This window comes from Euleptes europaea, chromosome 5 (genome assembly GCF_029931775.1).
Source record: "Euleptes europaea isolate rEulEur1 chromosome 5, rEulEur1.hap1, whole genome shotgun sequence".
NCBI classification, from domain to species: domain Eukaryota; kingdom Metazoa; phylum Chordata; class Lepidosauria; order Squamata; family Sphaerodactylidae; genus Euleptes; species Euleptes europaea.
The window spans coordinates 12630591-12773872 of record NC_079316.1 but is presented as its reverse complement, the minus strand read 5'-3'; the positions used below and the strand labels follow the sequence as shown (position 1 = coordinate 12773872).

General features: G+C 46.0%; 5 protein-coding genes and 1 non-coding gene across 6 annotated transcripts in view; 1 reads left to right on the top strand and 5 right to left on the bottom strand.

The window, feature by feature from the left end:
• Positions 1-24851, top strand: part of ATP11B (ATPase phospholipid transporting 11B (putative)) — a 97004-nt gene extending 72153 nt beyond the window's left edge. The window contains 3 exon segments of the mRNA XM_056849791.1: positions 150-315; positions 20223-20356; positions 24770-24851. Coding sequence (XP_056705769.1) covers positions 150-315; positions 20223-20356; positions 24770-24851 — 382 coding nt within the window.
• Positions 24852-41399: 16548 nt separating this feature from the next.
• On the bottom strand, positions 41400-66951 carry DCUN1D1 (defective in cullin neddylation 1 domain containing 1). The gene is made up of 7 exons (XM_056849807.1): positions 66876-66951; positions 49869-50085; positions 47186-47354; positions 45482-45612; positions 43701-43783; positions 42422-42518; positions 41400-41492 (listed from the first exon to the last, which is right to left on the bottom strand). Exons 1-7 carry the CDS (start codon positions 66876-66878, stop codon positions 41413-41415), a joined length of 780 nt encoding a protein of 259 aa, XP_056705785.1. The 5' UTR covers positions 66879-66951; the 3' UTR covers positions 41400-41412.
• A 13556-nt stretch (positions 66952-80507) lies between these two features.
• On the bottom strand, positions 80508-112079 carry MCCC1 (methylcrotonyl-CoA carboxylase subunit 1). Its single transcript, XM_056849570.1, has 19 exons — positions 112048-112079; positions 109797-109843; positions 107021-107160; positions 105836-105931; positions 104226-104347; positions 99858-100005; positions 97993-98114; positions 97610-97721; positions 97125-97206; positions 94985-95112; positions 92797-92980; positions 91640-91749; positions 89527-89743; positions 88209-88295; positions 86368-86417; positions 85097-85234; positions 83743-83850; positions 82917-82988; positions 80508-80655 (listed from the first exon to the last, which is right to left on the bottom strand). The coding sequence occupies exons 3-19, from the start codon at positions 107099-107101 to the stop codon at positions 80536-80538; spliced, it is 1977 nt and encodes a 658-aa protein (XP_056705548.1). The 5' UTR covers positions 107102-107160; positions 109797-109843; positions 112048-112079; the 3' UTR covers positions 80508-80535.
• A 7598-nt stretch (positions 112080-119677) lies between these two features.
• On the bottom strand, positions 119678-132631 carry LAMP3 (lysosomal associated membrane protein 3). The gene is made up of 6 exons (XM_056849773.1): positions 132580-132631; positions 129152-129909; positions 127273-127395; positions 122011-122068; positions 120969-121136; positions 119678-119876 (listed from the first exon to the last, which is right to left on the bottom strand). The coding sequence occupies exons 1-6, from the start codon at positions 132629-132631 to the stop codon at positions 119737-119739; spliced, it is 1299 nt and encodes a 432-aa protein (XP_056705751.1). The 3' UTR covers positions 119678-119736.
• An 8678-nt stretch (positions 132632-141309) lies between these two features.
• MCF2L2 (MCF.2 cell line derived transforming sequence-like 2) overlaps positions 141310-143282 on the bottom strand; it is a 231345-nt gene continuing 229372 nt past the window's right edge. The window contains exons 32-33 of the mRNA XM_056850366.1: positions 142924-143027; positions 141310-141410 (exon numbers count right to left, since the gene is read on the bottom strand). Coding sequence (XP_056706344.1) covers positions 141310-141410; positions 142924-143027 — 205 coding nt within the window. The remainder of the gene's footprint in view (positions 141411-142923; positions 143028-143282) is intronic.
• TRNAT-GGU (transfer RNA threonine (anticodon GGU)) lies at positions 142829-142900 on the bottom strand. Its single transcript has one exon. It is a non-coding gene; the product is annotated as a tRNA-Thr (tRNA).

Here is a 143282-nt window from a genome sequence, read left to right as displayed (position 1 = left end):
CCTTGCTGACAGATGGCCATCTAACCTCTTCTTAAAAACCTCCAGGGATGGAGAGCTTACCACCTCCCGGGGAAGCCTGTTCCACTGAGAAACCACTCTAACTCTTCTTCTTCTTCACTCTAACTCTTTTTCTTCTTCTTCCTTTACAGGCCATTTTTGCACACCCAGGACATGTACTTTGTCTTCGTCCAGCTGCTGTCCAGCGGTTCTGCTTGGTTTGCCATCATCATTGTGGTTGTCGCGTGTCTGTTTCTCGATGTCGTGAAAAAAGTGCTGTATAGACACCTGCAGCCCACAAGTACAGAAAAGGCCCAGGTAATGCGTTCTTACACGAGATACCTTTAACGTGGAAAGGCTTGGGGTAGAGAGGACCCCAGAAATTCGCTAGATCCCCTGCCTGTCGAGACTTGGTCTGAAATCATGTTGTTGAAACTGCTAGAATGGTGTTAAGTATGTAAAAATAGAAAATGCTGTGTGTGTGTGTGTGTGTGTGTGTGTATATATGTGTGTATATATATATATACACATATGTGTATATACATATGTGTGTGTGTGTGTATATATATTACATGGCAGGCTTTAAACAAAAAAGATAAATGGCACTTTCTCTGCCTCTTGATTGTTGGTACATACCTGAAGACATTCATGTTGCCAAAGATGGACTCTTCAGAGCCAAAAATAAATCTTTTTTTTATGGAGACCTAGTGAATTTTTATGGGGATGGGAACATGCTCAGCTGGTAGCAGCCAGCAGCTTGAATGTGCAGAGCTTGCTGCAGCTGTGCCGTCACCTCCTGTTAATGAGTGCACTGACCAGCCCAGCTCTGGGGAGGGTCTGATAACTAAGGCCTTGGATGCCATAGTTAAGGCTCCCAACACTACCTTGGCAAATGCCGTGAGACCGGGGGGTGGGCAGTGCCTGGAGAGGTGGTGATGCCACTTCCGGGTGATGCTCTAAACTTGCCTCCCCTAGTCTCTGTGGATTTACCATAGAGACTAAGGGAAGTTCCTAGCACATCACTATGTGGAGGCCATTCCCCCCCCCCCCCCCGATTCCTCAGTGGCAGGAAAACGGGGAAGGGGGCTCGTAACACCCTGTCCTGGTTGGGTAAGTGGGAGGCCTAGCTGTGGTGCACGTTCCCCACAGCACCAAGGCGTGCTGAAACCCAACGGGGGAGCACTGAGGGTGTCCCGCTTTTCCTGGATGGTTTCAGTTTTTTGGCGTGTCACGCTCTTGAAATGCTCCCTGTTCACCCTCCTCGCCTCGGTCCGGTTTTCCAAAAGCATGTCTTGGTGGGGAGCATTTCAGGGCGATGCCATTAGATCTATTTTGGGATCAGGCCACTCCCCCAAACAGTCTGGGATTTGCCTGAAACTGATTAAGGGGCAGACGGTGCCTAGCTGACGTTTCTGGGCATCCTGCATCGTTTCTTGCTACACCAGCTTTCCTTTTGATCCTTGCAAGCTGACAAAGGGTGATTTTGTAACAGTCTCTAGCATCCGTGTACCAGTGACCGGGGTGGGGAGCGGCTACAGGGCTTGCTTTGTTGAAGTCGGGCTGGCGCTTGTCAGAGCCTAGCTCCTTTTCACCAGCCTGCTCCATGAACTGTGACACTCCAGCAGCAGAGGGCAACCAGCTGTTACTGTGAGTCACAGGATCTGGGCATAAGCATCATATAGCGCATTTCGAAAAACACAAACCCCCCAAGGTGTTTCTTCTGTGTTCCAGTCTGAAGTCAGGAAACCATCTTCTTCAGAGTCAGGAGTCTTCAAATTGGCCTGCAGGTATGCCTCTGCTACATACACCTGCAGGGACACACATGCTCTGATGTATGCATACATGTGTATACATAATTCCGGGGCAAAATTCCCTACTCAGCAGACAGCAGCTGAGAGGAGTGAAGTAGGAGAAGCCTTTCCCCAGGCAAGCAAGAAGCGCAAGAAGGTGAGGCAGAGCCATTTCATCCTCCTCTTCTGATAGCTGGTTCTTCCATGGAGTGAACGGCATAAGAACACTCTTGCCAAAGTTGGCTGCTCTTCTACCATTGGATTAACCCAGGAGCAGTTGAATCACCCTAGCGCAGGGGTCCCCAACCTTTTTGAGCCGTTGGGTTAACCCAGGAGCAGTTGAATCACCCTAGCACAGGGGACCCCAACCTTTCTCGCTCTGAGAGAGAAGGGCATCTACCATTGGGTGTTTCGGCTTCTCATGCTTCGGGAGGCAGGACCTAAAAACTTTCACTCCCACTTCCTGTCTCCTGGGAACTCCCCTGTCTTCTCCAGTTCTTTCCTGCCTCGCTATCAGGAGAGCGTGTTTTTTGCAGCTCTCTGCTCAGGTATAGGAAAGGTTTCCTCTTGACTTCTATCCTTACCTAATCTCATACCCTTTCCTAGTTGTTTACCTATTGTGGTCTAATTCTGTGTGTTACCCTCTGTGTTTATTTAACCCGTCCAAGGGATTACTGGTGGTGAGGGGATAATAACCAGGTTCCCGCCAAAACAAAATGGCAGAGGGTCACCTAGACCAGTACATTGTGCAGGGCGATCTGGATCCTTCCCTCCTGAAACCGGCTACAGACGGGGAACAGCCCTCCTGCAGTCAGTCGGCAAGCGCTAAGGCTAAAGTTAAAAAAGCCGCGCTTAAGAAAAAGAAAGCCAGCTCGGCGCACGGAAAAGCGGCGAAACGCCTCCTCACGGCCGCCAGTGTCCAAAAAGCCCCAAAGCTTCGAAAACTGAGCGCAGAGCTGATACAGTTTGTGGGCGCTCAGGGACACACAGCGGCTCCGGCTGCTCCAATCCCAGCTTATGCCCCCGAGCATACAACGGCTATTGCCGTTCCGTCTCTGGGCTGCGGCGCAGAGCACACAGCGGTGGTTGCCACTCCGACTCCACAAGATGGCGCCGACTCAGCTTACCCAGGGCCTGCCGCCGGAGCAGCCACCGGTAACGTACCCTCACCATCGGTGATGGCGGGGAGATTGGAGTTTTTACGGGCAGAGCTCGCAGCGCTCGTTAGGGACTCCTTTGCAGAGGGGTTGCGAATGGTTAGTTTAGCCTCCCCGACCCCCCCTCTCGCATCAACCTCCAGGGAGGCCTCTCCTCCCAGGCGCAAGAGAAGCGCCAGTTCTCGTGCCAAAGCAGGCAAACTCGACACGCCGCTTACAGGGGCTGGATTAAAATCTCAGCCTGTCTCTGTGTCTGGGCAGCAGGGGCCCAATACTTCTCCCTTCTCCATGGATGAGGAGGAGGAAGAGAGAGAGGAGGGCGAGTTCTCTTCTAGTGGAGAGGAGATAGTTGTGGAAAATAAACAAAACAGAATCTTTAATGCAGAAGATTTTCCCTCACTGTTAACTAAAACCTTAGCAGCATTAGATCTATCAGAAGACTCCAAAAGTTTCTCTTCTGAGAAACTAAAAGGCTCAAAGGAATTTTTCCACATGAACGACGCTCCCTCTAGTTTTATCCCTGTCCCAGATTACTTCACAGGACTGGTAAAGGCTGAATGGGTGAAGCGCCTAGAGGGGAAAAGGGTCCCTCAAACCACAAAAAAGTTTTATAACTTGGCCACTGCATCTGCAGACCTTCTACGCGTACCCATGGTAGAATCCCCAGTATCTGCCTTGCACTCTTCAGACCTGGCCACTGAGGAAGGCCAGGTAATGATTAGGAATCCAGTTGATCGCAAGGTCGATTTAGCCTGCAAACGTTCCCATGAAGCCTCGGCCCTGGCCGCTAGTGCGCCCATCACGTCGGTCCTTGTATCCAGGGCAGCAATAGTGTGGGTCAGAAAGCTAGGTCAGCTCATTCCCGAAGATGACAGAAATGCCCTAGAGGGAGTTTCAAGGATTCTTAAAGCGGTTTCCTTTCTGGCTGATGCTTCCCTAGATACCATGGTGTTCTCTGCCAGAGCAATAGCTACTACAGTAGTTGCCAGGAGAGCTATGTGGATACGTCCCTGGCAGGTAGAACATCGCTCCAAAATAGTGCTAATGGGCTACCCATATCAGGGCAGCAAACTGTTGGAGAGTCACTAGAACCAATCCTTGTCGAAACTAAGGATAAGAAGAAGGCCCTTCCCAAGGTCTTACGTAGAGATAATAAATATCCAAACCAGACTTCCTTTCGGTCCTTTCGCACTCTGTCACGCTACAGACAAGACAACAGGAGAGGTCAGTGGAACTCCCAACATGGTTCCTTTCGCAGAGGTGGTCGCTATTCCAGGAACTCCCGATTCTCCAATTTCCAATCGGATAGAGGGGATAAGACCCCGCGACAACCCAAACAGTGACTCTCTGCCACAGCCTGTGGGGGCAGGCTCAACCTTTTCCTGGACCAATGGTCCTCCTCCCACCCAGACTCCTGGGTCATGCGGATAGTATCGTTAGGCTATCAAATAGAGTTTTTCAAGAACCCTCCAAATCGGGTGGTTCCCTCGTCCTCTGAACAAAGAAAAGCAACTGAGAACGCTGGCGGCTATTCAACATCTAATAGACATACATGCCATAGAGGAAGTTCCTCTCCTGGAACGGAAATCCGGCGTCTATTCTATATTCTTTACAGTTCCAAAAAGAGACGGCAATTGGCGAGCCATTCTCGACTTAAAATTCTTAAACAAATTTGTCCATCGAAAAAAGTTCCGCATGGAGACCCTGAAATCCATCTCAGAGGCTCTCAGATCGGGAGACTTTCTTACGTCAGTGGATCTAAGAGAAGCATACCTGCACATCCCGATCCATCCTTCACATCGCAGGTTTCTACGTTTTCAGTTCCGCCATGAACACTACCAATTCAGAGCCCTCCCTTTCGGGTTGACCTCTGCCCTGCGGGTTTTCTCCAAGGTGATGATAACGCTGGTGGTGATGGCACGCCAAAGGGGCATAAGAATCTACCCCTATCTGGACGATCTTCTGATCTGCGCCGCTGCAGAACAACAGAGCCTAGATCACACGTCCATCGACCTGAAAATGTTGGCAGATCACGGATTCCTGACAAATTTCGACAAAAGTCAGCTGACACCATCCCAACACATTCATCATCTAGGGGTCTACATCGACACGTCCAACAACATGCTCATATTGCCGGAGGACAAGATTGCGAAGATTTGCACCATCGCCAGGAAGACGATCATTGCCAAGTCCTCTTGCCTCATGTCATTGACCAGATTCCAAGGACTGATGATATCCTGCATCCCTTCTGTCCAGTGGGCGAGGTTGCACGCCAGACCGCTCCAGGACTTCCTCAACATATACCAAAAGGACATTTCGCGAAAGCGCGACAGGAGCTTAACTGTCCCGGAACAAGTGAAATCCACCACGAAGTATTCCATCAGATCTCCCAACTCTCTCAGAGCGAGAATGAGCCTTGGATACTCACCGTGAAGGCTCCTTCTGCTCTGAGATACGAAGGGCATCTCCCCGCCCAGATGTTCTGAGTAATATTGGAAGAAAATTATCACGGGTATACCTCCCCGTAATGGTAAACTTAACCTTTAAAAAGTCAGTTTCTCACTTAACATTATTACCTATGTGCCTAGCCTTCGTTACCTACTTAGGTAGCATACATTTATGACTGTTGTTACTTACCTGTTTGCACTGTTTTTTCCCATGCTACTGTTTCTTACCAGTTACACTGCTGTTCTGTGTTAACCAAGTCATATTCTCTGAGCTTGCTTCCTTCCTGGGGAGTTTATGTTTGAGCCTGCTAATTCTCGGAAAGTCTTGAACTGGAGAAGACAGGGGGCGTTCCCAGGAGACAGTTTTTAGGTCCTGCCTCCCGAAGCATGCAAAGCCGAAACACCCAATCGTAGATGCCCTTTGTATCTCAGAGCAGAAGGAGCCTTCACGGTGAGTATCCAAGGCTCACTTTCAGCCATTGGATTAACCTAGGAGCAGTTGAATCACCCTAGCGCAGGGGACCCCAGCCTTTTTGAGCCTGCGGGCACCTTTGGAATTCTGACTCATGGTGGGCACAGCAACAGAATGGCTGCCACAGGAGGCGGAACCAACCACAAAATCATTGCCACAGCTGTGGTGGCAGCTGCTGCCCAAGAAACAGTTAAAGAAATCTGCACAGCCAATCAGAAGCCTTGCTGGGCAAAAGCCCTACCTGGCCCCATCCACTTCCTAAAAGCATTGATTGAGTGCCATGGCACCCACGAGCGCCCTGTTGGGGACCCCCGCCCTAGCATTTCCTAGCATTTCCTTGCTCTCTTCCCGGAAGTCTTTGTAAGCCCTCCCTTTGTCTCCTAGAAGCGCTACTGCAGGTAGACATGTATGTGGAGAAGCTGCTTGACTGTGTTAGGGGCCTTATGGAAATGCAGAAGACATAGTTGAGACCACGTGGTAGAGATTTTGCACCCGTTTTGAAAGCGTTATCCCTGCTTGACATAGTAATACCGAGGTCTTCTATGTTCAGAAGGCAGCGGTGCCTTTGGATGTTCCAGGAGCTGGTCAGAATCTGCATTAATCCCCTGCCCTCGTCAACTACGTCCGTTACCATTAATGTGTTTTTTTTTTAAGGAACAGGAGCTTTAATGGCAGAGAACAGTCTTCTGTCTCTGGTCAGGATAACTTGCATTCTCCTTTGGAGTTACAGATTCATACACCAAAGGAGGCCTCATCTGGCATTTCAGTGTCATCCATTGATGTTTTCCATGTCTTGAGAGCCAGCATGGTGTAGTGGTTAAGAGCAGTGATTTGGAGTGGTGGAGTCTGATCTGGAGAACCGGGTTTGATTCCCCACTCCTCCACACGAGCGGCGGAGGCTAATCTGGCGAACAGGCTTTGTTTCCCCACTCCTCCACGTGAAGCCAGCTGGGTGACCTTGGGCTAGTCACAGCTCTCTTAGAGCTCTCTCAGTCCCACCTACCTCACAGGGTGTCTGTTGTGGGGAGGGGAAGGGAAGGTGATTGTGAGCCAGTTTGATTCTGCCTTAAGTGGTAGAGAAAGTCGGCATATAAAAACCAACTCTTCTTCTTCTTCTTGAATAAGTGCTCATGTGGATGGTTATACCATTCATACCTCGAGGAGAAATTGGCACTACCTGTTCCTATGCTTTTGTGAAGATGTGTGCGTTTTCTCATCCTTTGTATGGTAAGCCGTCTCGCCAGCCTTTGCTGCTGTATATGTGGCTGTTCTGGATCTGCCTACAAGTGTCCACTTCCTGATGCTCTTCACAGCAAGGCTGCTAAGACATCAGGTATTGCAAATGGCTGACGAGCAGCCCTCTTTCAGGACTTTGGTGGTCATCTAGGAACTTTTAGCTCTCTACTACAATTGGTGAATCTCTGTGTTCACAGTAATGAATCTCTTGTTGAAACTGTGGTTTTACAGTCATGTCCTTTGGGGATAAATAGAGCCATATTAAAATCAGTTTTTCCCTTGTAGGTTTCATCAAACGATGCCTTTCTGGAACCACTCGGTGAATTATTTTTAGTACAAGGGGGTGTCAAAATATGTACCATCGGCTTGGGTGGATTCTTGTCTACGTTACTACTTTGTTGTTGCAGGGAACCCTCTGAAATAACTACCTTCTCATAAGATGAAAGTAAATGGCTGTTACTTTGCTTGGCGTGCAGAAGGGCCCGGGTTCAATCCCTGGCATCTCTAGTTAAAAAAATCAGGTAGGGGTGGTATGAAAAGACCTCAGCCTGAGGCTGTGGAGAGCAGCTGTCAGGTCAGACTAGAAAGGACTTCTGTGGACCCAAGGATCTGATTCAGTGTAAGCCAATTCATGTGTTCAAGTACACTTCATGTCGTTTCTAGCAGAAGCTCCCTGGCCACCGTGTGGTGTTGGAGGAGAGTGTTAGGAATATCGTGGACTGCCAAAAAAACCCAAATCAGTGGGTTCTGTCGTGGTGCAGGCGAGGAGCGAGGGCTGTAAGTCTGGGGAACAGTCCAAGGTCATTCACAGTGAAGGCAGAGTCCAAGATATCAATACAGGCAAGGGAAGTCCAAGGTGTTAGTCAGAGCCAGTCCAAGAACTCCGGATACCAGGAATCCAAAGGATAGCAGGGAAACAAGGCCGGTACACCAGGAGGTTGGTGACAAGTTGCTTGCACAACAGCCAAGCCTAACTGATGGCTTAAATCCCTTCTCCTGCTGCTGTAGCAGAGCCAGCTGATTCTGATGAGGCTGAGTTCAAAGGTGGTGCTTCAGCCCTGCTCTTCCTCATCACTTCTACTGGGGAGGTTCCTGTGTAAAGCCTTCAGTCTAGCACTCTGCCGTCTCTGCTGCATTGCCAGACGAACCTGTTTTCTTTTCTGCTCCAGTGGCCTTGGCGAGGCCTCTGGAGACACTGCATGTTGCAAGGTGTCAGGTCCAACTGGAGTCCTTGAGCTGGCAGGCTGCAGGCATGGTGAGTCATCTCCTGACTTTGGCTGATCTTCTATTCTGGCCTCTACTTCCTCTTCGTCAGAGGAGGTCTCTGCAGGCTGACTTTCTGCAGGCTGACTCATGACAGGTTCTAAATCAAATCAAGCCTGAACTGACCCTAGAAGCTAAAATGACTAAACTGAGGCTATCGTGTTTTGGTTACATTATGAGAAGACAAGAGTCACTGGAAAAGACAGTCATGCTAGGAAAAGTTGAGGGCAGCAGGAAAAGAGGATGGCTAGACTCAGTCAAGGAAGCCACAGCCCTCAGTTTGCAAGATTTGAGCAAGGCTGTCAAAGATGGGACATTTTGGAGGACTTTGATTCATAGGGTTGCCTTGAGTCGGAAGCGATTTGATGGCACTTAACACACACACAATGCATAGCTTGGCCTTTTGGATTTTTTCCAAAACAATGCATGTAAGACTGCAGTTGACAATATCTGCCTAAGCAGGTCTACTCAGAAGACGGTTCCCGGGGAGTTCAATGGGCTTTACTCCCCTAGCATTTTGCAGGACTTTGATTCATAGGGTCGCCATGAGTCAGAAATGACTTGACGGCACTTAACACACACACACACACACACAGTGAAGAGTGGAATTCAGTAAACCATTATTTACATATAAATCATGCTTTCTTTTAATGGGAAGTTCTGAAAGTCTAATGAAAGGACATGAGAATGAAGTCCACGATCGTATCTCTGTCGAAAGGCCAGCTGAGGACCAATTACATATGGTTTGGCTCCTGAGCCATAGAGAGGCAGATCTCAGACAGCCATGCCAGTCATCTATAGCCCAAACGAGCCTTAATTGGTGGCATAAGCTTTCCCCAGCCAGAGCTCACTTTTTCAGGTGAAAAACACAAAATCCAGAGCGACACTGAAACAGCTGTGTGACCAAACACTCCCCATAACTGACAAGGTGCTACCTTGCCAGCAGTTTTGCATAATAAAATCAAGTTGGTTGGTTGGTTTGCGGCAGAGGGAAACAAATACCTTAGGAAGTGTGAAATTGTCTTTTTTAATCGCTGTTCCAGTTCTCATCAAAAGTTATTGCTCAGAGGTAAGTCGCTTTACTTACCGTGGTTTACCATACAGGTATAAATGCAGATCACCATAAATATTAAAGCCGCTTGGTTGGTGGAATCCTGCAGATCCATTCTGTAAACGAAGGTGGGAAAGCCCTACCATTTTGCAGAACAGAACTGGGATCCAACCCATGTTGTCGCTGCGTGGAATACTTTGCTTTGATTTTCAAGGTTGGCAAGTCCACTTTACAGTGTGTCCACTTCCAGATGTTTTCCGAAAGCCCTGTTTCCCTACTCTCTCCTCATGTTGTGCGTCCACGAAATGTTCGTTTTCTTGTTCCAGCTGGCAGCGAAGCCTCAATTCTGATTGGACTTCGCTCTTGCCGAGGAACATCTTGCTATTGGCTAATGCTGAAATGACTAGTAATTGCATGATAAAAAAATGCTAGTTTCGGTGACAACTTTATTTAAGGGCACAAGAGATAGTAGTGTTGGAGAAAGGGATGCACGTTAAGTTTTTGATATTTCTGGTTATTTCCCCCCTCTACCTTCTCTGTAAATACCCAAATGAAAGGAGATTTGAAATGTGACACTAAAGATTAAATCCCATGGATGGCAATAGGAAAAAAGCTGCTTGTGTTCAGTCTCCTATGTGCAGGGACACTGGTTTCCAACACAGTTTTTAAAAATGATTGTGGCTTAGAAGGCCACGTTCTGCAAACCTGCCCCCCCCCCATGTTCCTCATAACTGATGGAGATGCTTAATTTGTTAGATTGTGAAGGCAAGCTTGAACTGTTATCAAATCATAGCCACCTCTCCTGGGTTAGGCACTCTTTGTCTCTGCAAATTATCATGGGCGGGTAGAACAAGAAAATAGTGCGAAAACCTTGGAAAGGGATTATAGGTCCCAAATATCCCAGGGAAAAATTGCCAGGAACCTATGTCGAACGGCCAGCAGCCTCTCACTAGCCGCTGTGCAAGTCCCATCTGGATTCTTCCCATTATTTGGTTTTACCAGCCTTCCCACAACCCACTTGGGTTAGAAATTTTGCTCTTTTCAGAGCAGGGTCTCCCGGGAGTCCAAATACATGTGTCCCGGTCCGGCACCCTCAGCGTGTTCACAAACCAGTGGCCCTGGGCATGCATATATATATATATATATATGTGCTGCCTAGAAGATTTTTGTCCCAGCTGTTTTAAATGATGTTTGCCTGTAAAGATCCTGTCCTATGTCTTGCCTTTAAAAAAAAAGTAACCGCTGTCTCACTGACCTGTATGTGTTCCATCCCTTTTGTCCACTTGTAGATGTACTCCAGCCGAGTGGCTTTAAGTGACGAATGCATCGCACTGCAGCCAATGTCCAGGGCAACGAGTCAGCTGAGCAGAATTAGGTAGAGTAGGAGGGGGCGGATCCTCACGTCCACCTTTTGTGCATGCTCCAGGTCAGCTAACCCAGCTCCGAGAGAGAGTAAAGAGGAGGAGAAGGCATGTGCGCTGGTGTGGACGTAAAGGCAGCAACAGCAGTATAATGTGTTAACTTCTTTGACGTTCTTCCCACCCCGCAAACCCACCCCACCTTTCTGGTCTCGTTCTGTGTTTGCAGGCCAAGCGTAGCATGCGCGCTAATTTTGGGGTAGTTCGAATGGGGCGGGGCAGGGAGAGAGATCCCCAGCATGGGGATCCACGCACAGAATCTACGTTTACTCCCTGCTCCCGTTAGATAAAACCACTAAAACGTGCAAGCATGTTCCCAGCGCTTCTGCTTAACTTAACCATCCATGGCGTCAACGCCGCTTTCTGCATGTTGGACGGTGGAGGCCGCAGCAAAGGAAGCCATTCTGGGTCGATTACTTTGCCTTTTGCTAACTTGATTGTGGCTTACACGTGGGGGAAGGGAGCGGACCTTATTGTGTTGGCTTATTGCTCTACGAACATTTGTGTGGTTGTGTATTTGCAACATTGGTTGTTACGGCTGGGCCATTTTGTTATGATCGGGGTGGAGGAGAATTGTGTCACTGGGCTGTCCAAATGCCTACCTGTCGCTTAATGCGCTTGAAGTCAACGGATGGAATTCCAGAGGGATGTGATTGGAGAATATGTGTGGGTAACCTTTACGCAATGCAGAAAGCCACATTAAGGGCCTGGCGCCCAACCTACAGCTCTGTTCATTATGCATGGAGGCTCTTATCTCAGGTCTAAAAAAGTCTTTAATCCCGAATTGTTCAACAATACGTATTGCTCGCTTTCAGTCAATCACGGGTTCTTGAGGCAGGTTTTATGACTTTAAGCTAATATATGAGCAGAGGAGCTGTACAAACCATAGCCTTTGCTACACGTCAGGATACTCTCCCAGTCTGAGAGATCCGGATTTTCAGATGCCTCACTCCCTCTGGCCTGTTAAAGGCCATCCAGTAAGACCTATGCATGCACCAACAGTGGTTTCATACCTTGGAACATTAAAACGGTGCTTGGAAAGAGTTTGAGCATTTTGGCTCTGAGGCTTCCTGAGCAGTCAACCTCTTTTTAAGCTCCTGAGAATCTTGGAAGCACAACGTTGTTTTATTAGCTCACGGTTTCTAGATCAGTAACCCATTACAGTGAATATTGCTGGTTACTGGTTGCTCTTAGCCTTGAGGGAAAAGTCAGGCAACTGGCGTAGACTAGTAGAGCTCAAGAACTACCAAGCGCCTTTGTCAAAGGGCCGCCTCTTGTTCCATTTCCATTATGTCCCGACAAAATGTCTGTTTACCAGGGTGTGCTTATAAGTTTACAGATCATAGACCTGTTAACATACATGATCATTTCTGACAGTTTGTATCTTGTGTATTCTTTGAACACATGAGAAATTGGACCATTTGCTGCCAACATCTTTAGCGATGTATCAGCAACGTGTTAACAAAGGAGTGAAGAAAGGTCTAAATGGGAAGATAACAGCAGTAGAGTTTAACGTTTTCCAGATGTTAACATACGGTTCTTACCAACAATTGTGAGGTCACTGCTCCACACTAATCAAGCGCCAACACGCTTTTGCAAGCCTTTGTCAGGAGAGCGTTCGTATAGATATACTGTTTCAGCTCACTAATCCATCTAGCTCATTATTGTCTGCCCTGACTTACTCTAGAGAAGGCCAGAGTTTATGGCAGTCTTTCATTAAAATATTATATACTTGAATCAAATACCTTTTGAAGGCAACTGTATTTTAATATTTTTAGATGAATTTTTTTTTAAAAAGACAGCAATTCCTTGCTTGATAATTGTGAACATTTCTCGGTTTGGCCATAGTAAATCAGTAAAAGACAATTGGGAGACTTGCATAGGAGAAGAATTTTCTTCCTATGTCGACTACCCCATCTCTCCATTTTGCCTGCCTCCACTCAGCTTCCCTTTCTCACTCTCCCCCCCCCCCCGATTTTCTTGCCCACTTCACCACCCCCACCCTGATTTTCAAAATGGAACTTCCAGGACCTTGGAAAGTAGTCTTGTGAGATCTCGTTGCTTAGACTTTTTTGTTCTGTCGTCCATTTTTTAAAAACTTGATTTCTCTGTCCTATTCCTAGGTGGCCCTATTGTGCAGATTTTTTGATCCGCTCATGGAAAATAGATTTCTGAACGGAACTGGTGTTATTGCATTGAGTAAGAAGCTAAAGATGCTTGGTGGTTCTTCAGAATTATTAGTCAATGCCAGGATTTCCTGACTCTCTTCCTGGCTGATCTCCAGACATATTAAACACACTTTATTGCAAAAAAGAATACTTCCTGTGATTTCTTTTTAACATAGAAAGGTTATGAAGTATATGAAAATGTGTTTAATTGAATAGCCTTAAGGCTTATTGTGAAGCTTTCTTCAGCTGTTGAAGGTGGCAGTATTGCTTCACTCAACTCTGCTTCAGAGAACAGTCTGGTTAAAGGAGCATCCATTTAAAAAAAAAAAATCAGTGCTAGCCAGGACCAGTCCTGGATTCTTTAAAGTTGTTAAGGAAGCAGCCCTTTAAATTCAGTGGAGAGCCAGCATGGTGTAGTGGTTAAAGTGTCGGGCTGGGAGGCCCAGGTTCGAATCCCCACTCTTCCATGGAAGCTTGCTGGGTGACCTTGGGTCAGACACACACCCGCAGCCTAACCTACCTCAGGGGGTTGTTAGGATAAAATGGAGGCAAAAACAGTGTAAGCTGCTTCAGGTCCCTATTGGGGAGAAAGGTGGGGTATAAATAGACAATTTTTTAAAGTAGCATCTACATAGGGAAGTTGAATAGTGTATTTCATAGCTAGAGCCCTAGTGAAGATAACATGTTTAGTATTTTTATTCTGCCCTTCCTCCAAGGAGCCCGATGGCACTTTTTCCCCTCCCTCATTTTATCCTCGCAGTATCCCTATAAAGTAGATTCGGCTGAGAGAGACTAGTGAACCGCCATAAAGCTGCCCATAAAGAGTATTTGAACATGGGTCTCTCTGGTCCAGGTGTGGCACTAAACCACCCCACTAAAACCAGGCTTCTCCAAACTTTGAGTGGTTCCATTTAAATTCTTGTCTTTAGTAGATCCTTTCTAAAGAATCCCTAGAATATGTGACTTTCACCTACAAGCCCTGAGCTGGATAGCCCAGGCTAGCCCGATCTCATCAGATCTCAGAAGCTAAGCAGGGTCGACCCTGGCAAGTATTTGGATGGGAGACCTCCAGGGAACACCAGGGTCATGGTGCGGAGGCAGGCAGTGGCAAACCACCTCTGAACGTCTCTTGCTTTGAAAACCCCACCAGGGACCTCCATAAGTCAGATGTGACTTGACACCAAAAAACTACATTGCAGGCCTTCTGGTGTTGTTGAAGACTTACCTGGTCTGGAAAGGTTTTGAAGAAATTTGATGCTAGCAGCTATATTTTTTTTTGTTCTAAAGGAAACTTAACTTATACTGTGACAATGTGTTCGATTGTTGTGTTACGATTTATAAGCTGCCTCAGGTATGTTAAGCAGAAGGCCAGCATTAAAATCTGCTAACCAAATTCAAAACTGGCCCATTTCCCCCGCCCCCTCTTTCCTCAGGCATCCTTGTGTATAGTCTTCTGATGTGGAGACTAAGGCAAACCCGACAAACGTGCTTATCCCGAGTCCAATAAAATGTGCTCTCCTAACCCTGTTACCATTCGTTTGGCATCAGCACCAAGCAAAGTCCTGAATAGAAAAATGGAAGGTGGAGGCTGGTACTTCCTCACTTCTCAGGTTAACATGCGCACGTGGATTTAAAGAGCCAGCGTGGTGTAGTGGTTAAGAGCGGTAGTTTGGAGCAGTAGAGTCTAATCTGGAGAACCAGGTTTGATTACCCGCTCTTCCGCATGAGCGGCAGAGGCTAATCTGGTGAACTGGATTTGATAATTCGATAATTTTAATATAGCTGGAACTATGTTAATTGTTGCTGGTCTTTGACCGTAAATAAACTAAATAAACTTGACAAATAAACTGGATTTGTTTCCCCACTCCTACCCATGAAGCCAGCTGGGTGACCTTGGGCCAGTCACAGATCTCTCAGAGCTCTCTCAGCCCCACCTACCTCCCATGTTGTCTGTTGTGGGGAGGGGAAGGGAAGGTGATTGTAAGCTGGTTTGATTCTTCCTTAAGTGGTAGAGAAAGTCGGCATATAAAAACCAACTCTTCTTCCTCCTCCTCTTCAGAAAAATGGGAGGTGGGGGTTGGCACTGCATCACTTCTCAGGTTAACATGCCCAAGTGGATTTAAATTACCACCGTTCGTCCAAAACCCAAGGCTACACCCAGATCAGTTCCGCAAAATTCTCTGACAAACCACTGAAATCTCTCTATTAACGTTGTTTCTCCAAGACTGGTACTCCAGCTCTAGGTCAGCAAATGTGTGTGGGTGCGTCGTGGATGGTAACCACCAGGTGGGAAAGTGGGACTCAGCATCACCCTTTGGTGTCTTCGTCTGAGCAGCGGATTGCAGTGCTTTATAAAGGTCTGTTGCTTTTTTCTGCCCTCCTAGAAGGAAGACGACCAGGGCTCCATCAGCTCAGCATAGGACTTTGCTGGAGACAGGCCCAGAGGGGAGGGCAGTAGGCCGCCACTGACTACTGCTGCTAGGCGGCCAGGCAGTGTCTCTGTGCCCTAGGTAGTACTCCAGTTCTCTCGATTGTCTCCACCCTCATGGATCCATCTCTGGCCCCCCGCTGTCCTGCACTTTCCCTGTGGTATACTTTGACATGTCGGCATGCTTCCTACTTCCTGTGTTTTGCTAACAAGCTGGATCACTAACTCGTATTGGGTTTAATTTGGTCTCCACCCCCGGTACCATTACACTGAGGCCTTTGTATCAAATCTCATTATCAGGGTTTTCTCAAAATCGGTGTGCTAGACTTCAAGCAGTGCCTTATTCGGTAAAGCACCAGATCATTACTGACCCATGGGGTAACGTCACATCCCAACGTTTACCAGGCAGACTATGTTTTTACGGGGTGGTTTGCCATTGCTTTCCCCTGTCGTCTACGCTTTACCCCCAGCAAGCTGGGTGCTCGTTTTACTGGCCTCAGAAGGATGGAAGGCTGAGTCAACCTTGAGCCAGCTACCTAAAACCGACTTCCGTCGGGATTGAACTCAGGTTGTGAGCAGAGCTTTTGACTGCAGTACTGCAGCTTACCTCTCTGTGCCATGGGGCTCCTAGTGTCTTGTTAACTTAAAGATGCTCAAGGGTGGGAAGGGGGAAATTATACCCCCACACGCACGTACCTGAGGCCCAGCAAGACCCTGTACACCAGAAGCACTCCCATGGGGGTCATCTACGTTGCCTTCTACCCAGACCTTCTATAAGAGAGGGTCATGTTTAGGATAATGTTCAAAAAGCACATCTTTCCCAGAGGCACCTACTGCCCTGCCCAGAATTACCGTGGATAAATACTTGCCTCAGCCTTATTAATGACCTCAAGTTAACCTCAGAGCATTACCATGAGACAGAAAAGATAGCAGGCTTAGAAGAAACCATCTAGATCTATTTATACTCTTGCATACATTTTTGCCCTTCCCTGGTAGCTCTGGATTTTTGAGAATGGCATCATTGCTTCTCATATATTCCTCAGTCAGATCTCATTTGGTGGCGATGGTTTCCCATTGTAACTGTCAGTTGGCATGTAGCGTATGTCTTGACGATAAGAGTAACCAGCTTCTGAGGAGCCAGATCAGTGCGTTCTCAAACCCGGTTTCATCAGTGGAAGGCTCAGAGAAAAGGTAGTTCCCGCTTTTCCCCTCTTCCCCAAAAGACCACGAAACCAAATCTGAGAATCTACAACTGGGTCTCATATATGCAGGGCATCTGAACTATGGCTAATCTGCAACCCCTTTCAAAACTAGCTTAGAACCTCTCGGAGAGGACATTTGCCAGTTTGTACATTCAATAGATGGTATCTATGTGCAGTATGACACATCTTCCCTAGTTGTGAAAAGTGGTGGGAAGGAAGGGGCTTCATCCTAAGAATATTAGTAGGAGTTGTCTGTCTTTCAAATTCCAACAGCTGGGTGACCTTGGGCTAGTCACACTCTCAGCCCCACCTACCTCACAGGGTGTCTGTTGTGGAGAAGGAAAGGTGATTGTAAGCCGGTTTGATTCCTCCTTAAGAGATAGAGAAAGTCGGCATATAAAAACTAACTCTTCTTCTTCATCTGTTTCTCTGTAACCAATTTGAAATGAGAAACTGAGACCTCCATGTAAGGTGGATCTCTTTCTCAACCAGAAAATCTTCTCTGACTACCTGACTGCAGTGATTTCCCCAGCAGGGGACAGTTTTTAGCTCTACCCAGCTGTTGACCCAGGAGACTACCAAGGTAGTTATTTAAATGCTAGAACCATCTATTTGGTTATTCTAAGTGTCTTCTAACACCTGGGACTATGGCTGGATCTTCCAGCTCAAAAAACTAACCAAGGAATACACTACCCTGGAGAACACTACAGTGGAAAACACACTTCCCGTAGTTGTTATAATAGAAAAAAGGCATTCTGGTACTACAGCTACAATATTCATTGCTGTTCTAACATGTATTTGATGTTTGCAAACGTTCTAGGCAAGGATTGCAGTTCAGGTATTCATTTAAGCATGGAAGTAATCATTGCTTTTTCCTACTAACGTTTAAGAAACAATCCTTGGTGTTTTTCTTTGTACTAGTCAAGTTTCACACTAACTGATAAGCCACCCTCCGTTTCCTTCATTGCAGCTTTGAATATTCTACTGCCGTTCATCTCCCCTGGTTATTGTTGGCTATTGTTAATTTTTCTGCATTATTTCCAGAGAGAGAAACATGCTTCTTCCTTGCCCTGCTCTGTTTTTGGTTACTCAAGCTCCCTGTTGGAATTGGGGCCATTCCGCACAAGATGAAATCATAGTTGATGATGTATTGCTTTTCGTGCTTCCTGTAGAGCGCTTACAATATGGTTGGCAAGGAGCTCTCAAATTTATTTCCGCAAGTCAACCCTGTTAGGGAGGCTGGGCTGAGAGGTGATGATTGGCCCATGGTCACCAAGCAAACTTCGTGGCTGAGCAAAGACTTGAACCCTGGCTACTGTCTAACACAGTGACCACTAAACCATGTGTAAAACTGCCTAGTGCTAGTTGCCCATGGTTGAAGAAGCTTTGGGAAACTAGCCTGCAGTTTGTCTTGGTTGACAATCACATGCCAGCGTGGTGTAGTGGTTAAGAGTGGTAGACACTAATCTGGAGAACCGGGTTTGATTCCCCGCTCCTCCACATGAGTGGCAGAGGCTGATCTGGAGAACTGGATTTGTTTCCCCACTCCTACACATGAAGTCAGCTGGGTGACCTTGGGCTAGTCACAGCTCTCTCAGCCTCACCTACCTCACAAGATGCCTGTTTTGGAGAGAGGAAGGGAAGGTGATTGTAAGCTGGTTTGATTCTTCCTTAAGTGGTAGAGAAAGTCGGCGTATAAAAACTAACTCTTCTTCATCTGTTTCTCTGTGTGGTCACATAGCGAAAAGTCAGTATTTGTTTGTACAAAATGTATTTGTGTGGGTTTGAGCTGTACATAGGATATGAGCCGTTTTCTACACCGAATTAGGACATTTATCTCATCTGCCAGCGGTTTTTGCACTCCCCCGTGGCACCTTATGCTTCCACGTACTACAGATGTGTTTGGATTTGGTGTATGAAAATACAGCCCCTAGTTGAAAGTTTTAATCTGGCCGTTTGTCAATATACCATGTTCAGTAATGAAGAGACCCTGCATCCTAAAGAAGTAGTCTTTAACTTTTCCAGACTCAGGACCCCGCCCCCTTTTAACCAGTCGGTGGCCATGTGGCAGGAAGTCACATGACTTCACTGTCATGTGACAGGGAATGGAAGAGCTTGCCTGTGGGAATGAAGAATCCTCTCCACTATTGACCTTGCTTGCTCTCCTGTTGCTTCTGCCATCATTCATGCAAAGAGAGACAGAAGACACGTCACTCTTGCTCTCTTTGTATTACTATATTCATCCGCTAAATATGCAAAGTAACTGCAGTTGGGTAAACAATCACCCCTTTGGAACAGGAAACAGCGGTAGCAGCCCACCCTTATATAAAGTAGGGGGAAAAATGGCAGCTCTGCCAACCAACCTGAGAGTCCCAATCCATGAGTTGAAGATCACTGTTCTGAAGGATGCCATGTTGCACCTTACTTTTGAGTTGTTCCTCATACTAGATAGATAAATATTCAAATAAAGGAGTGTGCCGAAAGCAGTTCTCAGCCTCCCGGGTCTCTCTCACCGACATACGAATGCAGAGGACTCTTCCAGCTGAAATCTGCAGTGATGCACATGAGCATTTCTTATGTTTTTGGCATGCCAACACTACCATCATTTGGGTTATGTGGCGCTCGGGACGCTGAGTCACTGTATCCGATCTTGCAACTGGTCTGGGACATAATCAAGATAGCGGCTCTCAACTTGTTTATAGAAAGTGTTCTTCGACGAGCAGCCATCTTGTTGTGCGACAGAACGTGCATGCAAGAATGGCCTCCTATTTCTGCCTGTCTGCAAATCCCCACGGCATTAGAAATGGGCAGCATTTGGGGTCTCAAAGTTCAGGTAGCATCAGATGTTGGACGGATGCCATGCAGGTATATTCTTCTGTGCTTCCTGTCTGACGTCCCTCCTCATTGATGTGGCCGTAGCAGTGAGTCGGAAGCTGTCATGAGATCGGTGAAACTCTTGCTAATTGAGGCCACTGTTAAGGTTGAGAGCGGCTACTGGAAAGGGAGGAAAGACGACGATTTGGACGAATAAGTGAGTTGGGCTAGGCTGGTGAAACTTAAGGTGAAAATAGCAGTGTAGTCCTAAACAGAGTTACTGTAGCCTAAGCCCAATGGGCTTAGACTGGAATAACATTGCATAGGATTGTGTGGTGCGCCTAGATGGTGGGTCCTGTTAGCGCAGGGAATAAGCAATCAGGAGGCCAGCATCTGGTTCCCAGACATTTTTAAGCTGCAGTTCCCCCGAGGTGCTCAAGGCAGCGTCTTTTTCTTAACGCGTTCGGTTGGGTGTTGCATCCCAGCTTCTTTGCTGAGGAGGGTGCTTGAGTGGATGGGAAGGCGGCCGGACCCTGACTGCCCTCCCCTGCCATTGCTGTGCCAACTTTTATAAGCTTTATAAAATACAGAAGCGGCCAACGCAACGGGGTATGCCCGATTGGCAAGGAGGACGCATGCGAGCTAGGAGATCCTGCCTCTCTGCGCACCTGAGATTAGCGTTGCTTTTTCAACCGACCATCGGCTGTGTTGGGGGAAATGGGGGAAAGCCAATCCCGCCTGCTAATGTGCTCTTTTTCCTTCCCTGCCCCCCCCCTCAGCTTACTGAGACAGGCCCAGGTCTCAGCTGCGTGGACTCCTTGTGTTGCGTCTCAGATGGGGCGACAGCGTGCGCATCTCTTAGAAGAATGTTGGAACGAGTAACGGGAAGATGCAGCCCGGCCCGGGTCAACAGGTGTGGAATTTCTCTCAATTGCCTTTGCTGCAGACGATTCTCCTATAAACTGGAACACGATGAGCCTGCGGCTGTAGATGTCTAGCACACTGGTGGCAGGTCTCGTTTAATTAATGGCGTGCCACTCACAGGCGCTCTTTCGGGATCTTAAAAAAAATCAGTATGTTTGCTTTGGGGGAGCGCTTTCGATGAGAAGGGAAAGAAAAGAGGTGTCTTTTTTTATTTTCTTTTTCCTGCAGGCTTGTTGAATTAATTTTTTCCTGGTGACACCTTCTGTCTTATCCAGCTACTGCCTGTGCTTTGACATATGTACGAAGCTTCTCGCGAGCAGAGGCTCCCCTCTTCTCTGCAGTGTCAGCCAGTGATCCGCATGGGGGCCAGTGATTGGAATGGGGAGCTTCTGCCTGTGCGCAGCTTTGCACATGCGCCCCAGCCCCGTGAAACTCCACATCGCATCCTTCTGGGTGTGCCTGCACACAGCCGCGTGGAGCTTCACGCCACATGTTTGTGTGTGCGCGTACACATACAGCCGCGTGGAGCTTCACATCACATCCTTTTGTGTGTGCATACACAAATACAGTCTCTCCCTCTGTTTTTTTTACCTCCTCCTTTTCCTTGAAGTTTGATCGCTGCCTATTTTATTCTCCTGATTCACCTGTTTGGGGCTTCACAAATCAGAAAAATACCAATAGGCCTGCCTTTGGTTGATCTCTGTGTGTGCAATAACCATTCACGTTGCAGCTTCTGCTTCTACCATTAAAGGATTGTGTTTTTTCTGCTGAACTATAACTTCCTTGGCAAAAGGAAAGGTTTTAGGGTATTTTGCTTTGAGGGATTGTTTTGTTTTTCATTGGCAGTGTAAAGCATTTTTTTTTTAAAAAAAGTATGCAGAATAGTACTTTTATACTCTTTCTTAAAAAAAAACAAAAAAACTAGACAGCCAAAGCCTCCCAAATTTTTGACGAAAAAATAAGTCGGGCCTTTTCTACTTCTGCTGATGTTTGAGTGCCATTCAGAAACAAGTGCAACGTGTAGACATCTAAAAATAAATAATGGACCCTCGATTGTCTCCAGCAATGTTGCAGTCTCCAGAGTTGAATCCTCGCTCTTGCCGGGCGGGTGTGGGAGTGACAAGGGAGCCAAATAACCCGAAATATTTGAGCAATTAAACGAGCCGCCTTTGGCGTTTGATGCCTGAAAATGCTTCTGATTGACGTCGCAGCCCGCCGCTGCTTGATGCCAAGCCAGGAGGCGTGTATTTCTCTTTCTCATAAGAGGATCAAAGGGTGCACTCAAGCATCTGCCAAGTGTGTGTGTGTGTGTGTGTGTGTGTGTGTGTGTGTGTGTGTGTGTGTGTGTGTATGCTGGTATATATATATGCCAGCTAGCTTCGCCACTTCCAGAGTACAGTTGGACACACATCCAGCAGGGCAGCTTTTCGGCTGATGCAAGGGCCGCAAAAAGAATCCCTTCAGCTCACTAATGCTCGGTTGTGGGCGAACGCAAAGACACGTGTGGTTTCTACATGAGCGCTATGCCCCAGTTCATTCCGCGATGCTACTCAGGTGGGGTTCCCTTCTGTGGGGTTCCAGCAGAAGCTTGAAAAACCCCTGCTAGATTAGTGGCTATTGGTGGGGGTAAAAGCTGCAACATCCTTTGTGTGATTGAAAACAAGTAATGGGTCTGTTCTGCCAATACTGTCTGTCCTGACTTTACTTTCCTGTGTTGACTTTGTCCTCTGTCGTTTGTTTCCCTGTTTTGTCTTAAAAAAATAATACTTGCATTAACCCCAACGTCTGTGGCTCCCTCTCTGACCTTTTCGTTACTACAAGTAAATAAATTTTTATAAAATATAATATAGAATATATATTTCTAAAAAACCTCACGTGGTATAGAAAGCAGGCACAGGTGTATAAAATGAAAGTTTTCCTAGACTTGTTAAGTCTTTGGGTGGGCTGGCACTAACCTTGCTGTAGCAGATGCTGCTTAAGCATATTTTCGCCTCTTCGTTATTTTCGGCTAGCGAAATGCCTGCCCTTTTGATGAGTGGAGAATGTGTGGATGGAGGGCCTATAGATTGCAGAGATACTTTTTTGGGGGGTGCAGTGCATCTAATTCAGTGCTCAAGGGCACATTGCAACCGCCCCCCACCGCCCCCCCGCAGGCACCTTGTCAGTAAAAGTTGGACCATCCGGTGTCAGGAGTGATAGAGTCTGGAGGAGATTGGGCTTCTTTTCTATAGAGCCTCCAAGTGCAGTGTTTTCCTTTTCCCCATAAACAGCAAATACCAGGAGCTCACTTCGGTGTGAGAAAGCAAAGAGGTGCATTTGGAAGAACTGTTGGAGGGAGGGGGCCCTAACCCTCTTGCTTCTGATGACCCCAGTGAAGAGGGCTTGAGTCGGCCCCTGTCTACATAGCCCTGCCTTGGGTTCCATTTCTTGGTCATGATACAGCATGGCAGAATGTTGAGAAGCAACTTTGGTATATATAGTTCAGAGGCCTGCGAAGAATCATGAAAGGAAGAGAATCAAGATTTTGGAATCCCCCCCCCCCATTCTTCCCTTTCAATATACTCTAATATGCTTGATCAGGCCGATTTCCCTTCCTCCTCCCTCTGTCGTCTTTTTCCTTCCCACCATAAGAGATTAGATCACAACTGTTTTTCTGCTATGTCTAGCACAAGGTAGGTACAGTAATCTGCTGTATGTTCAGATTTGGATGAAGGGTCTGAGGGCTTTTGCTTTTCTTTGTGGGACATTTTTAAGTGGACAACCAGCCTGATGTGCTTGAAGTCTCATATTTGACATAATAGAACATTTTCGGGCTTATCAACTGTCTCGTTGCGTGTTCCATTAAAAAGGAAAACTGCATAGAAAACCTAGCAAAGGTTCCTTTGTAGGACCTTTCCCAGATTTGTAGGACCTTTCCCAGATTTGACTTGATCAAATCAGGTCTGATCTGGCAAGATGTTCATACAGAATTCTCTCTAGAGCATGCAAGGTCCTCATTCATTTTAATGGAAGATGGCCACACCTCATGAATTTTACTCTCTGTCTCCTTATGTGGAAATAAATGGGAAAACTGTTCTGGGTGACGGAGCTCCTTACATCATTGAATCAGGGCAACAGGTTTCAGTCAGACTGAACTGAGCTGGATTTAGGCTGAGATCTTACCAGCCCAACCCCCTCAACAGACGTTGTGTCTGTTGTCAAATGGAATACATTTTCCAACTTCACTTTAGGTTCCCTTGGACAGTGTGGGAGGGCAGGCCCTTGCTTCGATAGCATGGCAAGGAACAGCACCCACTTCTACCACATGGTCCTAATGTGGTCACACCTTCACCTGCAGTACAAGCAGGTGTGGACCAGGTGAAGGCTACAGTGCCATTGCCATAGGTCTGAGGTCCATCAGGCCAAGTGCTTGGTCTCAGTCTTTGGGCATACTCCATGATGCTTAAAGAAGAAGCATTTCCACTGGTGAGTTTCCTGCCCTTAATGTTCTGTCAAATATGCAGACTGGTGTCCGAAATCAATGCTTGGCTGTATTCTGGATGGAAATTCTGATCATATCAAAAGATGTGTAAATGCTTGGAGCGGAGTAACAATAGATTGGGCCCTTGAAATCTCTAATGTTATAAAAACGCTGTTTGCGGGAGACTGTTCTTCTGATTCCAAGCCAAAGAATTTGCATGGCTTTTCTAACTTGCCAAAATATGTTGCTCAATTGTCTTCCATCAAACTGTTTGTCATTACATCAGTCACTAGAACGATAATCTCAGGTTACATTTTTTCCCATTAACAATACATGTTCCCATTGTCGTGTGCTCAGCAGATTTCAGGCAGATGGGACCAAGGAGAGAAACACTTTTCTTCCATTAATCTTTATTTTATATTTTAGTCTCCAATGTTCATTCTTCCCCACCAATTTTCCAGTTATTGTGCTAGTTTGACCCCCCCCCCTCCGCAAAAAAAACATACTTGGTGCAATCTAGTGTGCATGTTTAACCCATTAGCCAGAGTTGGGATTGTTGTTGCTTTGGCACACACTTCTATGGGAAGAAAATTTTCTGTGCACCATAGAAATACCTCTGGGGAAAACTTCTGCACATACTGAGCTCTGGATCATGGCCACAGTCTGAAAGAGATCTCTTTTTGAAAGGAGATTTGCTTCTACATAGCTGTGGCCAACATTACAAATGTTCCCAGCACGCACTCACAACTTTAGGGAAGTTGCCATTTTCCGCATCTGCATGTATATGTACCTCACAGACAACTGAATTTTGAAGCCCAGGGGCATCAGAATAAGCAGAGGCCTTTGCCTCTACTACCCCTTTTAATCTTTTAACATTTTTATCTTAAGTTCCACCTCAAAATACAGGTTTTTAGTCAGCGAAACTTCTTTCTTGTTGTTTAGATCATGGAGCGCTTCGGAGCCATTCTATACCACCGACAGCAGCATCTTGACACTTTCCGCGATGGACTCGGTCACATGTTGAGGCTTTGTCTCAGTGTCTTGTGGGAAATACCTCTGTCCTGGGTTACAAGCGGGCTCAGGGCTGAGTCCCCTTTTTTGGCAAATGTAACAGACTCGAGAAGGGCACCGTAAGAATGGAAATGGAAACAACCCCACTTTCCCCAAAAGGGTTAGAGAAGATGTTTAGGTGACAGAAGATTTTTAGGTGCCTGTTTTCTCAATGTTGCTGTGCCAACCGTTTGAGTGGAAGGAGTGACATTTTGCTTGAGATGTTATTGTTGGGTGATGTCCAAGGCGTCCCACTCAAAAACTGCAGATTGGAAAGTCCCAAGTAACAGTTTATAACAGTCGCCACTGGAAAAGGCATTTATTGAAGTAGGCTGGTAGACATGAGGACACACCTGCTTTGTCAGGGTCAAGTCAACCAAGAATAGTATCATGGATTCCTTAAAAGAAAAAAGGGAGAGAGATAAACTGCTGTCCAAATATTCGTAGCTGATACGAAGATAATCAAGATCATGATGAGTTAATACCCGGATCGTTAAAAGTAGCATCTTCATCTTCACTCATTGGGAACTGAATATTCCTCACGGAGAGATTCTGAACAGGGCGAAATGCAAAAAACCCAAATTGAATTAATTATATTCTTAGCTCCCAAGCTTTACATCATTAAAAAAAAATTACAATGGCATTTTTGGGGGGGAAGGACCTTTGTATATCTTTTATTTCTCTGAATATATTTATTTAGCTGTACTGGACTCTTGGCGAGAGTTCTCACATTACCCTTCTTATTTTTGCCCGGGTTGTAAAACGAATCGCAACCTGTGTACAACTTATACCCACATCATTCAGAGCTGCATAAGAGCTTCTATTACCAAATAGGCCACCAAACAAAAGAGTCTGTCTTTGGGCACCCAAAACTCCCTGTCTACACGCACCGTAGGTTCCCTATTTTTTTCCCCCCTAGCGCTACATTTCCCGCATCTCTGGTGATAACTGTAAAAAGAAGATGCATGTCATGATGGGACTACCTAGCATCCCATTTCCCTGTTGCCAGTTCATGGTGTGCTATTTGCGAGGGCCAGGGAAATTCCAAGCATGACATCATATCCCGTGCCTTCTTTCATCAGACATTATCCAGCAGCCATGCCTCCCAGTCTTTGGGAGTCCCTTCCTTCCCTCTCAGTTTTGAGGACACCTTAGAATCATAGAGTTGGAAAGGGCCATGCAGGCCATCTAGTCCAAACCCCTGCTCAATGCAGGATCAGTCTAGAGTATCCCTGACAAGTGCTTGTCCAGCCTCTGCTTAAAGACTGCCAGTGAGGGGGAGCTCACCGCCTCCCTAGCTAACTGATTCCACTGTCAAACAACTCTTACTGTAAAAAAAATGTCTAATATCCAGCTGGTACCTTTCCTCCTGCAATTTAAACCCATTGCAAGTCCTATCCTCTGCTGCCAACAGGAACAGCTCCCTGCCCTCCTCTAAGTGACAGCCCTTCAAATACTTAAAGAGAGCAATCATGCCCCCCCTCAACCTCTTCTCCAGACTAAACATTCCCAATTCCCTCAGCCTTTCCTCATAGGGCTTGGGATCCAGGCCCCTGATCATCTCTAGCAGCGCAGGTGAATCCTCCCCAAACACATATGGCACATGACAGAATCTTCAGGATTTAACACATGAAGCCGCCTTATACTGAATCAGACTATGAGTCCGTCAAGGTCAATATTGTCTACTCAGATGGGCAGTGGCTCTTTGGCCTCAGGTATGGGTCTTTCAAATCACCTACTTACCTGGTCTTTTAACTGGAGATGCCGGGGACTGAACTTGGAACCTTCTGCATACCAGGCCTCTGCATACTCTGCCACTAAGCCACGGCCCCTCTCTAGTTGAGCCGTATACGGGCCACGTGTGAAGGAATAATTCAGTCCTTTTCAACCCAGCACCCAGCAGGATATGTCTGACCCTCCTGCACATGCACAAACTCTTGCGCGGCTCCCCTTCATAGCGGTGGAGCTTTCATGGGAAAACTTCCCAGTCAATTGTGCCCCTGGAGATCTGTATATCTGCTGTGTTTCATCACTTGGTTTCTTTTCCTCCCTGTCCAATATCATTTTTTTTAAAAAAAAGAGGCCCCTTTCTCCATATCATTAATCACTCATCCATCCATATTGTTTCCATGTTTGTTTCATTTTTTATTTCAATCAACCAGTGAGGAAAAGCACCAAGCTTGGAAAAGTAATCCAGCTCCAAGCATTTCTTGAAAGCCATATGTACAATTGGGGGGGGGGGATGTTTGAGGTGTTTGCGTTTTGTTGAAAGGCTCAGAAGTGGAATGTGGTGGTGGTGTTTTTGGTACCAAAGATGCACAACTCTTACGAGAAGGTGATTGACCTTTTCATTCTGTTTTTAAACTTCCCGTATCTCTTCCCCTCTCTCCTGCCCTCCTCAGTGTGTGTAAGGGGACTGAAGACGCACGCATTTAAACACTGTGAGGAGGAGTATAAGAATCCATCTGTCCGAAGCAGGTATCACTTTCTACCTGAGAGAAATCCAACACGATTAAGGGTCTCTTTCATTGGATCGTTGGTCTTTGTATGATAAACAGAACACGGGTCAAATGGAAGCTGAGCAAATATATTTTGAATCGGACCACTAACCTTTTCATAATTTCACCTTTTTAAAAAAAAATGTTTTTTTGTGTACTTTGGTAATTTGATTTGTTTTGTTTTAGGTTCAGTCCTAGGCAGAATTAGGAGCAGAGCAAAAGGAATAATTGAACTCAGTGTGGCGTGAATGAGTTATAGCATAGTGGGCCCAGTACTGGTAATTATTGCGCCAAGCCATGGCAAAAAGTGGGCTGGATTTCCTGCATTACTGTTTTTTCCTAGAGATGGGATGAGTTCCATAAGTCGCTCGAGGGCAGCTCAAAGAGATTTTTCGCCGATTAGGGCCATGGTAACATGCCTCATTCCATCTGGCGGTACAGCGCTTACAAGTTTCTATAGGATTCCCAGTCCAAAGCTCTAGGGCAGCGGTTCCCAAACTTTTTGAGTCATGGAGCACTTTTCAGGAGAGAAATTCGTCATGGAGCACTATTTTTCACCTAGCACCTATATACTAAACCGAATGACAGTAGTGTTTTTCTTTCCAACCTCTTCACGGAGCACTAGGAGATGTTTTGCGGAGCACCGAGTGCTCCGTGGAGCACAGTTTAGGAGCTGCCGCTCTAGGGGAACATCATGTGCGTATGGTGCTCCTTCAGAGCTGGAGCTTCTGCTTAGCATCAGTGCAGAGGGCCACTGCAGGGGCCTCTGACGCGAGGAGCTGAAATTGAAGTCCTGTGCTTTCCCTTGAGCAGTTGTCCCATTGAAAGAGCATGCCTTCATTGCTCCCTTCTCCTGAGGAGCTCATCGGGGTGCGCGTAGAAACCACCTCCTCATTTTAGCCTCACAACAATCCTGTTTGGTTGGTTATGCGGAGAGGGACTGACCCAAGGTCATCTGGTGAGTTTCACAGCAGCATGTGCCGACTCCTAGGCTGATACTCTCACGACGACCACATACACCGGCTCTCCTTGCCTGGCTCAGGTTGTAAACCTGCTCGATGGGGTGACGGTGAGATGAAGCGACTCAGAAACTCCTCCCTTCTGCGAAATGTAATGTGAGAAATTACTCCATCTTCTCTACCTGAAGTGACCCTCTATGGATTGTTCTCAGGGTGGCTTTAGTGTGCCTGAATAGCTGTGTATATATATTTTTCCTGAGTGGTGAAATCTGTTTTTCTGTCCACCCAGAGCGCCATGCAGCGCAGCCCCCTGCTTATGATGGGGGGCTGCTTCAAAGATCACGTGAGGATTCTGGTTTTTGTGACTGCTCCTGCCACTGTTATCTTGCTATCACTAACAAGCTTGGACTTCCTTCTGCTGCTCTAAATGTTTCACTTAACCCATTTGGTAACTGGGATGCAAGTTCTGTAACTTCTCGCTGTAAGCGGCAAAGGTGGAAGGAAAGGGGCATTCCTCCTCCTTTTCCTCCGCCAGCAGAATCTGGTTGCTCGTAAAGAGTGCTTAAGGCACAGGTTTTGATGATATAAGGCCCACTGGGGGAAAAGGACTTAAAATACCCAGTGAAGATCCTATTGTTTTGAGTAAGACCAAGAACCTGTTTAGATTTTACAAACCACCCCACACGAAGGATGCAGTTGCCATCCCTCCTCCGGAGTGGATATACGGCAACCTGGCCTGACCCTGGATGCAGTTGCTGTGTGAAATGCAAACTGTAGCCAGGGACACTTCAGATCCGACAGCACTTCCTGCAGGCAGCTGCACCCCTAGGACCATTGTGAACTTAGGCAGATCATGAGAGGGAGGGCAGGAAGGGGTGTGTCAGTGTTTGGCTTTCGTGGCCCTTTCTGACATGCAGGGAAATGCCGATCACCACTTTGGGGTCAGGAAGCAGTTTCCCTCCAGGCCAAATTGGCCAGGGATCCTGGAGGGTTCCCCTCCCCCCATCTTCTAGGCATGGAGTAGGGGTCACTGGGGGTTTCCTGCATTGTGCAGGTAGTTGGACTAGATGACCCTGGTGGTCCCTTCCAACTCTGTGATTCTAGTTCCAAATGGAATGGGGTGTAGACAACTCCCCTGGTGCCCTTGGTTATATCCATTGCCCTTATTGCTAAGCGTGTGCACAGCTTCTTGGTGGAAAATGGGTGTTAGGATAGATCAACTTGCATAGTTAGCAACCTTTAGCGCACACTCCCCCCCCCCCATGCTGGGTACCCGCAGCATGTGAGGATATGTCCATGCAGCTATCCTTGACACAGACCTCGCATCAAGAGGGAGAGCAGTTGTTGATATTAATCCACCAGGCTCCTGCGGTGATGGGCTTCCCTCTTACCTTAATGGCGATGGGGCAGGGGCACACCCCACCCTATGCATTTAGGTGAATGGAGAAGCATTTGGGGGCAGGTTTTCCCCATCCAGTGCCCCTAAAGATTTGCTTGGAGTGTCAGCAGCAGCAGTTGGAAGGTTACCATCGTGGGTTTATCTCTCTTCCCCCCCCCCCCCATTCTTTATCTTATTCTGACCATGGGTGTTGTAAATGCATTGAAATTCCATAACCTTCTACAGATAATAGAGCAGAAAGGTATCTCTGGTTGAAAAAACACACATGGTGTGCATGGTAATGTGCAAGGACATAAAACGTGAATGCTTTTGAGATTACTTGTAGCCCCTGTTCCCAGGAAAGGTAATCCTGCTGAATCCAGTGAAACCCAACTATCTGTTATTGGGCCAAATACGTGCTCAGAGAAATGGCAGTCTCACTTGATCTTAGCCAAAAGCCTCATTTAGGGGCCTCATTTAGCGGAATAAAAGATGTACAACCCTCTTCTCTTCAAGCAGCCAGGAAAACTTTTTTTATTTTTTCAAACGAGGATTTCTTCAGATATCCAGGAGACGTTATTCCTATGGCGCCAAAGAGTGTATTTCCTAAAATGTGCTTGATTCACTTTGCTGTTGGATATTTCTGCCCTTATTGGCATAAAGAAACCACGAGCCAACGTTAAGATCCTCTGTCACGGGGTGGAGGTGCCACGATCATCTCCTGAAAAGGCCCCGAAGGATCTGGTCGCAAGAAGCGCTGCGCGTAACTTGTGGGAGCTGTTTCGAATTCTGAACTTCGCAAGTTAGGTGTAGGTGCATTGCCAAGCGGAAACCTTAGCAATAATCGATACCAAGAACTCTTAACCACAGTCACTGTGGCCAACACCTCAGACGTCCTTTTTAGCTCTTCTGTGGAAGTTTAATACGGCGTGCTTGTTGTACTGCTCTGCAAACATTTAAGGAAATTATATTTATTGAATAAAACTTTTGACTTTTGATTGGCTTTAATTCTCTTTCTTGTTTAAAGAACTGTATGTCTGATTTACATTGCATGTCCTGAGCTTTCTACAAGGGCAGACTCTGCCAGCTTCATCCAATTCAGCCATTGCAGACACCCAAATTTCCACGCAACAGGCCAAAGGACCCTGACCCTGTTGTTAAAATCTTTGTTGAATGAACGTCCCATTGAGGAGGATGAAGTGACCTAGATAGCGTCTCGCCTGGGAAGCAAAATCCAGTTTCTGTCCCCAGTTTGTGAATTCACAAGTTCACACAGAATTCACAGAGGAGCGTGCCTATTATATTAGTTGCTGTGGAACTCAGGCAGGATGCTGCTGCAGTCATCTTGTTAGTGGGCTTCCTAGAGGCACCTGGTTGGCCACTGTGTGAACAGACTGCTGGATTTGGTGGGCCTTGGTTTGATCCAGCATGCCCTTATGTTAAGTGAAATGGTTTATGCATGGGAGGTTTACCTGAGGTTCGTTGCTCGCTGGACCCACATTTTCCTGTTGGGAGTCCATGCACCAATAGTCTCTAAGGTCAAATAAGGAAGTATTTGAATCCCCGCCCCTTGAAATGCTGCTTTGTAATTGGCTGTAGTGAGAGAAAAGCCCACCCCCCCAAAAAAAACCCAATTGTTGCACTAATTGGATAGCAGAGGAACGGGAAGTCCCGGGATTTGTGAGGGCTGGCAGCGAGGTCATCTCTAATGGACAGAAAACTCATGCATAACTCCAAGGAACAACAGAGACCGGGGGGGGGGTGAATGTGAGGGAAAGTACCCATGCATAAACGACCTGAGATGCCTGCAGATCTCCTTAGTAGGGGCAAACCGATTTCTGCATACTTAACAGGTTTATAACTGGTCTGAAAAGGAAGCCATTTACTGTGCTCATTTGCAATAATAAAAAACACAACAGCTCTCAGTAGGCGGAGCACCTGCTTCTTAGGTTGCAGAGGGAGGCAGTTCCGCCCTTAGCTATGGCTTCTCCCTCGGCAACCCTGCTGTTCAGTTTTCACAGAAAGCTCCCTTATACAGAATCAGACCCTTGGTCCATCAAAGTCAGTATTGCTTGCTCAGATTGGCAGCAGCTCTCCTGTGTCTCAGATAAGTCACATCAGCTACCACCTCAGCCTTTTCACTGGAGATGCTGGGGACTGAACCTGGGACCTTCTGCATGCCAAGCAGAGGCTGTACCCCTGTACCCTACCCGAGTTTCTCTTGAAGACACAGTATTACAGTGATGGGCAAGGCATTTTGGTGACAGAGGGGTCAACCAGGGTGAGCACCAGGATTCAAAGCGTATGTGGGGCAGTTAGATGGGCCCAGCCTCAACAGCTGCTGTCTTCAGTCAAGTTGCAGGGTTTCGCATGCCTCCTGCCTGGAAATAAGAGGCAACAGCTGGCAGCAGCCAGTATCAGATTGATTTGATTGTGTTAAAAGGCAGCTGTGTAGCTCACATCAACAAATGTTCCTTCGCTTTCGCTATGTTAAGGGAGGCTTCTGTCTAAGGTAAACTGCCTTGGTCCTTCGAAAGATGAAAAGTCAGTCTTAACCTGAGGCTAAATACAATTGTGTGTGTGTGTGTGAAGTGCCGTCAAGTCGTTTTTGACTCATGGCGACCCTATGAATCAATGTCCTCCAAAGTGTCCTATCCTTAACAGCCTTGCTGAGATCTTGCAAATTGAGGGCCGTGGCTTCCTTTATAGAGTCAATCCATCTCTTGCTGGGTCTTCCTCTTTTCCTGCTGCCTTCAACTTTTTCTAGCATGATTGTCTTTTCCGGTGACTCTTGTCTTCTCATAATATGTCCAATTAGCTATAATTAAATACGATCCAAAGGGGAAAGAGATGCTCACATACTTCTTTGAGACACCTTCACAATAGGCAGGAAGGGTTGTGTCAGTGTTTGGCTCTCGTGGCTCTTTCTTACATGCCCAGGGTAATGTTGATCACCCCTTTGGGGTCAGGAAGGAATTTTTCTCCAGGCTAGATTGGCTAAGGATCCTGGAGGGTTTGGGGTGTTTTTTTGTTTTTTTTTGGCCATCTTCTGGACATGGAGTAGGGGTCACTGAAGGCATGGGGGGGGAAGTAGTTGTGAATTTCCTGCATTGTGCAGGGGTTGGACTGGATGACCCTGGTGGTCCCTTCCAACTCAATCTCCCCAAAAAACAACTCACCTTTGCTTATTAAACCCCATTGTGAGTTAACAGGCTATTTAGGTAGTTTCAAGAGAGAAGCCATCTTAGAGGAATTTTCCAGTTCCAGCTAAGTCCACTGTTCTCTGATTCTCCTCAGGAGTTTGCCACCACTATCCCCACACAGACGGTTCCTCGTCAAGGCCATTTACTCAGGCCTTGTTAATTAATTAGCTCACACAGCTCAGCCGTGGATCTGGTACAGGAGGAGGAACTCACTCTCACCCTGGAAAGTTCCAGGGATACTGCCCATTGATTGATTGAGAAGGTCAGGAGGTTATAGCCAGGGTTTTTCTAGAAGTATAGTTAGAAGACAAGTCACCGGAAAAGACAATCATGCTAGGAAAAGTGGAAGGCAGCAGGAAAAGAGGAAGACCTAACAAAAGATGGATTGACTATAAAGGAAGCCACGGCCCTCAATTTGCAAGATCTGAGCAAGGCTGTTAAAGATAGTGTTTTGGAGGACATTGATTCATAGGGTCACCACGAGTCGGAAGCGACTTGACGGCACTTAACACACGCATAGAAGAATTCTTATCCCTTTCCCCTTTCCTCCCTAGTGCCAAAAAGTTGTTTGTATTGTGCTCTGGAACTTTTTGCTTTAAGAACCAACTACGCTGTATTAAAGGTAAAGGTAGTAGTCCCCTGTGCAAGCACTGGGTCATTACTGACCCATGGGTTGATGTCACATCTCGACGTTTACTAGGCAGACTGTGTTTGTGGGGTGGTTTGCCCTTGCCTTCCCCAGTCATGTACACTTTACCCCCAGCAAGCTGGGTACTCATTTTACCGGCCTTGGAAGGATGGAAGGCTGAGTCAACCTGGAGCCGGCTACTAGAAACCGACTTCCGTTGGGATCGAACTCCAGTTGTGAGCAGAGTTTTGACTGCAGTACTGCAGCTTATCACTCTGCACCACGGGGCTCCTATGTGTTTTTAATATCTTTGCTTGAATTTCTCCAATAAAGCCTTCTTTTGCTTCATGGTGTGTGTGACTCGGGGAGTCACCGAGACCAAACCCAGGTAAAGCTTAGTTACATAACTGCACCAAGGCAAGGTCAGCCTTGATAGGGAGATATCATAATTGGCTACTCCCAAGATCACTGGGGCGAGTGGAGATGAGCCCCGGCCACCCTTAGGATTTCTTCTCTGCATGCCGTTACCTGGAATAGAATCCAGAATCTGGGTTAAATAGGGCATCCCCTGTAGATCAGAATACCTGAGCTCTTTGTGTTCTTGTTCAGTGTGCTAAAAGCAGTCTGGCATGATGTGTTACTAGTATGCGCACAATAGCAACCTCTAGTGACAGAAAGCACACATCTTGTGGAACAATCAGCCACTGCCTAATGTTAGGGGAACGTTCCCTTGTTTTTAAGGACGGGATGACTGGGTGACAGAAGCTTAAATATGCCAACTTGATACCAGAAAAACAAGCCTGAACCTCTGAGCATGGAAAAGGCAGCCTGCTTTCACAGGCTCTGTCTTGGACTATGCAACATGATTGTATTCATAATGCCCCACGGGCTGGAGTGTGTGGAGCAGTACAAATACCTGAGGAGTACCTAGATGGGGCAGTCAGTGACCTAACGCAGCGACGACCAATCCAAAAGCACTTTGCTATAGTTCATACAAGAGTATGCAAACCATCATGGACGGCGTCCATCATGCACTGGAAACATTAACATGAACTGGCACACAAAGCTAGTGTGTGTGTGTTCTGCTTTGTGGCACATGGTAGCATGTTTACCCCCACACACACACACACACACACACCCCATTATCCTGAACTGGTTGTCTGGAGCCTCGTTAAAATTGCAGCACTCAAAAATAGGGGGGGGCACATGCATTTTTGCACAATTGGGCTGCTACTGTACACAGTTGGGGACCACAACCAAAACACAGCACCACACCCCATCAATGAAGGTGCCATCCATGAAGGTGTCAGCAGCTGGAGCATGGAGGGCTAAATCTGGCTCAGTAGGGGGTGCAGACTACCCCCACCCCATCCCGTTCCTGATCAAGACTGGGAATGAGGTCAGGCTATAAATGTGAAAAATAAACCCATAAAAGCAGATAGACCAACGGGTTAAAATTAAATCAGAAGAGTTTCCATCTAGACATTAGGAAGAATTTTCTAACAGAGTGGTTCCTCAGTGGAACAGGCTTCTTCCGGAGGTGGTGAGCTCTCCTTCCCTGGAGGTTTTTAAGAAGGGGCTAGATGGCCATCTGTCAGCAATGCTGATTCTATGATCTTAGGCAGATGATGAGAGGGAGGTCACCTTGGCCATCTTCTGGTCATGGAGTAGGGGTCCCTGGGGGTGTGGGAGGGGGTTGTTTGGAATTTCCTGCATTGTGCAGGGGGTTGGACTAGATGACCCTGGCGGTCCCTTCCAACTCTACGATTCTATGGACAGTGCTGGCTTCCATGGCAAAGAGGACTGGGTAACAGGGCATTTTAGGAAGTAAGGGGTATAGTTGGTGTTTTACCTTGCCTTACGCCAAGAAATTATACAGGTAGAGTATCCCTTATCCAGACATCCCACAGCCGGACTGATCTGAAAACTGGACCCTTCGAGCTGGCATGCAGGCAGTTCCGTGCTACCTGCTTTCAATGTTTCCTCTCACCTCAAAAAATACAGTGTACACTGCATCGTAGGTGGAGACTGGAAGACTGCCGTTGGTTTGTTGTTGCTCTTGTTTAACAGCTGATAAAACCAGGAGGCCTGATCCAAGCTATTTCGGGGCTGAGGTACTGCTTGTACCCCGTTCAAGATACCCCAGGACACCATTCATAAAGAACTTTTCCAATATGCGATAACGGCAGCAAGAATTTTGTTTGCGACGTACTGGAAAGTCAAGAAACCACCGGAGTTATCAGAATGGATTACAAAAATGCATGAGTATGCAACCACATCGAGACTAACAAATTTGCTTCGAAAAAAGCCGATTGATGACAAGCAGAGATGGCAATTTTCAATAGATGTGCATGATAAAATATATCAATGTTATGAGGGATGTCATTAGAGGTAAACAAGAGTAGAGGAGTTACATAAAACTGATCTTATTGTATTTTTATTGAAGTATGGAAAGTTTTGAGTTATTAATTATCCTTTGCATTTCTAGAAAAGATTTTACTGGGGGGGAAATAGGTAGGTGGGTTATCCTGGGCACGGACACAAAATGGAATGAATTGTTAAATTTTCCCTATATGTCTTTTTCCCTTTTCTTTTCCTGTACCCCTTAAAAATGAATAAAATTTATTTTTTTAAAAAAAGATATCCCGGGGACAGAGGCTGGAGGAAACAAGTGAGGTGGACGCACCCTTCAATTTAAGCTTATCCTGTGTCCAAGCCAAGCACAACACTCTATAGACAGCATAAATCACTGGAAAACCAATACTGCATCAACAAAATTCCTGGCGGTACTCCTCTCACAGATGAATGTGGCTTATGTGGTGTTTTTCATTCATCAGGAAACATAGCTGTTTACTATTTGGGTAAAAGGGGAGAGCACAAGATCCGCACAATGGGAACAGATTTAGCAGCCCATGCACGTGACATTCTTCCATTATTATCTGTACTAACCTTGGGGAAATGTTCACAGGGTGTCCTGAAAAGAAGCTGCCATTATTCCTTGGGATGTTCTCACATCTGGAGAACTGCCTCTGGCTACTGTTGAGGATTGGGTTCACAGTGACCTAGGGACAGCAGTTTGTAATTTAGGAAACAAAAACCAGAGCCAGCAGGCGGTCAACGTCAAAGTGTCACACTAAGGTCTGGTCTGGGAGACCCTAATTCCAAGTCTCCACTCCGCCACAGACATTCGGTGATCATCTAGCTCATTTTTTCCCATTTCTAAAGCTTTTTTCACTGTCGAAGTCTGACTATTCCTCCCATTTGTGAAGAATCTAAGGCCCACTTCCACATTACATTTTTAGGCGTGTGCATTTTAAGCATACTTCTTAAAATGAAACACGTGAATATAGCAAACACATGCGCCATGTAGGAACGCTTTTTATGAAGCCTTGAAGGACCTCAGCTCTATGTATACCAGATGGTGATAAGTGCTGGATCTGCCTCGGTGTAACATACGAAGCGATCCTAAACCAACCTGCACATCTTTTTTGAGAATGAGAGCCTACCGAAATTTCAAATTGCATCTTTAAAAACAAAACATGAATGACAAAAAGTGGTGTTTAAAAAAGTTTTAAGTTACATTAAATTTAAAAACATTCTGCAGAAGGATAATAAAACAGTTTTGAAGAAATAAGTTACTTTATTTAACAGATTGTTCAAAAGATTCATGATGCTCCAGGTTTGGACCAGTCATATTGAACATGGAGATGGCCCATTCCTTTTCCCACCCACCAATATTGGGTATTTCTGACCGATGTGCCATGGAAAGAAAGAATAGCTACACAGTCCCACTGCAATCTTCACATTTCATGGCGAGCAGGGGGATGCTAGCAGTTTCCAACTCTCTCATCTGCCTCCTTGCCGTGAATTATTTTTTTTTAAAAAAATACATTTTAACTGAAATAATTCGATACATGTTTCGGGCAGGACTTTGCTGCATTCAAACTGAAATAATTCGAGACGCGTTTCGGCCAGGACTTTGCAACCTGTGGTTCATTCAGAGGAATTTTTCTAAAAAGTGACAATTCAGCCTACAAAATGATGCTGATTGTGTGATGGAAATTAAACCGTGATTCCCAAATGCTCCGGATATTTCTAATTCTACATTTTAGTATTTTTTAAAGAAGTATTCGTTGTTAATTTTTTTAACAGCCGCCCATTTCTTCCCCCTAACATTTGGCAAAAGGACGATTTATGTTGGGAAAGTTACTGCCATATCGAAGCTTGAGTTGGTTTTATGAATAGTGAAGTCAAATAGGTCACGATTCGTAACTTTTTAAACAAAACCATTATCTCTCTCTCGTACACCCACAATCTTTTTTTTTTTTTGTATTTCCTGGAGCCAGACATTTATTTTCAGAAACACACCATCACGAAACCAAGTATTTCTGCTCCCGGGCACAACCCAACCAAGCGTTGCTCCAAGTGCGCTTGGCCCCCTGAAGAGAAGGGGGCTGGCCAACGGGCGCTCTGTGGGCTGAACCTTTTTTCCAACCTCTTAAAAACCCAAAGATGCAATCACACAAAACGTTAGTTTCTCTGCTACTTAAGACAGCAATGCTTTATGTAATGCAATTTTATAATTACACAGTAATTATAAATCGTGTAGTACCAAACTGATGGCAAAATCCATTTTGTTGAAAAGGCCTCAACGTTGCAAAAGGAAGAATTGATTAAAAGAAAAAAAGCGTCGTGTCGATGCCCCGATCCCGTGACTTCTGCACAGGGACAGAGTTAAGTACGTTTCATTTGAAGAGGGGGAAAAATATACCAAGAACACCAACACACAAAAAATACACAGCATACATCGACGAATCATTCTGGAAAAGCTGTACCCAAAATGTCCTTAAGACAGCGCACGCACACTTTGAAAAGTTTTCATAATTCAAGTCTCCACTGATATTTACACAAGAGAGAGAAAAGGGGGAAAAAACAAAAGCAGGAAAGCAAAATCTCTGACCACCACTCCCAGCAGCTAGAGAAGATATTCCCAATGTTATTCAACGGTGACCTTGAATTAATGCAATTCTAAGCTTTATCAAAAGGGCATGACTGAGAAGAAGGTAGGCATCATTCTGACCCCTTCAGCTCATAAAGGCCTTTTATTCTTAAAGTATTAAGCAGTTTAATACTAAAAAATTTTTCTTCCCTAAAATTATTCTACCGCATGTATAAAAGTGCATGTCTAATTTCAAGGGCAAACGAGACCACCGACATTGAGGCGACCGTGGAGTAGACGGAGCCCGGACATCTCGTTCTTAAGGATTCAAAATGGATTTTTAAATTGCTCGAAGGGGGAAATTCATCCTTGCTCATGGAGTTCAATGACATTATAGCCCAAAGTGCTGCTGTTGTACAAAAAAAACACACACACACACACACACAAATAAGACCATGCTTTGGAGTGAGTGACCCAAATTCTGTGTGGTACCAATGCAAGTACAGGCAACTTAAACATACGGAGACCCAGTATAGACCAAATAGTTCCTGATCTCTGAACCATATAGAGATCCCTGGGGGGTTCCTTCTTCTCTCCCTTTCCAGCATTACATCTGTACCATGGATAACACTATGGATAGCTTTGACCAGGATTTGCAAACTAGCTCCTAATTGTACTTTCAACCTTTGACAGAAAGCCAGAGATGATTCAACATTCACCTCGGTGTAGACAAAATGCTACTAGTGAAAAGGGAAGGAGGAATTCACGCTGGAGCCCACAGGGCAGGCTCCATTTCTTAAGGTTAAGAGAGTCCATGTTACATCTGCATCAAGCCAAAGCACGATCAAGCCGAAGTTAAGCACGTTTTTAAAGTTCCAAAGAGTTCAACGAATGAATCAGGTACGTTCTTAATTCTCTCCAACTGAAATAAACTGGACTTCAACGTGCTCTGCTCTTTCGGCTGGATGGTGCTCGATATAGTCTATACTTGCTTGGGCAAAATGGACCCCCGCCGCTCTGACCCTTGGGGGCTCCAGTCAAGCAGGGTCTCCGACATCGGCAACAACTCGACAAGTCCATTCACCGTTTGCTGCTGATACTGACGCAATCGGAGAAGCCCCCTGTTGCCAGGAAAGATCCCCATAAGCACTGGATCTCCCTTGGAGCTTTGGGTCAGGATGGTGATGCCTCCCATTTGGCAACCTCAATAATCTGCATATTGTTTGATAAAAAAAAAACAAAGTCATCTGTCACTGATAAATGGCATTATCTATTACAGCAGTACCACTAACATTGTCAAGGTTTATATTATGTGGCCCAACCCAGTAACTGCAGAAGAGATTCGTATCGCGGTCATCATGATTCCAATCCAACTATCCAAACCCTTAATTGGCTTTGAAGGAGAAGTTTACATTGTGTAACAAAGATTACACATTCAGTATTGTATTCAAGTTTTAAACATTTCAGTAGAACTTAAAGTGGTGGTGGGGGGTTGAGAGAAGATGGTCTGGACAAAGAGGTGAGCTTTACAATACTACAAATTTTTATTGGGCAACTCTAAGAGCCGGTGGTGAGCAATTTATGATTCGCATGCCAGATGAAACCGGCTAGTCCTCATTCGGCAACCATCGCGGCCTCAACTGGAAGTTACAAACAACACTTCTGTTGCTCTGCCTATTTTGAGGCAAAATCACTGAATATATTGGCGGGGGGAGAAGAACAGACACAGTAGAGTTAGGTAGGTAAATGAAGGCGGAGATACCAACCAACCCCAGGAATTGGAGGACCGATGGGGGGAGGGGAAGTGTCCCAGTTCCCTGAAGAAGTCGCCCATCCCTGCCCTAGAACGCTACCCAATTACGTCGCACAGTAGACCAAGGTATTCCCGGAGGCTCTGGGGGGCTTCCCTAGTCCTGTGCACCTAATGATCTCGATGGTCCAGCTTCAGCCAAGCTCCCTTTCATACTGCTTGTGCGGTATTGTAAAGAGCGACGGTGGCTGGGACGCTGGCGGCTGTTGGGGAGCCATGGAAAAGAAAAGGGGGGACCACCAATAAGAGGCAGAATTTAACGAGTTGAATGGGATCCAGCGACCGGAGGCCGGAGCTTCCAGAGGGCAATTCAACTTTCAACATTAGGCACCCAGTGTTTCTGACTATACTATTAAAACAGGGGGTACTGTTACACGCACAGTATCTCCATGCTGTGTTTTCAACAGTGTTTGTCATGGATACAATTAAACTTCATTCGCGCACCTATTTAGCCCAATATGGGGAGGGAAGGATTCAGGCTTTCGTCGAAGCCTGTTGACGTTTGCTTCAAACAAGCAAAAAAAACCTCCCGCTGCTCTCTGACAACGCTGGCTCTAAGAAACCAACGTCCTCAACCACGTCGCTCTTGGAGGGGGTTCTCCATCAGCAGAGTCTTTACAGTTAGCCCAGAAGCACGATATTTCAGAAGAGCTTTTGGAAAAGGAAAAAAAAAACCAGGGAAAAAAAACCCAACAACAAAATAAAACCAAAAAACCAATGGGATGAGAGACTGATCTGTGGGATTCTTACGCCAAAGAGTTTGCTGGGTGAAGACAAACGGGCTTTACACGGAACCAGAAATCTCAAAAGAATGACCACCTGACACATTTTAAGGTTTATGGGAACGATGAGAGTGCTCCATTAAAAAAAAATCCACACTGCTGGAGTTTTTTTAAATAAGCGAGGCCGGCCCAGGCTTGGAGAGAATCCCGTGGCAGCCGCAGTCTGATATGGTCCAAGGTAGATCCTTAAAAGGTTGGTCTCAACCCTCAGTCTTCACTTCGTGAGGATTGGTCTTCAGTCCGGTGCAGTCCAGCCAGCAGAAATTGACTGTGCAATTTTTTCCTCATTATTTTTATTTGTACAAGACTATGTACATTTGAGAAGGGTTCGCTTAGCGCTACACTGTCGTGCTTTTTATCCCGGCAATTTGAGGGCGTGCAAATTCCACAAAGTCGTCGATCAGGACTGGCCATGCCCCTAGGAGGAGGAGAAAGGCGGGCAGATTAAGGACACCTCAAGAAACTTTTCGCAAAATCGAGAACTGGAAAAATTTGTGCCAGGAGGAACGCACTAACTAGGGCAGGGGTCTGCAAACTGCGGCTCCTGAGCCGCATGCGGCTCTTTGGCCCGTTGAGTGCGGCTCTCCAAACTTGGTTCGGAGCCCTTGCTCTTGCGCCCGCTCGCGCCGGCAGCCGGGCTGCGGAGCCAGCGCGCCTGAGAGAGTGCGCGCTGTCACTCCCCCACCCCCGCACCGTGGAGAATGGCCGGGTCCCCATTTCCCTTGCCCTCAATGGTTGGGAGGCTAAAGCCTCCCCTCCCCTCTAGCCGCACGATTGCTGGGCGGGCGGCTCGGCGGTTCCTGCACCCCCCGCCTATCAGTGTTGGGCGGGGCGGGCTTCCTTTGGTAGACCTGGCCTCCGGCTGAGTCCCATTGGGAGGCCATGTCTACCCACTGGCTTTCTTGGCGGTAGACCTGGACTCTGAGGAGGGGGAAAAGTCCCCCTTCAGAGGCCAGGTCTACCCATTGGCTTCTAAGGGAGGGGCTGTGGCTCAGTGGTAGAGCACCTGCTTGGCATGCAGAGGGTCCCAGGTTCAATCCCCGGCATCTCCAGTTAAAGGGACCAGGCAAGTAGGTGATGTGAAAGACCTCTGCCTGAGACCCTGGAGAGCTGCTGCCGGTCTGATAATACAGTACTGACTTTGATGGACCGAGGGTCTGGTTCAGTATAAGGCAGCTTCATGTGTTCATGTGAAAGTTAGTGGGACCCACAAAGAGGCTGCGGGGGTACCTCCAGAAGGTTCTGGGAGCAGACGATCCAATGAAGAAATATTTATGCGCTGGGTGGGTGGGGGGAACATGAACAAAAGCATTCTAAATATTACACAGGTGCAGGCAGCAACGTTACCTTCCTCGTCATAATTTGACATATCATCTGCTATCATCGTACTGAAGTCTAGAAGAAGGTTCCAGGTGTCCTTCGGTATAGATCTTTTATGATGTTCCTGCGGGAGGGAAAAACTACACTATTGTCATCGGAAGGGAGACCGAGGCTCGACGTCTTCCGCGGGCCCGGAGGACAGTCCACCACTCAGAGATAGAAACACAGAATCCTCAAGTGGGAAGGGGCTTTGCAAGCTGCGCAGACCCATGCCCGCTCAGCTCAAAACCACAGACGGCAGTCCAGTTGCTGCAAAGGAAACACCCTGGGACCCCTATGACTCCCTCCCCCATAACTCTTTCCATTGCCAAAACAGCCCCCACCATTAGGAAGTTTCTCCTAATGTTCAAGTAAGATAGACCACATGCTTTGCTTGCACACATGGTCAGTCCCTAGCACTGTATAGCCAACCAGTCTGCGCACTGATTCACCATGCAGGGAGGGATAGCAAGCGTCAGCATGCTAGCCCCCGCCCCCCCATGCAATCATCAAATTGCCTGCCTGGTGCGAGCATGCAGAGAAAGACCCCACGTGCATCCCCCCACACACACACACGTGTTCAGTGTGGCTGCTCTCTGAACGCTGGTGATAAGGGAAGGGAGTGTATACAGGCGCTTTCTACACACGTCTGTGATGTCCACATGATTTGTGTGTAGCCAGCACCTTCATGACTGCTCAGCCAGTGTGGTGTAGTGGTTAAGAGCAGTGGTTTGGAGCGGTGGAGGCTGATCTGGTGAACTGGATTTGTTTCCCCACTCCTCCACCTGAGCCAGCTGGGTGACCTCGGGTTAGTCACAAGAGCTCTCTCAGCCCCACCTACCTCACAAGGTGTCTTCTTGTGGGGAAGGGAAGGTGATTGTAAGCTGGTTTGATTCTTCCTTAAGGGGCAGAGAAAGTTGGCATATACAAACTCTTCTTCCTCCTCCTCCCCCCCACACAGTAAGTCAACGCGCAGACTGGTTGTCTGCACAGGACTACGGGTATCTCAAGGATTAGGGCTGGAAAAACCTTCTGCATACTCTCCTGGAGACCACTGCCCATGGTTAGATGGACCAGTGTTCTGATCAGACCAAGAAAAGGTTTTGTGGCAAGGGCAGTGGCCGGCCCGCTTTGGGGGCAAATCCGCCTCAGAGACATCAGCTGCGGAGAGCTACCTGAGGGCAAAGGTTGATCGGGCCCTTTTCTGGAACAGCCAGGCAAGAGAAGCAGGTGAGGACTGATATCTACCAACGACATTTCTGCTTACCAATAAAAATTTATTCCACAAGTCTAGGAATTTAAATCTTCCGTGAAGTACTAAATTCCAGTAGGCGATGGCCATTTCTAAATCTGCAACATAAAAGGTGTAATTAATAATGATCGTGCACAACAGAGCCTGCATGTTTAAGCTACCGGTTCCAAAAGCACAATAAACTGGAGCTTACTAAAGAAAGCTCAGGACGGGAATCCCAAAGGCCCCGAGATCTGGGACGCTGCTCCTCTGCCACAGCTGCAACTACAGACTGCAGCTATTTTTTCTTAGAGGATTTTTATTTCATTTCAATAAAAATAGGACCGGAAATAAAAAAACACACCAGAAAATAGGTAAATCCAGAAAAGCAGAAAACGATACAAGACAGTACATGAAAAAAGAAAAAGGGTTCTGGGTGGTCGTACAAAGATGTGATAAAATTACAATAATTTTTCTACCCTAGTTATAAACTGTGTTAGGCCAAATTTCTAGCCTCTTAATAACAGATCCTTTTTTTTTTTAACGTGCTCGTTCATTCTCTAGATTGTTAACATAATACTTGCCTTCACTGCATATTCTACTAATCTTAACATTAATACTAACTTATTTTTAAATTAATATCTAACGGTTACTTCTGTAGAATAAAATTATCTCCAACCATACTCAATTTTGTTTGTGCAACATATTATGAAACATCTGAATAATACAGCTTCCAATTATTTTGAAACTCTTCTCTGGGTCTTTTGTTCACTTGATTTGTCATCCTTGCCATCCCTGCATGTTCTGCTGATTTATCCTTCCGTTCTTCTACATCTGGACACAGCCTGCAGCTATTGAGGATGAGACTCTCTACACCAGGGGTCCCCAACAAGGTGCCATGGTCCACACCGACACCTGTTCTGGTGCCCACCAAGTGTTTGTAGGAAGGGGGGGCAGGTAGGGCATTTGCTCAGCAAGGCTTCTGGTTGACCACTGGAGATCTGATTGGCGGTTCAGATTTCTTAAAACGTTGCTTTGGCAGCAGCTGCCACCACAGCAGAAGGATCTATACGGCAGGGGCCAAAGATCAGGCGAGGTGGAGTTTTCTGGGAGGGACAAGGAAACTTTAGCTCAGGATACTTAGAGAGAAGGACCGCGGAAGAGCCTCTGCTTTGCATGCAGGGGGTCCCAGGTTCAATCCCCGGCACCTCCAGTTCAAGGGATCAGGTAGTTGGTGATGTGAAAGACCTCCAGCGTGGAAAGCCAGTGTGGTCTAGTGGTTAAGTGTTGGGCTCCAATCTGGAGAACCAGGTTTGATTCCCCACTTCTCCACATGAGCAGCAGACTCTAATCTGGAGAACCGGGGTTGATTCCCCACTCCTCCACATGAGCGGCAGACTCTAATCTGGAGAGCCGGGATTGATTCCCCACTCCTCCACATGAAGCCTGCTGGGTGACCTTGGGCTAGTCACAGTTCTCTCTGAACTCTCTCAGCCCCACCTACCTCACAAGGTGTCTGTTGCAAGGAGGGGAAGGGAAGGTGATTGTAAGTTGGTCTGACTCTTCCTTAAAAGGTAGAGAAAGTCAGCATATAAAAACCAACTCTTCTTCTCCACCCCAGAGACCCTTAAGAGCCGCTGCCAGTCTGAGCAGACCTTGATGGATCAGACAGCTGCTGCTGTTCTGATGCCACTCTGATCACCAGATGCAGGGCTAGGAAGGCATTTTCTCTCCGCAGCAGCCCTGCAGGGATGCTTCACATGGCTTGGCTTGCTTGTTTCAGCACCAGGAAAAAGACAGCGACTAAGCATACGTACCTAAACCCTTCTGCCCTGGGTTCTTTGCGAAGTTGAAAGTGAACTGATAAAAATCCTTAAATCTTCCTGGCTCTTTTAATTCTTGTTCCATTTTAGGAAGCTGGGCCTTCAGTTTGTCTATGCTGTCACATCTGTGTTCATTTAGGGGGGACAAAAACCTGTACGTTAGATGTTATGCCACATAGTTTTTAAAGTGTATTTACGACCAAACAGGTGCTTTAATAAAGGTGAGAGTGAGGCTAAGTTGGATCCTGTGGGCCCATTTTCCTCTAGAAAGCAACACCATTAGCAGAATGGAGTCCACGAAGTCCGACCCAGTCATTTCGCATGCATGTCGTTTATCTAATGTTCCTCGAACTGCACAAATTTACATCAGCTACCAAGACCTAGACTGCTTTCAGGAGGAGAAAGCTGAGGGCGCTTCCACAAGAATAAAAAAACACCAAGAACTCGCCTGCCTCTTTTTTTTTTTTTTTTTTTTGGCTCTTATCCTTCCTTTGTCCACAACAGTTAATATGGTTACAAAGGCACATAGGAAAGAAACAAACAACAAAACCAGTCCAGCCAATATCTAAAGCACAGTCCTTATACCGATGTGACTGTTTAATTCAAGATAGTTTCAGAGGGTAGCTGTGTCGGTCTGCAGTAGAAGAGCAAGATTTGAGTCCTGCAGCACCTTAGAGACCAACATGATTTTTGGAGGATAAGCTTTCAAGAGTCAAAGCTCCCTTCGTCAGATATCTGAGGAAGGGAGCTTGGACTCTCAAAAGCACATGCGCTGAAAATCTTGTTGGTCTCTATGGTGTTTCTGGACTCAAATCTAGCTGTTCTACTCTTGACCAACACAGTTATCCTCTGAAACAGCACTGTTTAAAGCAGGGGTGTCGAACTCAATTGTTACGAGGGCCGGATATGACATAAATGTTACTTGGTCGGGCTGGGCCATGCCTCCCCAGATCGGGAGTTTGGGGGGGGGGGGAGAGGTGGCTGGCTTGGCTGTCTCGCGGGCCGCATAAGAGCTGTCAAGGAGCCAGATCCAGCCTGCAGGCCTTATGTTTGATACCCCTGGCTTAAAGCATGTCATCCCTTATGCGTTTTCTGTTTGCATTGTTTTTCTAACTCTGTCATGCTGATTCTATTGCATTGTTCATGGGATAACCTAGTGGATTTCTCCCCCTGTTCTTATGAACACACATGGACTTAGGCTTAAAGAATACCAACAGGAGTGTAACCATAGCCACACTGAAATACAGTCTCTGTGCACCTCAAAGCTCACTTGTGCCTCATACCAACAAATTCGCTGCTATAAGATATATATATTCTGAAGAGCACCTAGGAACAAGATTTGCATGGAATCTCTCTCTCTCTATTTCAATTTACTGCCCGATCCTACGCTTTACTGAGCTGGGGCACACAGAATTTGGAAGAATGGTCCCTGCTTCAGAGGCTTTAGGGAGGTGGAGGGAGCTGCTTTAGGGATGTGGCGGGAGCACGGCATCCGGGGAGAATTCAGGGCTGTGACTCCCCATGCAAAACTCTGCCTGGAATCAGCATTAGGAAATCAGCGGTGTGTGCATTTGCTGCGCGCGCGCACACACAAGCAGGCAGACATCCCCTTTGTCTGCTAGCAGAAGATTCTGCTTTAACTTGGCTCGCGCAGCAACAGGATTGGGTGAGTTTCATACACTCTGGCCGAGCGCTTACCCCAGTTCCGTCATCCCGTCCATGAATTCCATCTTCAAGAACTCACACTGCGTCGCGGCTCGGAACTTCCAGGCAATGATCAATACGCTAATACTGGCGGGATCCAGCGCAAGGTCATCGCAAAACTGCTGTATACCGTCTATGCCGATTTTATTCTCATCTTGGGGATCTAGAAGGGAAATGAAATGAAGGAGAGTCACCAGGATTTCAAAGTCCCTTTCGATTAAGAGGAATGCAGCCAAAATGGGTATACAAGAAATGTCTTTCTTAGTCCACAGGTATATGGGGCCAAACACCACCATTCATCTCCTTACACATTAAAATGCTCTAGAAAGCTGCCTTACAGCTTTGATGTTACTTAGAACAACCACACTGTGATGAGGAAACGAATCATTTGGGAGTTTTACCTGAGGTTCTGTGAGGGTCTGTACGCCTTTGCCTTGTGTGTTCCCCCCCCCCCCCGGACTCGTAAAAGCAGTCCAGGCCTTTTGCCTTTCCTTGGTTCTGGCGCTGCGTCTAGCAGGCCCCAGATTGGAATGTCTCTTCCCACGTCCACCTCCCTTGCTCTCTCCGACTCCCTCCCGCCAGCTATGGCCTTGGTAGGCAGATAGCAATAACGAGCTTCCTGAGGTCTTTGATGTTCCTGTACCATGCACAATTATCTCGTAGATTCCCATAACATACATTTGACATCTGCTTCCCTGTAGGGGTTATAATTCTGTCTTTGTGAAATTGTGAGCACTTGCAACTTTACCAGTGTAAGGTCTATACTACCCTGAAGCTTCCAATAAAGTTCTTGTTTCTGCATGACCGTCTGAGCAAGTGATTTTATGGAGTTTGCACAGGGAGGTTGGGAACCCTCACAGGTTCGTTGCTTGCTGGACCCACACTTTCCTGTTGGGAATCTACGCACCAGCAGTCTCCAAGCTCAAATCAAGTCTCCACCCCTTTAAATGTTGCTTTGTAATTGGCTTACTTTGTAGAGCTTACTGTGAGAGAAAATTCCCCCGCCCCAAACCCAACTGCTGCATTAAAAAAAAGCATTTTGAGAACAAAAAACAGAGCAATCTGAAAGGGGGGGGGGAATCCAAGCCTCGGTTTCAAAAAGCCTTTCTTCTGCTCAGAAAGAGCTCCGAGGAAGCAGGAAGCATTTGAATCCTCGCCTCTTTACACACTGCTTTGTAATTGGCTGTGAGAGAAACCAAGCTTGCAAGTCCTGCACTTTGCCTTATGCACAGGGATTTCACCAGGGCTGAGCTCAGGGGAGAGGGAAGAATCGGGTTAACAGAGGAATGGGAAATCCCAGGATTTGTGAGGGCTGACCATGAGGTCATCTCTAATGGAAGGAAAACTCGTGCATAACTCCAAGGAACAACCGAGACAGACTGGGGGCAAATGTGAATGAAAGTACCCATGCATAAACGACCACTGTGAGTCAAACCTGGCCAACGTCTTCTCATGGAAAGATAGGATTTACCCACCCACCCCTTATACAATTAAGGAGGGACAGTTCTATGGACAAAAGGGAGGAAACCCTCCCTGTATTCCACGTGCGGGGAGATGATTTGGCAAAGGATCAGTAGAGAGGGGAGGCAGATGCAACAGGAAAAAGGCAGGCCCATTCAAGGATGTAGACCAATTGGTCTGTTGACAGAAACTCTCATTTTGACATCTATAACTAGTAGAAACTCTTCCAAGAAATGACATGCATCTTCACAAACAACCAGTGTAGGCTTAGCAGCCACCCTGCATAGCTGCTGCGTCCCCAGGTGAGGGAAGACAATGGCCTGTGCTGACTGTCGCACCCATTGCTCTTGGACATGATGGCACAAAGGTTTATGGATAAAGGCACCCACAAGCCAGGGGAAATCACCCCCTGAAAACTTGTTCACAAGGCTAAGGCAAAGAGAAGAAGAGGAGGAGCTGGGTTTTATATGCCAACTTTCTCTACTACTTAAGGAAGAATCAAACCGGCTTACAATCACTTTCCCGTCTCCTCCCCAACAACAGACACCCTGTAAGGTAAGTGGGCCTGAGAGAGCTCTAAAAGAACTGTGACTAGCCCAAGGTCACCCAGCTGGCTTCATGTGGAGGAGTGAGGAAACCAAACTGGTTCTCCAGATTAGAGTCCACCGCTCCTAACCACCGCTCTTAACCACTACACCACGCCGAGGAGCTGACTAGCGGGAAAGGGTTTTATGGGTTTATTGGATTATAAAGCAGGTGTGTGGCAAAGTAATTCCAGTCCTGAGTAAGCTGAATGGGCCAAGGACAAAGACCAATCCTCCTAACTTAAACACTAGGGTATGTATTCAACGGGACTTTTTGAAACAGGGGTGGCCAAGCAATAAACTACTTGGTGTCATTTAACTATTTTGATTGTGCAAACTTGAGGAAAGCAACTGGATTTTGTAATTTTAACAGCACCACGTGAAAAAGGCGAAAAAATGGCATCACTTGTGGGGAGCAAATTTAAAGGCCAGTAGCAACTTAAAGATCAACAACATTTTCCAAGATATACACTTTTGTGAATCAAAGCCCCCTTCGTGAGATATTACTTGTGGGGAACACATCACACACACACCAGTCTGTTCTGGAAAACACTCTGCCCCAGGTACAGCATCTAAAGTTAAGTGCTAAACATTAGGTTTCTTTTTTAAAAATGAAACAACCATGCACTTACCTTTGTATCTGTTATATAATTGTTCTAACTTCTTTCTGTCCAACGACCCTTTCAAGTTTTCTCGTACATACAGTTCAGGGTTTTGGAAAAAGTTATCCGTTGCAACATCTAACTTCCAGTCATTTTGAGACAGACAATTCACGGCGGTCTTTTCACTGGACTGCGTGAAGATCATGAACTGACGAACTTTATCCTTCTGCGATGACTTCAACTTGTTCTACAAAAGCATCAGAAGAGACAGCAGTAAAAATTTTCTTCCTCACTTAGCTGGAGAGATACATCTAACGTGCCCTGAAAACTCACAGGTGAATGCCTATGCATGTTCCTCATCTGGTCTAGGCTCCTTCTATTTAAAGAACTAATTGCAAATTACATGGCCGAATGCAGCACACAAGTTCATATAAAAGATAAAACACGTAAAGCAGCCATACCAATACTTATACAGGTTGAATATCCCTTATACGAGCTGCTTGGGACTAGAAGTGGTCCGTATTTTGGATCTTTCTGTATACTGGAATATTTTGGAAAGTTTGCATATACATAACGAGATATCTTGGGGATGGGACCTAAATTCATTTGTTTTATACACTTTTTACACACAGCCTGAATGTAATTTTAAACAGTATTGTTAATAAATTTGGGTACACTGAACCATCAGAAAGCAAAGGTGTAACTATTGTCGAAGGCTTTCACGGTCAGAGTTCATTGGTTCTTGTAGGTTATCCGGGCTGTGTAACCGTGGTCTTGGAATTTTCTTTCCTGACGTTTCGCCAGCAACTGTGGCAGGCATCTTCAGAGTAGTAACACTGAAGGACAGTGTCTCTCAGTGTCAAGGGTGTAGAAAGAGTAATATATAGTCAGAAAGGGGTTGGGTTTGAGCTGAGTATTGTCCTGCAAAAGTATTGTCCTGTAAGTATCAAGATAATGTGCTAATGAGGGTATGGTATGTTAATATGGAACCATTGTATAGCCGTTTGCTAGCAGTGCGTGATTTAGATGGTTAGTTTCTTCCTTGAGAAACTGTGGTCCTCTTTTCTGTCGGGGGTGGTGGTTGGAGTTTTTGTGTAAGTAGCGATCTGTGTGAGTTGGTTTCCGGTAGACCTTGTGACCTAACTGAAGGTTTGATTTACGGATGACAAGGGTATCAAGAAATGGGAGTTTACCCTCAATTTCCTTTTCCATGGTAAACTGAATGTTTGGATGGATATTATTAAGATGGTTTAGAAAGTCCATTAATTTTTCTTCACCATGGCTCCAAATGGTAAATGTATCATCTACGAACCTGAACCAGACTGTAGGTTTGTAAGGTGCTGATTCTAATGCTGTCTTTTCAAAATATTCCATGTAAAAGTTTGCTATTACTGGACTGAGTGGACTTCCCATAGCTACTCCATCAATCTGTTCCTTTGGATAACGGACTGATTTTGTTGATGAAATGAGTTGAATCAAAGATTCAACTCATTTCATCAACAAAATCAGTCCGTTATCCAAAGGAACAGATTGATGGAGTAGCTATGGGAAGTCCACTCAGTCCAGTAATAGCAAACTTTTACATGGAATATTTTGAAAAGACAGCATTAGAATCAGCACCTTACAAACCTACAGTCTGGTTCAGGTTCGTAGATGATACATTTACCATTTGGAGCCATGGTGAAGAAAAATTAATGGACTTTCTAAACCATCTTAATAATATCCATCCAAACATTCAGTTTACCATGGAAAAGGAAATTGAGGGTAAACTCCCATTTCTTGATACCCTTGTCATCCGTAAATCAAACCTTCAGTTAGGTCACAAGGTCTACCGGAAACCAACTCACACAGATCGCTACTTACACAAAAACTCCAACCACCACCCCCGACAGAAAAGAGGACCACAGTTTCTCAAGGAAGAAACTAACCATCTAAATCACGCACTGCTAGCAAACGGCTATACAATGGTTCCATATTAACATACCATACCCTCATTAGCACATTATCTTGATACTTACAGGACAATACTTTTGCAGGACAATACTCAGCTCAAACCCAACCCCTTTCTGACTATATATTACTCTTTCTACACCCTTGACACTGAGAGACACTGTCCTTCAGTGTTACTACTCTGAAGATGCCTGCCACAGTTGCTGGCGAAACGTCAGGAAAGAAAATTCCAAGACCACGGTTACACAGCCCGGATAACCTACAAGAACCAAAGGTGTAACTATTTCACCAGAATACCTGTATCAGCTGCTAAACAAGAGCAACAAACAAACTAACTAACAACGGCAGGCTTTCAGTCTCCACCTACAATGCAGTGTACACTGTATTTTATTTCTTTTAGGTGAGAAAAAACATTGAAAAGAAGGCAGCACGGATCTGCCTGCGTGCCAGCTCGAAGGGTCCAGTTTTCGGATCAGTCCGGATGTGGGATGTCCGGATAAGGGATACTCTACCTGTATCACACATCTTCAAAACTTTGCACCACAAGGGCTTTAGGTGACCTCAGAAGGACAGCACAACTGTGACACAAAAGGGACATGCAGACATCTAAGTTGGTCACACAGCATCCTTTTCAGAAACTATAAGGCCATCTTAAAATCACCCCAGCATCAAAAGGTGGTTTGGGAATTCAACAATTTAAACGAAAAGCTGCGCACGCACACACGTGAAGTGATGGTATCGCATGAAGGGATCACGTGATGGTATCGCTTTGCTCTGCTCTGGTTAGGCCTCACCTAGAGTATTGTGTTCAATTTTGGGCACAACTTAAGATAGATGTAGACAAGCTGGAACGTGCCAGAGAGGGGCCACAAAGATGGTGAGGGGGTCTGGAGACCAAGTTCTATGAGGAAAGGTTGAAGTAGCTGGGTATGTTTAGCCTGAAGAGGAGAAGACTGAGAGGTGATATGATAACCATCTTTAAGTACTTGAAGGGCTGTTGTAAAGGATGGTGCAGAGTTATTTTCTGTTGCCCTAAAAGGTCGGACCAGAACCAACGGGTTGAAACTAAATCAAAAGATTTTCCATCTAGACATTAGGGAGAATTTTCTAACAGTCAGAGCGGTTCCTCAGTGGAACAGGCTTCCTTGGGAAGTGGGAAGTGCTCCTTCCCTGGAGGTTTTTAAGCAGAGTCTAGATGGCCATCTGTCAGCAATGCTGATTCTATGAACTTAGGCAGTTCATGAGAGGGAGGGCACCTTGGCCATCTTCTGGGCATGGAGTAGGGGTCACTGGGGGTGTGTGGTAGGAGGTAGTTGTGAAATTCCTGCGTTGTGCAGGGGGTTAGACTAGATGACCCTGGTGATCTCTTCCAACTCTATGATTCTATTATTCTATTCTACACACAGACAAAACATACTCTTAAGTGCAGCCTGGAAGCAGTCTAAACATTTCTGTGCCACCTTTCCACCCAAATAGGGTCCCCAAGGCAGTGAGTTTCCCATTAAACTCTTCTCACGGAAAGTCTCAAAAAACACCAAGCAGATTTTTAAAGAGATGTTCTTTCTGGGGGCTATACTAGATGGCCACATCTAAAAGGAAGCACAATAACAATACAAAAAACGCCAAAGCATGCAGGAAATAGGCCCGTGTCCTCATGGATCATGGTAACTAAAATCTCATTTATTGGAGATAAACGTGATTTCCACTATTGCAGACTCTGGGATACGGGGGAGTAGATCAACGTATTCTGTGTGTGTCGCCAAGTTACAGCTGACTTATGGGAACCCCACAGGGTTTTTAAGCCAGGAGACATTGGGAGGTGGTTTGCAACTGATTGCCTCTGCATGGGCTGAGAGAGTTCTGAGAGAACCGTGACTGGCCCAAGGTCACCCAGCAGGCTTTATGTGGAGGAGTGGGGAATCGAACCCAGTTCTTCAGATTAGAGCCTGCCATTCTTAACCACTACACCATGCTGGCTCACAAAAATGTATTCTGCATCCTTGCTAATGGGTTTTCCCCCCACAGTGACTAGGAAAACATGATCAGAAAATAAGAACACATGCTAGAATCATCATGTAAAGGAAAATTTACTATGCCAAGTCTTCACATGATAGAACAAGTGGTATCATACATTATAAAAGTGAGAAGCCACTTAACCCTTCCCCTTTATGGCTACCGGGTTTTTCCTGCTTTAAGTGTAGAGCCACACACGAGATAAAGGAGACCCTCGGTTGAACATGTTCCTTTTCATGTCCTTAACTTACATTGCTGGAAAAATATATTTATTACCCAGCCAAGCTTAGTTAAGGGCAATCATTTTAATTGATCCTGTGTATTAACATCGACAATCTTCTAGCCCTTAAAAAAAACTTTTAGACTGCTTTGTGTATTTTAGGAGAAAACATTTACAAATAGAGCACAAAAGGTGGAAAACATGAACTATCACCAAAACAATATAAATAATAATAATAAGAGTTGGTTTTTATATGCTGACTTTCTCTACCACTTAAGGGAGACTCAAACCGGCTTACAATCACCTTCCCTTCCCCTCCCCACAACAGACACCGTGTGAGGTAGGTGAGGCTGAGAGAGCTGTGACTAGCCCTAGGTCACCCAGCTGGCTTCATGTGTAGGAGTGGGAAAACAAATCCAGTTCTCCAGATTAGCCTCCGCCGCTCCAAACCACCACTCTTAACCACTACACCACACTGGCTCACAGGAACAGGAGCCAACTAAAAATGCCAGACAGAAACCAAAGGCTGCAGTGTTTTGGTTGTTTTTAAAGTGCACACTACTACACCAACTCGCACATGGAAAGGAGTGATAACATACTTATCATACGATACAGTTCTTTCAAGCCAGAATCCAAAGAGCCCTTTTGGGCGTGTCCAGGGGCCAAGGGGTGCCCAGAGCGACTTATTTGCTTTGAAAGGCATATTCCCCATGCCACCGTGCCACATTACAAATCACCTGTCAACTTTCTTTCACATTTGGGGGTGGGATGCTGCTAGAGAACCACAAGACCAAACCGCTTCGAACACACAGAATTAGTCATGACGTTCCTGAGACCCCAGCTGCACTAAATTAGAAACAGGATCGTATAAAGCTAGAATGCTCTACGCTGGTCAATACAAATTTAAAATTCCCAGATCAGTTTAGGGAGAAAACAAAAACAGAGAGCATCTACTGTAGTCTTCTCTATGAAAAATGTATTTTAAGGAGAATAAGCATCACACTATTTGTTTGGTGTGTGGTCAAGAATGCCTGGCAGTCAAAGCCATGGATTTCAACAGAGTTTCCAACCATGTCCATCCAAACCTTCAGGTTGTTGATCTGAAGACTGCAGTGCCAACTCAAATTCTCAGGAGGCATTCTGCAGATCTCTTAGGGCGGAACTACACATTAGAGGAGACACAGGGATGCCACTGAAAATGACAGCCCTGTGAGAAGCTCTCCCCTTCCGCCCATAACTCAGTCAGATTGTGACATCATCAAGTCCATTTCTCTTTCCCGACACCACACGGCTGGCTGGCAGAGGACTGCACAATGTGATGATAAGAACATAAGAAAAGCCAAGTTGGATCAGACCAAGGTCCATCAAGTCTAGCAGTTCTGTTCACACAGTGGCCAACCAGGTGCCTCTAGGAAGCCCACAAACAAGATGACGGCAGCAGCAGCAGCATCCTGTCTGTGTTCCACAGCACCTAATGTAATAGGCGTGCTCCTCTGATCCTGGAGAGAATAGGTATGCATCATGACTAGTATCCATTTTGACTAGTAGCCATGGATAGCCCTCTCCTCCATGAACATGTCCACTCCCCTCTTAAAGCCTTCCAAGTTGGTGTCCATCACCACATCCTGGTGCAGGGAGTTCCACAATTTAACTATAATCTCGCAACACGGATGTTTTGGGCAAGAACCGCATGTCACTAATCCTGTCCTTTATGCGCACATGAGCTGATTTCAATGGGATTACATCAGTGCAAGTACCCGTGAGTCACCTCCAAAGTGTCGCACAATGAAGGTGTTGACTATGAAGCTGAGGGCAACACTATGTGGTTTACAAATCACTGCCCCAATACAACCACAGCAGTTTCTGAACAGATATGCTGTGTACAGGCTGCTGAACAAAGAGGAGTTAGTATCCAGTGACGGATTAATGGAACCGCTTTTCAATGCCTTCTCCAGGAAGCACACCAGTCTTCTGCTGTACCCACAGTTACCTGGGTCAGAGGTGGAATCTGCATAGTTTTAAGATGTAACATGCAAAATGCACGAGCCCAAAATTACACTACATTATACTAAATTGCAGTAAACCCAGGGAAACGAAGAAAGATACATATGGTTGAAAATGGATTTTTCAGCACGCACAATTGCAAAACAGGAATAATATACAAAAGGCAAAAGATTACAGTTTGTGAAGTGACTCTACACAGCAGTCCTCAAACCTGAGCAACCTGAGGACCTCGGTTTTGATTTTTTTTTTTAATTCAGACCTCCAAACCCTCCCCTGCTCTCTCATCACAATAACCTCTGCTGAAAATTCACAGCAAGGCAAGCATGCCTCAGATATCCTCAAACAATACATTGAGATCCATATCAGCTACACTCTTAAAAGCAAGATACATGGGGGAAATGTTTGTATTGTCTTCAGATTGCCTACCAAGTCAGGTCTCAAGAGAGTAGCTGAGCAAAGGCCCTGTCCCAAATTCTGCTCAAGATGAACAGTTGGTTTTTATACCCAGCTTTTCTCTGCCTTTAAGGAGTCTCAACATGGCTTACAATCACCTTCCCTTCCCTTCCTCACAACAAACACCTTGTGAGGTAGGTGGGGCTGAGAGTTCAGAGAGAACTGTGACTAGCCCAAGGTCACCCAGCAGGCTTCATGTGGAGGAGCGGGAAACAAACCCAGTTCACCAGATCAGAGTCCACTGCTCTTAACCACCACACCACGCTGGCTCTCAGCCTCTTGACTGGAAGAGACTCTGGGCCAGAGAGAGCAAGAAACTTTGTTATTGGTTAATAACTTCTAGCCAGAGGCTGGATGACCAGAGGTGGGAAGGGGCCTGGAGAAACTTCCAGAGCAGACCACAAAAACAGAGTATGTCCATCATGAAAAACCTGAATGTCCAGTACTTAATGGAAAATGGCCACTGGCTATTATTGTCTATGAATGAAGGACTGCAGCTCCCTCTATGGGGAAATCGTTTTCATTGGAAGATACCATGAACATCAATTCCACTTCGTATTGGAAGTATCCGTGATGACTTTACAGGACTTCCTTGGCGTTGCTCAGCCAATCGGATTTCTTAGGAGGAAGTCCCTGGATCCTGGCAACTAATCAGCACGTTTTTAGGCTAGTGCTGAGATCTGGAAACTACCTGACGATGCTTCCATGAGTGCCTGCCCATCAAAAGAGAGGGAAGCTAATTCTGCCCCCTTCCCTTGAGAGTCCTTCCCCATCCCGAGAAAATGGAGAGGGCTTCATTTTTTACATTAGCCGGGTGGGTGTGAGAGGGGCTCACCCTCTGTCCTTTTATTTATTTTTCCTTTCTTAATTTTTATAGTCCGCCTTTCTCACTGGGACTCAAGGCAGATTACAGGTACGACAGAACCATTCAATCAGTAAGCTCACTGCAAAATACAATAACATTTGAGTCTAGCAGCAAAGATTCCTAGTAAAACATCATGCAGTGGGACTGGGATCGAAGAAGTGGAAGAACCAGCCCCACACACACGCATTATCCACGATCAAGGTCACCTCCCAAGCTGATCCATTACATCACAGCTCTACTGTGGAGCGGTGGACTGATCTGGAGAACTGGGTTTGATTCCCCACTCCTCCACATGAGTGGCGGAGGTTTCTCTAGTGAACTGCATTTGTTTCCCCACTCCTACACATGAAGCTAGCTGAGTGACCTTGGGCTAGTCACACTCTCTCAGCCCCACCTATCCCACAGGGTGTCTGTTGTGGGGAGGGGAAGGGAAGGAGATTGTAAGCCAGTTTGAGTTTCCTGGCATATTAAAAAACCAACTCTTCTTCTTCTACTACTGCCTCTACAGGAATGTCCTCCTGAACAATTCTGTTTTGCACATTTTGTGAAACGATAAAAGCCTCAGCCTCAGGCACCCCACTGGCTGCCCATTTGTGACTGAGCTCAGTTTAAGGTATTTACTATCACATACAAAACTGACTAAACTGAGGTTATTGGTCACATTATGAGAAGACAAGAGTCACTGGAAAAGACAATCCTGCTAGGAAAAGTTGAAAGCAACAGGAAAAGAGGAAGACCCAATAAGAGATGGATTGACTCTATCAAGGAAGCCATGGCCCTCAGTTTGTAAGACCTGAGCAAGGCTGTTAGCGATAGGACATTTTGGAGGACATTGATTCATAGGGTGGCCATGAGTCGGAAGCGACTTGACGGCACTTAACACATACATCACATACAAAGCCCTTCATGGTCTTGGCCCCTCTAACATGAAGGACCGCCTCTCTCTCTAGGCTCCACCATGGTACTCCGCTCATATCAGCAGGGACATCTGCAGGTAATTGGCAAGTCAGCCTCCTCTCCTTGTGAGGGCAGAAATGCCTTTCCACTAGTGCAAGGTCTGGACCCAAGCCATCGGGCTTTCAAAACAAATTCGGACCCCTGCTGCTGAAGGTCTGCCTTTCCAACCGCTATTTGGTAGCAAGAACCATTTCAGAGAACTTGTTACTGAAAACGGAGGTGGCTCTCTTGGTCCTAAGGACAAACTAAGAACTGTGACGGTTAGATGAGAACAGGCTGGACTTGTCTAATTTTTTTAAATAGACCTTTCTTTGACTAACTGTGAAAGTAAAGGAGGTCACCTTTGAGTGGCAGACACCACTTTTGAAGCCTCAGGAAGACGTTTGCACAACGCTTACAGATAAAATTATTATTATATCTTATTATCATTATTAATGATTATGATAATAATAATAAAGCAGCGTGGTGTAGTGATTAGGAGCGATTTGGAGCAATGGACTCTGATCTGGAGAACCGGGTTTGATTCCCCACTCCTCCACATGAGCGGCGGAGGCTAATCTGGTGAACTGGATTTGTTTCCCCGCTTCTACACATGAAGCCAGCTGGGTGACCTTGGGCTACTCACAGCTCTCTCAGTCCCACCTATCTCACAGGGTGTCTGTTGTGGAGAGGGGAAGGTGATTGTAAGCCGGTTTGATTCTTCCTTAAGTGGTAGAAAAAGTCGGCATATAAAAACCAATTCTTCTTCTAATAATAATAATTGTTGTTGTTGTTACGGTCAAAAATCAGCAAAAATATAAAATACACCACTCTTCCACAATAAAATAATTGCATACAATCATGAGCTAAATACATACCCTGATTAGTTAAAAAGTCTAAGGCTAACTATGTATCTGCTTTGAACAAATTCTGTTGTGATCCTACGTGCATATAATCGTTATCCCACCACCTTTCTTGTCAGAGTGATTCTCTTCTTAATAGCCAGATAACAAAAAATTTCCATTACATAAGATATTGAAGCCTCCTTATCTTCAAGTACATATTTAATCAGGTCTAACTCCATAAACCCCGAAAAATAGTTCAGATGCTAAAACCGAGTTAGCGGAAGGGACCTTAAAGATATAAAACCTGCCCTATGGAAGATGCTGGATTGCATCCCGAAGGCACAGGGATCTACTTCCAATTCCCAAAGTGAGTGGAAGACGTGACCACTGTGGCTTCTCTCACCCATTTCCCCATTATTTGCCACCCTTCCTCACCTACATAAGAAGGAGGGGGGAAAGAGGCAACAGAGAAGACCAGGAAAAGAACGGACAGGAGAAGCTGGGACCACCACCACCCTCGCACTGGGGAACTTACAACTGCACACGTACTCCCAGGACAGTCTGGCCATCTGATATTCTGCCAATGGTCAATCTCATAAATATGGTTTTGGATCCTTAGAGAATATCCCGATAATTTTAGCGCTATCAACACACATAGATTTTGTGGGAAATAGGGTGATGTGCCCCTGCTCTGAGAAGCTCACTGTCTAGAACTAGGGGAGGGGCTGTGGCTCAGTGGTAGAGCATCTGCTTGGCATGCAGAAGGTCCCAGGTTCAATCCCCGGCATCTCCAGTTAAAGGGACTAGGCAAGTAGGTGATGTGAAAGACCTCTGCCTGAGACCCTGGAGAGCCACCGCTGGTCTGAATAGACAATACTGACGTATTGGGGTCTGATCCAGTGTAAGGCAGCTTCATGTGTTCATGCGGATACAACAAGAGAGGGCAGGGAAGTGGAAGGAGGGATAAACAGGGGAAGAGTGAATATTTGTTTTGCAACCAACGGTGGACTTATGGCGCATTGCATGGTTCCAAGACAGCCTGTGTGTAAAGGAAGAATACATCATATTGACTTTGCTGTTACTGTAACTTCGAGTTCTGACAACAGGAACAAACCATTACCATCTTATTGTATAGCCAAACAGGTTGAATCTAGGGGGCGGGAAAGACACATCAGATTGTTCCCTGGTTATTTGTCTAGAAGGCTTTTTAAATGAAGGAAGGACAATGTCCCACTCTGCTTGAGACACCTACTACAGAATAAGCGTGCCCCATCGGCATTTATATGCACACTGGATAAATGCTCCATTGTGTTCGCCTCTTCCCAGGAAGTTGGACGTTTAATATATATGTTGACAACAAATTATCATCAAGGATAAAACATCCTGGGCGTGTTCTCCAAGTCCAAAGTTAAGTGCATTCAAGCACCTTAAGTAGAACAGCAGCCTAGATACACTCCCTTGCACTTCCTGAAAAAATCCGTATAGGATATTTTGAAGCCTGTGCAACACAGCTGAGGCAACAAGTGGCAAGATCATGCGATCAGGAGGAGGTACCCGAAGGAATCTCAAAAGTCCATTAATACAAAAAATACATTTTAAAATAAGAGCTAGATTCGAGTCCAGTAGCACCTTAGAGATTAACATTTTTTTTTCAGGATACAAGCTTTAGACGGTCAAAGGTCCCTTCGTCAATCTGACAAAGGAAGCTTTTGACTCTCGAAAACTTGTGTGTGTAAAGTGCCTCCAAGTCGCAGCCAACTTATGGAGACCCCTTTTGGGGTTTTCATGGCAAGAGAATAACAGAGGTGGTTTGCCAGTGCCTTCCTCTGCACAGCAACCCTGGTATTCCTTGGTGGTCTCCCATCCAAATACTAACCAGGGCTGACCCTGCTTAGCTTCTGAGATCTGAGGAGATCAGGCTAGCCTGGGCCATCCAGATCAGGGCTTACACCCAGAAAATGTTGTTGATCTCTAAGGTGCCCCCCCAAAGGGGGGGGAACTTAACCCTAAAAAAAACAGAATTAAGTATGTAAAAGGTCAAGAAAAAACAAAGAAACATTCAAGGACAAAAGTTATACAATTAAAAGTTAAACAATTAAAAGGTTATGTCAGTGCACAATGTCTATATAAATTTATTACAAGTTAAAATCTAATAACATGTATAACACGTATACGGCCCTGCCTACCAAATAAATATACTCATATAACACAGAGACATAGAATCATACAGTCAAACTCAGACCACCCGCGTTTCGGCCACACTGCCTTCTTCAGCGGTCTAAACAATCACCACTCCAGACTACAAAATATACTTCAAATTACTAAAAGTCTTTGTGACGATATGTGCATTGTGTTCGCAGAATCAAAATTAATACATAAAACTCCAAAACTTCTTCCTGTTTAAGGCTACCTTACAAATGAAAATTACAGCCATAAATAAACGTCAACATATCACAGTCACAAAGTCGTCCTAAAGTCTGGAGTAGGTGCTATAGGACGTGAATCTAGCTCTTCCACTACAGACCAATATGGCTACCCTCTGAAACTATCTTCAATGGCAAATAAATTACTGTGGTTGCAATTTTCAAGCCTCCTGGTACAGCACAGTCCCATTAACTTGAACGAGGTTACTGAAAAGTAAAGCAGGGATGCCAACCCATTAAGTAGCTATTAAGACTTATTCAAGATTTCTAAAGGCAAGAAAATATATGGGAATTAAAGCGCTCTTCACCTTCACTTCAATAATCTGGCTACCTGAGAAAACAAATATAAAATTGACTTAAAGCTCCCCCCCCCCATCCAAACTATTTACTTGGAAGTAATATACAAACTAATATACAAAATCAGCGTGGTGTAGTGGTTAAGAGCAGCGTACAAGAATATGGAGAATCGGGTTCGATTCCCCACTCCTCCACATGAAGCCAGCTGGGTGACCTTCGGCCAGCCACAGTTCTCTCAGAACTCTCTCAGCCCAAGCAGAGACAGGCAATGGCAAACCACCTCTGAACATCTCTTGCCTTGAAAACCCTAGAGGGCTGCCACAAGTCAGCTGTAACTTGATGGCACACACACACACACACAATATACACTGGGTTCCATTAGACTTATGCCAAGACACAAGCGTACAGGAGAGATGCCTTGATCGTACTTTTTTGACAGAAAGTTCCACCAAAATCAGACGGATACGTGTAGGCATATACACATAAATATACAGACAAAACAAAGAGTGAGGAATCTTGCAGCATTTGAAGACTAACTGATATATTGTGGCATACAACTGGTGCAGATGAAGGACTTTCCTCAATTGGCAGAATTTCTCTCCCATACACTTAAGAACATAACAACATAAGAAAGGCCATGCTGGATCAGACCAAGGCCCATCAAGTCCAGCAGTCTGTTCACACAGTGGCCAACCAGGGGCCTCTAGGAAGTCCACAAACAAGACAACTGCAGCAGCACTGTGGTCCAAAGCACCTAATATAATTGGCATGCTCCTCTGATCCTGGAGAGAATAGGTATGCATCATGAATAGTATCCATTTTTACTAGTAGCCATGAATAGCCCTCCCCTCCATGAACATGTCCACTCGCCTCTTAAAGTCTTCCAAGACGGCAGCCATCAACACATCCTGGGGCAGGGAGTTCCACAATTATACTATGTCTTTCTGACACTCACGTGCATCTGAGCTCAGAGGGGGGGAAATTATAAACATCAGAGCCAAAAGGCCATGAACTACAAGGGGATTGTTGTATGTCTGTGACATTTCTAGGCAGAACCCACATACGTACAACAGAAGAACAAAAAGACCCATTCAAAACAGCAGTCACTGGTGATACTACTATCTTCCTATGTCCTGCTAATGTAGTGCATATATTGAGAAAGAAACCCACCCCCCAGATTTAAGTCCATATTGACAGAATCAAATTTGCTAATGCACTCTACAGCAGCAATTTCATGCTCCCTTGAAATCTTTCTGGCAGTAATGACTTTCAGGTGCGCAACAGACTATCCTTGGAGACTCAAACATTCTCCCACTCATTCCCGCATGTTTTCACTGTTACATCAGATTTGTGTCCACGTATTCTCTCGCACATAGACAGACTTGCTATGTGTTTTCCCCCCTAAGGAAGGGCATCAATGGGTGATGTCGATTATCACACCAGAGGACAAGCAGGCGATTGAGCTTCTCTCGATGGTGTGACGGATGTTTTTGGGATCTGCAATATCATGCAGCCTGAGAAGATAGCTACTGGGATTGTTGCAGATCCTAGACCCCATCCTGGTGGTCTGTTGTTGCTAATGAGCAGCCATTTTGGATTGAGGGGCCTGGATCCATCAGAAAATCTCTTCTAACAAAAGGGAGGGTGATTTCTATCCGTTTCCGCTTTCCACTGCAGACCTCTAACTCCCCTCTCGTGCTATTCCTGGAGGTCCCCCAGGAGCCGTATTTCAAGGGACATTTTGAGTTTGCAGCAGGTGTAGGGGGTGCTGAGAAGGTGCTGTTCCACCGGTGGAAATCCCTGCCGCCAGCAGAAATGCGGCATCAGGTCCAACTCAAAGGCTGTCTGTCTGTAAGCAAGAAAGGCCTACCATCACTGGATCGCTGAAGAGCTGGATTCGAGTCCAACAGCGCTTTAGAAACCAACAAGATTGTCGGGATTCAAGCCTTCAAGAATCGCAGCTTTGACTCTCGAAAGCTCGTGCCCTGAAAATCTTGTCAGCCTCTAAGGTGCTACTGGACTCCTATGAGGAAAGGTTGAAGGAGCTGGGTATGTTTAGCCTGAACAGGAGAAGACAGAGGGGATATGATAACCATCTTCAAGTACCGTACTTGAAGGGCTGCCACACAGAGGATGGTGCCGAGTTGTTTTCTGTTGCCCCAGAAGATCGGACCAGAAACAATGGGTTGAAATTAAATAAAAAGAGTTTCCATTTAGACATTACGAAGAATTTTCTAACAGAGCAGTTCCTCAGTGGAACAGGCTTCCTCGGGAGGTGGTGAGCTCTCCTTCCCTGGAGGTTTTTAAGCAGAGGCTAGATGGCCATTGCCCTGACCTGGATGGCCCAGGCTCATCTGATCTCGACAGATCTCAGAAGTTAAGCAGGGTCAGCTCTGGTTAGTATTTGGATGGGAGACCACCAAGGAATACCAGGGTTGCTGTGAACAGGAAGGCACTGGCAAACCACCTCTGTTATTCTCTTGCCATGAAAACCCCAAAAGGGGTCGCCATAAGTCGGCTGCAACTTGAAGACACTTTACACACACACACAGATGGCCATCTGTCAGCAATGCTGATTCTATAACCTTAGGCAGGTGATGAGAGGGAAGGCATCTTGGCCATCTTCTGGGCATGTAGTAGGGGGTCACTGGGGGTGTGTGGGGGGGAGGTAGTTGTGAATTTCCTGCATTGTGCAGGGGGTTAGACTGGATGACCCTGGTGGTCCCTTCCAACTCTATGATTCTATGACTCGAATATAGCTGTTCTACCGCAGACTAACACAGCTACCCTCTGAAACCAGATCACTAAAGGTGATGCTTCCAGCTAGGAGTGCCAACAAGTGGCGTCCTTTTGACTTTTATCTTCCCGGTTTGCCCTCTAATAGGTGCCTTCAGAGTACCAGCCTGTTTCATCACTTGCGCTGCAGCCTCGAGAATGCCTACTACGGGACAGATTCAGAAAAGAACATGACAATAAATGCCCCTTCCTTCTGCCAACGGAAGGTTCATACCTCCGACAACAACAGGCCACAAAACTCTATTGGGAAGGTCATTTGAGCTGCAACCGAATGACACAGCCACCTGTCTGGAACACACATTATACATTTATGCTAGATGTTCCTACAGGACTCACACAGAGATGCATAAAGAGGTTTCTCCCTTAGAGAACAAAATGTGAAAAAGGCTCAAATAGGGTTGCCAGCCTCCAGGTGGGACCTGGGGATCCCCTGGAGTTACAGCTCATCTCCAGACTACAGAGATCAGTTCCCATGGAGTAAATGGATGCTTTGGAAGGTGGACTCTATGGCATCGTACCCCACTGAGGTCCCTGTCCTCCCCAGGCTCCATCCCCAAATAAGGAGTTTCCCAACTTGGATCTGGCAACCCTAGTAATAGCACTGGGTTGCCAACCTCCAAGTGGGGGGACCTAGAGATTTCCCAGAATTATAACTGATCTCCAGAGTACAGAGATCAGTCCCCCTGGAGAAAATGGATGTTTTGGAGGGTGGACTCTATAGCATTATACCCCACCAAGGTCCCTGCCCTCCCCAGGCTCTATCCCCAAATCTCCAGGAATTTCCTAACCCAGAGTCAGCAACCCTACTTCTGCCACTGAAATATAGGGAGGCCCGGACACTAAATTAGGGGTCAGAGTGGTGTGATTAGAAGGACTGAGATTCAGCCATGAAGCCGTGTGGGTGATCTTGGCCAGTCATGCTCCCCCCACCCCGGGGATGCCAGCCTCTAGGTGGGACCTGGGGATCCCCTGGAATTACATATATGTCATACTTCATGCCCTCGCTGACACTATACCATCTACAAAGATCAGTTTCCCTGGAGGAAATAGATGCTTTGGAGGATGGACTCTATAGGATGGACTCTATAGACTCTACCCCCCTGTCCTCCCCAGGCCCAAATCAGGAATCTCCCAACCTGGATCTGGCAACCCTAATAATAGCACTGGGCTGCCAACCTTCAAGGGGGGGGGTAGAGATTGCTCAGCATTATAACTGATCTCCAGAGTACAGAGATCAGTCCCCCTGGAGAAAAATGGATGCTTGTGGAGGGTGGACTCTATAGCATTATACCCCACCGAGGTCCCTGCCCGCCCCTGCTCTATCTCCCAAATCAGGAGTTTCCCAGCCTGGATCCGGCAACCCTAGAAATAGCACTGAGTTGCCAACCTCCAGGGGGGGGGCAAAGATTTCCCAGCATTATAACTGATCTCCAGAGTACAGAGATCAGTCCCCCTGGAGGAAATAGATGCTTTGGAGGATGGACTCTATAGGATGGACTCTATAGACTCTACCCCCCTGTCCTCCCCAGGCCCAAATCAGGAGGCTCCCAGCCTGGATCTGGCAACCCTAGTAATAGAACTGGGTTGCCAACCTCCAAGGGGGGGGGCAGAGATTTCCCAGCATTATAACTGATCTCCAGAGTACAGAGATCAGTCCCCCTGGAGGAAACGGGTGCTTTGGAGGGTGGACTCTCCAGCGCTGCTATCCCCCACCGAGGTCCCTGCCCTCCCCAGGCTCCATCTCCCAAACCAGGAGTTTCCCAGCCTGGATCTGGCAAACCCTACCCCCCAACCCACCAGCAGCCAGGGGGACGGACCTGGCAGGCCAGCCCCCAAAGCAAAAGACGGCTCACCCACCCACCCCCGCCCCAACCCCAAAGCACCCAGCCGGCCTCGCAGCAAGACGAAGGCCCGCCCCCCCGGATCCCAGCCGCGCACCCCGAAAGATCAACAAGCGCCTCATATTTTGGAGAGCAGCCCGAGGAAGAGGAGGAGGAAGAGGAGGAGGAAGAGGAGGAGGCCGTGCTACCCCCCCCCCCCCATTTCAGCTAAGGGGCCCGGCGGATTCCTCCTCCCCCCCCCCCAGGCCCGCTTCCCCTCCTGGGCCCCATCTTTTTTTATTCTGTGACCCCCGCTTTGCCCCCACCCGCAGCTAGGCCCCGCGTTGCCAGGCGACGGCGGCGCTTCCCTCCCTCCTCCCTCCTCCCTCCCTCCCTGGGCCTGCCGGGCTCTCACCATGGTGGGGGCTGCGGCCGGGCCTCGCTCCCCTCCCGGGCCGGCTCGGGCGGACACTGAGGAGGGAGGGAGGGAAGGAGGAAGGAGGGAGGCGGCGGCGGCGGCTCCCGGGGCTCCTCCTCGCGGGCCCTGCCTTCCGCCGCCGAGCCGCTCATGCGCACTGCGGCGAGGCCGGGCCCGGGCGCCGCGGCCCAGAGCTGAGGAGGCGCGGGGCCGGCCCGGGGGGGGGGGGGGAGAGAGAGAGAGAGAGAGAGAGAGAGAGAGAGAGAGAGGTGGGGGAGGGGGACGAGGCGGCGGGGGAGCCGCGGCCGTTGCTCGAGGTGGTTGGCCGGCGCTCCCCCCCTCCCCCCCTCCCCCCCCGCCCAACGGCTCTGGGCAGCAGGCCCTGAGGGAGGCCAACGGCCGGAGGAGGCCGCGAGGGAACCACGGGGCGGAGGAGAGAGGCCGGGTTGCCAACCTCCAGGTAGCGGGGGAAACGACTGGCGGTGGGATTCGTACGCCCAACAACTTTGTAAGAGTCCCGAGGGACGAATAGCTAACTATTGCGACAAGATAGGAGGAGAATTTGCGGGTTGTGGTTTTTTGTATTGCCTTGGACTCGTGGCAATAATCGATGAGTTTCCTTTTTTGAATGCCAACGCTTTTTGCACTGAAATTCACTTCATTTCATAAGTTTGTGTGTAATTGACGGAGCCTGGTACTATATATTCCCCTAAGCTTGGAAAAGACAATCGTGCTAGGAAAAGTCGAAGGCAGCGGGAAAAGAGGAAGGCCCAACAAGAGATGGATGGACTCTGTAAAGGAAATTCACAGCGGGTCGCCGTGTTAGTCTGTTTGCAGTCGTCACAAAGGGCAAGAGTCCAGTAGCACCTTAAAGACTAACAAAAATATTTTCTCACGAAAGCTTTCGTGAGCCACAGCTCACTTCTTCAGATAGAAAGCTCATAACGTACCAGAAAATATTTTTGTTACTCTTTAAGGTGCTACTGGACTCTTGCCCTTTTGGACTTCTGTAAAGGAAGCCACCTGTCAGGTTCTCCGGCCAACCTGGGCAGTTCCCAAAAAGCCACTCGCTCAGACAGCCAAGTCAGAAGCAGGTAAACTTTAGTGTAGAAGCATCAGGTACAGCTAAGGTAACTTGCAGGTTTCAAAGCTGCTAATGGGCCAGATCGCCCTGACCTGGATGGCCCAGGCTAGCCTGATCTCGTCAGATCTCAGAAGCTAAGCAGGGTCAGCCCTGGTTAGTATTTGGATGGGAGACCACCAAGGAAGTCCAGGGTTGCTGTGCAGAGGAAGGCAATGGCAAACCACCTCTGATAGTCTCTTGCCATGAAAACCCCAAAAAGGGGTCGCCATAAGTCGGCTGCGACTTGACGGCACTTTACACACACACAATGGGCCAGATCACGGGATAATACTTAAAGCATGGTTACACGATTACATCACAGGTGCGAACGCTAACAGGCTTGGGAAAGGGATTGATAACGGGAAAGGGATTGATGACAGTGTCTGGTGGAGAGGAGAGCGAAGCAACCCAAAACAGACTACAGCTTGTGAGCCGCTCAAGGCCAAGGCAAAGGGGGGGGGGGAAACCAGGAGTGAGAACAGTAGAGCAACAATGTAAACACCCCGCAGGGCCCTGACTCATGTCAAGAGCCTGACCGCTTGTACGGGCCAGCTCCAGCACGGCTAGTATGGGCAACACAGGCATCAGTGAAGAAGAAACCAAAGAGCACCTCTGACACCACTGCCCTCAATTTGCAAGACCTGAGCAAGGCTGTCAAAGAGAGGACATTTTGGAGGACTTTCATTCATAGGGTCGGTCATGAGTCGGAAGCGACTTGACGGCACTTAACACACACACAAGCTTGACTATTTTAGTATAAGTGCTACTTCTGCTCCAACCTCCAGGTAGTAACAGATTAAACAAATAAAGGCATCACTATGCTTGTACCTAAATAGGTTTGGAAATCAGCACAGTCAAGGTACAAAATTACAAAATTATTATTAGTGATTAGGACAAATTGCAACAAGTGCTGTACAACAAATACTTATCCTACTACTATAATACATAAGATTCACTTGATGTCAACCATTCAGGTGTACACTTATTGGTTCTTGTAGGTTATCCGGGCTGTGTGACCGTGGTCTTGGTGTGACCAAGACCACAGTCACACAGCCCAGATAACCTACAAGAACCAATGAACTCTGACCGTGAAAGCCTTCGGCAATATTTTGTACACTTATTCTTTGTGTTATAGATGCAAATGTGCAATTTATCTTTATAGTATGGTTGAAAAAGTCCAAGTAGGATATCCAATGATTGGAAGAAAACATCTTGAAACAGCCGTCCCCCAGCTCATTCTTTTGGATTATACCAATCGTTGGGTATCCTTGGTTCTTGTAGGTTATCTGGGCTGTGTAACCGTGGTCTTGGTATTTTCTTTCCTGACGTTTCGGCAGCAGCTGTGGCAGGCATCTTCAGAGGAGTAACACTGAAGGACAGACACTGTCCTTCAGTGTTACTCCTCTGAAGATGCCTGCCACAGCTGCTGGCGAAACGACAGGAAAGAAAATACCAAGACCACGGTTACACAGCCCGGATAACCTACAAGAACCAATGAACTCTGACCGTGAAAGCCTTCGACAATATGTTGGGTATCCTACTTGAATTGGACTTTTTCAGCCATACTATAAAGATAAATTGCATATTTGCATCTATAACACAAAGAATAAGTGTACACCTGAATGGTTGACATCAAGTGAATCTTATGTATTATAGTAGTAGGATAAGTATTTGTTGTATAGCACTTGTTGTAATTTGTCCTAATCACTAATAATTTGTAATTTTGTACCTTGACTGTGCTAACCTCCAGGTAGTGGCTGGAGATCTCCTGCTATTACAACTGAGCTCCGGCCGAGAGAGATCGGTTCCCCTGGAGGAAACGGCCGCTTTGGCAGTTGGACTCTATGGCATGGGTAGGAAACAGCAAGAGTCCAGCAGCGCCTTAAAGACTAACAAAAATATTTTCTGGCAGGGTATGAGCTTTCGTGAGCCACAGCTCACTTCTTCAGATACTGTGGCTCACGAAAGCTCATACGCTGCCAGAAAATATTTTTGTTAGTCTTTAAGGTGCTACTGGACTCTTGCTCTTTTCTACTACTGCAGGCAGACTAACACGGCTACCCACTGTGAATTATCTCTATGGCATGGGGTTTGGGTAGGGTTTGGGTAGCCTCAAGAAGGTGGGGTTTGGGTAGGGTTGCCAACCCCCTGGTGGCGACTGGAGACCTCCTGCTATTACAACTGATCTCCAGGCAACAGAGATCAGTTCCCCTGGAGAGAAATGGCCGCTTTGTCCATTGGACTCTATGGCCTCGAAGTCCCTCCCCAAACCCCACCCTCCTCAGGCTCCTCCCCAAAAACCTCCCGCCGGTGGAGAAGAGGGACCTGGCAACCCTACTCCCTCAGGCTCAAAAACCTCCAGGTGTTTCCCAACCTGGAGTAGGGTTGCCAGTTCCCTCTTCACCAATGGCAGGAGGATTTTGGGGAGGAGCCTGAGGAGGGCGGGGTTTGGGGAGGGGAGGGACTTCGAGGCCATAGAGTCCAATGGACAAAGCGGCCATTTCTCTCCAGGGGAACTGATCTCTATGGGCTGGAGATCAGTTGTAATAGCAGGAGATCTCCAGCTACTACCTGGAGGTTAATGTAAACAATGGATCTATGCTGTATTAACCACAGTTATACCAAAAAATCAGCACGAGGGCTCTGCTTTTAAACATAAGATTATATTCACCAATTGCCAGTTGCAAGTTTCTCTTATTTAAGTAACACTATATACATTGAAATCAAAATAAACATTTAAACAAGATAATATAAAGTGTTCAGTCACACCATTCAATTTCAAAATCAGTTACTCAAGTGTAAGCTGTAAAAGAGTCCATTACTCAAGTGTAAGCTGCTTGAGAGTCCAAATGAAATTCAAAAACAAACCAAGGTATAAATCATGCTGTGGCTGTCTTCCTGCAGCCAAAAGTCAGGGATTCTGTATGGCTTGTGAGCATCAAAGTTCAAAACAAAAAGTCATACCGGAGTTCTCCCGGTCAAGAACACCACAAAATAGAACAACGTAAAGTCCAACTCAACGACACCCTAGGTTGGTGCTCGTTTTGTGTGCTTCATCAGTAAGTTGGCTTTCCTTTTGGATATTTATCTGAATTCTTTGTGGGAAATTGCCCACGTTCTGACAGAACCTTATTTGGTCATCAAACAATGTATTAAGAGGTTTCATACCTGAATAACACAAAGTGGGCAATTTCCCACAAAGAATTCAGATAAATATCCAAAAGGAAAGCCAACTTACTGATGAAGCACCCGAAACGAGCACCAACCTAGGGTGTCGTTGAGTTGGACTTTACGACTCCGGTATGACTTTTTGTTTTGAACTTTGATGCTCACAAGCCATACAGAATCCCTGACTTTTGGCTGCAGGAAGGCAGCCGCAGCGTGATTTACACCTTGGTTTGACTTTTGGCTGCAAGAAGACAGCCACAGCATGATTTATACCTTGGTTTGTTTTTGAATTTCATTTGGACTCTCTAGCAGCTTACACTTGAGTAACGGACTCTTTTGCAGCTTACACTTGAGTAACTGATTCTGAAATTGAATGGTGTGACTGAACACTTTGTATTATCTTGTTTAAATGTTTGTTTTGATTTCAATGTATATAGTGTTACTTAAATAAGGGAAAGTTGCAACTACCTGGAGGTTGGCAACCCTATGAGGAAGGTGGGGTTTGGGTAGGGTTGCCAGCCTCCCGGTGGTGGCTGATAGGGTTGCCATCTTCCAGGTACTACCTGGAGATCTGTTATTACAACTGATCTCCAGACGATAGAGATCAGTTCCCCTGGAAAGAAATGGCTGCTTTGGCAATTGGACTCTGGCATCGAAGTCTGCCCAAACCCTGCCCTCCTCAGGCTCCGCCCCAAAAATAAGTAATTTTTTCCATTCTGTTTTTGCGAGTTTTGATTGTGATGGCACAGAATTTGGCGGTTGGGAGCGAAAAGTGTGCCGTATCACCCATCAGGAGCCTCTTAGTCAGGAATTGTGCTGGCTTATCGGGGAATTCACTGATCAGGGGAGCAATGAATTTGATACAGGCCTCATGATAGAATGAGCAGCTGAACAATACATGTTCGGTTGTATTGTTTTAATCAGTCAATTAATCAAGTCAGTCTTTTGTGGATTGCTTTGTGAGGCCTCCATGTGCAGCCGGGGGTTGTCCCGGGATTGCATCTCCAGGATACAGAGATCCATTCCCTGGGAGGAAATGGCATCTTCAGAGAGTAGACTTGATGTGGTGTATTATACACCGCTAAGGTCCTTCCCCTCTCCAGACACTGCTCTCCAAAGGCATGGCTTCCAAACCTCCAGGACGTTTCCAAGCCAGAGGTAGCAACCCTATGGGGAGCATATAGGGTTGCCGACCTCCAGGTGGGGCTTGGAGATTTCCTGGAATTAGAGCTGGTCTCCTGATGACAGGTATCAGTTCCCCTGGGGAAAAAATGGCATCTTTGGAGGATGGGCTCTGTGGCATTGTACCCCACTGAGGTCCCTCTCCAGGAATTTCCCAACCCAGAGTTGGCAACCCTAGGAACTTAGAATGGAGCAGTGGGTAGGAAGGGGAGAGGGGCTGATACGGCTGGCCATCTTCATAAACCTAACCTGTGCGGCTGCTGGTGGGAAAAGGGCAAATTCTTCATTGAGGTTTATTGAGAAAGGGATCGGGAAGCTCCAGAACTTCTTTCTGTATTGTGATGCTCTTGTTTAGAGAGCCGGTTTGTATAGGGGTTAAAGTATTGGACTAGGATTTGGGAGACCCCCAAACTCATACTGCTCCCTCTGCCATGAAGCTAGCGGGGTGATTTTATGCTAGTCACACTCTGCCACCTGCCTAACCTACCTCACGGGGTTTTTGTGTGGGTAAGATGGGTGGGCCCCATGCTCTTTGGAAGGAGGTTCGAACAAAAATGCATTAAATAATAAAGATCTACGATGCAGCTGTATTTGGAAACTGCAGTGCTGTTTGGGTTGTTGTATCTCAAAAAGGTGATTGCAGAGCTGGGGGTAAGTGCGGATGAGGGCAACCCAAGTGATTAAGGGGTTGGAGCACTTCTTAGCTTTGGACTAAGTTTGGGACTTTTTAGTTTAGAAAAAAGACGGCTAAGGGGGCGCGTGACAGAGGTATGTATACAAAATTTTGCATGGGATGGAAAAATTGGATGAGAAATTTGTCTCCTTCCATAATGTATGTGTGCTAAGTGCCATCAAGTTGCTTCCAACTCATGGTGACCCTATGAATCAATGTCCTCCAAAACGTCCTATCCTTAACAGCCTTGCTCAGATCGTGCAAATTGAGGGTCGTGGCTTCCTTTATAGAGTCAATCCATTTCTTGTTGGGTCTTCCTGTTTTCCTGCTGCCTTCAACTTTTCCTAGTATGATTGTCTTTTCCAGTGACTCTTGTCTTCTCATAATGTGACTAAAGTACGGCAGCCTCAGTTTAGTAATTTAGCTTCTAGGGTCAGTTCAGGTTGATTTGATCTAGAACCCACTGATATGTTTTTTTGGCAGTCCATGGTATCTGTAACACTCTCCTCCAACACTACATTTCAAAGGAATCTACTTTCTTCCTATCAGCTTTCTTCATTGTCCAGCTTTCTCACGCACACATAGTAATAGGCATGGATTAACTTAATCTTGGTGGCCAGTGACACATCCTTACACTTCAGAATCTTTTCTATCTCCTTCATGGCTGCACTTCCCAGTCTCAATCTCCTTCTGAATTCTTGGCTGCAGTCACCCTTTTGGTTGATGATGGAGCCAGGGAATAGAAAGTCTTCAACAATTTCAATTTCCTCATTGTCAACCTTAAAGTTGAGTAATTCTCCTGTAGTCATTACTTTTGTCTTCTTGATGTTCAGCTGTAGTCCTGCTTTGGCACTTTCTCCTTTAACTTTCAGCAGTAGCCGTTTCAAGTCTTTGCTATTTTCTGCCAGTAATGTAGTATCATTGGCATATCTCAAATTGTTAATGTTCCTCCCCCCAATTTTCACTCCACCTTCATCTAAATCTAATCCAGCTTTCCTAATGATATGTTCTGCATACATATTGAAGAGATAGGGAGATAAAATACATCCTTGTCTAACAACTTTTTCCAAATAAAAACCTTTCTGTTTCTCCATATTCTGCCCTAACCGTGGCCTCTTCCAGAGTTCAGGTTGTGTATCAAAATGATCAGATGTTTTGGCACACCCATTTCCTTTAAAACCAGCCATAGCTTTTTGTGATCCACACAGTCAAAAGCTTTGCTGTAATCTGTGAAACACAGGCTGATTTTCTTTTGAAATTCTCTCGTATGCCCTTCCATAATACTGGATGAATGAAGCTTAGTGAAGTTCAATGAAGTTCAGGCAAGAGGAAGGGCATCTTTACTCAACAGATAATTAAATTGTGGAATCCATTTCCAGTGGATGTAGTAATGGCCAACAGCATGGATAACATTAAAGGGAGATTGGACAGATTCAACTAGATGGACCACCGCTGTGTTCCAGCAGGGCTTTTCTCATGTTCTTAAATAACCATTTATTTATTAACAAAATCTGGCTTTTCTGCCCAGTCAGGGATACCATGTCTGCTTTGTCTTCACAACACACCTGCCAGGTAGTTTTAAATGACAGAAACTTTCCCAAGGAAACTCAGGGAGTTTCTTGGCAAGGAGTTTGAACCTGGGTCTCCCAACTCTAATTCCACATTATCTTATGTGGTGTGATTCCTTTGAACCGGTTTCTCCTTTCATAGGAGAAAATATTGTTTTAATGGGGGGGGGGGGGTTGCGCATAGTAATTTGGTAATCTGAACTTCAAAAATGCATCCTGGATCCATCAGTGTTGGGAAACAGCCAGATTTAAAAGATAAATTCAAGCTCCGTCATCTGTGGTTCGTAAGGCGCGAAGAGGAAAGCAGTTGTGGTTTCACCCTAATACGCAAAGTTAACGGCTACCTTTCGGTTTCTTCTTCAGATTTAATACTGTTCCAGTCACCTTTTTTGTTTGTTTGTTTTTGCCGTCAGGTTGCAGCCAACTTATGGGGACCCAGTAGAGCTTTTAAGGCAGGAGATGTTCAGTGTTGGTTTGCTATTGCCTGCCTCCGCGTCGCGACCCTGGTATTCCTTGGAGGTCTCCCATCTAAATACTATCCAGGGCCGACCCCCACTCACCTATACAAACTGCAAAGGGGTGTGAGCCAGCGTGGTGTAGTGGTTAAGAGCAGTGGACTTTAATCTGGAGAACCGGGTTTGATTCCCCACTCCTCCACATGAGCAGCGAAGGCTAATCTGGTGTATCGGGTTGGTTTCCCCGCTCTTACACGTGAAACCAGCTGGGTGACCTTGGGCTAGTCGCAGTTCTCTTAGAGCTCTCCCAGCCCCACCTACCTCACAGGTTGTCTGTTGTGGGGAGGGGAAGGGAAAGGTGATTGTAAGCTGGTTTGATTCTCCCTTAAGTGGCAGAGAAAGTCGGCATATAAAAACCAACTCTTCTTCGTCTTCATCATCATCAGGCAAATTTCAATCTAAGATTAAAACAAGCAAAGCTCACAGCCCTTTCCAAAACAACACAAATAGACTGGCACAAGCGTTTTCTTCCTGGTTCCTCTTACGAGTATGCCTGCTTTAACTTAGGACTCATTCCAGATATATAAGGTTGTAGGTCACAGTGAAGGGCGTTCACTAGTTCATTTCATCAGGGCTTCCTGACACAATTCTTCCCAATTGCTTCAAGGCATTGTTACCCAATTACTCTTCTGCTGCGGGCAGATTCCATGTGGCAGAGTCACTGATTAACACAGGGCAAGGCTGGCAGGGTTGGGTTTTCCCCCTTCTCCTTTTAATCATTCATATTTATTCATTGAAGTTGTAGTATTGCCCTTCCTCCCCGGAGCTCAGAGGAGCGTGCCGGCCTCGTACGCAATCCCGCAGCGAGGTAGATTAATCAGAATTATGATGATTTAGAAGGGTACTAATTGATTACAAATTTGGAGCGGCAGGATGGGAGCCAGTCCTCAGTTTGGGGGTTCTGCTACCACACTGTTTGCTTTGGAATTGAAACAGATAACTGAACCGAGGAACTATCAAGGATAACAATGAACAAAACACACAAAGGAGCCCCCCAACCTCAAGTTATTCCTAGTCCCGATGTCTGCTGTGGAATGGCAGTCTCTGAACGTTCCTTTCAGTCACACAGTGGCCAACTTACTGTTCCATGTTAGATCTTCCTCCTCTTGTAGATGTCCATTTGCCTTCTTCCTTTGGTCCCTCTTTCCATCCACCAAAAAGAGCCTTTTTCATGCTTGCCCCTCCCTCCCTTGGCTGTTCCTTCACAGAGTGACTTGACAAGGCTCTCCCATGAGATCCGGAGCCAAGCAGGCATTTGAACCTCTTCCTGCCCCCTAAGGTTGCCAGCTCTGGGTTGGGAAATACCTGGAGGTTTTGGGGGTGGAGCCTGGGGAGGGCAAGGTTTGGGGAGGGGGAGGCTCTCTCAGCAGATTATAGTGCCATAGAGTCCCCCCCTTCAAAGGTGGCCAATTTCTCCAGGTGGAGATCACTTGAAATCCCAGATCTCCAGCCACCACTTGGAGGTGGGCATCCCTACCACACCCATGGATATCCAAGCCCAGCTCCCAAGCCACTGTAACCAAATGCAAGCATACTGAAGAATCATAGAGTTGGAAGGAACCACCAGGGCCATCTAGTCCAACCCCCTGCACAATGCAGGAAATTCACAACTACCTCCCCCCACACACACACCCAGTGCCCAGAAGATGGCCAAGATGCCCTCCCTCTCGTGATCTGCCTAAGGTCATAGAATCAGCAGTGCTGACAGATGGCCATCTAGCCTCTGCTTAAAAACCTCCAGGGAAGGAGAGCTCACCACCTCCTGAGGAAGCCTGTTCCACTGAGCACTGAGGAACTGCTCTGTTAGAAAGTTCTTCCTAATGTTTAGACGGGAACTCTCTTGATTTAATTTCAAAGCACAGTCAAGTTGCAGCCAACTTACAAAGACCCCATAGGGTTTTCAAGGCAAGGCCTGCCTCTGCCTAGCAATCCTAGACTTCCTCAGTGGCCTCCCATCTAAGAACTAACCAGGGCTGACCCTGCTTAGCTTCTGAGATTTGACAAGATCGGTCTCGCCTGGTCAGGGCATACTGCTAGGCACAGAAATGGGGAGGTTATCAGGAGGAGACCATTATTCAGATTCCACTGTAGTAACTGGGGGCTGCTGCTTCAACAGTTCTCGACTGATTTGGGTTTCTCTCCGCGCCTATCTGCGACGGCTCAGTAGGCACAAAAACGTTTTCAAACAGTAAGCGACAGAAATAACTTTAATTTTAAAAATATCATTTAAAAAAAAATCTGTAGTCTTTAGCAAGACAAACTAGGCATATGTGAAAAGAAAAGAATATGAAATGTTGCATAGTTGTTAATGATTCTGTCAAAACAAAAAAGATGCATCGCACCATGAGGAAGCGCCTCCGAAGAATAAACATAACCTGAGTATGTGGGAAGAGACTGTACTTCTGATTCTTACAATGCTTACAATAAAAAGATCCCCTCTAGAAATTGTTCGAACTGTATTTATTTACAGTAGAAAAGAGCAAGAGTCCAGTAGCACCTTAAAGACTAACAAAATTTCTAACGGTATGAGCTTTCCTGAGCCACAGCTCACTTCTTCAGATATCTGAAAAAAGCTCACACCCTGCCAGAAATTTTTAGTCTTTTAAGGTGCTACGGGACTCATGCTCTTTTCCTACTGCTACTGACAGACTAGCACGCCTCCACATCATGATCTATATTTATGTTTTTTATTGTCCGCCTTTCTCACGGAGATTCAAGGCGGAATACACGGTCTACGTCATATACAATCAACAGGATGGAACATCCAATCAATGAAAGCTCCTAAGGTTTGGATTGCAGAAATCTGAAAATGGAGCTGAGAAAAGGCTTAAGTATTAACATGACATGTCGAACGAAGCAGAAGTTACTCTTGCTGGGTAAAATCCCAGAGGTCACCAGCTAGGATCCAAAATGGTTTATGGGATCCTACAACTCCTGCTTCTCAGATCACTGCTTACTTTGTGAGAGCCAGCATGGTGTAGTGGTTAAAAGCAGTGGTTTGGAGTGGCGGACTCTAAATCTGGTGAACCGGGTTGGTTTCCCCACTCCTACACATGAAGCACCCAGCTTGCTGGGGATAAAGGGAAGATAACTGGGGAAGGCACTGGCAAACCACCCCGTAAACAAAGTCTGCCCAGTAAACGTCGGGATGTGACGTCACCCCATGGATCAGGAATGACCCAGTGCTTGCACAGGGGACTACCCTTACCTTTTTTACACATGAAGCCAGCTGTGTGACCTTGGGCTAATCACACTCTCTCAGCCCCACCTACCTCACAGGTGGTAGGTCTGTTGTGGGGAGGGGAAGGGGATTGTAAGTCGGTTCGGTTCTTCCTTAAGTGGTAGAGAAAGTCATATAAAAACCAACTCTTCTTCTTTGTCCCTCGTCTCCAGCCACTCATCTCCTGCATCCTTCGGCATTTGGTTCATCCCAGCCCCTCTACCCACCCACCCCGCCTACAGCTGCCCCTCTTGTCTAAATGGCTTTTGCAAGGTTTTCCTCACAATCAACCCGTTGTGCTACTTTTCTAACTCTCATCCAGCACGCCTAACATTTGCCTCCTTGGGATCAGGCCAAACATCTAACTAGACCAGCCCTCGTGTCTCTCTTCAGGCAGACCTCCCAGGAGTTTCCGAGCATGGCATGATGGAGAGAACAGGAATCCCCTGCTTATTCTCAGCATCCAACCGTCAGCCTCCTTATCCTCTTCATTCTTAGTAAATTGTGGCTAATATGCACTGAAGGCCTTTTTTTAAAGCCGTTTTAGCATCAGTCTACAGTACCTTTCCAAGCCTGCACCTTTGGAGCGTGGTGGGCAAAGGCACAAAATGACTGCCGAAAATGTCTACTGGAGGAGCTGCAAAATGGCTGCTGCAGCTTACCTTCAGTTACACAGTAAAGTCGGGTGAAGTTGAATCTACTGCACGTGTCTTTTTCAGGGGCTCTTTCTATCAGGAAGTCCGATACAAGCTAATTTCCCCTCTCCTTAATCTAATAAAAGGATAGCTCCAAGGAAGGAAGACCGAGGAGTCTCCTATGGGAAGGATCAGACCAGAAGGTGAAGCAAGTAGCTAAATTCTGTGCCGCAATATATAAGATCTGTCAGACAAAGCTGGGACTTGGTAACTTAAAATGGAGAATGTTTTATTAATTCGAACTGTCTATGAATCATATATCCTATAGTTTTGTGTGTGTGTGTAAAGTGCCATCAAGTCACAGCCAATTTATGGCGACCCCTTTTTTGGGGGGTTTCATGGCAAGAGATTTAACAGAGGTGGTTTGCCAGCGCCTTCCTCTGCACAGCAACCCTGGTATTCCCTGGTGGTCTCCCAATCCAAATACTAACCAGGGCTGACCCTGCTTAGCTTCTGAGATCTGACGAGATCACGCTAGCCTGGGCCATCCAGGTCAGGGCATCCTATAGTTTTAGTTACTGTATATTCTCCAATTTTAATCCTGTAACTGATATGTTTTTAATGGCATTTGCCGTATAAATAAATGAATCTAAACCAGTAAAAATCTTTGTGCTGTGCTGGCAGCTGCTGCCAAAGCAACATTTTTTTAAAATCTGCATAGGAAATCACATCTCCAATGGCCAATCAGAAGCCTCACTGGACAAATTCTCTACCTTGCCCCTCCCACTTTCTATCAACTTGCAGCGTGAGTCATCCCCGATTAATCACAATAGACAAAACTTTCCTGTCCCCCAGTGTCAACTCACACAGTTTTTACTGTGGGTAGTTTATACTTTTCCCTGGCCTGGATGCCCCAGGCTAGCCCAATCTCGTCAAGACCTCAGAAGGCAAGCAGGGTTGGCCCTGGCGGGAGACCACCAAGGTAGTCCAGGGTCACTACGCTGAGAAAGGCAATGGCAAACCACCTCTGAACTACTCTTGCTTTGAACACCCTGCAGGGGTCACTGTAAGTCAGCTGTGTCTTGACAGCAAGATAGACAGACAGACAGTTATCAGCAACATATGAGCTCTAAGTTTGGGCAACTGGCGTATCTTTCATACTAGAGGAGTACACCTCAATGCCCTGACCTGGATGGCCCAGGCTAGCCTGATCTCATCAGATCTCAGAAGCTAAGCAGGGTTAGCCCTGGTTAGTATTTGGATGGGAGACCACCAAGGAATACCAGGGTTGCTGTGCACAGGAAGGCACTGGCAAACCACCTCTGTTAAGTCTCTTGCCATGAAAACCCCAAAAGGGGGTCGCCATGAGTCGGGTGCAACTTGACGGCACTTCACACACACACACACACACCTCAATACTTTGAGGCAATTGGCCAGCCGTGGTGGAAAAATAACCAAGAGTGCATAGGAAAATGATTTTATTACTAATCAGTTCAATAAATACAAAAAATACAGATGATTTCATGGGGGGGGGGGATCTGACTCAACGTGTACCACCTTGATTCACTGGGGATTATTCTGATTCTGAGTCTTCATCCTCTAACTCAACCAGTGGAGCATGTCTGCTGGCCTGTGATCCCTCCTGGTAATGAACCTTCTTTATTACCCCGGCTTTTGAAGCTCGTATAGTATGCTGTAAAGGAAGAGGTATATCGTAAATCAGTAATGATTTCTTGTAATGCCAGCCCACTACAACATGGTTATTATTATTTTTATTTATTGACATAATTTATAGCCCACCTTTCTCACTTGGACTCAAGGCAGATTACACAGAGTGAATCAATACAATCGACAGGATGGGATATTCAATAAACAACACAGTTGGATTAGGGTTGGAGAACCAGTCAGAAATCTCAAAACAGAACTGGAGTTAAGCATAATCTTTAGTCTTAACATGACATGTTAAATATAAAATTACATAGCAGGATACTAGTTTCTTTCAGAAAGCTAAACACAACGCATTAAATGATACAAAAATCCAAAACTGATAAAAGGAAGTATTTCTTCACACAATGCATAGTTAAATTGTGGAACTCCCTGCCCCAAAATGTGGTGATGGCTGTCAACTTGGAAGTCTTGAAGAGGGGAGTGGACATGTTCATGGAGGAGAGGGGTTCAGCCTGAAGAGGAGAAGACTTAGAGGGAGATACTATAACCATCTTCAAGTACTTGAAGGGCTGTCATATAGAGGACAGCGCCGAGTTGTTTTTTGTTGCCTCAGAAGGTTGCACCAGAACCAACGGGTTGAAATTAAATCAAAAGAGTTTCCGTCTAGACATTAGGAAGAATTTTCTAACAGTCAGAGTGGTTTCTCAGTGGAACAGGCTTCCTCGGGAGGTGGTAAGCGCTTCTTAACTGAAGGTTTTTAAGCAGAGGCTAGATGGCCATCTGTCAGTAAGGCTGATTCTATGACCTTAGGCAGATCATGAGAGGGAGGGCATCTTAGCCATCTTCTGGGCATGGAGTAGGGGTCACTGGGTGTGTGTGGGGGGGAGGTAGTTGTGAATTTCCTGCATTGTGCAGGGGGTTGGACTAGATGCCCCTGGTGGTCCCTTCCAATTCTGATTTTATGTTTTTCATCAGCGGTCAGCACTAGCAGTTTGTACATATTTTTGGGGGGGTATTTTTCGGGTTTGGGTTTATCGGCCAGAGGAGACTGAAGGAAACCAGGGGCAGGGCTGGCATTATGCCTTCGGCATTATTCGGGGTCTGCTTTTTCGGCCCCCATTTATTGCTGGTAAAAAAAATACACCCGAAGAATACTGAAAAGGTTATTCGGCATATTGATATGCACACCCCTAGTCGGCACCAGTGGCAAACTTCTCCTCCCCTCGGAGGCTGGGAGCTCCGAGGCTAATGATTTCAACCGAGCATGAGTCATGCAAAAATAACTATGCACTGGTTGCATCAAAAGTTAGCTCACTATATACTTCACTAGGAGGAAAAGACTCAATTAGCATGAAGATGGATTGCTACGGAGCCTGGCACACAACAACTGCTATTTGTACAATACTCGGCAGCAGTTCAACATGCAAGATACAATTCAGCGTTGATTAGAAAAGTCCAACAGAGCAAGTGGTATTTGAGGTTATTACCACCATGCAAGGAACCCAGCACAACTAATCTGCACTTGCATATCCATACTCTGCAAAGGTTTTATGCCAAGTATAAGGAGTGTTACCAAGAAGAAAATGCAACAGTGTTTTTAGGAGCATCGTTGGAATGTGAAGAACATAAGAAAGGCCACGCTGGATCAGACTAAGGCTCATCAAATCCAGCAGTCTGAAGCCAGGGTGTTACACACAGTGGCCAACCAGGTGCCTCTAGGAAGCCCACAAACAAGACGACTGCAGCAGCAGTATCCTGCCTGTGTTCCACAGCACCTAATATAACAGGCATGCTCCTCTGATCCTGGAGAGAACAGATATGCATCAGGACTAGTAGCCATTTTTACTAGCAGCCATGAATTCCCCTCTCCTCCACGAACATGTCAACTCCCCTCTCAAAGCCTTAAGAACATAAAGGATCAGGCCAAGGTCCATCAAGTCCAGCAGTCTGTTCACACAGTGGCCGACCAGGGGCCTCTAGGAAGCCCACAAACAAGACATCGGCAGCAGTATTCTCCTGCCTGTGTTCCACAGCACCTAATATAATAGGCATGCTCCTCTGATCCTGGAGAGAACAGGGATGCATCATGACTAGTATCCATTTTGACCAGTAGCCATGGCTAGCCCTCTCCTCCATGAACATGTCCACTCCCCTCTTAAAGCCTTCCAAATTGGCAGCCATCACCACATCCTAAGGTGGGGAGTTCCACCATTGAACTATAATTTAACCAGCCACAGAGGTTCTCAGGCTTCTTTACCCATTTTAAAGCGTTATCATGATGCTCACCTCCATTTTCATAGCTATCATAACCACGAGTGGATCCCCAGAGTGGACTTTGTCCCCAGCTTTCACAAACACCTACGAATTGAGAAGCAAGTGAGAACAGCTGAAGCCAGGGTGTTACATTCCTACTTCGCAGAGATCGCCACGGTAGGGTTCCTCTGCAGACGAAGAGGAGGAGGAGGAGAAAAGATTCCTTGTGCAAAGCTGAACAACGGAGTCAGCTTCTGAGTGTGCTTCGTGGAACGGGTTCCTCCACCAGGACACCAGTTTAGGGGCGCCCACAAAAATGGGCTCCTAAAAATGTAACAAGAGTGTGCAAAAACCTCCCAATTTTTTCCACACTGTGTTTCATACAGGAACTAGGCAGACAGAAATGGGTGTGGTTCCCGTATACACGTACATGCAGCAGCAAACACGCATTTGCAGTCATGAAATGGACAAAGAACGGGAGCCAGCGTGGTGTAGTGGTTAAGGAGTCGGGACTAGGACCTGGGAAACCCAGGTTCGAATCACCACTCTGCCACGGAAGCTTGCTGGGTGACCTTAGGCCAGTCGCACACTCTGAGCCCTGACCCTGGCTAGTATTTGGGTGGGAGACCTCCAAGGAATACCAGGGGCATGATGCGGAGGCAGGAGAACCACTTCTGAATGTCTCTAATCGAAGGTCTCGTGCCTTGAAAATTCCACCAGGGGGCGCCACAAGTCAGTTGTGACTTGACAGCAAAAAAAAGGGGGGGGCAGAAGAGCCCAAAAAAAGAAACAGAAAACAATTCCCCATTTTGGGAACAAACGGTTCTTGTGCCTCTCCTACCTTGGCTGCCAGAATTACCTTTTCTATTGTCCCCGTCATGGGGGCCACAGCCCCGCCCGGATCTCCAGGTGCACTCACTCCAGATAGGTATTTTGGTACCGGGAGACCGATCTGCTCTCTGCCATCCTGGAGAAAGCAAAACCAACCCAGTGTAGGTAAACATTACAACGCATTTACAACGGACACAAAATGTAGATTGTCCACATTCTGCAAGGACAGGCGCTAATGGAATGGGTATTAAATACTTGATTTAGTGACACAGCTTTTACATTCATCATAGTCACTTCAGTTCCCTTTAAATCACATTTACTGGAATAACAACTACCAATTACCATCAGTGTTCTAAGAATACCACTAGAAAAATTCCCTTTTATCAACAGGACTGCGAAAGCAATGCAGAAAATTGCCAAGGTAATTTATTATGTTAATTTGAATTGGTTTCCCAGACCTTACCCAAAGGCCTACTTCCACGCTGTGCTAATGATAATGGGAACAACTACAATAATAACAAAATATGATGCATGAAAAACCCACACATCTTCTCGAAATGATGCGTGTGAGTTTAGCAACATGTTTCTATTCTGATGACTACAATTTTGTAATCTGCCATAGGCCTTCTGGGGCAGGATGAATTAGAAATGTATCCTCTCCAGTGAATAAAATTCCTGATATAGATATTTCCAATTCCTGGAAAGCTCATGTAGATATTTAACCATTTATACCATGGTTCCCCAACATGGTGCCCATGGAACTTTCCAGAAAGTGAGTGTGGCCTTCATTGGGCAGGGCTTGTTATTGGTTGCCCTCTACCTCCTGTGGCAGCCATTTTAGGGTGGTATTCACACATGAAGCTGCCTTATACTGAATCAGACCCTTGGTCCATTGAAGTCAGTATTGTCTTCTCAGACCGGCAGCGGCTCTCCAGGGTCTCAGGCTGAGGTCGTTCACATTACCTATTTGCCTAGTCCCTTTAACTGGAGATGCCGGGGAGTGAACCTGGGACCTTTTGCATGCCACTCACCATCCCCTCTCAACATTCCAAAGGTGCCCACAGGCTCAAAACAGTTGGTGAACCCCTAGATATCCTTCCAAATCCCATCTCTCCACTGCAGGACTGAAAGGTGCATAAGTGATATTATGCAGGACTTAGTTTCTCACAGCCAATTTATTCCTTGAAAGGTTCAGAACTAAATAGCATTCTGTAATTGAAGCCATAAATGGTTGGAAGATTACAAAAAGCTTACGGGCTACTTACTGAAAAAAAATTAAACATTTATTTCAGCCCTTCACTGATTGCCACTTGTATTTATCTAGCTACATTTTCCACCGCTTGAAGGTTCATTCCCTTGATAAATGAAGTAGAAAACATTACCAGCGTGAAGAGATAAATGGTATCGTCCGCGACAACCAGCTTGGATTTATGGACAACTCCGTTAACTGAGCATCTTATGTCATCCGAGTCGCCCTCGCTTGAAAGGCCCCCACAAACATGGAAAGACTGATCCTGGATCTGAAACACATTAGACATTTACAGCTTTTTACCATTTCTGAGCAAGCGAGCTTGGGACAACCAGCATGCTGCATTCAGAGAGTGGATGTGCTGGACATAACACATCTCTTCCACCATTATTAATCCGGCCAATAAGCACACCCCTCCCAATACCCATGCCCTGACCTGGGAGGCCCCGGCCAGCCTAATCTTGTCAGATCTCAGAAGCTAAGCAAGGGCAGCCCTGGTTAGTGCTCGGATAGGAGGCTGCCAAGCAGGTCCAGGGTCGCTACACAGAGGCAGGCAATGGCAAACCACACCTAAGAAAGGTCGCCACATCTAAAAAAAGGTCACCATATCTGGTCGCCACACCTTAAAAGGGATATTGCAGAGTTTGAGAAGGTGCAGAAGAGAGCAACCAAAATGATCAGGGGACTGGAGCAACTGCCCTGTGAGGAGCGGTTGAAATGCTTAGGGCTGTTTTGCTTGGAAAGAAGGTGGTTAAGGGGAGAAATGATAGAGGTCTATAAAATTATGCATGGTATGGAGAGTGGACAGGGAGAAGCTTTTCTCCCTCATAACACTAGAATGCGGGGTCATCTGCTGAAGCTGGAAGGGGAAGAGATTCAAAACAGATAAAAGGAAGTATTTCTTCACACAACGCATAGTTAAATTGTGGAACTCCCTGTCCCAGGGTGTGGTGATGGCTGCCAACTCAGAAGGCTTTAAGAGGGGAGTGGACGTGTTCATGGAAGATAGGGCTATCCATGGCTACTAGTTAAAATGGATACTAGTTCATGATGCACACCTATTTTCTCCAGTATCAGAGGAGCATGCCTATTATATTGGGCGCTGTGGAACACAGGCAGGATAATGGTGCTGCAGTCATCTTGTTTGTGGGCTTCCTAGAGGCCCCTGGTTGGACACTGTGTGAACAGGCTGGACTTGATGGACCTTGGTCTGATCCAGCATGGCCTTTCTTATGTTCTTAAACCACCTCTGTTGGTGTCTTGCCTTGAAAACCCCATGATGAACTGGCATTAATCAGCTGTGACTTGACGGCACTTTAAATCTTGTGGGCTTCGTAGAGGGATTTCAAAGAGGCCCCCTATGACCTCTCCCCAATAAAATCTTATTGTTTTGGAGACTTTTACCTGCATGTGGTATGACCCATCACGATTGTAGGTTATACTTATGTTCACATCTGTGTAAAGCAAAAAAAGTTTAGACATTCAATTAAAAATTACTAAAATAAACATATATCAACTCAACATAGGACTATCTGATCTGTATAGTTAATCTATATAATGGATAACAATCTAATCAGCAGACCTGATGTTTTAAAATCTCCCTCAGCGCCCCCCCCCCAAGATGAGATGCAGACTTAGAATCAGATACCCCAATCAATTCTATTTAAAAACTAGCCCATCTTCTCAGATCTTGGAAGGTAAGCAGGGTTGTCCCTGTTTAATACTTGAATGGGAAACCACCAAGGAAATACAAGGTTTCTACGCAGAGCCAGGCAATGGCAAAACACCTCTGCATGTCTCTTTTCTTGAAAAACCTATGGGATCAGCAAAAGTCAGTTGCAACTTGACGGCACTTTCCAGCAGGGAAAACGGCCATTTCCACTCCCAGTGGAGTAAACAGCAACATTAGAGAGTGGTATGTAATTTAGATCAGGAAAATAGAACGGGAAGGAATACTGAAAAGGAAAAGAAACAGAAAAAGAGAAAAGGGAAAAGAAAGATGTAACTCATATGCACATGCTGATTGGCATATCTGCACCTGTGTTGATTATCTCATATATAGTTATCTGCACCTGTGTTGATTATCGCATATATAGTTATGAGCCAATCACTTACCTCGATAATAATCACATTATGACAAAACAGATTTAGAAAAAGATAAGATTCATATTTTTCTATAAATACGCACAACTCTGACAAGCAAAACAGATTTCTCTGGATGGAAGTCTCAGAAGAAGACTAGGTGAGATTTCTGTGAGTGTAACTTGGGTTTTTTGATAATCATTAAAAGCAGTGAGACAAAAACCTGAAACCTAGTTTATTTTTTTAAAACTATTACTCGCTATAATGTGATTAAGCAATGCTAGGAACTTTGATAATTTTAGCACTTATTCTTACAGTCATTGAAGGGTTAACTTTTACTGGCTTGTATTTTCGGCAGTCTTGCATAATAAAGGGAATGATTTCTTTTCTCAATAAAAGATAAAAGTTTTAACAGGTTTTCGGTCTAGTTTGCTGGTTATAGTTTAAAGAGCCGAACTCACCCCCCTTGTATTATCACACTGAAAGGTTGATAAATCATCCTTTAATAGATAAATCCCGGAGAATTCTGCTGCTAAACGGTTTGCATAGGCAAAGCCTTTTGAAACGGTTTATTCTGGATTATCTAACTGGATGCAGGAGCGAAATCTCATTACAAACCTGATCTTTGAAAGTTGTTAAGAACATAAGAAAAGCCCTGCTGAATCAGACCAAGGCTCATCAAGTCCAGCAGTCTGCTCACACAGTGGCCAACCAGGGGCCTCTAGGAAGCCCACAAACAAGGCGACTGCAGCAGCATCGTCCTCCCTGTGTTCCACAGCATCTAATAGAACAGGCATGCTCCTCTGATACTAGAGAGAATAGGTATGCATCATGACTAGTATCAATTTTAACTAGTAGCAAGAGAGGTTCGGAGGTGGTTGGCCATTGCCTGCCTCCGTGTGAGCTGAGAGAGCTCTGGGAGAACCGTGACTGGCCCAAGGTCACCCTGCAGGCTTCGTGTGGAGGAGTGGGGAATCGAACCCGGTTCTCCAGATTCGAGTCCAACTGCTCTTAACCACTACACCTCGCTGGCTCTCTTGCTCCAATGTACATTGATAATAACACCATGTCGGTATTTGTACCTCTTTGTCATCCTCTCCTGTACACAAACCAGAACAAAACTTGTCACTCAAAATTCCCTTACTCACAGTTCAGTCACTTACCGTTTTCACCATCTCGAAGAATCAGGTTTCTAACATAGGGTATATTTAGCCTTCTGCCACTGCTGGATGCAAATGGTGAGAACTTATCTAGAATATGTTTTTTAAAAATGCAATTTTACACTTTACATACAACAGTTTAAAAACCCCAGCAACATCTATCCCAAACATATGAAGGGGAATTCTGACATTGAGGCCTAGCCATACCCAGAATGCTATGCATGAATCAAAGTAATTAGAGCAATAATACGTTTACAAATCTTTATACATATATCTACTCTGTAATAACATCCTTGTTGAAATAGAAACAATGGCTGGGTACAGTTGCTGGGAAGTGAACTTTCCCTCTTACAGTGGCTTGCCAAAGGGTCAACTTGACATCTATGCCTCTGACCATTCATAATGGGGAGGGGCTGTGGCTCAGTGGTAGAGCATCTGCTTGGCATGAAGAAGGTCCCAGGTTCAACCCCCGGCATCTCCAGTTAAAGGGATTAGGCAAGTAGGTGATGTGAAAGTCCTCTGCCTGAGACCCTGGAGAGCTGCTGTCAGTCTGAGTAGACAATACTGACTTTGATGGACCAAGGGTTGGAGGGGCCGTGGCTCAGTGGTAGAGGAGCTGCTTGACAAGCAAAAGGTCCCAGGTTCAATCCCCGGCATCTCCAGTTAAAGGGACTAGGCAAGCAGGTGATGCGAAAGTCCTCTGCCTGAGACCCTGGAGAGTCGCTGCCGGTCTGAGTAGACAATACTGACTATAACGGACCTTGAAGGTCTGATTCAGTATAAGGCAGCTTCATGTGTTAAGTTCCTGTAAACCAAAGGTTCCCTTTTTTTGAGTCATGTAGCACTTTTCAGGAGAGAAATTTGTCATGGAGCACTAATTTTCACCTAGCAACTATATACTAAACCAAATGACAGTAGTATTTTTCTATCCAATCTCTTCATGGAGCACTAGATGTTTTGCAGAGCATCAACTGCTCCACAGAGTACAGTTTGGGAACCTCTGCTGTAAACTATCATTGATCAGGAGGAACACTTGAGTTCCATGAACACATGAAGCTGCCTTATACTGAACCAGACCCTTGGTCCATCAAAGTCAGTATTGTCTACTAAGACCGGCAGCGGCTCTCCAGGGTCTCAGGCAGAGGTCTTTCACATCACCTGCTTGCCTAGACCCTTTAACTGGAGATGCCGGGGATTGAACCTGGGACCTTCTGCATTCCAAGGTCCATCTGCCTGACCACCCCTGTCATATATCAGGTCCCTTCACCAAAATGATGAGGCAAAATATGTTCCGAAAGGGATAAGATGACCAAAGGCTTACCTCTGGACTGCTTTCTAAAAGCATCTGTTGCCACCTTCTCTCTGAGAAGGAGCCCGAAAGCTGCCTGGCAAAGGGCCACGCTAGACACGGCCTCTTTGGGCGGAAAGAGTTTGTCGTAGTGTTGAGGGATGAAATTGGTGTGAACGTTGCCAGCCTCAAACTCCGGGTGGCCCGAGAGACTCAGTAAGAAATCAATGTTGGTGCTTAGCCCTACGATCTGTTGGGGGGGGGGGAGGAGGGAAGAGAACCACTAGATGAGAACGAAGATTCGGGCATGGTTTCACTCATACGATCTCATAGTCATACAAAAGTTCCTTAAACATGTGAGGGAAAAGATACACCCTGACTACTTTCCTGTCTTAATTTAATAAATGGCTTTAAATGGCTCGCAGGGTATAAAGAGCATATATTATGCAGACCAGGCCTTCTTAAACATTTTCCACTCGTGGCCCCTTTTCACCCGAGAAATTTTTATGTGACCCTGGGTATATAGGTATATAAAACAGGTATACAAATCAAACATTTACTGATAATAAATCATTAAGAAATTTATTTTAAAACAATTCTTCGGTATACATATAATTTTACCATTTACTGTTGCCAAATTTTTCGCGACCCCCACATTCAGTTACCATATGGGGTCGCGACCCACAGTTTAAGAAGCTTTGATGTAGACAACGTGGACACATCACCATTTTCCAGCAGTATTTATTTGCACTGACAACGTGGATTTCACCAGAGGGGACTCAATTCCTTTTAAGCAGGGGCCAAACAAAGCTTCGCTGTACTGTTTCAAGTTTAGCATACGAGCGGGCAAAACAAGTGCTCATAAGAACATAAGAAAAGCCGTGCTGGATCGGACCAAGGCCCATCAAGTCCAGCAGTCTATTCACACAGTGGCCAACCAGGTGCCTCTAGGAAGCCCACAAACAAGACAACTGCAGCAGCATTTGCCTGCCTGTGTTACACAGCACCTAATAGGCATGCTCCTCTAATACTGGAGAGAGCAGGTATGCATCATGACTAGTATCCATTTTGACTAGTAGCCATGAATAGCCGTCTCCTCCATGAACATGTCCACTCCCCTCTTAAAGCCTTCCAAGTTGGCAGCCATCACCACATCCTGGGGCAGGGAGTTCCACAATTTAACGATGCACTGTGTGAAAAAATACTTCCTTTTATCAGTTTTGAATCTCTCACCCTCCCACCTCAGCAGATGACCCCATGTTCTAGTATTATGAGAGAGTGAGAAAAGCTTCTCTCTGTCCACTCTCTCCATATCATGCATAATTTGATGGATCTCTATCATGTCTCCCCTTAACCGCCTTCTTTCCAAGCTAAACAGCCCTAAGCGTTTTAACCGCTCCTCATAGGGCAGTTGCTCTAGCCCAGGTCCAAGTTGCTCGCAACTGTTTCAGCAAGGCTTGATTCGCGCTCATTCATAGAAAAAAACTGTGTTTTCACTCTGACAACCACCATCACGTTACTTGGACGATGCCTCTCTGCAAGCCCTGGCTGCTAAGAAAATTCACACAAAATTCTTGCTCGACATTTAATGCGCTGCAATTTACGTTGTTTTGGCCCCAGAAATTTTGACATCACGTTCAATTTTATTGTGCTTTTATTCTTGTTTTACTTTTCACTACTAAGCAGTTGGAGGAAGAAGGAGAAAAAGAAGGAGAAGAAGAGTTGGTTTTTATATGCCGACTTTCTCTAACACTTAAGGAAGAATCAAACCTGCTCACAATCGCCTTCCCTTCCCCTCCCCACAACAGACACCCTCTGAGGTAGGTGGGGCTGAGAGCTGCGACTAGTCCAAGGTCACCCAGCTGGCTTCATGCGTAGGAGTGGGGAAACCAGTCCGGTTCACCAGATTTGCTCTGTTCTGTCGCTCTGAACCACCATACCACACTTAGCCACGGCCCTCGGTTTTCAAAACCTGAGCAAGGCCATTAACAACAGGTAGTTTGGGAGGTCATTAATTCATAGCGTCATCATGACTCAAAAGCAACTTGACGGCACTCAGCACACACACGCATAACGGCCTTTGACCACATACAATAACTTTTTTACCCAATTCCTTTTAAAATCTTACTGGACCTCTTATACTTACGTTATACTGTCGAAGGCAGTACCTTAACTTTCTTAAGGCGGCTTGTCGATCCTCTGCCCAAACTACTAATTTGGCAATCATTGGGTCGTAGTGTATGGAAACCTCATCTCCTGCAACAGGAAGGCCCGGAAAAGTTTTTTTTTTTTTAATTATTCAATTTATACTTGCCCTCTCTTGACACAAGTTGGGGTCAGTTTAGGAGGCAGCGGAAGATGGTTATATTCAGGACTGCATTTGGTTAAATTTAATCACAGTGCTAAGTATTGATTGTTAAATGTTGGTTTTTATATTTTTAATGTATTTTATTTCATGTGTTTTATCTATGTTTGTCAGCCGACTTGAGCTCTACAACGAGGAAAGGCGACTAATAAATGTTTTAAATAAATCAATAAGTAAAAGAGATAAGCTGTGTGTATGAAAGAAAATATTTTAAAACAATACGTTCACTGTCGTAATCCCAAAGGTGCCTGCGGGCTCAAAATGGTTGGGGACCCCCTCCTCTTAACTACAGCTATCCAGATGCCCCCAGGCACAAAAGAGAGGGGCTTCCCCTCTTAGTCCACAGTTCCAGCATTGCTGTCAGACAACCTTCCGGTTCCAGACTTCAGAATTATATGCCAGAAGCATCCTTTCCACCAAACCTCAGAGACAACAGAAGAGATGGGAGGGACCCAGCAGAGATAAAGCAAAATCCACTAGGAAGTGCTTCAAATAGTGCATCACAGCTGTGTAAAATCCAGTCAAATTTTTCTAAGCACAACGCTTTTAAACAATGCTAATAAAGTGTCGAATCCTACAATTGAGCACAAAAAGAAGAAGAGTTGGTTTTTATATTCCGACTTTCTCCACCACTTAAGGCAGAATCAAACCAGCTTACAATCACCTTCCTCTCCCCACAACAGACACCCAGTGAGGTGGGTGGGGCTGAGAGAGCTCTAAGAGAGCTGTGACTAACCCAAGGTCACCCAGCTGGCTTCACGTGGAGCAGTGAGGAAACCAACCCAGTTCACCAGATGAGCCTCCGCAGTTCATGTGGAGGAGTGGGGAATCAAACCCGGTTCTCCAGATCAGAGTCCACCACTCCAAACCACCGCTCTTCACCACTACACCACACTGACTTCCCGAGACATCTTCCCAGTGAGTGTTTTCAGTTTTACCTTGTCTTACCCCAGTTTCTATCCGGGTGCAGCTGTCGGTGGGCGGCGTGGACACATGCAACAAAGGACCAGCCCCCGGCATGAAGTTGCTGTTGGGATCTTCGGCGTAGATCCGGGCTTCAAATGCGTGACCCTTGAGCAAGATTTCTTCCTGAGTTAAAGGGAGCTTCTCACCCACAGCAACCTGTAGAGGGAAGCAAGGAGACAGCTGATATCAACGAATCAAGATAAAAACTTAAGCACTGAACAAAAATAATAGCGAACATTTACATCACAATTTGAAGAATTACGGCCACTGTCCTAGATGAGCCCCATCTTAGGCTCAACGCTGCATGGATATAGTAAACCCTGCATTAAACAGAAAGAGCTGGAGATGGAAAAATTTCAGAAGAAATGGGTGTTTTAATTTGATTATATAAAGTAGAAACTATAACTTAGTAAAGAAAGGCGGGGGCATATTACTAAATAAAAGAATATCAGTATTAAAGCAGTAGATCTATTGTGTATATGAAATAGTTACGGTAAGTTTAGAGCAGCAGACGAAGAATTGAAGTATAGAATGGGAAATGTGAATTGTATTAAGTATCAAGTATTAAGTACTCCTCCGATAGATAGCCTGATATGTAGTAGAAACATGGATAAAGGATTCAGAGAGATTATTAATTAAATAAATGTCCAGTATTACATGAATGGTGAGGGGTCTGGAGACCAAGTCCTACGAGGAAAGATTGAAGGAGCCGGGTATGTTTAGCCTAAAGAGGAGAAGACAGAGAGGGGATATGATAACCATCTTCAAGTACTTGAAAGGCTGTCATAGGATGGTGCCGAGTTGTTTTCTGTTACCCTAGGAGGTCGGACCAGAACCAACGAGTTGAAATTAAATCAAAACAGTTTCCGTCTTGACACTAGGAAGAATTTTCTAGCAGTTAGAGCAGTTCTTCAGTGGAACAGGCTTTCTCGGGAGGTGGTAAGTGCTCCTTCCCTGGAGGTTTTTAAAAAGAGGTTAGATGGCCATTTGTCAGCAATGCTGATTCTGTGACCTTAGGCAGATGATGAAAGGGAGGGCATCTTGGCCATCTTCTGCTCACTAGGGGTGTGGGGGGGAAGGTAGTTGTGAATGTCCTGCATTGTGCAGGGGGTTGGACTAGATGACCCTGGTGGTCCCTTCCAACTCTATAATTCTATGATTCTATGAATGATCAATTTAAAACAAACTCCCCGAAAGATTGCTCACACTGTATGTATGTGAACGATTTAGAATGCTGTTTGTTTTTAAAATTTAAAAAAAAATTAAAAAAATTAAACAGAGAGAGCTGGCGTGGTGTAGTGGTTAAGGTGAAGGACTATGACCTGGGAAACCCAGGTTCGAATCCCCACTCGTGCCTTGGAAGCTTGCTGGGTGACCTTGGGCCACTCACACACTCTCAGCCCTGACCTTGGCTAGTTATTTGGATGGAAGACCTCCAAGGAATACCAGGGGCGTGATGTGGAGGCAGCCAATGGCAAACCACTTCCTGTATTTTGTTCACCCACCTATTAACTGATCTCCCCCCACCCCATTCCAGGGAAAGGGGGACATTCCATGATGCTTGCAAACAGCTAACCCTTTATCAAACACCACTGCAACTGATATTAGGGTTTACTCTATATCGGGATCCTCAATGTGGTGACCGTTGACACTTTTTCAGGTGCCCACCAAGCACTTTAAGAGAGTGGGAGGGAATTCACACAACACATAGTTAAATTGTGGAACTCCCTGCCCCAGGATGTGGTGATGGCTGCCAACTTAGAAGGCTTGAAGAGGGGAGTGGACATGTTCATGGAGAAGAGGGGTTCAGCCTGAAGAGGAGAAGACTGAGAGGGGATACGATAACCATCTTCAAAGGGCTGTCATATAGAGGATGGTGCCGAGTTGTTTTCTGTTGCTTGAAGAGGGGAGTGGACATGTTCATGGAGGATAGGGCTTTTCATGGCTACTAGTAAAAATGGACGCTAGTCATGATGCAAACCTATATTCTCCAGGATCAGAGGAGCATGCCTATTCTATTAGGTGCTGTGGAACACAGGCAGAACTTGCCTAGTACCTTTCGCTGGAGATGCCAGGGATTGAACCTGGGACCTTCTGCATGCCAAACAGATGCTCTACCACTGAGCCACGGCCCCTCCCCTTACATCCAGAGATTCTTACCCTCAGTTGCCACTCCACCAGGTCGGTTCCCGTGATCATCTCCGTAACCGGGTGCTCCACTTGAAGCCGAGTGTTCATCTCCATGAAATAGAAGTTGTGCTCATTGTCCATGATGAATTCTACTGTTCCTGGAATATTTAAGGAAGGGATAGTACGCCTAGGTGGGAATGCTTTCCCTAGGCAAGCCCCAGAAGAACATAAACCCCAGCATAATTTCATTACCCCTGGATTAGAATTCATCTTGAACGAAGTACCAAAATATATATATATATCCCAGAACATAAAGAGCTTCGGAATCCTTCAGGAAGTAAACCAGAAATATATTTACTCGTTATCTTACATAGGACATTAGAAAAACAGTTGGGAAATATTTTTAGATACTTAACAACAGCAGCAAGAATCATATGGGCGAAAAAATGGAAACAGAAGAAGTACCCACATTGCATGAATGGCATCAGAAAGTTATGGAGTTGAGTTTCTGACTTTAACACTGATTGGAAGGTATGGTCAATATATATAAATCAATTTGTTAGGGACAGAAAAATGACCTTAGGTTTTAGAACTTAAATTTATTAAACTGTAGATTAAGGTGAAAATAGTCAAATAGTAACTAAAGTAAAAATAGATAGAAGAAATAATATATATTCTGTTCTGTATGAGGTAAGTTGGAAGTCGGTCTTTTTTTTTAATTTCTGTATTGTTTTATATTTCCCTTTTCTTTTCTTTTTTGGTATTTAGGTTTTTTGTATATTTTGACATATTCTGTAATATTCTTGCATACTTCAATAAAACTTTAAAATATTTTTTTAAAAGGAAGTTCAACCCCAACTCTAGGTGACCCCAGAACATACGAGCCATGCTGGATCAAACCAAAGGTCCATCGAGTCCAGCATTCTGTTTACACGGCAGCCAAGCAGCTGCCTCGAAGACCCCCACAAGCAGGACCTCCGCAACAGCATCCTCCTGCCTGTGCTCCGCGGCTACTGATTTAAAGAGGCATCCCGCCTCTGGTACTATTAGCAGTCAGAGCCCATCCTCCTGTTAAAAGGCTTCATGGAGGAGAGGGGGGCCTCTAAGACTAGTCGCCATTGATAACATTAATCTTTGTCTTTCAAATGAAACCAGCATGCTGTAGAAGTTAAAGTGTAGAAAAGAGCAAGAGTCCAGCAGCACCTTAAAAGATTAACAAAATTTCATGCAGGGTATGAGCTTTCGTGAGCCACAGCTCACATCTTCAGATACAGCTAGAATGTGATTCCAGCTATCCTTAAGTAGAGAGGAGCGACTTAGACACACAAGGGGAATGTAAATGTCAAAAGTAAATGACATTAGCAGGCACGATTGGATTAGGTGTGATATGCAGAGGGGTAGTAGGTGTGTTGAAATTAGCATTGGTAATGAGACAGGAATCCTAGATCTTTATTCGGTCCAGGAGAATGCATAGTCTCGAGCTTCATTATTAGTTGTAATTCACCAGTCTCTCTTCCTAATCTCCCTTTGAAATCCCTTTGTAAGAGAACTTTACACAACACAGTTAAATTGTGGAACTACCTGCCCCAGGATGTGGTGATGGCTGCCAACTTGGAAGGCTTTAAGAGGGGAGTGGACATGTTCATGGAGGACAGGGCTATCCATGGCTACTAGTCAAAATGGATCCTAGTCATGATGTATACCTATTCTCTCCAGGATCAGAGGAGCATGCCTATTATATTAGGTGCTGTGGAACACAGGCAGGATAATGCTGCCGCAGTCATCTTGTTTGTGGGCTTCCTAGAGGCCCCTGGTCGGCCACTGTGTAAACAGACTGCTGGACTTGATGGGCCTTGGTCTGATCCAGCGTGGCCTTTCTTATGTTCTTATGTTATCACTTTATAAGAGAACAAACTTTTCTACTGTTAGTGATAGACTAACACGGCTACCCATCGTGGTTAATGTGTGACAGGGAAAGCAGGGTAGTTTGCTTTGTTTTCAACATGACTTGCAATTTGCCCTTTAAAATTATTTTTCCCCATAAAAATGGGCCTCTTGAGTTGACAGAAGGTGCTGGAGGCAAAAACTGCCATTAGCGGAACAGATCTTCAAAATACAACCACAGTGTGAACCCAAACACAGCCCCAGAATCCAGGGAAGCTTACAATACCTGCCCCAAAATAGTTTACAGCTTTAGCCGCCTTGACAGCCGCTTCTCCAAGTTTTCTTCTCACTTCAAGTTCAATCCCTGGCTAGGAACAAATGAGACAGTGTTCTGATTACACAGAGAAACGCTACATGCTTGCACAAGCTAGCGGATGCAATGTGATCTTCCTGGGGCAAAAAAACAGATACTAAAATGTTGTCTAGTTATTGGACGCAGTTCTACAGGCTACATTTCAACGTAAGATCAGCTACATAAAATTAAGACTCATGGAGAAGGGTACCTAACCGGACTCGGCAATTTCCAAACCCTGTCAAAAATAAAATAAAAGCCTTTAATGTGATAAAATAATTTAACATATGACAAAAAGTTGAAGCCCAAGGGGTCATCTGCGCAGTGGCTGGACAGTTACGACTCCAGAGCTATGGAGAAGCAAAGGAAAATGGCATTTGCAAGTTCCTCCACCATCTTTTCAGACAATGGCTGCTTACCCCGGGAGCTTCCTCAATGATTTTCTGATGTCTTCTCTGTACACTACAGTCTCTTTCAAACAGGTAGACTGCATTGCCATGCTGGTCTCCAAACACCTGAACTTCTACATGCCTGTAGAAATTTTGTTTTTTAAAAAACATCAGGACAGTTACAACAGTGTCCATCAATGCAAAATTTTAATAACAATGGAGTAAGATGCAAACAGCACACTGTTAGATGAAAGCTTCTTCTTTACATACTTTTAGCATATTCTGTCATTTTTTAAAAAGTTTGGAAAGTATGGTTTTCCTACGCTCCCCAACCAGAGACTTCTAACCATCTGCTGCCCTCCATGTCTGCGTATCCCTTACTTTATTACACATGGATAAGATTATTTCATTACCTTGGATTATCGACAAATTTCTCTATCAACATGGCATCATCATTGAAAGACTTCTTGGCTTCTCTTCGGGCCGATTCTAGTTGCTCCTGAAATTCTTTTTCTGAGAAGACGATCCTCATGCCCTACGAAGCAACACAGCTGCTTTGTTAGACGGACAAGAAAAAGGGAGAGTTGCCGATCCAATTAACTACGCAGATTCTAATATTGTTTCAGCAGCAGTTGACACGACAGTGACTGCTTCTCTCTCGCTCCTCTTTCACAGTGTATTTATTAAATTACCCTTCTTCTACTCTGCACTTGGGCTTTCTGTTTATGCTGCTCTTCCTCCTACGCAACGAAAATAAACCAGCACTAAATTAAACCTCTCAACTTGCATTATATAACTTCAATTACAATGTGCAATAACGTACAACGTACAAACTATAAACGTATCATACACATAAGTATTTTGTATCAGCTTGTGTCAGCCTTCCTTAAGTCAAAAGAGCATGCCTGAACGCTTTAGCTGCGAGAAGCAGATACAAAAAGAAAGAAGGCATTTTTAACTTAGCTGACAGAAGCACCAAGCTGAAGAAGCCAGTTTTACATGGTGAAGCTGAAGAAGCCACTGTTTTACGTGGTGAAAACGCTGACACATTACGGAAGGCACGTTTCTTCCCTCCCTCCCCCTGGTAGGAAGTCGGGCTGCTACTCTGTCAGCAAAAGGAAAGATTTGTTACCATTGTGACTTTGATGAAATGCAAGTCTTTCAAGTTCATGGAAGCAGAGGATTTATATGGACTTATTTATTTGGTTTTGTATTATTGTAAGAGTGGGTCTACTTATGGGCATAGTATGTTTATAGTTTGCACGTTGTACGTTATTGCAGATTGTAACTGAAGTTATATAATACAAGTTGAGAGGTTTAATTTAGTGCTGATTTATTTTTGTTGCGTAGCCCATATATAGCACTGGTGAATTATTTGTTTGAATGCTCTTCCTCCTATGACAGCCATTTTGTGGCTGCGCCCCCCACCCTGTGTTGGAATTCCAAAGATGCCCCCAGGGTCAAAAAGGGTTGGGGACCCCTGATATAGAACAGCGTGGTGTAGTGATTAAGAGCGATGGTTTGGAGCAGTGGACTCTGACCTGGATAACCAGGTTCGATTCCCCACTCCTCCACATGAGCGGCGGAGGCTAATCTGGTGAACTGCATTTGTTTCCTCACACCTACACATGAAGCCAGCTGGGTGACCTTGGGCTAGTCACAGCTCTCTCAGCTCCACCTACCTCACATGGTGTCTGCTGTGGCGAGGGGAAGGGAAGGCGACTATAAGCCGGTTCGATTCTTCCTTATGTGGTGGAGAAAGTCGGCATATAAAAACCAACTCTTCTTCTATTAGTGGGATTGGTTTTATTATATATTTATGCTTATTGTTTATTGTATATGATTTAATTGTATATTATTGGTGTTGTTAGCTGCCCTGAGCCCGAATAAAATAAATAAATTGAAAATTAATAAAGAAATAAATAGAAGAAGAAAAGTTGGTTTTTATACCCCATTTTTCTCTACTTTTAAGGAGTCTCAAAATGGCTTACAATCGCCTTCCTCTCCCCACAACAGGCACCTTGTGAGGTAGGTGAGGCTGAGAGAGTTTGGAAAGAACTGTGACTAGGTCACCCAGCAGGTTTCATGCGGAGGAGTGGGGAATCAAACCCGGTTCTCCAGATTAAGAGTCGGCCACGCTCTCAGGCATCCCTGATTACTTCACATGGTTGCACTGGAGAAAGAAAGAAAGCTCAACTGGAACAGCAGAGCTTCCGGCTGCCCTATTTCTACTGGCAAACTGAGCAGCGGATGAGGAGTACGTTCCCGTGTCCCTTACCTTTCCTCCACCACCACGAACAGCCTTGATCATGACCGGATACCCTATTTTTCTGGCGTGCTCCTTCAAGCAACCGTCGGACTGATCTTCCCCATGATAGCCTTCCACAACAGGAACCCCGGCGGCGGCCATGATGGCCTTGGAGGTGCTTCAAAAAAGAAGGTGATAATGATATTTATTTGTTTATTATTTCAACTTACTAACCCGCTCCCCCCCCTACCCCGCCCAAGGTGGCAGTGACTGCAAGAGCTTCTTATCACGAAGCTCAAATTGTACAAAGAAGGCGTGCTTCATTTTGCCCAGACAATCCAGGACCTGCCACAAATGTTATCACTTCCTTAGGTGGAAACCACTTCCCCGGGTATTAAAAGTATTACTTATGGAGTTTTTTTTTTTCAAACTAATGAATATAATTCAATTTTTTGTATTTTACTATTTTGTATTCCAAATTTTGTATTCCAAATTGATTGTATTTTCTTTTTTATATATATATTCATGTGAAAAAAAAAAAAAGAAAGAAACCACTTCCCCCAAGCCATGTGCACAGCCTGGGAAGTTCTGATCTGCCAACCGGAGTTCCTCAATATGCATTACTTGCAGTATAAAAGTTCCTCACGCAAAGCTTACTGGGTTTTGCAGTTCATCTATTTAATTTTCTTCCCTCCCCCCGCCCCCATAGCTATTCTACTTTTAATGTTTTGATAAAGGTTAACAATGTGATACTTAGTTTTCTGGCCCCTTCCACAGTGATTTTTTTATCCCAAACGCAGAATGCAAAGGAAGCAAGGCAGCCCTGATATAAATCTTCTTCTACAGCATCCTGTGGACCTTCTTTAGGGTTGCCAACCTCCAGGTGGGGCCTGGAGAGCTCCCAGAATTACAACTGATCTCCAGACTGCAGAGATCCATTTCCCTGGAGGAAATGGCTGTTTTGGAGGGTGGACACTATGGCATTATACCCCACTAAAATCCCTGCCCTCCCCAGGCTCCACCTGGAAAATCTCCAGGAATTTCCCAACCCATAGTTGGCAACCCTATGTCCTGACACAGCTGATCTCTTTGGAGGATCCCATATTCACATCATTCCAAGAGCTACAAAATATGTGCAGGCGTCGCTTGTTGAAGAATCAACTTTTTCCATACGAAGATGCCATAAGTCCGCTACAAAGATCTCTTTGTGATCTCACCTACCAAAGTAAGGTGGACAGCCATGAGGAACGGGGCCTTGTCTGTGGTGGTGCCCTGTCTGTGGACCTAGACCGTCTCTTTTGAGCTTCAGTCACCAGATGAATTTATATACTTCATTTATACTCCAACTTTCTCCCCAATGGGGACCCAAAGCCACTTACATCTCTCCTTCATTTTATCCTCTCAACAACCCTGTGAAGTAGGTTAGGCTGAGAGTATATGATTGGCCCATCTAGCAAGCTTACACGGCAGAGCAGGGATTCGAACCTGGCTCTCCCAGGTCACAATCAGACATTTTAAGCACTACACTACAGGTTCAGATGTTTTTATCTTCTGGGAAATTTGGTGAGTGATACACCAGCGTGGTGTAGTGGTTAAGAGCAGAGGACTCTGGAGAACAGGGTTTGATTCCCCCACTCCTCCACATGAGCGGCAGACTCTGATCTGGTGAACCAGGTTTTGTAAAGAAAAGCAACCTTGCTCTTCTTCTGTGCTGTGCTGTGCCATGGATTAGCTCCACTGGCGGATGGAGTAGCTGAAGGACCAAAGCAGTATTTTAATAAAGTTTCTGACACTCTTCCTGGTCCTGTTTCCTTAAGGTCGTGTTTTGTGAGAGCTCTGAGTTATTTTTTAAGCTAAGAGGTTTTAATCTTGTTTTCCCTTTTGTACTGTGTTCTGATATTTTGAGTATACAGTCATGATTCTGCTGTTTAACCTTGTTTTGCTTTCTGTATGTGATTTGTCTGTTATCAGTATGATGCCATGAGTGTACGTGTTGCTCTAAGGCCTATATGCCTCATATGTGTTTTAGATAATAGCTTATGTTCCTATTTAGTTGTTAGGTGATTTTGCTTGACTGTTGTAGTTTAGAACTTCCTTAAGATGAAACTCAGCTTGCATCTGTAGTTTCATCTCCCCGAAAGGGGAAGATGTAAAGAAAAGCAACCTTGCTCTTCTTCTGATCACCAAACCTTGGTTCAGGCTGCGGCCTTCTATGTCTTCAATGTCTTGATATCAGACTCTGGGAGCTGATGACCAGCTCTCTCACAAACCATTCCCGTGAGAAACCACTCCCATTTCCCATGGGAAGCCACTTCACTTTGGGGAAAAGGTGTGGAGACCGGAGGCATTGCCACCTCCACTTCAAAGCACCTCCATTTCAAAGCCTTCCTATTGTAAATCAGCTATCTGTTCTTTTGGTGACAATCCTGTTAGAAGCCTGACATCTCAAAAGCTTGAAGGAGCCCAGATGTTTTGTATTGCAGCAGAGATGCAAATACATCTATAACTTCAAAAGGCCTAGAGGTGTCATGCCAAATACCTTACAAGTTTATTGCGTCCCCAACATCTCATTGGGCGGAATGGCCATCACCCAATGAGATGGGAGAGATAAATATGAACTCTGTTCTAATCAAAATCATGAAGCTTGGGAGGGAGACATGCTGGTCATGTCTCCAAGCGATCATCATCTGGGAACCATGAAGGGCTGACACTCTGCGTGTTAGGACCAAAACCTGGTTCTTGGTAACTATAAATCAACTAAAACCTTGCATTTGTTACTCTCTTGGAAACTTTGCCTATTTTGCCTGAAACTTAAAGAATTACTGTGAAGTTAGAGATTGCTAAGATTTCTTGTTTTTATGCTATCTGCCTCACAAATAATTTCCTTTCTGTAACGAGCACATTTTATTAAATAAACTTATAGACTTTATATTGAAGTCTGAGAAACCTTTTTTGGGTCTCAGGGCTAAATCCAAGTGCCTGAGTGTGTGTGTGTGTGTGTGTGTGAGAAACCACCTACCCTAGTGTTTTGTGGCAATAAGCCTCCCCTGGCAGAAGCTCTACTCTGCAGGGACGGTTTTTGCTTGTTTTGACTTTTGGGAAACTGGCTGGGGAAGAGTAGCTCTCAGCTCATCCCTGGGAAAGCCAGCCTTTTGGAATTGAGAGCTGGGGGCGATATACCTGTACTGCGCTCAAAGGGGGAATCCTGGGGCACAGTAAGGAATTTGGGTTTTCCTAGGAAAATATTTGGTGACTTTGAACTACAGAGGAATCGGCCTGCTGGAGAACAGACCGAGTCTCCTCAACAAGGTAGCAGAGTCTACCCGCATTGTGCTTTAGGGAGAGTCCTGAAGCCCAGTGGGGAGTTTGGCAACTTTTGACCCAAGGAGGAACCGGTTTGCTGGAGGGCAGGCCGGACCTCCTTGACAGGTTTGTTTTCCTCACTCCTCCACATGCAGCCTGCTGGGTGACCTTGGGCCAGTCAAAGTTCTCTCAGAACTCTCTCAGCCCCACCTACCTCACATGACGTCTGTTGTGGGGAAGGGAAGGTGATTGTAAGCTGGTTTGAGACTCCTTAAAGGTAGAGAAAATCGGGGTATAAAAGCTAACTCTTCTTCTCCTACCCCCCCACCCACCCCCTTTATGTTTGTGACTTTTATTGTGTTTTTAGGGGAGGGGCTGTGACTCAGTGGTAGAGCATCTGCTTGCCATGCATAAGGTCCCACGTTCAATCCCTGGAATCTCCAGTTAAAGGGACTAGGCAAGTCAGTGATGTGAAAGACCTCTGACTGAGATCCTGGAGAGCTGCTGCCGGTCTGAATAGACAATACTGACTTTGGTTCTTGTAGGTTATCCGGGCTGTGTGACCGTGGTCTTGGTATTTTCTTTCCTGACGTTTCGCCAGCAGCTGTGGCAGGCATCTTCAGAGGAGTAACACTGAAGGACACTCCTCAGATGCCTGCCACAGCTGCTGGCGAAACGTCAGGAAAGAAAATACCAAGACCACGGTCACACAGCCCGGATAACCTACAAGAACCAATGAACTCTGACCGTGAAAGCCTTCGACAATACTGACTATGATGGGCCAAAGAGTCTGATTCAGTATAAGGCAGCTTCATGTGTTCATCTATTTTTACAGCTTTTAAATTGTTTCTTGTTGTCATTTGACTGATTTTATGTGATGGATCTTACTGCCTGTCTTCATTGTATCTGTGATCTCATTTTAACCCACCTTAGGAATTTTCCTGTTGAAATGAAGCATGAAAATACTCTAAGTAAATGAAATGTATGCTTATGAAGAGCGGGGAGTTCAAAGCCACAGTCAGATACAAACACATATTAACAATCCCCGTAAACAGCCCTGTATAACAGATTTAGTCTTGAAGCAAAACTAAGTACCTCTTAATGCCCATGTCTCTAATGGCAGATGAGGGAGGGCCTATAAAGATGATTCCTTCTCTACTGCACAGTTCTGCAAACTCTGTGTTTTCAGACAGGAAGCCATAACCTGGATGAATTGCCTATTAAGGAAAATACCAATAACATATTGCATGACTTGACTGCTGCAAAGTGCCCTATATGGGGCTGCCATCAGAGACTGTTCACAAGCAGGAGTCAGTCCAAACAGAACAATTTTCCAACCGACTTGGTTCACCAGAAGCACATTATACTGGTTCCCCACAGCCTGCCCTGGTTTCCTGCTGCTTTCGAGAAACATGACAGCATACAATGCCAGATATTTCTCTAACATCTGCTGACTTATTCACTAGTGTCCTGCCCCTCTGTATTTATTTGATTTGTGTCCCACTTTTTGACTGGAGCCCCATAAAAGGCTCATGTCATTTGTAAAAATGCAAGAAATGCCATGCATAAAACATGTTTAAGAAAACACTTTTCAATTTAAACATTAAACCATAAAAAAGACGTAGGCAGGGTGAACAGATTGCAAAAAAGAAATTCTAGCACTCAGGAAAAAAATGCTTAAGAAGTCTTAAAAACAGAACATTTCAGAAAGATGCTTTGGTAAAGGTTCAGAGACAGTGGACTATATTACTGTACGTACTGCCTGTTGCTGTAAGTATGCTCTGGCTATATAATTTCTGCACCGTTCAACATGTCATGCTAATACTTAAGCTTTGTTTCAGTTCTGTTTTCAGATTTCTGCAGTCCAACCCTTATTGCTTAGCTTATTGGATTTCCCCGCCCGTTGATTTAACACTGTGTAATCTGCCTTGACTTTTGGTGAGAAAGGCTAACTATAAATGACACAGATAAATAATAGATAAAAATACCCCCCAAAAAAAATCCCAATGTGCAGAATCTACACCAGCGAGTCACTTCCAGGTTGTACCATAGAGTTTCCTGTGATTCCTAGAACTACCCTTTCTCACTTCCAGGCTGTACTTGGAAGTGACATAGTGATGTCTGTGACATTGCCAAGGTCACACACACAGCGTCTCTGCCCGCAATCCTACCACTGGTTGCCAGGCTGAGGCTGGCGACACTACCAGTTTCCTTTGTTTAGGATGCCTCTTCACCTCCAGTGGTGGAAGACTCTTCGCTGCAGCAGCTGAAATTACCCCTAAGGACTTGGCTGGTCAACAGACATTTAATGCTGAAAGACTTTCCACCCAGCTGAAATTTATTTAGAATACACAAGCATACCAAATGGGTTGAAATTAAATCAAAAGAGTTTCCATCTAGACATTAGGAAGAATTTTCTAACGATGAGAGCGGTTCCTCAGTGGAACAGGCTTCCTCGGGAGGTGGTGAGCTCTCCTTCCCTGCAGGTTTTTAAGCAGAGGCTAGATGGCCATCTGTCAGCAAGGCTGATTCTATGACCTTAGGCAGCTCATGAGAGGGAGGGCATGTTGGCCATCTTCTGGTTATGGAGTAGGGGTCACTGGGGGTGTGGGGGGGAGGTAGTGGTGAATTTCCTGCATTGTGCAGGGGGTTGGACTAGATGACCCTGGTGGTCCCTTCCAACTCTATGATTCTATGATCCATACCTGTGCTGCTGACTTTTTGGCCACCTGCATTATCTTCTCCATGGCCAGGTAGCTCTGCTGCGAAGGTGCGGGGCCGATGGCATATGCTTCATCTGCCTGCAGTGAAACAAAAAGGCGTATTTAAGCCTCACGGGAAACAATATAAATGGAGAACAGACTACTGCAAAAAAATATTAATAAAATGGTTAAATTGGTTGCAGTCCTATGCTTCAATCGGATGAATGAGGTCCACGCATGCTGGTCTCTGCTATGGAGCGCTCTTCCACTGGCACTTCCGTTTACAGAAAGTCCCTGTGACAAACCAATTACTTCCACGGTTTTGCCAAGTTGTCCAAACTCTCAAGTTCAGAGTGGTTGGTTTGGAAGGGGCAAACAAAACAAAGGCCGAAGTGTGAGTCCACACACCTCAGGATATCACTGCCACCAGCCCCTTTGACTACCCAGACAGCCAGAGACCAAGGGACCAAGCCTTGTTTAGCCCTTCCTGGATCTAAACGTGAAACCGACCCTGTAAGGCTGTACGCTCACAAGGTGAGTCCCAAACCCAAGTTGCTGTAGTAGCTGAAGCCAACTTGGGCCAAAGTACTGGATTCAGATTGAATCATAGAATCACAGAGCTGGCAGGGACCACCAGGGTTATCTAGTCCGATCACCTGCACAATGCAGGAAATTCACAACTACCTCCTTCACACACACCCCAGTGACTCCTACTCCATGGCCAGAAGATGGCCAAGATGCCCTCCTTCTCATCATCTGCTTAAGGTAATAGAATCAGCATTGGATTGAAGCCCTCCACAAAAATGGGCATGCTTGGCAAAAAAATTTTTAAAAATCTACATCAGTTGTGCAATTAAGACTAAATCTACATATTGGTTTCCCGGCATCTGCAAGGTACTGGAACAAAGTGTTGTATAATCTGAGCAGTACCGAAACATTTATTTCCAGAAACAGAAATCTTCGTTGCATTAATTACTGCCACACCCCTTTTTTCTACTCCTTCAAAGTTCAACTGTTCCTTCCTTAAAATACATCACTGTTGGCAAAAATCAAAGACTCAGCCTATGGCTTCTATGAAACAGAAAGTTAACGTAGGAACAGCGTCATCTAAATCTGTGCAAAGCCAAGCCTCAACTTCACTCGGTTTCTCGAGAATACACCTGAAAAGGTTTGACAGAGCGGTTTTACCATTGCAACATGCATTGAATTCCTGTCAGCGTCGCTGTAGACCGCCACAGATGTCACCCCCAGCTTCCTGGCAGTCCGCATAACCCTGCATGCAATTTCACCACGGTTTGCAACCAGAATCTTCTCAATAGTGCTTTGTCCTGGTGTTTGAAAAAAGGAAACACAACATGGAAAAGAATCAGGGCATTCTTTTTCCTGCAAATACCTCCCTAGATTAGAATGTCCAGGCATAACTTTATTAAATTATGTTAATCTGTCTTCCAAATAACAAACAGAAGGGATAGACACGTGATGTTTGTTTTCTCCAGTGACAACTCCAGACATGCTGTTTGACTAGGCTTGCCAACTAAGTGGGGTCTGGAGATCTCCCAGAATTACATTGGATCTCCAGACTACCAAAATCATTCCTCCTGGAGAAAATGACTACTTTGGATAGTGGACTCTATGGCAATATATTCTGCCGAAGTCCCTCCCTTCCCCAAACCCTGCCTTCCCCAGGCTCCACCCCCAAATCTCCAGGAATTTCCCAACCCAAAACTGACAGCCCTATATTTGACCCTTAAAAGAGGAGGCAGTATGTTTCTAGGGAAGGAGGAGCTAAATCTCCCATCCATGCATACACCATTTCCCTGCTGCAAATGGATTCCCTGGGCTAAGTCCTGGCAGAGCAAAAAGATAGGCACACTAAAGATACTACGGTAGTCTTTTTTAAAGAGCTGCACAGGAACGCCATTTTTAAAACATATATTTTTAACTAGGGGAATGGCATAAGAACATAAGAAAGGCCCTGCTGGATCAGACCAAGGCCCATCAAGTCCAGCAGTCTGCTCACACAGTGGCCAACCAGGTGCCTCTAGGAAGCCCACAAACAAGACGACAGCAGCAGCATTATCCTGCCTGTGTTCCACCCCACCCAAAATAATAGGCATGCTTCTCTGATACTAGAGAGAACAGGTATGCAGCATGACCAGCATCCATTCCAACTAATAGTCATGAATACCCCTTTCCTCCATGAACATGTCCACTCCCCTTTTAAAGTCCTCCAAGCTGGCAGCCATCACCACATCCTGGGGCAGGGAGTTCCACAATTTAACTATGCGTTGTGTGAAAAAATAGTTCCTTTTATCTGTTTTGAATCTCTCACCCTCCAGCTTCAGCAGATGACCCCGCGTTCTAGTATTATGGGACATGGGAAGAGGAGTTCACATACATTCCACTGCATTTTTAAAGGCCAAATTTAGACGCTTCGAGGACTAAACCGCAGAACTTCCACAATTCGTATAGCGTGGGCCTGACTTTCACTTGAAAGTTCATGCATCATTGGGGGCAGACCCAACAGGGGTTTGTTTTGTTCTAAGAGATTTAAAGGGGGCTAGAAAGGATCACCTGAAGCAAGGATGCTCATGAAACTATTGCCACTATGAAACAGGTTTCTAATATTGTTTCAAACCCCTGCAAAATGCATGCAGTCAGAGGTGACCGCGGGACAAAAGAAACGCACTTGCAAAACCATCTCCCAAACCATTTCGACCATATTAATGTTGATCATGAAACTTCCACTCTTTCTCTCTAGGGATCAGAGGCGGGAAACGTTTAATTCAGGAAGCATCCAGGTTGCCCCCCTCAGGGCCACGGAAAGAAAGAAGGGCTTTAAGCAGTTCCAGCTGAATGCCAGGCCCATGCCTGGCTGCGATGCTGGCAGCAGGCTGGCACAGCGCAGTTGCTGCTGCCTTGCTAGATGCACAGGCGGCAGAATTCTCCATGCATCACAACATCAAGGCAAAGAGCCGAAAGCTGCCAGAATATATAACAGACTACGCCCAGGAATGCTGGACTTATGTGGCAGTTTGCTTCACCTCACTTTTGCATCCCTTTCAGGTCTGTGGAATAGTATGAAGAAACCTGAAAAATTAGGATTGCCAGCTCCAGGTTGGGAAATCCCTGGAGAATTGGGGGTAGAGCCCGGGGCAGGGTGGGATTTGGAGGAGGGGAGAGACCTCAGCAGCGAATAATGTCATACAGTCCCCTCTAAAGCAACCATTTTCTCCAGGGGAGCTGATCTCTGTCGTCTAGAGATGAAGAGTTGGTTTTTATATGCTGACTTTCTCTACCACTTAAGGAAGAATCAAACCAGCTTACAATCACCTTCCTTTCCCCTCCCCACAACAGACATCCTGTGAGGTAAGTGGGGCTGAGAGCCCTCTAGGAGAACTGTGACTAGTCCAAGCTCACCCAGCTGGCATTATGGGTAGGAATGGGGAAAACAACCTGGTTCACCAGATTAGCCTCTGCCGCTCATGTGGATGAGTGGGGAATCAAACCCAGTTCTCCAGATTAGAGTCCACCATTCCAAACCACTGCTCTTAACCACTACACCATGCTGGCTCTCCAGATCAGCTGTAATTCTGGGACAACTTCAAGGCCAACCTGGAAGCTGGCAATCCTAGAACATATTTCACGGCAGAGCTGGAAAATTCTAGTTGCGTTGGAACGACCAGGAAATATGCAACATTTTTCTGTTACCAGTTCTGGAAGCCCAGCAACTCATATAATTCTCCTGTTTTATCCTCACAACACCCCTGCTATGTAGGCTAGGATGGGAGTGCGTGACTAGCCCAAGGTCAACCAGCGAGCTTCTATGGCCAAGTTGGGATTGGAAGATGGGTCTCCCAGATACTAGTCTGACCCTCTAACTACTATACCATGCTGGTATCCTAAAAATATTTAAAATGATTAAAACAAGCTTCCCTGGAAGAAAACAATTCAAACAAGTTACCTGTCGCAGAAGCATATTTTGCAACTCTTGGTGTCCAAATCCATTTTCTGTGTTTGGGACAAACAGCAAAACACACAGTTGCATTAAAGACAGATACAACCAAGCAATTTTGCATTCCTAAACTGGCAGCTGGTAAATGTTTTATCACATTTAATTATTCATTCATTTATATTAAGAGTGGGAATTGTATTAGAAAGGCAAGGATAGGAAAAAAATTCAGGAATCAAACAGTTTGATGCGATGTCTACAAAAATCAATTTTCCTCCCCAGGTCCTAAAGAATGAGGTGAAGTCCTCTCCACATGTTCCATGAGGGGCGCATAAATGATGTTGTTAGGTGTGGAGAGGTGAGTCAGGAAAAGGGTGTGCAAGGAAAAGGGTGTGGAAGGAAGGCACACAACTGAGCATGCGTGGCGGGAAGGCTTGCAAGAGGGAGAAGGATGCACGGGCAGGAGGGGGAGTGGAAAGGTAGGCATGAGGAGGGCCTGGTGGTGGGCAAACAAGGGCCACTCAAAACCAGGAACCAGCCCTGAGACCAGAACTCAGAGCCGCAAGTTCACACGGATTCCGCCACGAAGCTCACCAGATGACCATGAGCCACTCAGGCTCTCTGAGCCACGCTGACCTCACAGGGTTGTCGTGAGGCTAAACTGGGGAAGGAAGAACCGTGAACACACGACCCTGTGCTCTTTTGAGACGGGGAAAGCTCCAAACATGCTCGATGGGGAGCCGCCTGCCGATTTCGAGAGAGGAGGTGCATCGGCCCATTACAACTGCACTCCCACTCTATCCATTTCTCCCCCTGCAAGGTGCTCAAGGGGAGGAAAGGCAGCATGGGATAGCCATCGCTCGTCAGATCTTGGAACCAGGGTCAGCCCTGGTTAATATTTGGACGGGAGACCACCATGGAATCCCAGGGTTGCTATGCAGAGGAAGGCACTGGCAAACCGCCTCTGTTAGGGCGCTTTCACACATGCTGAATAATGCACGTTCACTCCACTTTCAATGCACTTTAATGATCGTTTGCAAGTGGATGTTGCCGTTTCACTCACTCCATTTTTGCATGGTAATTAGCAGCACGTTCCAGGCTGAATTGCCCCGCATATATTTTTTTTAATTTTGTACGCTGAACCATCATTTCAGAAGCGACTGCGAAGCCAGCGCACGAGGGAAGTGTAGAATTTCAATTTATTTAAAAATATTATTCTATAAAGGTACAAGTTTAATTAATACTTGTAAGCTGTAGTTATCTATATAAGCCAGTAGGGAGCGGTATATCCTAACAAAAGTTTTAAAACTTTTGCACAGGTGTAAAGGTTACATCAGAGACTAGTATAGAATAACTATGGTGAGCTAATCATCAATTGAGCTCAAAGTGGGCGGACACAGCACAAAATTATACTGCATCATGCAATCTAATCTAACAAAGGACTCTAAAAGTGTATAAATATCTCTCCATTTTGTATAATAATTCACAAGTGTGGTTTTAGGTCGGGAAACCCACATTCTCTCTTATGCTGGCATAAATAAACATATCTCTTGCTTCTAAAAAAAATAACCTCAGTGGTCCCTGTTCTTGGTGGGCCTGTGCCATTAAACAAGGTCTGGCTTTTGCATCCAACACGCAGACCTGCTTCGCATTACTAAAGAGCCCACTGAACGCGACCTTTGGTGTTTGCCACGAAGAATCCCCCTCAAGGAACCATGCAAAACAACCGAGGCGTGTTAGCCACGCACATGCTAACGGCTATGCAAACAGGAACAAAGGAGCAGGCGAGTGGGGGGGTGGAATTTCCCCCTTTTGCGTCGGGACCGTGAAAAGGCATTTTTAAAGTCGCGTTTTTTTAATAAAAAAAAATAGCTTCGAGCGAGCGTCAAAACCGACCCTGCAAAAACGGCCCCGGTTGCAAAAGTGCATCATTTGGGCATGTGGGAAAGCGTCGGTCTCTTGCCCCGAAGCGACTTCACACCCACAAGGAGATCAGGGGAGACGTCGGCGGTTCTCCCCCCACACACACACACACCTCTCCTGCGCCCGCCGCCCAACAACCCCGCGAGGTCGGCCAGGCCGTGGCGAGCTCGGAGGCGCCTCAGCTCCGGAGGGGAGCCTCCTCCCCACCCCACCCCCAAACAAAAAAACACGGCCTGAGGGAGCGGAGAGGGAGACCCCCCGCCAGTGGGGCCGCGAGGGGCCTGCGGGCCTCGCCCGGGCCTCCCTCTCTCCCGCCCCGAGCCCGCCCGGCCGCACTCACGGGCCTTGAAGTCCCCGCAGGGCCCGGCGCCGCCACCCGGCCGCTCGGACGAGGCCCGCGGCCGCCATGGCTGCGCTGGCGACGGGAGGCGGCGCCTGGGCCTAGAAGGAAAGCCGGGGCCTAGCAGGAAGGGCGGGCCGCGGCGCCTGGGCCTAGTAGGAAGGCCGCGCCTGGGCCTAGCAGGAAGGCCGCGGCGCCTGGGCCTAGCAGGCGGGCCTGACGCGGAGGCCCCGGCAGGGCCTGGGAGTCGGCCCCGCTGGAGGGCGACGGCGCTTTCTTCTTCCGAGTCAGCGCGGGAGAGGAGGAGGAGCCCCGCCGCCGCCGCCGCCGCCCCCCCTGCAGCCGAAGCGACGCCTTTCCTGGGCCGCTTAGGAAGGGGAGGTTTTGCCTTTGGGTTTCGTGTGTGTGTGTGTCAAGTCGCTTCCGACTCATGGCGACCCTATGAATGAAAGTCCTCCAAAATGTCCTATCTTTGACAGCCTTGCTCAGATCTTGCAAATTGAAGGCTGTGGCTTCCTTTATGGAGTCAATCCATCTCTTGTTGGGTCTTCCTCTTTTCCTGCTGCCGTCCCCTTTCCTAGCATTGTCTTTTCCAGTGACTCTTGTCTTCTCATAATGTGACCAAAGTACGACAGCCTCAGTTTAGTCATTTTAGCTTCTAGGGTCAGTTCAGGCTTGATTTGATCTAAAACCCACTGATTTGTTTTTTTGGCAGTCCACGGTATCCGTAACCCTCTCCTCCAACACCACATTTCAAAGGAATCTATTTCCTTCCTATCAGCTTTCTTCATTGTCCAGCTTTCACACCCATCCATAGTAATAGGGAATACGATGGCATGAATTAACCTCATCTTGGTGGCCAGTGACACATCCTTACACTTCAAAATCTTTTCTAGCTCCTTCATGGCTGCTCTTCCCAGTCTCAATCTCCTTCTGATTTCTTGGCTGCAGTCTCCCTTTTGGTTGATGGTGGAGCCAAGGGATAGAAAGTCTTCAACAATTTCAATTTCCTCATTGTCATCCTTAAAGTTGTGTAATTCTCCTGTAGTCATTACTTTTGTTTTCTTGATGTTCAGCTGTGGTCCTGCTTTGGCACTTTCTCTTTTAACTTTCAGCAGTAGCCGTTTCAAGTCTTTGCTATTTTCTGCCAATAATGTAGTGTCATCAGCATATCTCAAATTATTAATGTTCCTCCCTCCAATTTTCACTCCACTTTCATCTAAATCTAATCCAGCTTTCCTAATTATATGTTCTGCATATAGTTTGAAGAGATAGGGAGATAAAATACATCCTTGTCTGACACCTTTGCCAATTGGAAACCATTCCGTTTCTCCATATTCTGTTCTAACTGTGGCCTCTTGTCCAGAGTACAGGTTGCGCATTAAAACGATCACATGTAGTGGCACACCCATTTCCTTTAATGGGTTTCATGCGAAGCCTCAAAACTCAAAACTGACGAAAAAGCCCAGCTGGCCGTTTATGCACGGGAGGTTTTGCTGCTCTCTGGATGCACATTTCCCCAATCCAGATTCTCAGAATCCGGATTGGGGAAATGTGCATCCAGAGAGCGGCAAAACCTCCCGTGCAGAAAGCCCCCCATGCAGAGTTCTGAGAATCCGGATTGGGGAAATGTGCATCCAGAGAGCGGCAGATCCAAAGCAAAACCTCCCGTGCATAAATGGCCAGCTGGGCTTTTTCGTCGGTTGTTGTGCGTTTGTTTTTTTTTCAACATACGGGCCTGATTATAAATAGTTAGTTTTTTCCCCCCGCATTCATGCATAAATGATGTTGTTAGGCGTGGAGAGGTGAAAAGAGAGACCCGGAAGCGCAGTGCTTTTTTTTAAAAAAGCAAAATTTTAAAGGCAAGGACCTTCCCCATCCTTCACACAATGCATAGTTAAATTGTGGAACTCCCTGCCCCAGGATGTGGTGATGGCTGCCGATAAGGAAGGCTCGAAGAGGGGAGTGGACATGTTCATGGAAGAGAGGGCTGTTCATGGCTGCTAGTTAAAATGGATACTAGTCATGATGCATACCTATTCTCTCCAGGATCAGGGGAGCATGCCTGTTCTATTAGATGCTGTGGAACACAGGCAGGACAATGCTGCTGCAGTCGTCTTGTTTGGGGGCTTCCTAGAGGCACCTGGTTGGCCACTGTGTGAACGGACTGCTGGACTTGATGGGCCTTGGTCTGATCCAGCAGGGTTTTCTTATGTTCTTATAATGCATACCTATTCTCTCCAGGATCAGATGAGCAGGCCTATCATATTAGGTGCTGTGGAACACAGGCAGGCTAATGCTGCTGCAGTCGTCTTGTTTGTGGGCTTCCTAGAGGCACCTGGTTGGCCGCTGGGTGAACAGACTGCTGGACTTGATGGACCTTGGTCTGGTCCAGCATAGCCTTTCTGATGTTCTTATCACACACACACACAATACGGACTTCGCTGGACCAAGGGTCTGATTCAGTAAAAAGCAGCTTCATGCGTACACATGAGATGGAGATGTTACAGAGATATAACTGAAGTCATTAACATCTGTAAAGGGTAGGATGTCCCATAATATGAGCGCCTATAGTGAGTGAGGAATCCCAGGTCATTATTAAGTCCTGGTGGTGTTGTCAATGTTAAATTGCTTGATGTTTTGGCACAAGTGGTGACTGTGCTTAATAGAGACAGGGCCGACTGCTAGGATGCCTCCGTGTTTTTATGTGTGCAGCCCTCCCTGTTTTCTTTTGGGGGAATTGGAAATGTTTGTTTATCTAAGTATTGTCATTGATTTTTAAAAAAATCCATTAAGAAACTGTCCAAAAAATAATGGTCTTTCTTCATAAGAACATAAGAAAAGCCTTCTGGATCAGACCAAGGTCCATCAAGTCCAGCAGTCTGTTCACACATAGACCAACCAGGTGCCTTTAGAAAGCCTGCAAACAAGACGACTGCAGCAGCACCATCCTGCCTGTGTTCCACAGTAGGAAGAAAGCAGATTGCTGAACTAAACATTTTCTGGTTTTCAATTCTTTTTCTCACACAGAAAAATAGACAATAGTTAGCAGAACAGAGGGGTACAAAATCATAACTGATTTTCATAGACATGCTTCAATAAATTTGCATTCATATTATGTGATGATCGTATATACACATATGCCCTATATCTTAAAAAAAACCAGACACGCACACAAAATTCACACGGAATACACAGGTTCATGAAAACCTTAATTCTGCATTCATTATTCTTCTTGTGGGAAAAGTACAGAAAAATATATTTGTCCATATTTATGTTTCCACTGATTCAAATGAACATATATACTTCAACTATTCGGTAGGGGGAGGTGGAATTAAGAGAAAATTCCTGGAAGCAGCCTTAGCAAAGAAAAACATGATAACTTACAATTCAACTAAGTAGTTGTGTGAATCATTCCCCAACAGGTTTAGCAGTGTGTAACAAAAGTAGATTTCTTAGAAATGTGGTGTTGGAAGAGAGTGCTATGGATACCATGGTCTGCGGAAAAAACAAATCGGGGTTCTAGATTAAATCAAGCCGGAACTGTCCCTAGAAGCTAAAATGACTAAACTGAGGCTATTGTACTTTGGTCACATTATGAGAAGACTAGAGTCATTAGAAAAGACAATCTTGCTAGGAAAAGTTGAAGACAGCAGGAAAAGAGGAAGACCCATCATGAGATGGATTGACTTTATAAAGCAGTGGTTCCCAACCTTTTTTGGGCCAGGGACCACTAGGGCTTTTTTTTGTTCGGAGCAGGGACCCCAAGGTCCAAAATAAAAATTCCGAGGATTTGAAAATAAACTTTAATCCGCCTTTCAGCAAATGGTTTCCGATCTTATGCGCCACCTATGGTTCTAACAGTTAGGATTTCTGTGCTGTGTTTTAGTATTTGTTTTATTGACATATTTATTTGATTTTATGGCTGTTGTCGCCCTGAGCCTGGCCTTGGCCGAGGAGGGCGAGCTACGAATTGAAATAATAAACAAACCAGATTTTTTTTTTTATAAATTTTTTTTTTCATAATAAACACACAAAAAAAGAAAAAGAAAAAAGAAAGAAAAAAAAAGAAAGAAAAAATACATATACATAAAAAGAAAAACAAAAATTACATGTTCAGGACACAATTTATCCGCTAATACAATATTCAAATCACTCTATAAGGCATGTGCCCTGAATCCAGAACCCATACCCCCACCGGTGCCCTCCACCATTGGACTTCCGATGGAGTGTTATGACATATCAGAAAAAAATCTATTATTATATCATATTAAAAATCATATTGTACTATAATTCGTTAACTATACTTTTAAAATCCGTTTTTGCCACTTTATCCCAATATGCGGTGGCTTTTACCCACGTACATTTAAATTCCTCCATATCTTTATCATGTAAAAATGCTGTAATTTTGGCCATCCGCATATACATCCATAATTTTTCTCGCCACTCTTTGATTGAAGGTTTATTTGTTTGCTTCCATTTTTTAGCAATTATAATTCTTGCTGCAGCAAAACTATATTGGCAAATGACTCTATCACCTTTATCCAAATCTCTTTTTGGTATACCCAATAAACAAAAGGCGGGGTCTTTCTTAATTTTTGATTTAATCAAATCATTAGTTTCATTCAAAACTAATCTCCAAAACCTCCTTATTTTTTCACAAAGCCACCAAACATGCATAAATGTGCCTATTTCTGTACCGCATTTCCAACAAATAGCTTCCTCGTCTTTCTTCATTTTACTTAATAATACTGGGGTTATATGCCATCTATAAAACATTTTATACAAATTCTCTCTTATTTCATTTGAAATTGTAAACTTAAATTCTTTTTTCCATAACTTTTCCCAAATTTCCAAATCTATATTATAACCTAAATCTCTCATCCATTTCAACATCACTAACTTAATCCTTTCTTGTTCTAAATTTATTTCTATAAGTAATTTATAAACCCTACCTATCAATCCTTTATTTCCCTTAGATAGTATAATCTCAAATTTTGATTTGGTTTGATTAAAACCCAACTTATTATCTTTGTTAAAAACATCTCTTAGTTTATAATACATAAACCAATCTTTAATCAAAATTTCTTCTCTTGATTTCAGTATCCATATACCATCTTTGTATTCTGTTATTTCTCTGTAGTTATCACAATCCAAATTTAAATGTACACCTCTTCTCATGAATGCTTCTATAGGGTTAATCCATCCGGGTGTTTTACTTTCAAAAACTTCTTTATATTTATTCCATATTTGCAGTAAATGTTTCCTGATAATATGAGAATTAAATTCTTTATTTACTTTCTCCTTATCATACCACAAGTAAGCATGCCACCCGAATCTCAATTTAAAACCTTCTAATTCTAATAGTTTCGGATTCAACAAACCAGATTTTAACCAAGTTTAATTTAATCATTAAACTTAGAATAATATTTGAGTATATGTTTTTATAATAGGGAACTTTTAATTGAAAATATTAATTTATTATGGGTTTGTAACTTTCGTGGACCTTAATTTAGTTCTCGCGGACCCCTGGGGGTCCATGGACCCGCGGTTGGGAACCAGTGTTATAAAGGAAGCCACGGCCCTCAGTTTGCAAGGATGGTGCCGAATTGTTTTCTGTTGCCCCAGGAGGTCAGACCAGAACCAACGGGTTAAAATTAAATCAGAAGAGTTTCCGTCTAGACATTAGGAAGAATTTTCTAACCATTAGAGCGGTTCCTCAGTGGAACAGGCTTCCTTGGGAGGTGGGGAGCTCTCCTTCCCTGGAGGTTTTTAAGCAGAGGCTAGATGGCCATCTGTCAGCAAGGCTGATTCTATGAACCTAGACAGTTCATGAGAGGGAAGGCACCTTGGCCATCTTCTGGGCATGGAGTAGGGGTCACTGGGGGCATGGGGGAGGTAGTTGTGAATTTCCTGCATTATGCAGGGGGTTGGACTAGATGACCCTGGTGGCCCCTTCCAACTCTATGATTCTATGACAGGACATTGATTCTTAGGGATTGCCATGAGTCGGAAGCGACGCATGCACACACAACAAAAGCATAGTGGAGTAAAGCCATAGAGCAATGGTTATAAAGCGAACCAACCAATATGTCAACGCTCCAGCATGCAACCTTGTTTTGTAGTGTTGCCAACCTCCAGATGGGACCTGGAGTTTTCCTGGGGTTACAACTGATCTCAAGGCTACAGAGATCAGTTGCCCTGGGGAAAACAGCAGCTTTGGAGTTCAGACTCGATGGAGAAACAAAGGTTCTATAGGAATTTCAGAAGCTGGCATTGGCAAGCCTATTGCCCTGCAAGCATGGAGGTCAAAAGGGGGGTGGGGGACAGACATCAAAGCTAGGGGTCCCCAACCTTTTTGAACCTGTGGGCACCATTGGAATTCTGACACGGTGGTGGGCGTAACCATGAAACAGCTTCTGTAGGAGTTACTGCCAACCACAAAGTAGCTGGTATGGTAGGCAAAGCCAACCACAAAGGCCCTATCTGGCCCTGCCCACTTTCTAAAGCCACTTGGCAGGTGCCATAGTACCCGCATGGGCACCGCGTTTGGGATTCCTGATCTAGAGAAAAACAGGGAAGGTACAGGAACAAGAGGGAAGAAGCCCGTAGATCCCAGATTCTGGAGTGAGCAAGTCAGGATCTACCCCTTCTTAACCGCATCCTAATTTCCTGCCAATTCACTGTTGTGGGCACTTTCACACAGCCCAAATAAAGCACTTTCAATCCACTTTCAATGCACATGTTCATGGAGGAAAGGTATTCATAGCTATTAGTTGGAATGGATGCTGGTCATGCTGCATACCTGTTCTCTCTAGTATCAGAGGAGCATGCCTATTATTTTGGGTGCGGTGGAACATGGGCAGGATGGTGCTGCTGCAGTCATCTTGTTTGTGGCTTCCTAGAGGCACCTGGTTGGCCACTGTGTGAGCAGACTGCTGGACTTGATAGACCTTGGTCTGATCCAGCAGGGCCTTTCTTATGTTCTTATGTTCACTTTGAAGGTGGATTTTACTGTGTGAACTGGCAAAATCCACTTGCAAACGATTGTTAAGGTGCAGTGAATTCACACAGACCCTCCCTGAGTACCGGCTCTTAAATATATTGATTATTTTGCAACATTTTGCTCTAACACATGAAGAATCTTGAAAACCTGAGATAATTGAACATCTTTAACAAACTTGGATGGTGCAAACGGAGTTGGTATTTTGCCTATTGCACCATTATTAATTATTATAATTTACTTCACTTCTCTTGGGATATTTTACATGTATTACTGCCACACAGAAAGCAAGGGTATTCACATAAAAATAAGTGCACGAATGTCAGTTTAAAAGTATATATAAAAGCAACTTTAAATGCAAATATTTGATTTGTGACTGCAGCTGCCACTGCAAAATAAGCAGAAGCAGAACCTTGGTTCCCCCTGTCCAATTGTGACTTGTTGAGGATGCCAACTCCAGGTTGGGAAATTCCTGGGTGGGGCCTGGGGAGGGCAGAGTTTGTGAAGCGGGGGGGGGCAGCAGTGGGGCACACAATTCTGTACAGTCTGCCCTCCAACATGGATTTTTTTTCTCCAGGGGAACGGCTCTCTGTGGTCTGGAGATCAGCTGTAATTCTAGGTCTCCAGGCCCCACCTGGAGGTTGGCAACCTTATTTGCTGGGTACATTCTTCAATAAAGTGGTGAATCAGATGCGGTCGTATCCTCTGTTGGGTTTTCTGTTGTAAATCACGCAGGTGGTGATGATAATGATCAATAATCCTGCCAAACTGAGGCCTACCGCAACTGGGATAATTCTCTTGTTTCTGTCTGGAGCACACTCTTCCACTGCAATTGAAACCAGATTATTAAGTGTATATCATGCAATAACAATCATGTTCTTTCCTTTTAGGGCAACACAACTTGCCCTATTCACCCAAAGCCTATAAGCGCACTCTGTAGAACTTACATTCCAGCCAGTTTTAATTATTTGATATTCAGTCCATTTACGTTCCGGCTAGTTTTAATAATTTGATATTCAGTCCATTGATGATCAGAATAGGCATTTTTTTTAGCTTAATTCATTAATTTTTTAGCTCACAGCTGTTTGTTCTCTTAAACCAGAAATGCCAAGAAAAGACATTGAGAACTTGGACATGCACTTCTATTCACTGACTCTTTTAAGGTTGCTGGCAACGAGTGGGAGTTGGGGGGGACTGTCAAAAACAGCCTAGCATGATGCAACAACGTCACTTCTGGGTGAGTACCCTTAGAAATCAAGGACGTTCCTGGAGTGTCCTTCAACATGGTGATGTCATTTCTATGTAGGGTTGCCAAATCTGGGTTGGGAAATTCCTGGATATATGGGTGTAGAGTCTGGGGAGGGACCTCAGCAGTGTATAATGTGAGAGTCCACCCTCCAAAGCAGTCATTTTCTCCAGGGGAACTGATTGTTGTAGTCCAGAGATCAGCAGTAATTCCGGGAGATCTGCAGACCCCACCTGGAGGTCGGCAACTAGGGTTGCCAGGTTCCTCTTCGCCACCGGCGGAAGATTTTTGGGGTGGAGCCTGAAGAGGGCGGGGTTTGAGGAGAGGAGGGACTTCAATGCCATAGAGTCCAATTGCCAAAGCGGCCATTTTCTCCAGGGGAACTGATCTCTATCGGCTGGAGATCAGTTGCAATAGCAGGAGATCTCCAGCTAGTACCTGGAGGTTGGCAACCCTATTGGCAACCCCACTTCTAGTTACTTGCCTCAAAATGTGTCACGATATCACCTGATGCTAGGGGTTGCCAGGAGGGCGGGGTTTGGGGAGGGGAGGGACTTGTGCCATAGAGTATTCCTCTTTTTATTCCTGTGTTGCACTTGCTCCTAGAAGAGGTTTTTACATCTGTCGGATCCTTTTTGTAGGAAATTCTTTAACACAGGGACGTTTACTTACCTTTCCCAAATTGGTTCCCGACAATATCAAAGGCTTGCAGTTGGGTATTGACAGCCAACAGCCGAATGTTTTTGTCCATATCTATGGTTTGCTTGCTGAAGCATTTAAAAGAACTACCAATTGGAGTTGTAAAGAGCTGGACAGTTTCGATTCCATAGTACAGTGAACCTGAAGCGCACAAATAAAGAGAAACAAACACCTGAGGGGTTTTGCTGGAAGTGAAGCAATTATTGGGTTGAAGGGTAATTGGCATGGCTAAGCGCTTGATCCAGTAATCCTCTGGATTGGGCACCAGTTCCTTGCCACCTGTACTACCAGGGATGCTAGCTGGAGTAGCAACTGCAGTCAGGTCAAACTGGCCGAATGATAATAACACAAACCAGAATCCTTGTCTTTGCATCAGGTGATTCCAGAGAGCCAATCCAGCACCACCAAGCTACCCTTCTTGCACCTTCAGGCTAAGGATGCCAGGTAGTGGAAGGGATGTGGGGGGGGGGGGGGCGGGCAGCATCCCAGGACCAAAATTAACAAGAACAATAAGGGCTCATCTACTTACAGGAAGTTCTTACCATTAAGTTTTCATTGATTCTTAGACCCACCCTACATATGGGTAGGGTTACCAGCTCCGAGCTGGGAAATACCTGGAGGTTTTTGGGGCGGAGCCTGAGGAGGGCGGGGTTTGGGGAGAAGAGGGACTTCAATGCCATAAAGTCCAATTGCCAAAGCGGCCATTTCTCCAGGGGAACTGATCTCTATTGGCTGGAGATCAGTTGTAATAGCAGGAGATCTCCAGCTACTACCTGGAGACTGGCAACCCTACATATGGGTCATGGGTAGCATGCAGGGTTGGCAGGCTTTCAGTAAATGCAATCATAATGTCTGAAAAGGGCCATCAGATCGAGTGAGTTAAAGTTGCTCTGTAACCCAACACACCGGCTCTCGGAGACCCATTTCTCAGGCCTGCAGAATGCCTGAGGCAAGGATGAAGTCCAAAATTGCCAAATGCCCCCCGGGGGTGGTGGTGAATCAACATGGTACTTACCCTCAGAGGGTACCCTTAAATTGGCTTCGATCACATAGACATAATATACATCTGTGGCCTAAGGAGAAAAAAGGTGATACAATTATCCACATAACTGCATAGAGTTAATACATCGTAGCATGTGGTCACAACCAACAGTATGTACAATACATCCAAAAAACAAACCTATGCTGAATTGTATATAAACACCAAGGAAAAAGCAATACTAAACAATAATTATATTCAGATCTTATACAATGAACATACAAACTAGCGAAAACACGAACCAACAATACATACAATCACAGATGGAAAAGTATTCCAGAGTACTAATTGCTACAACTCAGGAGTAACATAATACAAATAGCTGGCTTGGAACGGTAGCACCGTGCAAAAACCAGAAGATTAAATGGGGAAAGGTGCAGCTTCACAGAGCCGGTTAGCTTCAAAATCGCCCGTGTTTCAGGCTGCTCGAAGAAAATACAGGACTCGAAGAAAATACAGGATACAGGTACATGTTCTCTGGATATTAATACGCATTTCGGGACAGTGCTTCATCAGCCTGCAATGGTATAGGCTATAACCACCATGAGAGCTTTAAATAATTGATAGCCTCAGCTTCACAAATCACAAAATCACACAAGGGTGGAAGAGACCACAAGGGCCATCCAGTCCAACCCCCTGCCATGCAGGATCCCACAATCAAAGCGCTCCCGACAGATGGCCATCCAACCTCTGCTTAAAGACCTCCAAAGACAGGGACTCCACCATAGATCCTTTCTATGCAGTTGTTTGGTGTCCCTGATATCACAGCTCTTCGTCTAGTAATCTTCTGGTTTTTGCACGGTGCTACCGTTCCGAGCCAGCTATTTTTATTACGTTACTCCTGAGTAGTAGCAATTAGTACTGTGGAATACTTTTCCATCCATCAAAAAAGGCAAGAGTCCAGTAGCACCTTAAAGACTAACAAAAATATTTTCTGGTACTTTTCCATCCGTGATGGTTATGTATTGTTTGTTCGTGTTTCAACAGTATGTGCAGACATAGAGACCATCAGAAATGTTTTGATTACAGTTGCCAGCTCTGGGTTAGGAAATTCCTGGAGATTTGGGGTTGGAGCCTGAGGAGGGCATGGTTTGGAGAGAGGAGAGACCTCAGTGGGGTGTAATACCGTAAGAGTCCACCCTCCAAAGAAGCCCTTTCTCCAGGGGAACTGATCACTGTACTCTGGGGATATTGTAATCTCGGGATATCTCATGGCCCCACTTGGAGGCTGGCAACCTCAGTTATGGGGGTCAATCATTGGGATGAGCGTTTGGGCTCCATACCTCTCCTTGTAACCCTTTTGGGGCATCAGGTCGGCCACTGAGAAACAGGGTGCTGGACTAGGTGGATCACTTGCCTGACTCAGCAGAGCTCTTCCTACACCAGATCCTGAAGTACTACAATCATATTCCTGTTTTCATCTGGGAAATGTTGGAGGGTCTTTATATTTCAGTTTTTGGCACACACAATGCCATGTTTCTGCTCCCAGGTTTGACGTGTATAACTTTTATAGAGACAGGGTATCAAACCACATCTTAAGTGTAACAAAAAAAAAAAAATCAAGGCTCCAAGACGATGAAATGCAAACATCCAGAGGGGGAAAGGTGCCAGGCGAGTCCCTCCCTGCTCATATTTCAAAGCAACCTGTGAAACCTTTTCTTAGAGGGAAGGGCTGGGATGTGCAGCATTGCACCACCAGATATCTTGTTCTCAGAGAGCGGCGGGGGGAGTTAGGGGACATTCAAAGGTTTCCTTCAGCATCTTCGTCGAAGCTGTTCCAGGTGGTACTTGGATACTCCGTTGCACAACACGTCCTCGGGATCCCACTTCAGTAAACAATAACGCTCTCTTCTGGTTAAGAGCAAACCCTCGAAGCCAAGACTTTGTTTGCGAGACAAGGTGTTCCTGCTTGTGCAGCTCCCACGGAACAAGAGTCAAGGGGCCATTCCAGACAATGGGGTTTTTGTACGATACGTTCCCATGCTCATTGGGAAAATGACACAATTTCCAGGACCCCCTTGGCATCAGAATTCTACTTTGATTATGTAGGTTTCCAAGCAAAACACAGTATTTATTGGTTCTGTGCATTTTTCTCCCACCTTTCCTCCAAGCAGCTCAGGGTAGAATACATAGGTCAATCCTCCTCCGTTTTATCCTCGTAACAGAAGAGAGAACAAAACATTCTCTCCAGGATCAGAGGAGCATTCCTATTATATTAGGTGCTGTGGACAATGCTGCTGCAGTTGTGTTGTTTGTGGGCTTCCTAGAGGCATCTGGTTGGCCACTGAGTGAACAGACTGCTGGACTTGATAGGCCTTGGTCTGATCCAGCAAGGCTTTTCTTATGTTCGTATGTTCTTATGTTCTTAAAAAAGAGCCTAGCCCTGGGGGTAAATGCTCTATGTGTGTTCCAGCTGCAGCTCATGGACTTCCACAGTCCATGTTAGCTTGCCACTAACATTGTGTCTGTCTATCAGCATGTGTTGAAAGTTAAGAGGACAACTGGGGCAGGGAGCAGAAGGCCGTGGGCAGAGGCTGTGTCTGAGGTTCATATGGCCACCTCTGCAATGAAGAGGAAGAAGAAGAAGAGAAGAAGAGTTGGTTTTTATATGCCAACTTTCTCTACCACTTAAGGGAGAATCAAACTGGCTTACAATCACCTTCCTTTCCACACAACAGACACCTTGTGAGGTAGGTGGGGCTGAGAGAGTTCGGAGAGAGCTGTGACTAGCCCAAGGTCACCCAGATGGCTTCATGTGGAGAAGTGGGGAAACCAACACGGTTCACCAAATTAGAGTCCGCCGCTCCTAACCACCATACTGGCTCTCATCTGGCAGATTTTGGGTGGGCTAAAGCTTCCACTGCCTTGCTCACCAGGAACAGGAGCAGCTAATTCTGCTTTCCTCATTGTTCCCCACATGGCTCTGAGTTTATAAAGTGCTTTTGCTGGTTAACAGGGAGAAAGAGGAGAGGCAGATGAGTATGAGTCGCCTCCCAAGCAGAGAACCATTCAGTGCCATGGAATTGCAAATGACCCTAGCCAGAAAGGAACAATAGGCCTTCAGAGTCCCACCTATGCCATAATCATATCTAAGCTACATAGAGTTTCAGAAGGCCAAAGTAAAGAGTAGACATTCCTGCAGAGAGGATCTGACATGTGTAGGGGAAAGGGGAGATAATAAAACCACTCAGCGTGTTGAAGAAGCAGCTCTATTTTTACATACACTAAGAAGGTGGAAGGAATCCACCATTACCCTAGAACAGGAATGGGGAACCTTTTTCCTGCCAAGGGCCATTTGCACATTTATAACATCATTCGGGGGCCATAACCAGGTGTAGATCTCCCGGCGGGGGGGAGGCTAGGGTTGCCAGGTCTCCAGCCACCACCTGGAGGTTGGCAACCCCAGGGGAGGCCACGCAGAGAAGGCCTGGAGGGCACCCCTGCTCCCCCCGTCCTCCCCCCCAGGCGGGAGGGCAACCAGCGGTGGGCCCGAGCAAACGAGGCGCCAGGGGGGCGCAGCCCGCAGCCAATCCGCAGGGAAGGAAGGGAGGAAGGAAAGAAAACAGAGAAAGAGGAAAAGGGAGGGAGGGGAAAAGAGAGAGAAAGGGAGAAAGAAATGGAGGGAGGGGGGAGAAAGAAAGAAAAGGATGGAGGGAGACAGACAAAGAGGGAGAGAAAGGAGAGTGACAGAAAAAAAGAAATAAAAGCCTTCCCCCCCACACACACACCCGCGCACGCCAGCCCCACATGACCAGGCCCCAGCCTCCACGCCTCCCACACACACACACACACACACACACCCAGCCCCGGAGCTCCCGAGGGCCACGGAAAATGTCCTTGGGGGCCGCATGCATCCCCCAGGCCTGAGGTTCCCCATCCCTGCTCTAGAAAGTAGCATATGAACACATGGTTCTGAGATCGCCACTACCTGAAGATACTGAAACCAAGGTAACGAATTATTTCTAAATACTTGCAACTCCAAGAATTATATCGTATATCCTTACCATCTGTAGGGGTATGTACAGAGTTCGGGATTAGAGGATTGTGTGTTATCACCTTTTAACATTCTTGCTTAGTCTATTGAGTTTGCAGATGCGGTGCGTGCTTTTAATTTTGTTATTAAACTTCTTTTCATTTTTAATGCGGTCAATCTGATCTCTGTGACCCACGTTAAACCCCTGTTCAATCGACATGTACCAGGAGTAGAAAGCAAAGGAGCAAGTGGTTAAACCCTACTCTCCTAGAGTGCTCAACTGAGTGCATGTTGGTCCCCTCGGTAGCGAGTGAAAGTGAAAGGAGAGGTGCAAATGTGGTACTATGCCTTTAAGTGACAAAGCGGCTGCAAGCCCTGTTTCCCCAGGAAGGAAGGAGTATGACCTCCACTGGTTCTTGGGAGGGGACACTTAAGAGGTGTTGAGAGACAGTGGAGTGGGTGATGAGTGGTGGGAGTGCCACAGCAAAGGGCACTCAGGACATTCAGTTGCTGACTTAAGAGTAGCCGTTCTCTTACAAAGGGACTTCAAAGGGCGATTAGAAAGAGAGGCTGCTGAATTACAACTAATACTGAAGATGAAGATAATGCATTCTCCGGGACTGAAGAGGGACTTGGGATTCCTGTCTCCAATGCTGATTTCTCCATGCCTACTACCCCTCTGCATATCACACCTGATCCAATCATGCCTGCTAATGTCATTTACCTGGTATTTACATTTACATGCTATTGCCACCGAGTGTGTGAATTCACTCTTCTCTACTTAAGGATAGATGGACTCACATTCTAGCGGTATCTGAAGAAGTGAGCTGTGGCTCACGAAAGCTCATACCCTGCCAGAAATGTTGTTAGTCTTTAAGATGCTTCCGAATCCGGACTCTTGCTCTTTTCTACTACTGCATCGAAGGGTGGCAGCCTCAGGCGTAGGGTAGCCGACCTCCAGGTACTAGCTGGAGATCTCCTGCTATTACAAGTGATCTCCTGCTGATGGAGATCAGTTCACCTGGAGAAAATGGCTGCGTTGCAATTGGACTCTTTGGCCTTGAGGTCCCTCCCCTCCCCAAACCCCACCCTCCTCAGGCTCTGCCCCCAAAACCTCCCACTGGTAGCGAAGCGGGACTGGGATACCCTACTCAGACAGTACTCTTAAGTGGCCACTACTAGGGATAACCATTCATGTAGAAAAGGAACCACAGCAGTGGCCCGAAAAGGCTTAAGTCCTAGATCCGTTCTAATGAAGTTCTTACCTTTCTGAAAGTAAAGCGGATGAAACCACCATGGAAAGTAATATTCAGCGTCGACTGCAGATTTCCGCAGCTTCCTGATGTCTGCGTGGCATTCGGGTCAATGTTAAGATACTCTGCTTTCTTCTGTGGAAAGAAATGAAAGCAACACAGAGCCGATGCTTGATGCCCCTCATCTAGGGTTTTTATTTAGAAGCCCCACCCTTTTCAGCAGTTCCAGCTGCTCTCTTAGGGGCTGCTTCTTGTAGCCACTGTAGCAAATGAACTCTACTATACCAGTTCACACGCCGTTGCCTCTGTATATTGCCTTGTTTTGACTCCTCTAGTAGGGTTGCCAACCTCCAGGTAGTAGGTGGAGATCTCCTGCTATTACAACTGATCTCCAGCCAATAGAGAGCTGTTCCCCTGGACAAAATGGCCGCTTTGGCAGTTGGACTCTATGACATTGAAGTCCCTCCCCAAACCCTGCCCTCCTCAGGCTCCGCCCCCAGAACCTCCTGCCGGTGGTGAAGAGGGACCTGGCAACCCTGCTCCTCTACAGAGGAATGGTGCAGGCCCAAAACTAGATTGGAGAGATTACAGGACAAGAAGCAGGTCACGGGAACTCACAGTCCCCCATGTTTGAATTGTGGAACTCCCTGCCCCAGGATGTGGTGATGGCTGCCAACTTGGAAGCTTTAAGAGGGGAGTGGGCATGTTCATGGAGGAGAGGGGTATCCATGGCTACTAGTCAAAATGGATGCTAGTCATGATGCACACCTATTCTCTCTAGTATCAGAGGAGCATGCCTATCATATTAGGTGCTGTGAAACACAGGCAGGATGGTGCCGCTGCAGTCGTCTTGTTTGGGGGCTTCCTAGAGGCACCTGGTTGGCCACCGTGTGAACAGACTGCTGGACTTGATGGGCCTTGGTCTGATCCAGCATGGCCTTTCTTATGTTCTTATGTTAGGGAGAAGAAGCAAGTGGGCACAAGGGAATACATCTGTGGGCATCATGGAACCCGCTGGCAATATGTTGGGGATCACTGGCATAGACCTTTTTAAAAATTGGAGGTGTGGGAATGGAGGTTGAGGGGGGACATGATTGCTCTCTTTAAGTACTTGAAAGGCAGAGAGTGATTCCTGGTGGCAGCAGAGGATAGGACTCGCAATAACAGGTTGAAATTACGGGTGGAAAGGTACCAGCTGGATATTAGGGGAAATTTTTTACAGTAAGAGTAGTTCAGCAGTGGAACCAGCTGCCCAGGGAGGTGGTGAGCTCTCCTTCACTGGCAGTCTTTAAGAACATAAGAAAGGCCCTGCTGGATCAGACCAAGGCCCATCAAGTCCAGCAGTCTGTTCACACAGTGGCCAACCAGAGAAGCCCATAGACAAGATGACTGCAGCAGCATTATCCTGCCTGTGCTCCAAAGCACCTAACAGAATAGGCAAGCTCCTCTGATGCTGGAGAGAAGAGGTATGCATCACGACTAGTATCCATTTTGACCAGTAGCCATGGATAGCCCTCTTCTCCCTGAACATGTCCACTCCCCTCTTCAAGTAACAGAAAACAACTCGGCACCATCCTCTATATGACAGCCCTTCAAGTACTTGAAGATGGTTATCGTATCCCCTCTCAGTCTTCTCCTCTTCAGGCTGAACCCCTCTCCTCCATGAACATGTCCACTCCCCTCTTCAAGCCTTCCAAGTTAGCAGCCATCACCACATCCTGGGGCAGGGAGTTCCACGGTTTAACTATGCATTAAGCAGTGGCTGGACAAACACTGGTCAGGGATGCTCCGGGCTGATCCTGCATTGAGCAGGGGGTTGGACCAGATGGCCTGGATGGACCCCTTCCAACGATATGATTCCATGAACTGGAAGGGAAACGCTGCAGCTTACTGTCTTGCTGTTTTGAACCATGATTGTCAACCCCGTGGAGGCTTTAATGCAGTCTTCTGTTCCGTTCTTGACACTGTAAACCCCAGTGGCGGCCGGAGCTGGTTTAGGGGAAAGGGTGGGCTGTACTGAGGTGGTTGGCAAGAGAATGGTGGTTTTATTCCATCCTGGAGCAGACGTCATATTCCTCACGGCCCCTGTATTTGCTGTATGTAGGTGTGTTGTCCGGTTCATCCATTGTATGGTGATACGCTCGGGGGTGGTCTCACTTGCCCCCTCGGCTTTTCCTGTAGTCGATGGCATTGGGTGGACAGTAGTTTCCTGGCGTCGGGGTGTCCTGGGTTCCGATGCTGTCTTTTGCGGAGCTGCTGTCGTTTCCAGGACTGTGTGAACTCCGGTTCGGTCTGTCAGTGGTTCGGATGGCGCGGCTGTTCCCCCTGTAGTTTTCAGCGTGGTGGGTATTCCAACATGACCGGTTCGTGATGTGGGATTTGCAGATGTCACGCTGGTGGCAAAGACCTGTGCGTGGCCAGCCGTTTGGTCATCGGAGGAACTAGAAGGAGTTGTTTGGTCAGCCGCTGGTGGTGTTTCAGAGCCTCTTTGTGCTGCCGAAGCTTCTGACCCACCATCTGGAAAAGATGAGCTCGGGGGGCTGGAAGCAAGAGGTGCAGGAAACCTTCTTGGCGGGAATGAGTTGGATTGCCAAACCGCAAGGGTGTGCCGGCCATTATCCACTAGCCCAGCACTGCAGGGCAAAAATGCTGCAAAGGAGCAAAGAACGGATTTAATCACGTTGACTCCACCAAACAATTTCATTCCTTTTGTACCATCTCAGCAGGGTTTCTGGGGGGGAGGGCGGCTTCCTTATTCCGCACAAGCACAGACAGGATTGCCAGGTCCCTCTGCCACCGGCGGGAGGTTTTTGGGGTGGAGCCTGAGGAGGATGGGGTTTGGGGAGGGGAGGGACTTCAATGCCATAGAGTCCAATGGCCAAAGCGGCCATTTTTTCCCAGGAGAACTGATCTCTATCAGCTGGAGGTCAGTTGTAATAGCAGGAGATCTCCTGCCACCACCTGGAGGTTAGAAAAATCAAGACTCGTGCTGAGCATAGTGATACAGATACAAAAAAACACAGTATGGCCAATCAAAATGGAATAGTATCAGTTTTAGGTGGGCAACCCTGAGCCCAGGCCCTATTTGCCTGAGTGATTCCATTCTTCAGCCGTGCCTGCTAAAGCAGGGGCAAAGTTTCGCTTGCACTTTCTGTAAGCTGGTTTTCTGAAAGACTGTACCCAAAGAAGGTTTGGGAAAAGCATGAATGAGAAGGTGCAGATGTCCACTCCTCTTTGCCTACATATGTACCACCTCCGACATGATTTCTCTCACTTCCCTATTTCCTCCTACCATTGGTGGGCTTTTTCTGGCTTCAAAAACACACATATGGGCAGTAGATATATCGCTGTAGCGTTATTACATTATAGCAATATTGGGGGGGGGGGAAGGAAGAGGAAGAAGAGGAAGAGTTGGTTTTTATATGCCAACTTTCTTTACCACTTAAGGAAGAACCGGCTTACAATCACCTTCCCCTCCCCACAACAGACACCCTGTGAGGTAGGTTGGGCTGAGATAGTTCAGAGAGAGCTGTGTCTCTAGCCCAAGGTCACCCAGCTGGCTTCATGTGAAGGAGTGGGGAAACCAACCTGGTTCACCAGATTAGCCTCCGCCACTCATGTGGGAGTGGGGAATCAAACCCAGTTGTTCCGATCAGAGTCCACCGCTCCAAACCACCTCTCTTAACCACTACACCATGCTGGCTCTCTAGGGTTTTCAAGGCAAGAGACATTCAGAGGTGGTTTGGCATTGCCTGCCTCCGCGTCAGGACCCTGGTAGTCCTTGGAGGTTCCCATCCAAATACTAGCCAGGGTTGACCCTCCTTAGCTTCCAAGATCTGATAAGATTTGGCTAGCCTGGGCTATCTGGGTCGGGGCAGCAATATCGCTGCAACCATTATATTAAACAAAAGTGGGGAAAAGTACTCTGGAGATGAAGGGGGAAATGGCAGATAGGAGGGGCTACTACATGGAATACCCACATGTGGAAACTCCTTTGCTCTCTGTATTTACAGCAGGGATGAGAGCAGAATGGGGAATCACCCCCCCCAAAGAACCACTGCAGTGTGGGGAAAATGGTAAGCAGGAACGCCATGTAGAAGCAACTTACAAGTTAGCACCTGAATTCTGTGCATTCTTCTTCTGTCCCAGTCCCCTTTTCCTTTTGTGTTGCATGTATTGAATTGTGGGCGTTCATTTTGAAATATAAACTAATTACGGGCAGAAATAAGTTTCCCACTGAAACTAAAAGAAACAAATAAAGGATCGAATAAAGCAAGGGTGTCGAACTCAATTGCTGTGGGGGCCGGATATGACATAAATGTCACATGGCCAGGCTGGGATATGCCTCGCCAGCCCAGATTGGGACTGGAGGGGGTGGCTACCTCTAGTGGCTCGCGGGCCAGATGTGCTCTCAAGGGGTCGGATCTGGCCCACTGCCCTTATGTTTGACACCCCTGGAATAAAGGACAGAATGAAGAACCTAAAAAGGAATAAATAATTATAATAAAGAGAAGATTTTTTAAAACAAAAACAATCATTCACAATTTTTAAGCTCAGGGATGTTCATCACAAAATCTCAACGAAGTTGGGAGGCAATGGGTATATTTTATTTATTTATTTAATCATCCATTCCTTAGATTTGTACCTTGCCCTCCCCGGCATAGCCGGGTTCGGGGTGGCTTCAAACACAATAAATACAATGCACAATGTATATCAACATTAGAATATATAACTGAAAACGTGGTGTAGTGGTTAAGAACAGTGGTTTGGAGTGGTGGACTCTAATCTGGAGAATCGGGTTTAATTCCCCACTCCTCCACATGAGTGGCGGACGATAATCTGATGAACCGGGTTGGTTTCCCCACTCCTACACATAAAGCCAGCTGGGTGACCTTGGGCTAGTCACAGCTCTCTTAGAGCACTCTCAGCCCCACCTGCCTCACAGGGTGTCTGTTGTGGGGAGGGGAAGGGAAGGCGATTGTAAGCCGGTTTGATTCTTCCTTGTGGTAGAGAAAGTCGGCACATAAAATCCAACTCTTCTTCTTCTAAAACTATAAACCTATTCTAAACTGACAACTTGGGCACACAGCCCAGTGGCTAGGACAAGAAGGTAACCCTACATTTAATAGCTATGCAGGAGAAGGATTCTCAGCAGCCGTGACTTTCATTTCCTCATTCATTTTGGCAGCTGACTAAATTGCCTCTTTCGCACAGCTGTGAAAGCCATAAGAGATCCCGGCCCTTACTTTTTTACAAGATTCTCAAAATGCCAGGCGCACATCACAAACTGTGATCATGTCAGATTGTCTCTCTACTCACCATTGGCCAGGATGAGAAGTGATCCCAACACCAGCAGCTTCGGCCAGCTCATAGTGCCGGGAGATGAGGACTTAGCTGTGCCTTAGTGAAGAGCTTTCTGCAGATGGGAAGCGCAGCTCAAGGAGCACAGAGGTTTTGGTGCTGGCAGCCAACATATCATGAGATGGGTGGGGGAAGCTATTCATGAGTTGCAACCCACAGCCCGGTCACAAAAAGCTGGCAGAACTGAAAATGGAAGCAAAACTTGCTGATGGTCTTCCCCGGTGAACGTGATTCTCTCTTGAAACCCAGGATCTGGCTGTCATTTTAGGATAGGTGGAGTTCAAAGACATTTAACAACATTTGCTCCATGTACAGGTGTGTATGGGTGCTGGTGGAAGGGAGCAAGAGAACGGCATTGTGTGACTGTGTCTGCTTGTATGTATACCCATGGAATCTGGAGTCAAGAGGCAGTCCCCCACACACACACCGCATGCCCTGAAAACTTACTTCTACATCTTCAGAAAAGGATAATCAGAACTGAATAAGCAGTATATACTCACGCTGAGACCGAATTCGTATGTCCTTATCAAAGTCCTTTTCATTCCCTTTCTCCTGCTATTGCTCTAGTGAAAACAGAAATAAATGTGCTTGGATCAGGCACAGGGTTGCCATCCTCCAGTTGGGAGATCTCCCAGAATTACAACTGATCTCCAGACTACATAAATTGCTTATTTATTATTCAGTCATTTATTTAAAGCATTTATTCCACTTTTCCTGGAGAAAATGGCAGCTTTGGAAGGCGGAAGGCATGGCATTATACCCGACTAGGGTTGCTAACCTCCAGGTACTAGCTGGAGATCTGCTGTTACAACTGATCTCCACCCGAGGCCAATGAGAAAAAAATAAAAATACAAGAACCAGCTTCCTTGGTTTCAGCCTAGAAAACCTTGGGTGCTAGAATTTAGCCTGGAAGGAGTGTCTGGTCATTTATGCATGGGAGTTTTACCTGAGTTTTTTGTTGCTTGCTGGACCCACACTTTCCTGATGGAAGTTTATGAACTAGCAGTCTCCAAGCTCAAATCAGGAAGTATTTGAATCCCCGCACCTTGAAATGCTGCTTTGTAATTGGCTGTAGTGAAAGAACAACCCCCCCGAAACCCAATTGCCGCATAAAAAAGCATTTTAAGAACAAAAACAAAAATGGAGCTATTTGAAAGGGGGGGGGGGAAACCCAAGCCTCATTTTAAAAAGCCTTCTGCTCAGAAAGAACTCAGAGGAAGCACGAAGCATTTGAATCCCCGCCCCTTGACATACAGCTTTATAATTGGCTGTCTGCTTGCTGTGAGAGAAATCAAGCTTCTGTGTCCTGCACTTTGCCTTATGAACGGGGATTTCAAGCAGGCTGAGCTCAGGGGAGAGGGAAGAATTGGGCTAATAGAGGGATGGGAAGTCCCGGGATTTGTGAGGGCTGGCAGCGAGGTCATCTGTAATGGACGGAAAACTCATGCATAACTCCAAGGAACGAGACAGGCCAGGGGCAAACATGAGTGAAAGTACCCATGCATAAACAACATCTGGTGCCTTTTTGTGGTTTAAAATCTTTCCAGCTTGTGTTCACAAAGTGTACGTTTCTCAAGAGCTCTCCCTCTCCCTCTAGTGAACAATGTTCTGTACTACAAATAGCAATCTGTAATAACGGATGTTTCCATGCTGTATTTGCATTGAATCTTCGATACTATTTTTAACATGTGATTGCATTTGCAGAACTTTGCAGAAATTTGATGGATGATTTCCCCCTTTATGTCAGTTTTCTTGCAGGTATTTCTTTTATTGCAGAGGTGTTTCATACTTGTCCTGTCTTTCTGTTACCTTGCATTCTCCTAAGCTGTCCTAAGCATGCTTATGCTTTCTTGTTAAAGTTTAATGTCCCGTTAGTTGCCAGTGTTCTAGACAGTAACTCTAGCTATCTCTGTAGCAAGACGAGGCATGGAGAAACAATCAAAGGTGGAGGTTAGGGTTGCCAACCTCCAGGTAGTAGCTGGAGATCTGTTGCTATTATAACTGATCTCCAGCCGATGGAGATCAGTTCACCTGGAGAAAATGGACTCTTTGGCAATTGGACTCTACGGCATTGAAGTCCCTCCCCTCCCCAAACCCTGCCCTCCTCAGGCTTCGCCCCAAAAACCTCTCACCAGTGGCAAAGAGGGACCTGGCAACCCTAGTGGAGGTCCAGATAGAACCATGAGGCCCAATTAACAGGGTTGCCAACCACCAGGTGAGGCCTGGAGATCCCCCCAGAATTATAACTGATTTCCAGGCTACATAAATCAGTTCCCCTGGAGAAAACAGCTGTTTTGGAGGGTGGGCTTTATGGCACTGTACCCCGCTGAGCTCTCTCTCCCCTCCTCAAACCTCTCCCTCCCAGACTCCGCCTCCAAATTGCCAGGAATTTCCCAACCTGGAGTTGGCAATCCCAGGCCCAAAGTCCATTTGACTGGGTAACCACAAGAGCTGATTCACAGCAAGGATGGTACGTAACAAAGTAGGGTGGCTAGTGGGTGTTTCACAGGGTAACCATCTTGGTTTCCAGCCGAACAGCTAGATTTGAATCCAGTAGCATCTTAGAGACCAACTGTATTTTTGGGGTATAAAATTTCTAGCGTCAAAGCTCTCTTTGTCAGACTGGGTGCATGGCTGTGACCCCATCGTAGGTAGGATTGGTGGGGAAGGGCGACTTTACAAATTTTAAAGATGGAAATTTGTGCTTAAAAAGTCATTTTCTCAGGCCGCTTTGTAATACAGTATTTATATTTTTTTTATAAAGTCTGAACAAAGGGTTGGTTTTACACAGTTCATAATGGTCTATTTACAGAAAGTCCAGCTTCACACACACATACATTTCTTAATACATTCATACATCTGGTCCTGGTACGATAAAGTGAAGAGAAGTAGTTTCTGTGGTCTGTCCTCTTTCTGTCTTTCATTAGCCACAAACTACAAAGAGCAGTGTTACCCTCAACATAGGGCGGGGGGGGGAATAAAAATGACATATTGTGGATCAAACAATAGTTGGGGGAAGAAATGGCAGAGTACCAGCTGCTTTTAAGAGACCTCTCTAAATACTTTCCGTAGTTCTTCAGGATACCAAGAATGGTGGGTTTAATGGCTCTATATTCAAATAATGGCACACAAGGCTTAAACTTAAGCTCGACGAGAATGTCTGAAAACTTCAGCAAGATCTTCCGATCCAGGTTCCACTGTGTTTTCGAAAGGAGGGTAAGGATATAGGCCACTTTAAAACCGAAAACCAATTTCAGCATGTCTTTCCCAGTTACATTTAAATAATATCTGAGATTTTGGTTTTTCTGTGTATCTCCAAAGGGGAATAATGGTGGCAGAAAGGGTTGTCAAGTCGCTGCCAATTTATAGCGACCTGGGAGGGGTTTCAAGGCAGGAGATGAACAGAGGTGGTTTGCCACTGCCTGCCTCTGTGTAGTAACCCTGGACTTCCTTGGGTCATTTATGCATAGTCGCTTTACCCTCCTTTATTCCGTTTCAGCCAGGAGCAAATTTTTCAGTATGCACGTTACCTCATTCCTTGGAAGCTCAACGCTGTTTCAACGCAAAATGAACCCGGCTTTTCTCATTCCTCTTCTGGCCCGAATTAAACCATTCATCCTGGCTCATTCCGGAGCATGCCTACTCTGTTCTCGGGTTGAGCTTCGCCCCACCCTTTTCCAAACCCCTCTTCAAGGCAGCATGCAGATAGCCAAACAGGGGAAGCACAGAGGATTGGCTTCTCTCACAGCCAATCACGAAGCAGTGTGTAAAGAGGCAGGGATTCAAGTGCTTCTTGCTTCCTGCTACCTCGGAGCTCTTTCTGAAAGAGGCTTTTTTAAAACGAGGCTTGGATTTCTCCCCCCCCCCTTCTTTCAGATTGCTCTGTTTTTTGTTTTTTGTTCTTAAAATGCTTTTTAATGCAGCAGTTGAGTCTGGGGGGAAGGAGATCTTCTCTCAGGGTGAGTACTGCGAAGTCAGCCAATTACAGAGCAGCATTTAAAGGGGTGGGACTTGATTTGAGCTTGGGAGACTGCTTTTCTGCCTCTATTAGCACACAGTTTCGTCCCTGATCATTCCAGCCAATGCATACAGTTTCCCCCAACCCGGGTTACTTTGATCCTGGCTGAAACGGGGAATAAAGGAGGTTAAAGCGACTATGCGTAAATGACCTTGGTGTCTCCCATCCAAGTACTAACCAGGGCTGACCCTGCTTAGCTTCCGAGATCTGACTAACCTGGGCCAATCGGGACTGAGTAACAGGGAGTATACATGCCTTTTATTTTTAGATTTAAAGTGGTCGATTGAGAATAATGGGCTGGATCCTGCAGAGGATTTCCGCTGATGGAAGGGGAGAGTTGCCAGTCCCCCTTCTCCTGCTGCAGACCTCTGATCCCCCTTCCTGTTTTTCATGGCGTCCCCCTGTCCCCCAGCAGCAGCATTTCAAGAGGCACTGTTAGCTGAAGCGAGAGGGAGGAAGCAAGGAAGTGGATATTTCGTCGGTGGACATTTCCAATTGGAACCCAAGTCATGATCCTATAATTGCTTCCTGACCCCCAAAGTGGCGATTGGCATTACTCTGGGCATGTAAGAAAAGGGCACGAGAGCCAAACACTGACGCATAAGAACATAACATAAGAACATAAGAAAGGCCCTGCTGACTCAGACCGAGGCCCATCAAGTCCAGCAGTCTGTTCACTCCGTAGCCAACCAGGTGCCTCTAGGAAGCCCACAAACAAGACGGCTGCAGCAGCACCATCCTGCCTGTGTTCCACCGCACCTAATATAACAGGCATGCTCCTCTGATAGTAGAGAGAATAGGTGTCTATTCGCAACCCTTCCTGCCCTCCCTCTCATGATTTGCCTAAGTTCACAGAATCAGGATTGCTGCCAGACAGCCATCTCACAACTAGTATTCACTCTTCCACCAATATATAAAGAGGGGTTCTGAAATAATTTATGTTAATAAATTACAAAGACTATTCTTTTTTAAAGACGATTGTCAGGCTGGCAGTGCCAGGAGGATCTCAGCAGCAAATGAAATGGTGGAAATGAGAAACAATGAGGAGAAACCCCAGCATAGAACCATTCAAAAGTCCTTTTTTTGCATCCAGGTCTGTGCATCAGAAAATCAAATCTTTCTTCCCTCACTCCACTCCCAAAATACCCTATTGCACAGTTTAGGGAAAGGGAGGCAGCACAGATATATAGGGGAGTTTTTAACAAGAAGCAATCAGGACAACCAACTTTTTGCATGTTCGTCTCTTCTAGCAAGAGGGACAAGGAACATGCACAGTTGCTGTTCCGTGCGGTGAATCGTGAAGTCTGACTTGAGGAAGTAATCGCTAGAAAACACCAAGCAAACCTTGAAAATCAGCGTCTGCTCAGATGAAAGGCCATGCTTCTGGGCTCCATGGATTGAGGGGAAATATGGACAAGATTATATAGGCTGCAATCCTGAGCACCATTTCCCAGGAGTAAGCCCCATTTGTAAGTACACCTGCCTAGAGTTGCTCTCATTGTTTATGAAGAAGGGGCTACAAGCGAGAAGACATCTCATTCTCGGAGTATCGCATCACTCAATGCAAGCAAGTACTCGGTTTGGATAAGAGCTAATCCGTTACATTTGACTGAATTTGGCTACAAAAATCTCCCTCTAGCTTGGGATTCTCACATTTGAATGCAGGAAGTCGCACTCAAACCAGAAGTATGTGTATACTTATTTCAAGGTCATTCCTGTAAAGTCTTGTCACTGTGGCTTCTGAAACACAGATGGTTGTGACTCCAGCACATAGAAACATAGAGTTGGAAGGGACCACCAGGGTCATCTAGTCCAACCCCCTGCACAATGTAGGAAATTCACAACTACTTCCCCCAACCACACCTTCCATGCCCAGAAGATGGCCAAGATGCCCTCCCTCTCATGATCTGCCTACGGTCATAGAATCAGCATTGCTGACAGATAGCCATCTAGCCTCTGCTTAAAAACCTCCAGGGAAGGAGAGCTCACCACCTCCCGAGGAAGCCTGTTCCACTGAGGAACTGCTCTTACTATTAGAACCACATGCAACCAGGTAGCTGAATTACTGGTCTTCAGATGACTCTGTCCACACCTGAGGACAGATCAGATCAGACCAGGAGCTGTTGATGCACATGCCAACCAGACATTTAGGAAGGCCATATCTATGTCCTACTGCAAAGCTTACAGTCTGGTAAACAGCAAACATGGAGTGAATGACGGCCGGGAGAAGGAGGGCCTGACTCCTAGGATGTGGCTTTAAATCACTTCCCAGTCACGCAGAGGAATGTTCAGTCTGGAGAACAGGAGGTTGAGGGGGGACATGATTGCTCTCTTTAAGTATTTGAAGGGCTGTCACTTAGAGGAGGGCAGGGAGCTGTTCCTGTTGGCAGCAGAGGATAAGACTTGCAATAATGGGTATAAATTATGGGTGGAAAGGTGCCGGCTGGATATTAGGAAAAAGTTTTTTACAGTTAAGAGTTGTTTGGCAGTGGAATCAGCTCCCTAGGAAGGTGTTGAGCTCCCCCTCACTGGCAGTCTTTAAGCAGCAGCTGGACAAGGACTTGTCAGGGATGCTCTAGGCTGATCCCGCATTAAGCAGGGGGTTGGAGTAGATGGCCTGTATAGCCCCTTCCAACTCTATGATTCTAGGACAAGTCCATGTCTCATACACAGGATCAGCAAGCGCACCGGACTTATCTGTTGGACTGTACCACTTCCGACTGCTGGTTAGGTATTTGGGTATTCCTCTGTCCTGAAAAAGCCCCCTGCTTATTAAAATTTGCATGTCAGGGGGGTCAGCCTAATGGTTGTCCTATTGTTTTAATTTTGTTTGCAGGATGCTTTTAATTGTACCTATCGAAGAGCGTTCAGGCAGCCAGTTTTGTAGTTTGAAGTGGTGTGAATCTGTTGACCAAGTGGTTCATCCCATAGGGGGAGTTTCCACATCTGTCAAATTAAGTGTGGCCCCCTTCTGATGATACTTCTGCATACTTTAAGTGTTACGTTTCAATCACAGGAACCAAAATCGGGAACAAATGCTTAGAAACGAGAATGATTAATCGTCTCATTGACGAATTTTCGGGAGAAATGGCTTATGATTTCAACCAAGTATCGCAATGCAAAGAAATAAAATGGTATACATTCTGGGTTTTGTCTGCGGCACAGTGAGGACTGCCTCAATCGCACAAGCCCTCCATGAAGTTATTTGGCGGGTGGCAATACTTTCAGGACCAATTAAGCAGTGGGGAAATGTTACAGTGTTTTCCAGAAACTGACACCATTTCTAGGCATCCTGGGGGTGTACTTCTCAGATTGGTGTGACTGCTTAGGGGTTGTGGGGCAATACGCTTTGTCTGGCTTTCTTGCAGTTTCCCAGCCATACCTATAAGCATCACTCGTTGACTACCCCTATTCCTAGATCAAAGTTAGCTTTGAACAATACACTACGAGCAGCTTTGCGGGATCTAATTTTCCCCATTACCGTCAAAATGCCTTCATGCAAAACATACATATTTCTTTTCTTTTTTTCCCCTTGGAACTCTTGCCATCCCATGAACTTAGATGCCCGGGGCACGTTCCAACGTTGTCCACTGTGGCACAGAGTTGAAACAGTCTTCCTTAAAATACCGTGGCAACAAAGCTTCGATACGACCACACGATCATCGCAACGGGACAGGAAGGGGGGTGTCCATCTGGAAGTACCTAAACATTTGGAGGAATGTCATATGGGGAGGACACGCTTATAGATTTGGGTTGGGATGGACTCCTGTTCCAGAACCCAGAAGACAACAATGTTCAGCACTCGCTCTATGCAAGTGCGAGAATGCCGAACAGCAGCATCAAACAGAATTGCAGCACCGAGCGGGATGGGATCGCACACTGGGGGAAACAGAGGCAGCCTCTTGATGCCAGAAACATACCCTAGAACTGCCTTTAGTTGGCTGCCCTTTACCCTTGCCCAGCTCATCCCATTCTTTATCCACAAGACACCCTCGTATTACCAGTTAGCACCCAAAACTCTCGATAGACTGAAGGCTACGTACAAAAGCACAACCTCTGCTGTTCTGCAAAGGCTTCGTGGTCGCCTCAGGTCCAGCAGTTGCATGTTCGGACCGTCACCCAACCTAATTTTGTTGTTCTTGCTACTGATGATTGTCTTGAGATGACCGAGTGCAGCAATGATCTACCCAAGGGAAATCAAGGGGAGACCGAGCAGCAACAATAAAGGGATGGAGACATTTGAGAGTATCTCTGCAACAGAACATCATCCAGGGGGGTGGGGGGATTATCCATAGTTCTCTCCTTAAATAGTCCAGCATTCAGTCAAAACTGCCACAGGCGTAGGGACCCATCACTCTGTTGACAGCCTAATTTAGGCAACACCCATTCCAGTGGTTCAGAAAACAGTGTTTGGTTTTTTTTAAAAAAAGCATATACGCTGGGTGTATTTGTCCAATGCTAAGATCACTTTGACGCCTTTGAATTTCGAACTGTCTTCCAGGTTTTCTAGCTCATCGAGGTTTTTGTCTTTCTTTAAAAAATGTATTTCCATGCTGATGAGATTTCTCAGAGTTCTGAAGTTCAGAGCTTGCAAGGAAGGCGCGTTGGTCCAGCATCTGCCAGTAAGCAGAGGAGAGGATGGAGTCCTGAGGGTATGCTTCCAGGGGTTTTCAGCTCCCAGCTTTTTGTTCTGCTGTTAAGCTTCTTGCTAGCTCACTCCCTTTCATCTCGGAGTTTGTGGGTGTGGCGCTGCGGGTACCGCTGTAGACATCTGAAAGAGGAATGCACGGGTCTTGGGTATCAGGTTCTCACTGGTGGGAACCTGCCTAGATACTGTCAGGGACTCTGCACAAGCATTCTCCACTGATTCTTTCAGCTTTCAGGCCTAGCCACATCTAATTTTGGTTCCATCCCTTGCCGCTCTTGCCTTCCCCATTCTTTCCCCATTTCTGTTGTCTTGTTACCTTCACTTCTCCTTCCACTGTTGCTCTTGCAACTGAAACAAGAGCCCTCACTTTTAAGGTTTTCATCTAAGTGATGGTAACCAACTGGTCCTAGCTGTTGCACATAGAAATCTGATGATGCTACTGCTGTGCAGTCTTGCTTCCCTTTACATTTGCAAACAAATTGATATCACAAAAAAATGCCACAAAATCTCCAGTACTCTCTTCACAAAGAAACAGGGCCCATAAAAGTATTTTGGAACTTCCATCTGCTCAGGGATCTGGGGCACATCATAGATCTAATTCTGATCAATGACTCCAGTGCACAGATGAAAAAGTCTACATAACAGGGCCAAGTAGATTGGAGGATGGTATTTTTCTGCAAACCCAGGTTTGCAGAAACACCTGCAAACCATTTGTTAATCAGAAGCTTTTTAAAAACAAAACAAAACTGGAGAAGTGAGCACAGACTTTGCAACTGACGTGAAAAATAAGTCCAACTCAAGTGTTGCAAGATCATGGTTGGCATTACAATGGAGATTAAAAAAAACACTAAGTGGAGACAGCAGCATTGACAGGATGATGATACATCAATGACAGTGGGAGGAGAGAGGTGTAAAAGGGAGAAGAGGTGGCATTGTGGCAGGAAGAGGGACTACCAAGGAAGGCACAGCAACAATGCCATCTACCCCAATCAGCTGGAAGGCAGGGAACTGAGAGGGAGAACAGAAGTGGGAACTACATCTTGCACGATTTCTGCTCCAAGCCTTTTACCACCACCTGTGTTGACGGGGTGGTAGCTTTGGGACACGGTTGCCCCTCCACCACCACCTCATTAGCAGGTGGGTGACAGCAGCAAGAGGCTTGGAGGAGAAAATGCTTCAAGCCTGTCCCCCCCACCCCAACGCCAAGCTGATGGGGGAATCAGGCTCACAGGAGACTTGGGGAAGAACGGAGCGGTGATGGAGAGGAAGGGGTGCAGGTGGCAATGAGAGATTGAAGAAAGAAAGGAGAATGCAGCGGCTAGTGGACATATAAGACTTCCCGTCCTTTGTGAGTTGCTTGTGGCTCCCTGCTCGTAAAATAATAACAATGAAACGGACCCTCACATGAACACATGAAGCTGCCTTATACTGAATCAGACCCTTGGTCCATCAAAGTCAGTATTGTCTAAGACCGGCAGCGGCTCTCCAAGGTCTCAGGTAGAGAGGTCTTTCACATCACCTTCTTGCCTAGTCCCTTTAACTGGAGATGCCAGGGATTGAACCTGGGACCTTCTGCTTACCAAGCAGATGCTCTACCACTAAGCCACAGCCCCTCCCCAAGCCCTGGCAGTATTACCTGCATTGCTGTGCCGGCGGATGTTGTTGGCATCCCCCTCTGCAGGCTGGAGCAGACTGGAAGGGACCCAGTCTGTTTTCTCAGAAACCAGCTTCTTCACTAACCTGAACACGCAAAAAAAAAAAAACCGATCACAGTCTCTCCGTCCTTTCTGATGTCACAACTGTCATCGTAAAGAACGAAACCCTAATGCAATGAGGCCGGTTCCCACATCTGCATGGAGGGCCGGGCATCTGACTGCTTCATTAGAAAAATCAGGACAGCTGACATCTTTTGTTTCATTAAAAGTATCTGGGGAGGTGGAAGGCATGCTTTGAACAGGAATTGCAGTGCTGGGGCAGCTAAGCTCTCTAGAAGGA

What these genes read in the sequence shown, in the direction of transcription:
- LAMP3 (XM_056849773.1), bottom strand. Translation starts at nt 132,631, where the DNA reads ATGAGCTGGCCGAAGCTGCTGGTGTTGGGATCACTTCTCATCCTGGCC. An exon ending in TCCGCTTTACTTTCAGAAAG is followed by an intron (nt 122,069 to 127,272) that starts GTAAGAACTTCA and finishes TTTTCTCCTTAG; the next exon opens with GCCACAGATGTATATTATGT. An exon ending in CGGGAACCAATTTGGGAAAG is followed by an intron (nt 119,877 to 120,968) that starts GTAAGTAAACGT and finishes TTTCAATTGCAG; the next exon opens with TGGAAGAGTGTGCTCCAGAC.
- MCCC1 (XM_056849570.1), bottom strand. Translation starts at nt 107,101, where the DNA reads ATGCGGACTGCCAGGAAGCTGGGGGTGACATCTGTGGCGGTCTACAGC. An exon ending in TGTAAACTATTTTGGGGCAG is followed by an intron (nt 95,113 to 97,124) that starts GTATTGTAAGCT and finishes TAAATATTCCAG; the next exon opens with GAACAGTAGAATTCATCATG. An exon ending in ATGGGTCATACCACATGCAG is followed by an intron (nt 85,235 to 86,367) that starts GTAAAAGTCTCC and finishes AATGTGTTTCAG; the next exon opens with ATCCAGGATCAGTCTTTCCA.
- DCUN1D1 (XM_056849807.1), bottom strand. An exon ending in GACGGGATGACGGAACTGGG is followed by an intron (nt 45,613 to 47,185) that starts GTAAGCGCTCGG and finishes AAATGAACACAG; the next exon opens with ATGTGACAGCATAGACAAAC. An exon ending in TGTGGAATAAATTTTTATTG is followed by an intron (nt 42,519 to 43,700) that starts GTAAGCAGAAAT and finishes TCCCTCCCGCAG; the next exon opens with GAACATCATAAAAGATCTAT.